Genomic DNA, 116,595 nt, shown 5'->3' with positions numbered 1-116,595 from the left:
CTTGGGGACATGGGTTAGTGGTGGGCTTGGCAATGCTGGGTTACTGGTTGAACTCAGTGATCTTAAAGGTCTTTTCCAACCTAACTCATTCCTTGATTCTATGACAGGGGCATCGCTGTTGCTCGTGATCTCTCATGACCTTGGAGCTGCAGGACAGGGCAAAGTGATTCCCTCCAAGGAACTCCCAGTGCAGGAGAGGCTCATGGGGTGATGGCACCAGTCAGAGCCACTGGGATGGTAGCATGCTGTTCCTCATGGGAGCCCCCGGGCCTGGCATGTGCAACCTCCACCCTCATGGACCCTGTGTATCTGCAAAGAGAATACGCAGAAGAAAGGGTTTCCTTTCTCTCCCTCTTAAAATCCCTTGTGCTGAGAACTTGGCACATAAAAAGGGTGAAGGAAGGTCTCCTATCCCACTCTGCAGCCCCAGCCTTGTGTGTGCTCAAAAGAGGCCTGGGCAGCGAGGGGCTGACCCTGCCAGTGCTCCCACAGCCACGCAAGGCTACATGTGCTGGTAAAAGCAGCTTGCAGGGACCTGTACCCAGAGGGAGGAACATCCCCAGCCCTGTGGGGGGAATGGGGGCTGACTGCTGCTCAATCTCAGCACCCAGCACAGTTGCAAGACACCACGGCTGGCTCTAACATGAGCTGGATTTGTCTCTGCTCACCCAGAGCCATTGCCAACATCCTGCATGTCCTTGAAAAGGAACCAGGGCTGTTCAGATAAACCTAGTGCAGCAAAGATGAGATATTCAGAGACAAGGAATTTAAGGGACTTGCACTTTACTCAGCAACTCAATGACACCCTCCTTGGTGAGGAACAAAACCTCGCCAGCATTCTGATTCCAAACCTCAAAGACTGGGGGGTCCTCGCAAGCCCTCTTCCCAGCTATGACCACGTAGGGATAGCCCAGCTTGTTGGCATCCTTCAGCCTTTTGCCAATGGTCAGCTGTGTCCTGTCATCCAGCACTGAGTCACCGGCGAGGTGGGGCAGCGCATTGGCCAGGTGGTCATACACCTGCTCCAGCCGCACCGCTCCCTCCTCCTCCTCCTTGCTGCCCCTCTTGGGGGGGATGAAGCAGAGCTGGTAGGGCGCGATGAGGCTTGGCCAGCGGATGCTGTCCTCTGTGGAGAGCACCTCGATGGAGGCCGCCAGGATACGTGTGACACCCAGGCCGTAGCACCCCATCTGTGCCAGCTGGGGTTTGTTCTCAGGGGAGGAGAAGACGGCGTTGGAGACCGAGGAGTACTTGGTGCCCAGAAAAAATGTGTGCCCCACTTCAATCCCTTTGGTCTCGGTGAGCCTCTCCCCGCACGTGGGGCAAGAGGTTTGCTCCCCGTTTAACGTCTCCACGTTGGCCGCAAAATGTCCCTCTGGGCACAGCACGAGCCTGTCCTCGCCAATGTCTGCCGGGAGCTGGAACTCGTGGGATGTGGTGCCGCCGATGCTGCCCGTGGCTGCCCGCACCTTGACAAAGGGCAGGCCCAGGCGGCTGAGGAGGCGGCAGTAGGCATCACACACCTGGTCGTAGGTGTGCCGAGCCGCGTCCTCGGAGGCATCAAAGGTGTACATGTCCTTCATGTAGAACTCCCGGCTGCGCAGCAACCCAAAGCGGGGCTTGGGCTCGTCCCGGAACTTCCTGGTGACCTGGTAGAGGCGCAGCGGGAGCTGCTTGTAGGACAGGTTGCTCTGAGAGGCCACCAACTCCGTCACCGCCTCCTCGTGCGTGGGGCCCAGGCAGTAGCTGTGGTTGTGCCGGTCCAAGAGCCGGAACAGCTCCGGCCCCATCTGGTCCCAGCGGCCGCTGGCGCGCCATGGCTCTGCCGAGCTCAGGCTGGGCAGGTTCAGCTTCTGCCCGCCCAGAGCCTGCATCTCCTCGTCCATCACCCTGACAAGCTTCTCCATGGCGCGCACGGTGGGCGGCAGGTAGCAGTAGCAGCCGGGGCTGGCGGGGTGGATGAGCCCCCCTTGCAGCATCAGGCGCTGGCTGCGGCAGGTGGGCTCCCCGGGCCGTCCCTCCCACCCCCCTCACTGCCCACCGGCAGTGACAGGGGGCTGCGAAGAGCTCGAGAGCAGCAGCCACCTGGGCCTGCCCAGGGCACTGCTGTGCCGGGGCCTGATGGGTTGGTGGGCGCCCAGCACCGGGAGACGGCATCTTCTGACCAAGGCCTCCATGGTGGTGCCGGAGGGGGCCTGGAGCCTGCAGATAGAGAGCAGGACAGAGCAGGGTCAGCACTGACCGTGCCCACCCACGGGCAGCACTGCTGGGACACTGCAGGATGTGCTGCTGTCTGCAGCCACCCTGAGCACAGAGGTAACCACGCACAGCTGCACACGCATCCAGGTGCACACACCCGCACACCTTCCGGGATATACAGGTACCCTTACACGGACACGTGAATGCATCATGGGCACACCTGCACACCTACATACACGTGCACATGCACCCAGGTGTACACACGTGCACGGCCTCCAGGCGTACAGGTACCCCCTCATGGATACGAGTGCTGCACAGGCACACCTACATGCATTCACACCACCCCCCCACGCACACCTTCTGGGAGATGCAGATACTCCTGCATGAATACGTAGGAACGCTGCAAGGGCACACCTGCACACATGTGCACATGCATGCACACACACAAAAGCATCCCCCCCGCATGCCTTCCGGGTGTACAGGTGCACCTACATGGACACATGGGAATGCCTCATGGGCACACCTACACACCTGTGCGTGCACACACCCACACCCACACCCCTGCACACACATCCGGGTGCACACTCTTGCACGCCTTCCGGGATGTGCAGGTACCCCTACACAGGCACACCGACCCGTGTTCTAACACACACCCGTGTTCTCACACCGACCCATGTTCTCTCACACACCCGTGTTCTCACACACCCCCGTGTTCTCTCACACCCCCGTGTTCTCACACACCCCCGTGTTCTCTCACACACCCGTGTTCTCTCACACCCCCGTGTTCTCTCACACCCCCGTGTTCTCACACACACCCGTGTTCTCACACACCCGTGTTCTCTCACACACCCGTGTTCTCACACCCACCCGTGTTCTCACACCCCCGTGTTCTCACACCCCCGTGTTCTCGCGCACACCCGTGTTCTCGCGCACACCCGTGTTCTCACACACACCCGTGTTCTCTCACACACCCGTGTTCTCACGCACCCCCGTGTTCTCACACACACACCCGTGTTCTCACACACTCGCACGTGCACGCGCGCGCACTTACACCCGCGGGCGCGCGCGCCCGGCCCCGCCGGCGCAGCCAATGGGAGCCCCTCCCTCTCACGTGGGGGATACTCACGCGCCCCCGGACGTGGGCGGGGCGCCCCGCACTCTATGGTTCCGTCGGCGGGGCGTGGGCGCCCCTGCCGGCCGGGAGGCGCGGCTGCAGCGGCGGGCGGTGGGGCGGGACGGGGACAGGGACTGGCACCGCCGGGATTCCTAATTAAACCCGTCTTAATTAACAAGAGCTTGGGAAACTGAGAAGATCCTGACGGCTCATGGGAGAGGCAGCCACTGCTGGCTGAGAGGGATAGGGGCCGCTCGTCCATCCTGCCCTCGGGAGAATCGACCTCCATCATCTCAAACAGCATCTTCACCAGCTCTGTCCTCTCCCGGAGGCGAAGGCTCTGGAGGGCTTGGTCACCTCCAGAGTATGGTTATGGAAGACCGACCTCAGCTCCAGCTGCAGGTGCCGGCTGGGAATGTCTCATCTTTCCTAACTCACGGAGCCACATTGCCCACTTGGATGGCCCACCTGCAGCACTCAGTGGCGAGTGTTTTCTGGGTTGTGAGCCCTTTGTCCCTGAAGAGCTGCAGTTCGGGAATGGCATCACCCACGTCAAACTCCATGGCTTGATCCAGGAGTTCCATCCACCGGGAAGAGTTGTTACACAGCAACCACTCTCATGTAATAGTGAAAAATAATAAATAGAGGCAGGGCAGGACAAAATGGATCCTTGAAAGCAACAAGCCCATCTGCTCCCCCTTCCAGGCTCAGTCTTCGGGGCAGCAAGTCCCAGTGTGTTTAGAGACAACCACTTGGAGTGTGCCCGAAGGAGGGCTGAGAATCAAAAGCCTTTTTCTTATCTCATTTCAGCTTTCTGCTGTCCAGTCTGGCAGACAGACATTGCCTAGCACCTGGTGACCTCCACACTGCACTTTTCAGCCTCCTGCCTCAGCTCAGGGGGAGTTAAACACCTCTGAGAGCAGCTGTAAGCACATAATAAAGTACTCCACTAGAGGAGGAGATTTCACAGGAGTTAAATTATCCTGTTTAAGTATAGAAGAGTAAGAATGAATCCTTATTTTATTTAAAGATGTGATTTGAAGAAATCTTCACGATTCTTCTATGATGGGAAATCCTCATGTGCACTCCTGTTTATAGAGGGCTGGAAGTAGGCACGTTTTTGATGCTCTTGCATGATTTAGGAGCATTAAAGTCATTAAAGAGTTGAGCCAGTTCTGTGAGGTGACTCAGCATCTTGTGTGCCTGGAGGGACCTGTGGAAGTCCCTCAGCAGCTCAGTGCCAGAGCTGGGATCTGGCCCAGGTTTCCTGGCTGCCAGGTAGCAACTTCCCTCCCAGAACAGCCTTCACTGGTTTTGTCAGGCAATTACTTCTTCCTACGTGTTTCCCACCACAATTAGACAGGCAATGCAAATGCTGTCTGGGAGAAGCGCTGTGGCTGCCTGGGAGGCTGGAGGAACAGGATGGATCCCTGCAGGATCTGCTCACACCTCTGGACACCCAGCACACTGTGCTGGCCTCAATCAGGACTTACCTGCACCTGCCAGCTGAGCTGTGTGTCCCACAGGACCTCCAGTGCTACATTGCATATCCCTTTGGCCACCTCCTCCTTGCCCAGGAATTGGAAGATTTTCACTAGGCAGTTCAGGATGGGAGGGTTGTCTCCATTTCTATTGCCTGTTGGAGCCAGAGAGGTGAAACACATTTTCATCAGTGACTTATTGCCTGCTGTGCTGATCAAAGGGACAAAACCATCTTGGATTGATTCGCTGGGGCAGCATTTTAACCAGGAGGGTTTAAGGCTATTCAGGAGATGTGGGGAAAGCTGATCTCTTATTAAATCAGCAGACAGGACTGAATGCAGGGCTCAGCTTGGGGGTTATGTGCCTGAAAGCCTCTCTGTGATCCTTATTTTTTCCAGCTGTGCTGGGGGAACCTAATAAACGTACTGCTGCCCCTGCAGCCTTTCACCAAACTGCTCACCCGCTGCTCTGCCAGGGCTGATTTATGCCATTGGGGCCAAACAACAGTGGCCTAAGGGGGGTGTGCCGTGCACATGTCTGTCTGGAGCCTCCCCTCTTTGCCCTGGGGGATTTCCGGGAGGAAAATTGCTGAGGATGGGGGGAAGATGAAGGAAAGACTGAGCAGGCAGTGGAAGCTGTCTGAGATCAGTCCCTGGCACAGTTCCTCGCCAAAGTGATCGGAGGGTCTGTGTGAGAGAAGCCACAGTCCTAGAACCCCACTGAGTGGTGGAAAAACCCCTTCCCTTTCCAGTAGCATCCCCAGGGAGCACCAGGCCAGGTCTAGGTAGGAGAAGTCAGGGAAGGCAAGAGGCCAAGTCATTCAGTGGCTGAACCTCTCTGCATCCTGCAGAGGATTTGCAGTCTGGGCTTTGGGTTGGCACAGAGAGATGGCACATCCCATCCAGCCCTGGATGTGCTCTTACACAACCTGTAGGGTCTGTGAGCCCTGTGCTGGCTCACACACCTGGCTCACTAATGTCACCCCCTCCAGTGGTGTTACTGTAATTGCACAACTGCAGGACAACATTTTTATGCCCACTGGAGTGGTGGTTACAGGTCCTGTCTTTTATTTGCCCCTGGTGAAGTTACTGGGGGATACAAAATTACTGCACAACCTCTGCATCCTGGCAGCTATCCAAGGTAACCTTTGGGTGCTTTCAGACAGCTCCCCCTGAGCAGACAACAGTTTCAATTACAACCAGGATCCCTGCTGTTTTCCAGCCCTGTCTCCACATAGGAAGGGACATTTCCTGGGGAACCACGGTGCTGGGTGCCACAGTGATGGCTGCCATGGCAAGGGCTGCCACCATTCCCGCAGTCCTTGGGGATTAGAGCTGCCAGGATGTGGCTGCAGGCAGTCCTGGGGACATGGGCAGTCAGGGACATGGGCTGCACGTGTGGGGAGAGCTGAACTTAGTGACATAGCTCCCCTCCTCTTCCAGACTGTCTGTGCCTGCTGGGAAGCAGCTTCTTGCACAGGAACCTTTTGCACATGATGGTCTGGGACACCCAGCTCAAGCTGGGAGCACCCTGGGGTGGAAGCCTGGGAGGTGGACTGCTCACACTGAGCACCCAGTGCTGAGCACCCATTGCAGAGCACAGGCTGCCCTTAGGCAGGGAAGCTTGGCAGGAGCTCAGCAATGACCACATTACCTCTGCCTGCATCCTCAGGCCTTTGCCCTTTTCAAGGGATGCTTGGACAGCCCTTCCCATTAGTTTTGTTCTGCTTCAGCTGCAAGCAAGCAGATGCACTTCATGGATGAGAGCAGCTGAGTTTGAGTCCTTTTAGGTGCCAGGAGCTCCTTGTATCCTCAAAAGTCACATTCTGCTGCTTGAAAGCCAGTTTTTCCTCTAGCAGCATCAGCAGCACATTGCAGAGCCTGTTCAGGTAGGAGCCTTTGCCTTAGTACCCATTCCTGGAGCTGTATTCATCTTGGCAGCTTCCCCATGGAGAACCAGAACAAAGCCTAAAGGGCTCAAAGCCGACAGGGAAAGCTTTAGTCTGAAATAGTCCACCTTGGCTAGGGAGGAGCAGCAGGAAGCCACGTGGATTTTCTCCTTTATCCAGAGGAGTGAGGAACAGGCAACTTGAAAGAGGTCAAGGATGAAAACACCTTCTTAATTGGTGGGGATCACATTTGAGTGGGGAGGTTGTGACATGGCCGCCCTTCACTGCAGCTGGTAGTAGGTGACTGGTGAATGTGCTCAAGCCCACAGAGATAATCGACTCTTTATGGCCCACTGTGGCCAGAACTGCTGGTGGAGGGGACTGGCTGGGCTATGACTGGTTACTGTGTCCTCTCCTCCCTCCCCAACAGTACAGGCTTGGTTTGGTCAAGATGTGGCACATGTTGTTGTATTAGTCGCCAAGGTGAGTGGCTCTGGTGCTGGCACAGTTGTCAGGAGAACACTTTGGGGTGGTGCATGGGGGATTTCCCAACCTGGGGGAATCTCAGTGGGAACTGAGAGCTGCCAGGAGCCCCCAGCTCGCGAGACAGTGGTTAGGAGGACCTGGGCAGGGCCAGGAGCAAGGGCAAGAGAAAGAGACTGCTGGAATTGCACCACACCTTCCCTGGGGTAGGGCTGACAGGCAGACAGGATGCATGACACAGAGAATTCCCTGTCCTCTGAACACAGTGACTTAAAGGACAGGGGGCAATGACATTGCAACTCATTGCCAGATGGGACAACTGTGTAATTGAAGCACTGGATTAGGACTGAGAAAGACTTGGCACCCCCACTCCCTCTGTGGACAGGGAGGTTGGCATTGCCACACCTCTCCCCTCCCAGGAAAGTGAGCAGACCTTGGTGCTTCCCCACCCCACAAGGGTAGTGGGACAGTTAAAGAACAACTGGCTCTCAAGGCACTTCACAGATGCTGAGGTGGTGGCTGTACTTGTGAAATGCAATTTTCCTGCAGTAGAGGTGTAGGCAGGTAGTTTCCACTGAGTTAGAGGAGGTACCTTGGGAAAGAACTGGAAGGTGGATGGATAATTAGGCTGTCTGGACTCATTCCCAGTGCCAGTACTGGACTGCTCAATGGCCCTGAACAAAAATCACCTTCTCAGGCTGTGTCTTGGTTTCCCTGTCTGAGGAAGGAAGGTAACAAGGCTCTCTGACTGCAGAGGGTTTGAAACCACCAGTGTGAAAATCCTGTGCAGCAGCTGGGAATTAGGCTAATGAGAGACCTCGGGACAGCCCTGCGCCCTCACCTTTGCTTGTGGGCAGGATTAGTGAACTGCTGTGGTGGCAGGATGGGTCGACAGCTCTGCAAGGGCTGTCTGCATCTCCAGCAGGTAGGCAGAAATCGGTCTTGGCAAAATATACCTTGGCAGCTTTGAGTGGGGCAGCCAGAAGTTACCTGTCCCATGATGGAAAGGGCATGATGAAATCAGCTTTCAGTACTGCCCAGCTTTGTTAATCTGCAAATTCCCATAGGAATAAAAGCCCAATCTGAACAGTAAGTGGCATCTGCAATTCAAACACATCTCCCTGATCAAATAGCACCAGCTCCCAAATCGCTTTTCACATTACAGCTGTGCTTTTTAAGGGAATACCCAGGCTTTTAAGAGCTCTGTTCACCTCCATGCTTTTTACAACTAATGAGATTAATCCAGCCAATAATTTCAGCCCACTGAATCACATCCTCTTTCCACAGTGAGTGGCTCAAGCCCGTTGCTAAGAACAGCTGGAGTGATTTGATTTCTGCTCCATGTTGTTCAGATACCTCTGAAGAAATCACTGTTTTCCAAACAGAAGATGGTGCTGGAAAAGCCCAATCAGTGAAAAAATGGCAGAGATGACAGCAGATGAGATGGGGTAGATGAAAATACTTACAGCATGCTGGCATGCAAGTTGAGAGATAGGAAACAACTCACGTCTTGTTCTGTGCTAATGAAATTTTTCTTTAGGCAATCAGCAGTCCAACTTTTATGTTCAAGTAGTTATTTACACCTTGGACTTTATAGCAGTGACATACTTGAGATGATGATGCCAGATGCTGCACATCCTCCCATGGAACGTCTGCTGCCACACAACAGTTCAATCAGGGTTAAACATGTCCTCTCAAACACTGCTATTACTTAAAGGAGTTGCACATACCTGTTGTGGGTGGTGTTACCACACCTGAGTAGCCCCAGGTCCACCAATGCAACTCCATGGAGAACTGGATCTGTAAAAGTGCAACTACAGCAAAGCAGAGCAGGGAATTAAAATCTGGAGGCAATGGAAAAAATGAGATGAGCAGAGCTGTCCGTAGTAACAAAGGCAGGCCATAAAAATGTACTAGGAGTATGCTGGTCCTCTCAGAGTTAAGCTTTATCAAGTCTTGTACAAGTGTTTAGACCAGACCGGAATAATTAAATTTAGGTGTAATTACGTGTTAGTTGTGGCTGATTAAGTATGCTAATTAATCTGCAATTATCATTTGGTGGGGGGAGATAATGGAACACAGGTAAAATTGCAGTGATTTAAGGAAATCCTGACTATTGTTCCAGAGGCAAGCAAAGGAGGAAGGAGGTCTGAAGGGAAATGCCTGAGCAGTGATGTGGGTGAGGGAGGGTACAGAAACACTGCTGGGGCAACAAAGGAATATTGTGAAATGCAGCTGTAAGCCAGGGACAACACAGAATGTGATTAAAGCAACGAAGGGCTTTGGCACCTGAACTGCGGTTTCAGCAGGGCTGAGCCACTTGGCAGCCTGGATTTCAGGAGACAGCCTGGAAGCTTCTCTCTAGGAAGAGAACACTGGGAGAAGGTGTACCAGCTATGACCAGGGGAGGGGCAGGAACACCTCCCACTGAGCCTACAGAGCTGCCACAAAGGCATTTATCAGGGAAACAGAAGAGGTGGGTGTGAAACTCAGGCTGAAGAGCACACTGAATCTTCATCCTCCCTTCAGTGGCTGCTCTTTCAAAACAGGGATTAGATTTGTTAGCGTGAAGTGAGATGAATGAAGTAACTATCCATGTCAATAGGTAGCACCTAAATGCAAAATGGGGGCCTGTCCTCCTTGGACAAAACATCGCAGGGACAGAATGAGGCGAGGGGGAGGGAAAAGTCAGGATAACTGGCATCATGAGGCTGTGGAGCTAGCTGGGCGTAACTGAAGCGTTAAGCCTCAGCTATGGGGTGTTTGTTTGGTGCAGGTGTGTCTTGGGGCAGAGATAAGTGAAGGCTCACAGACTTCAAAGACATTCCTTCAAAGCAGTTTGTAGCACCAGGGTCCTCATTTCCCACCCATCTCCCAAGTGCCTCGGGTCTCTCACCCAGAGAGCAGCTTTCCTCAGTAATTGCTGACCATGTGTAACGACACAATAAGCACGAGAGAAATGATAAACAGCTGTTGAAAAGCATGTAACACTCATTAAAAGACACCACTTTGAACAGTACGCTGGCCAGAGCTTTATTTCCAACAGCCAGTACAACCAAAAATCAAGAGCAACAGCAATTATGTGTGTGCACGTGTGTGACTGATACAGTTGCAGTACTCAATCACGGCATACAAAGTTTGCCAATAAATTAAGAAGTGAAAAAACAAACACAGTGCATACCTAAAGATCATCAGTACATAAGTGAAACACAGCCTAAGTAGAAGTATTTGCATATCCTCTAGCTGTTTTAACATTGCCCTTTCAAAGCTAACCAAACCACTCTTGCTCTGTGCAGACTATCATACAAGCACTGGGCTAAGTCGTAGCTTTGCCCCAGGGGCAGGAAGGCAGGTCACACCCTGAGAATCAACACTTGCCTTCCTGTGTACCCCTGGTGCAGCCTGGAATGGTGTGGCAGACACTCCTGGATCACTGACACAGCTCCATGGCTCGAGCAGCACTGCAGACGCTCTGCACTGGCTGTGTCTCCCCATGGAACGCTGTCCCTGCCACCATTCCACTGCACAGGATTTTGGGGGGTACTTTACTTGCACATGATATGCATCACTGAGTTACAGCCCAAACTTATTCCTGCTACTGCTTTATCATTGGTTTCATCTGGACCATAAACATCCATCTATCAATAAATAAAATCATTGGTTTAGCACGCATAATAAAATTACACCTCCCACTGGTAACTGTTCAGGAAGCTCTCCATGTTACCCCTACACAAGCCTCAAGAGAAGGACTTTCTTTTCCCTTGAGCTCAGTAAGGTTTCAAGTAACAATTTTCAGTACTGCTTGGACAAGACACAGGCTTGGTTTGGAACCCTGTTTCTAGCTACAGGGTCAAAACATTTCCACACTTCTACACTCAATTGTATCAAGTCCATGACTGTGCCATTTTCACCTGTGAGCAGCAGAAGAGGGAACTAACAGCACTTGCTGTTGATTTCCTCTCCAGGTGACTGAAACAGTCCTTTTACAAAGCCTATCAACCTAACCCAACTAAAATGAAAAGCAAAACTGTCACTCGAGTCAGAACCAAAGCCTGTGTGTATCAAGATTCACATCAAGAGTTCTTATCCACAGCCACTTGCTTTAATAAACCTCGTATAAACGCAGCCTTGACTTCCTTTTCCTATTGGGCCAGGACAGAACCGTCTGAAATAACCCACATCTTCCTCCAACTGAGTACTTTTAAGGCACTAAAATTAAGCCACAACCAAAAACCCCCCAAAAAACCAAACCAATCAAACAAAAAAATCCAAATAAACCAACCCACAAGGAAATTAAAATTTGGCTATATGAAATAGCAGCAATTCTTTTCAGTGATCTACAAAGCCAGAACATTGATACTTTGGGGCAAAAAAACCAATGCACTGTTGGCCAACTACGAAATACCTAAAACCTACACATCCATTCGCACTTCATAATCAAAATCAGTACAAATCTGATAGGCACAAGTAAAAAGCATCTTCTTCACACCTCAGTGCTCAGTTTTGAAACAGAAGCCACTGTCAGGGAGCTCAGCTGCCGTGCAGGACACCCCAGGTAGTGCAGCACCACCACCACCAGTGCTGGGCAGCCAGCTGGAGGATGATGGAACCACTGCGGAGCTGCTCTGCAGGATACTGACTGAAGGCAAATGTTTTTAACAACAGGATTAATTACACAATGCTTTGGCACCTATTTCTCAGCCCTCCCCTCCCATTTTCAAAAGTAATGTTAAATAGAGCTATGGTACACAGCTGGTGTAACTCCAGTATCTTCATCCATTCCCATTATTTTTCTTCTGCTTGGAAATAGGTGAATTCACCTATGTCACTACATTAGATACAAAGGCTAGCACTTCAGATTTCTTCAAAACAATCACTCTGAGTTTGGAAAACTGATTTTAAAACATACGAAGAAATACTAAACATAAATGTATAAAGCAGGAATTCATACCTTTAAACATTGACAAGAATGAGCTTATTTGGAGAGCAATAAAGCTTTTTTTTTAAAAGGATATACTGACTAGCTATAGGTAAATTCCTCTTTCCCTGATTGCTTGTTTAGCTAAGCCAGGCTCAGTGCCTTGCAGATTTGCAGATTTTGTCATACACTTCTGGAAAGGCATCCTTGCAATTCATCTGCTCCCTCAGCTTGTGGTACAACGAACCATCAAACATATCCCAGAACTCCTCACGGGTCATATAGCAATCTGCATACAGCATCTGGAAACTGGAGAGCAGGGGAAAAAAAGGGACAGTGATTCAACATTAATTGTGCCACAAGATTTGATATAGAATATTAAATAAAAAAATTCAGGGCAAGATACGAATAGCAAATATTCAACAACAAAACCCATCAAAAGTGCTTTTTAAAAACAAGCAAGTACAATTGCTCTCATGGATTACGTTGGGACACTCAGCCAACAATATTTTGTGGATTTAACATTACCATGATCTCTTTTCCAAGAGGAAATAATACATAAAGGTGAAAACAGCAGTATACTGCTACAGTCACTTTGGTGAAGGGCAAGATGGGAAAAGAAAGTAATTAATTATTGCTCTTAAAATATAGCTCTTTAGTCATCAATGTATTGATACTTTCATATGTTTTGCTACCACAAGGATTAAAAAAATGTGTATAAAAGGTGGGTCATGTTTAGCCATCCTAACCACGTGAAGCCAACTCCTCTGACAACTTGTATTCTATCAACTTGTATTCACAGAAACACAAGTCAGGAGAGAACTTCTAAAGTTCAGCCAAACCCAGAGTCTGGCTCCTTGCATCAAAAACCATACATAACCTACATTCTCCCTGACAAATACTTTTTAACTGCTCTTGAAAGACAGATTTTCTTCCATTCAAAAGATTTTAATTTCAGCTTAAAAAAAAACAAAGGTGTATTCTGCATGTTTTCTTATGATCCACGGAGATATAGTCATGGTGTGTGGTATCAGCTGTGTTATGAAATCCATTCAAGGCAGATATAGCAATACATCCTTTGACTTTTTAGTTTCTTAGGACTGGGTACTGAGAATAGAACTTGGAAGGGAAAACACCACCAAATCAGACCAGGCCGAGAAACTGAATTCATAGTGTAAATGAAGCACAGTGTAACAAAGGTCCATTTACAAATTAAATCCTTATTTAGTTGTGGACTCTTCCTCACTTTCATCCTGTGCTTTCTAAACTGCAGCTAGCATCAGAGTACAGCAGCAAAACACAAACTTACATAAAAGCTCTATCGTTGTGTGCAATTACACAACTATAAGACTAAGCATTTATCCATTGTTTATTTCCCAGTGGCAGGTAGAAAACAGACAAATTTTTTTAGTAAAGGTCTTTAAATTAAAAGCTCAATTTCAAGTTAATAAAAATAAAAAGCTTAAAATTAACTTTGGGTTTCTTTGTTCTCTGGCAGATCCCTTATTGCCGCTCAAAGTCATTTACAGTCCCCAAATCATCTTGAAGCAGCCTCACCATTGTTGCTCAGCCACATGGGACATGATCACTGTTAGACTGAGAAGTAGGTCAAAATAGAAATGTGGATAAATTATACTGATGGTGTAAAAATACCGTGTAGTTGCTTTTTGTTCCTGAGAAACCAGCCTGTGGCTGCTTCTCCACTGACACCACTACAGCAAATTAGGCTGGCATGAGTCCGTGACAGATGGTGGGCACATGCCTCACGCCTACTGTGGTCCTGTGTAATGAGAACTGAGGCAGGGAAAAGGAAGCTCTGGAGTACAAGTTTTGTGGGAGGAAAGGCTCCCACCACCACACAGGGACTGCAGGGAGAGCCAAGGCCGAGATCCCCGGGCAAGGACACCCTGGCACAAGGACAGGGCAAAGCCTCAGCAAGGACTGCAGGAAGAACAGTCCCAAGGGCAGGCAGGAAAGCTGTCCAGACTTTTAACAGCCTGCAGGATTCCTGAGGGATGTATTCCAAGGAGGTGTTTTGTTACAGCAGACTCCACCCCCAGAGCAGCCTGGAAGTGAAAGGTGACCCAAAGCCATCCACCTCACAAATACACTGCAAGAACTTCAGCCAGAGTGCCCATTTGGTTGGTTGGATTTGCAATCAAACTATAAAGTGAAACCGTATTCAAAAATCATACCATCAAAATTAGAAATTTAAATTAGTTTTCAATTATTGTAGTTGCTAAATTATTGCAATATTAAAGTTCTGTGGGATTAAATAACTGTGATTAAATGACATGGGAGTGAGTTATAGGCATTATTACTGCTCTGAGGAGTTGTATCCTTACCCATGCACACTTCTTACAAACTTTTCCATTTGCCTCATTGAAGCCCTGGCTTCAAATTGTTTCCTTTTGGGCTCTCCATAAGCTCCTATATCCACATAGAGTTCGGCTTCATCTCCTTTGGGGTGGACCATACCAGGATTGTTGGGCAATATGAAAGGACATAGCCAAAGAGGGTACACCTGCAGAGGTAGGAAAACACTGTATCACTTATTTTGTAACAAAACAATCCTTTAAGATTGTTAATAAATGTGACAAAATAAAGAGTTAAGAAGACTTCTTCCCAATCTGGGATTGAAACTCTTCCTTTCAGCTTTTCCTTTCCAGTTGTCCTGGTGTTGTTCTTAGCTGCACTTTCTAATGACTGTAACACAAACAGACTGAGTGTCCTAGAATTACATCTCCTCCCCCTTAAATATTTGAAATGAAAAGGAAACAAACCAAACAAATAAACCATCCCCGATCCCAAAGCAACAACTGAATAAACATTCTGAGTAAAAAAGAGAACGAAGAGTTTCTTTTCCAGGTTAGTCTAAAATTGAAATTGCCAAGTTTGTACTTCTACACTAACTGAAATAAATTCAGAAATAAAAGCAAGAAAGGGAAATGAATCTCCACAGTTGGTGCTTAGTGAGACCACCAATCATTTTAGATGAAAGAAAAATCATTTCAGCTTTTACTAAGTGATAAAATCTTTTAGAAGTGTTGGCTTCTACTGAAGTTTGAATCTTTTTTTTAATTATTTTTTTAAAAATTGTTTTGGAAAGCTGTGTGCATTTCTGCTGCAGCCTTGAATCATGGACTCACAAAGCACAGTACTCCCCAGGACACAATAATGACCTTTCACACAAACGGAATATCATGCCTTAAGATCAACAGTCACAGTTCTTATCACAAACATTCCAAGATTCACTGCATCCTAAAAACATGTGTTCTTACATTAAGGTCAATGTGGAAGGTCTGGATGGACTTTTCAAGGCTCTTCATTGGCACCAACATGTCCTGTACAACGTGGTGCTGCTCGTACAGCTTTCGAATGGTTTCTCCTTGGGTGAGTTTTAACAAGGAGATTTTTGGAGGAACCATCCAGCCAAACAGGTAACGGAAGATGGGGTTATTGCCAAATGGAATGATATCCTTTAAAGAGGAAAAAAAAAAAAAGAGTTTGACAGAAGAATGTGTAAGTGAACTAAAAGAACACTTCAGAATCCTCAGAACAATATTAAGCCAGATTTTCAATAAATTTAACTGCTGATACTTTTGCTAAGCTACTGCAATACAAATATGAGGAAATAAGAGATTGAACTTGGCTACAGAGCCCTGCCCTAAAGCCTCCTCTAGTTACCACTAATTTTCAGTGCTACAAATCACAAGACACCCAGCCTCAAACACTTTCAGAGAACGAAATTCAGAGAACAACAGGCTATTATCTTACAACTGCCAAGGGAGGAGTGCACAAGAAGCTAAACTTACAGAACTCTTGCAAGAATAAACACATACAAGATCAGTTCTTAAAAGCATTTTAAATCTGTAAAATTTGTATTACTTCCTGCACAGCCAACTCCTATCTAACTTCTCCAGGAGCTGAAAAGATCTGGGATCTCACTCCAGAGATTCAAAATGTAACAACAGGAATACTTAAGAATGTCAAATAAAGTTTTGCATAACTGCATATCGCAACAAACATATTTACGAAATTCAAAGTAATGACCTTACTGCATAATTACTGCTCTGAGCTTAGGCAGGGCAAATTTTCAGCCATAATTTTACATTAATGTTTTTTCCATCATCTGAATTTGAAAATCACTGAGCAGGTATAAAAGCTTCGTGCTGAAATATGTACTTAAGATGTAAATTCAGAAAAGCACTAAATCAGAAATCAGGAGTTTATGGTACAATGCCTTATGTAAAAGAAGTGCCCTTGGGTTTGTTTTACTCAAATGTGAACTTGTAAATTTGCCCTAAGTTTCACTGGGTTTTTCTGCCATGAAAGACAGAAGTTGTTGCCAAGGGGAAGAAGATACATTGTACCTACACTGGGAAAGAGCAGAGTACCCTCCTGCATATGTATCTTAATTTTGGAACTGGTCTTACTTGGAGCTCCCAGAAGATACTGCGTGTATGTCTGTGATAATAATGTCTGGAAGGAATGTATTCTATTCCAGTCCTGTCAGCTTTCAAATACTTCTCCACATGCTTAAAGAACCATGGCTTGTAGTAGTTGCCAATTCTGTTTATCTGCAAGAAAACATTCATTCATTAGATAAGTTACACCTTCCTAGCCAACATGGAGTATGTCCCCAAATTCCTTTACTGTGAGGAATCTATGTTATACTCTCTGTGACAGAACCTTCATTTCTCCACCTGCATGGCTCCTTCTTACCTTTCTTGCATTAACATTTAATTTAAGTGAGGCTTGCTAAGGCTTGCCACTTACAAGCTATTTAAGAGACCATGAATGTGACAGAACTGGATTCCTAAAATACCAGTCTCTAAATCCACCATCAACCCAAAGTCTCACATGGCAAAGGAGAAACATCCAGGTGGAGGGTTGTATGAACAGTTAGCATGTCCCTCCTGTACTTATCCCTGATGTGTTTTACCAACATTAACAGAATTCAAAGCTTGCTGGGAAGAGAGTTACTCTGAATAACTGCAGTTCAAAGCAGCATTGTTCAGTGTAGGAGAAAAGATCCTTCTCTTCCCCCTCAGGTACTGAAGAGTCTGTAGACTGAATTATTTGCTAGAATAATGAAATCAGTGGGTCATTTCTCATCAGTTGAAGAGATTTAGAGAACAGACTCTGTCACAGTAGCAAAGAACAGTAATTTAAAATATTCTGATGGACAGATCTAACTTTTAATCCCATGTTAAGAGATTGTTCCAATTTTATAATAGTTTTATACTGGCATCTAGTACAGTTTCATTAGACTTTGGGAGTATTTTTTTTCTTTGTGAATAACTTCCCTTTAGTTACCTTGCTTTGCTCAGCTTCATCAGTCAAGACTCCTGTCATGATAACCGCTTCATCCAAAGAATACAGAAGTCCTTCCACAAAACTATTCTCCTTTTTCTTAGACTCTTCAGTGAACTTCTCACAAATCTTCTGCAGTCCTCTCACGGGCTCATAATGTATTTTGACATATTTCTTGGCAGGAATCATTTTTATTTCTGCTGCAACCAGGAAACCCAAAGTACCACAAGACCAAGGCACTGCATAAAATAGGTCTGAGTTTTCAGTCTGCAAAAAGTATGTCATACCAAATCATATATCCACACTGATAACTGTCAACGACATTGTAAATGATAGCAAAGTAACATTTTGTCTTACTGGTGAACATCTCACAAGGCTTCCATCAGCAAGAACAAGTTCATAGGCCACACAGGTGTGTTGAAAAAGTCCATAGATATGGGATGATGACTCAATGCCAGTTCCCATGATCAGGCCACCTTATCAAGAGAGCACATAACAAACCAAATGAAACACACTCCAAAATGAAGGTGGTTTATGAGAGCAAAACCCGACTTCTAAGCTCTGGGCATGACTTTTAAGACTATTTGAAAAAAAAAAAAACCGCAGTGTTTATAGCATATATACCACAAGGAACATAAGGTTCAGCAGAGTATTTACAGAACCTTTAAAATAATGCAATGTTACTGCATAAAAAAACTAATGAAAGTGCAGCAAAATCAATGAGTCTCTTGTCATCACAACGACCCTTACCTACTGTGAGATCATCCAGCTCTGGTACCACAGGAATAGTCCAGCCCATGGGATTCAGGTGCGCAGTCAGCTGGCCCATGGACACCAAAGGTTCCACACGAACAATCTAAAAAGCAACAGAAAACCCCAGTTCCCCCAACAAACATAAATTAAGTGTTTAGCATTAATGGAGACAAAATATGGCTAACTGGATACACTTCCATCTGTTGTCAGAACTCAGAGACTCACTTTCCTGAGAGCGCTACTAAAAATAGTTGAAACTGTTTAGTGATTCCTCCTCTGCCTCAACATCTTGTTGCTCAGTGCCCAAACCCATAAATCAATCTGGTCTTTTAGACTTCAGCACATAAAAGCCAAGCAATTCCATATGCTGGGGGTTTTTTTGACAAAATGATCCAAGCACACATTGTAAAACCTAAAATTTGGTGGGTCTGCTGCTACAGAAATCCTTTCCTCTGTATGGAATCTAACCTTTTCAGCTACAGATATTGTAAAGAAAGCTGTAAACTTTACTATTATAAAAGTTTTGTGATGGAATTTGTTACCTGTCTTTCACTGTCCACTTCCAGGACATCCATTAAGTTGATCATGATGTTCTTATGGGTCTTCTTATACTTCCCAACACGAAGTGACACAGTCAGCCAGCCTGGCCGGCCTGTGCACATGTATCTCTTGCTGCCTTCGTTTTTCCATTCCCGAACCTGCAAGAAGTAACAACTGAAACATTCTTCTCTCACTGTGAAAAGATGTTCATAAATACTGTTACTCCTCTACATCAAGTAACATATCCTGGATATCTCCATGTTAGAGTAGGGATGCTTTGGAACTCAGACCTCCGAACTTCTAAATAAAGTACCACCAGAGTGGTCTAGCTATGTAGAGGAAGCCTTTCTAATATCCTGTACCTTTGGGGTTTTTTTGGGTAGGGATTCAGAAAACTAGCAAGAAACTAACACAGTTTAAAAAACCCACAGAAAAATCTATACTCTAAGGGAAGTATTATCACTGTCATAATCTTAGTTCTACTCCAAAACACACAAAAAGTAGTCTGAGCCTGCAACTAAATGGGCAAAGAGAGAAAACCTGGTCTGGAGGAAGCAACCTTGGGCAATCTGGTCTAGAGAAAGGTGTCCCTGCCCATGGCAGAGGGGTTGGAATGAGGTGGTTTTTAAGGTCCCTTCCAATTCAAAACCTTCTAGGACACTATGGAAAGTTCAGACGGAAAATGTGTAAGCCATACATATGATCCAGGAATTCTGCAAAGCCACAGTGGTTAACAGCTGGTGAACAAACATCAATTGTAGCATTTTCTTCAAAGCTCAACTGCTGCTACAGATGGTAAAAAAAAACAAACAACCCCAAACCCTCAGAGAATAACTCTGTGCACATTAATATCTGCGACGAACGTGAGAGGCAAGGACTAAAACAGAAGACGTGACAGAATTACCATAAATACCAGAGAGCACAGAAACATTACAGACATCTGCATTCCTGGATGGAGGAAAAGTTTAATTTCCCCCTCAACCATCTCCTGGAACTGGCAGCGCCGAGAAGCAGGATGTTAAGTGGTATTAAAACACAGTATTGAGCCTGCAATTCCCAGGCTGCTGTTCCCACGTTCCACACACGTGTGTCCCTGAGCCAGGTGAGCGTACAGCGCGGCTCACGGCACGTCCCCGAGGATGCCGCAGAGCCAGGAGCCGCAGGGGGGAAGTTCCAGAAGAGTTTCAGAGCGGGACAAAACACCCACAGGGGCTGAAACACCCGCTGGCGTTTATTCCTTTGTTTTTTCCCGCTCCGGCTGGACTTTGCCCCGGGTGCGGGATGGGGGGGAAGGAGCAGCAGGGTGGGCACGGGCTGGCAGGGAGTGGGACAGGGACAGGTTCTCCCCGCTCAGAGCCCTCCCTCAGCCCGGGAGGGGGTCCTGGGTCCGGGCGAGTCTCACCTGCGCCTGGATGTGCCGGACGCGCTGGTGCTGCCGCGGGCGCTGTGGAGGCGCCAGACGGCCCATGCGCGCAGCTGGTAGTAATATCGAAGAGGATGGATGAGCGGCAGAGGAAGAGGCAGAACGAAGAACCCAGCGGTTGCACCAGCACGGCCTATCAGTCCGCGGGGCGCACCCAAGAGCAGCAGCGCAGGAGGAACCCCGCGCCCACGACCACAGCGCCGACATGGCGCCCGCCGCCCGCCCGCGCTCCCTCACGGCCGCGGGGACCCCGCCATGCCGCGCCCGCCGCTCGCCGCGCTCGCCGCCCGCGCCCACGCCCCCCCCGCGCCATTGGCCCGGGAGTGAGGCGAGGGGAGGCAAGCGGCCAATCGAAGAGCTCCGCGGAGATCGGACCAGGCGCTTCGGGAGCGATTTCTCGCGCGCCGGCCCCGCGCTCCTCATCGCCCCGGCCGGCCGGGGCCCCCCGGGGCGGGGGAGTTACCGACAGGGACGGGGCGGGGAGCCGGTCGGACCCCGGGCAGGGCTGGGGAACGGGCCTGGGACACGGGGTGAGGGGGGACAGGGCAGGGGGGACCCCCCAGTCAGGGTTACGGAGTTAGGACCGGCCCTTGGCAGAGCAGTGGTGGAGGTGCTGTGGTGGCCAGTGCCCCTCAGGCACGGAGCTCGCCCTGATGTCTTTTGATTGAGGGTCTGGAGCAAAACACCTCCAACATCCTTCGCTTGTGTCATTCCTTCTGGCGTTGTACCAGAGAACCCGCAGTGCAGGCATCTCCCACAAAGTCGGAAGTGCCGTGGGGTACACTTTATAGAGGGAAGAAGGAGGTACCCACCTCCAAAACGCGGCTTTCTCTAAAACCCTAGCAGAAAATTCCTCTCCATGATGGAACTACGTGAGGGAAGATACATAAAGTCTATGAGATAAAGCTTTTGGTTTTAAGCTAAAATGCATTCTGTCCCTCAAGAGGTGTGCTATTTGAGAGTGGCAGAGGTCCACTGATCGCCCCAGGAGGTGCTGGCACAGCCAGTGCTGTCAGGAACTCTTGGAATATCAGAGACTTTGCCATAGCACCACTAGGTTCAGAGAGGAACACGGAATCAAAGTGTTCTGTAAGGACGCTGCCATGGTGGTGTAGGACATTAACGTGTCAGATGGTGCCTCTTCCTCTTTGTCAGCAGGACAAATGCTCACCCTGGCCTTTGGCTGCCACAGGAGATACCTGGGAACTCCAGGCTGGGAGGGATCAGTGCATCAAGGTTCAGAGCTCAGCTGTGGCTATGGCAGGCAGCCACGCTTTATAGCCTCCCCCAGACAGCTCAGAGGCTTTGTTTTGAACCCTGTTCATGTTTTCATAGAATCACATAATGGTTTGGGTTGGAAGGACCTTAAAGGTCATCTAGTTCCAACCCTCTGTTGTGGACAGGGACACCTTCCACTAGACCGTGTTGCTCAGGGCCCCATCCAGCCTGGCCTCCTTCCATCACTTCCAGGGATGGAAGTTTTGGCATACTGCTTTTATTGGTTTTCTCTCACTGCTTTTATTGAAAGACTGATCTGAAACTTCACAGCTCTCATATTTGGAAACAGTCTCCCAGTTTCCAGCTTGAATTTATTTACAGCCAAATTTATATTTGTTGCACTTGATCCTAGTCTGCCCACTAGCTTTTCTTACATCTGACATGATATCTTCTTTTATTTACCAATTCATCTGCTGACTGAAATTATTCAGGGAAAAGAAGGTTCCTATGCCCTAGGAGAGGTTATTTTAACCTCTCAGAACAAGCTAAATAATTATTCCTGATCTGAGTGTGATCAAGTGCTGGGCTTATTGAATAACAGCATCATTTATTCATAAGGGGATATTTATGCTTTCGGTGTAAATACTGTTTTGAAATTGTTTTTACGAAGAACCATTAGAAGTGTTTATAATGTTTGCCATGTTTTGCTCTTGTTTTTGTAAGGCCCTAGGCAGAAAGAAGGGAGTAGGATGTGATGTGAAACTGCTTCAAAGCAGAGGGGTGAAACACCATTCAGATTATGGTCAAATGGCTTGTGTACTTAGCAGTGTCAAGCACAGAAAGCACAGGAATGAGAAGGGGATGAGGGAAGGGGGGACAGATATTATAAATACTTCTGTTTGTCAATTTTAGTTATTTTAGGTGTGAATAACACGTCATCCAACAATCTATGTAGGCTTAGGAAAACAACATCTGCAAATCTGGTTTGCTAAGGTTCTCTTGGTATCTTGGTGAGACTAAAATCCCTGGTTTCTTCAATTAAATTATCATTTTAAGTGTGTTTAAGCTGTTAGTGCTTCTTAAAAAAGCAGTCCTTTTCCCTTCCTCTCCTCCCTCCCTCCCTCCCTCTGCTGCCATCCTATCCACCCACTCGTGCTGTTCTGGGCACACTGTGCAGTACAAGTGCTTCTGCTGTCACTCAGTAAAACAGGTTGGAGAACGGATATGACTACAGAATTAAACATCTTTTCTAAATCAGTTTTTTTTTCTGCCTGGACCAGCTCTCCGGTGGAGTTCACCCCACACAACCTTGTGCTGAGAGCAGAGCAGAGGCCTCTCACTGACTGTGCTGGAGCACCCCATCCATCTGGAGAGAGCTCCTCCCAGATAGCCCTGCCAGCCCTGCTCAGGGCTCTGTTCCTTACCCAGCAGGGCTTGGTGATAACCACACAAAAGCTTTTGGACAAAAGAGGCAGCTGTTTGTCTAAGGAGACAGACAAAAGGGACATAGAATCATGGAATTGTTTAGGTTGGAAAAGCCCTCTAAGATCATCAAGTCCAACTGTTCCCTCAGCACTGCCAAGGCCATCACTAAATCATGTCCCCAAGTGCCACACCTACACGGCTTTTAAATTCCACCAGGGATGGTGGTTCCACCACTGCCTTGAGCAACCTGTTCCAGTGTTTGATGACTATTTCCACGAATAAATTTTTCCTAATATCCAATTCAAACCTCCCCTGGCACAACTTGAGGCTGTTTCCTCTCCTTCTGTCACTATTTACCTGGGAAAAGAGACTGACCCCCACCTCGTTACAACCTCTTTTCAGGGAGTTGTAGAGAGTGATAAGGTTCCCCCTGGGCCTCCTTTTCTTCAGACTGAGCCCCCTCAGCTCTCTCAGCTCTTCCTCATCAGACTCCAGCCCCTTTCCCAGCTCTGTTGCCCTTCCCTGGACACTATCCAGACCCTCAATGTCTTTCTTGTTGTGAGGGGCCCAGAACTGAGCACAGGACTTGAGGTGCGGTTTCATCAGCACTGTGCATGGAGTTCTGATCCTGCCCTTATCCTGCTGGCCTCACTACATTATAATAACATAGAGAGCATTTGAGCTGCAGACAAAAGTGGGCTGAAGACTTCTGTCTCCATTAGAAAAATATCAAGAGGCATTTAGGGGTACCAAAGGAAGGCATTGAAAAGCACTGCCTTTTCAATGCCTTTTTCATGCAAGCTCTCATAGCCCTGGTACTGACTGCCACGGAGCTGCTCAGTGGTGTCAGGGCACCAAAAGAACGGGTGTTTAAGAGGAATAGTTATGAAACTAGTGAAGAATTTTGGGAAAGCTGCAAGCCTGCTTAATTCAATAAAGAAACTAGCCGATGGTTGGTAGGGGTGAGGAGTCACCTGCCTTCAGTTTTCCTGCACGTTGGTTTGGCGCAGAGACGGTGCTGTCACAAACGGGAGCGTTTCTGAGGGTTGGAGAGAGGTGGTGCTCAAACTGCTTGTGAGAAGCTCCCTCTACTGAGAAATCTTAAGTATTTTCGGTCGCCTTGAAAGAAAAGCCTGCCGGGGGATGTAGGCTGAAGCAGGGCTTTCTGTGTTTATCTGATATTGCTTAATTGCCCGGCTTACGGATGGTAGTTTTTGAAAGGTATTTATCAATAGGATATCCATTGTCCAGGACCTGCTTCTCACGTCCCACAAATGTTTCATGTGAGGGAGAAGGTATGTGTGGTGGCTTGAGGAGGAGGAGGGCAGAGGGTTTGGTGCAGTAGCTGTAGCTGGGGTGGTCCTTGGAAAATCGATCAAAGAGGGAAAATGGGATTTTAGTTACTTTAGAAACTTCCAGATGGCTCTCAGGGAAAGTCAAACACTACCTGAAGGCTTAGACAAGGATCTTTAGGCTGATTAGTCTGTTTTAGGTGTAGGTGGACCTACTGTGGGAGGACTTATTTAATATTTGTGATGGGGAAGGCTCTCCAGGTGCATTAGCCCACCCTGCTCAGCACACTGAGTCCTCAGGGTGACTTTGCTCTTTCTTCCTTGTCTTTGCCTTGTCCTCTTGTCAACCTGTTTGCACTGGGAATGGCTTCACCAAGAAAAGGAATAACTGGTGCTGCAGGAACCAAGGATGCCTGGGCTGTGCCCTATGTGCTCTCATACTGGCCGTGTTGCATGGCCCCACTCTGTCAGTGAGCTATTGTAGATGGCTGGTGGGACCCATCGTCATCTTGGGAGGAAGCAGATGTAGGGTGTGAACTGAAATCTGGAATATTAATGATGGCAGAGTGTGGCCCATCCTTTGGTGGCCATGCTCTGCATCAGGAGGCAAGGTCAGCTGCTGGTCAGCACGTTTGCAGAGCCACTGAAAAAAACAGTGCAGCAGAACATACGAGAGCTTTTGTGTATCCTCTGTGACATGTATTAAATCCAGCTTTACAACTGCCTGTGAAAAGACACCCTGTCTGGGATTTATAAAAAGAATCACTTGTCAAAACAGAGAGCCAGACTGGGAAAGGAATTCAGCCCTCCCTTCGTTGTCACCGGGGCCAGTGTCCTCTGCTGCAGAAATGAAATGGCTGTGGCATGGTAGCAGGCATGGAGAGCTGGTTCCTGAAGAATTTGGGGTTCCAGCACTCAAACTGCACGCTGGGGGAGGCCACACTCCTCTGGATGAGGACTGGGGGACAGTGAGCTCATGGGCAACCACCAATTGCCTTCATAGATAGCCCTTCTGGGCACGAGGCTGGCCGAGAGTGAGGAGGGGCAGTGGGTGGAGAAGCAGTGGTGCTCCCCATCTCCTTCCATTGGTGAGATCCCGGGGATGCTGGCTGTGCTGGGCATAGCAAAGTGGATACAGTCAGTGGAAGGCAATAAATAGATTATTTCATACTCATGATACAGTGGACAAATGTACCAGCGGCCTCCAAGATGCTCAGGGTGAAGCATCACTTTGTTGTGAAGGCAACTGTGAACCACAGCTGGTGGGGAGCAACTGCAGGGTACCCTCTCCCATCACTTGTCTCTGGCCTCCTCTTGCCTGAAGTGGCAAATGCTGTGGGAACATGAAGAAGCATTTGGGGCTAACATGATGAGGAAGGCTTGCCAATGTCACCGGAGGAAAACACTACAAGTTATTTTTCTGTACAGGCCAAATTTTTGTCCCATTTTCAGCTCCCAGCAAATCTGCCAGTGTGTTTAGCCTCCTGGTACCAGATGTACTTGTGGGACCTTTTTCCTCCAAATAAAGCTAAGACTTTTGCTGCCTTGGCTGTGGCCATTCTCTCTGTCTGGTGCTGTCACTCCATCACCTGTCTGCTTTCATTTATTTCAACATTTTAAAAATTTCATGGGCCCACTCCCAGATGGTGTAAACCGATAAAACTCCAGGCCATGCTCCAAAAACATCAGTGTAACTGTAGGATCTGGCTCTTTGGGTTTACTTACCTATGCCAAAGAAAAATAGGAAAGCTGTAAGCAAAGCAAAAAAAGGAAAAGAATGTCTGGAAAAAAAAAAGTTTAAGATGTTGATTATATAAGAATTGTATAGCTGTTAAAGTCACCTAGAATATCCTTTTAATAAGTGAAGAAATTGCAGCCAGATAAGTTAATAATTAAGGATGACAAAAATATACCATTGTTCCAATAATAAGGAACTGTATTGCTCTTATTGAAGATAAATGGAGGCGTATTTAACATGATTCAGTGCTATGCTGATAGACTACAAATGTCCTTTTTTCGCTAGAAAACTCAGTATAAAATCAGGTCAAAAGCTGATTGCCAGTACTTGTTCCCTCCAAGTTGCTCGGCTCCTTTTGACAGCAGATGTGCCTTGGAAGCAACTCCCACGTGTATGGAGCTGAGCAGAAGGGAGCTGGAAGCTTTGAGAAAAGGCTTCTGCCCCTTTCTGTGGAGAGCAACAAGATGTGCTCCTGTGTGTGGGTCATCCCATGCAGATACAGCACGATTTCAGACTGAGGACTGGATAAATCAACTGCTTCTCAGCTCTGCAAATCAATGACTGGCAAAGGTATCTGCAAGGAAGATGATGAAGGTGTGATTGCTCAGTTTCCTTCAATACAAGAGATTCCTGTAAAATCCAGTTGGACAGATTTGGTTATGGCCATACCTAGTAAAATAAGACAGCAATTTCACTACCTCCTGACACAATCAACACCCAAATTTCTTGTACCTCTAGCAAGCACCAAAATATGATGGCTGCAACCCCGTGCTGATGGGGAGCAGTGGGCTTTTGATACTCACACACAGAAACCCTGTGACTGAAATCCGAGAATGAGTAAATGCACAGATCCTGTCTCCAGCTCATGTTAAACTCTAGGTATGCTTCTCAAGCCTTGAATTTGAGCTGCAGACTCACGCAACTGCTTTCTGTCTCCTCCTGCCCTCTCCATCTTTGGCAAGGCACATTGTTTTACAGATTGCTTAAGGAAAGATTGAGATATCAGCCAGCAATAAACCATTGTCATCCCAGAGCTATTAATTACCATTATCTCTGATATCAGCCAAGAGCCTGTAATAAGCTCTGAACTTTTATTGCATTGAGGTGTCTGCTGACATCCAGACTAATGCAGATTATAGGGCTGGGATAAGCTCTCCCTCATACTGGAATTGGCACAGTGAATCATGGAGGAGGAGAGTTTTATCCCTCTGTGAGGCAAGGAGTTGCCTGCCAACAAGAGTTGACACTTCTCTGGCACAGGAGAAGTGTCAGGAAAGTGAAACTACACCTTTTCAAATAAGATGAGTAACCAAAGGAAAGGAGAGGATACATTTTGTGGAGAAAGATTAGCTCTCTGGATCCTGGGTGACTTCCCAGGGAGGTTGAGTAGGGAAGCCTGTGTTCTCCATGAGGGATGGCAGGTCTGTATCTCAGGGATGCTAATTATGGGTACATACTGTGAGGTCCTGTCTCAGTCTGAGGTACTGATGGTAAGGCATCTGCATATGGGAGATGGAGACCTTTCTTTTCAGTCAAAAGGTAATGTCTTCCAGCTGTTTCTCTGTTTCTTCACATACATCTTTGTATATGCCTGTTACTCACATTTACATCCTCTTCTTTCTCCTAAATCAGTATAGGGTTTGTTTTTCTCTGACAAATCAGGGGAAGAGATAGGAGGTCCTACATCTCCATAGGAGTAATCTTCTGCTACTGCTGTTTCTTTCAGGCATAAATCAGGAGAACATTAGGAGTGGGGTCTCCTCAAAGCCTCAGACTACAGAGCTAACCAGAGTGCAAGCCACTGAGGTTGCTGCAGCACTGGACATGAGTGATGATATTGTCCAACAGCTTGACTCTGACACTTTTAATGCCATTACAGAGAAGTTGCTGCCCATTATTTCCCAAAATCACCTCCTGTCATTTCTTGCAGAATTTCAAATTTCAGTTACCTAGAAACTCAGGGAAGAAGATGTAAATGCTCCAGGTTAAAGAAAGGCAAGGTATGCAGCCAGAAATAACAGCTCCTACTAGGTCAGCAGACGATGTTGCAGATGAGCTTTGAAGAAAGCAGACAAGCTTTTGGGCACAGTTGTGCAGCCAGAGTAACATCACTGCCGCCAGAAGGGAGAGAGTGATATTTGGTGTTTGAAACAGAGGCAAATAGCAAGAAGAAAAGAGAAGCAAGCTAAACATCACCTATGTCCCCAGCTGGGGTAAGCACACAGCACCTTTTCCATCACTTACAACCCTCAGACACCAGATCTTGTCCCAAATACTCTGACCTGCAGAAGGACTTTTGTGCCTGAAAGTGTGTTTGGGTTTTTTTTCCAACTATATATCTCTCAGACTAGTAAAAGGTTCTCTCCCTTGTGGCGGTGCATTTTCCCTGCCACCAAGGCTGCACTATGACCTGAGAAATGCTCAATAGACCTCGGCCTTGACAAACTGTAGCTGGGCCAAGCTCCTCTTGAGTGTCTCATAAACACTATCTGCTCCCTGGAACCAGTGTTGTCTAAGGAGCTCCTGTTTTTTTTTAATGAACAGCCTTGGAAACTTATTTTTCCTGCCTGAATAACAACCCAAGTGGAATCACATTTTTGTTATCAAACTTTCAAAGATATTTACCGACTGGAACTGTAGCCAGGATGGAAAATCCAACTGTCTTGTGACCCTATAAACAACAGTTCAAAGTGAGACCCTCTGAGCTCTCCTAGACTTCAGCAGCTGTGACCAGCATCTCCTTCTAAGTGGGGCCTCCCAGAGCCAGCAAATTCCCAACTTTGCTGTACACGGATCACCAAATGACAATGACAGAGCCTGAGCTGTTACCCTACACTTCTTGAGGCTCAACCCTTTGCCCACTGAGAAGATGGAACAGCATCCAAAGTGAATGGCATCCATTTCACTGAATTTGAGGGGAATTTTTTGCAGGTATCTTGTACAGACTCTTCATGTCTGTATGTGTGCAAATGTGCATATGCTGTTTCAAATGTACTAGGAATGCTGCTCTCCTAGATTCTTAAGTACTTTAGATTTGTAAGTAAGTTACTGTTGTGGTAGAGTAAATTCTATATGAATTCTTTGCTAAGTTGTTAAACTTTGATTATTGGTTAAGTTAAATGCTGTTAAATTTAAGTGCTGTTAAGTTTAAGTGCTGTTAAGTTAAATGCTATTAAGTGCTATTAACTTTAAGTTAAGTGCTGTTGGGCCTTTAGGCTGTATTCCTTTTTATCCTTACCTTTTCCAGCCTTTTGTCTCTCCCTCGCCCCCCCGTCCGGCTTCCACATAGATAATTTTGCGTTTATTTTGGTTTGAGTTGACTGACTCTGGATTATTTGTTTGCTTTTTCTAGGTGTGCTTTAACCATATAGTAAGTAGCAGAGTGTACCTTGCCAATGAACTTTGTTGTGCTTTCTTTTTTCATAATAAATCTGCTTTTGCTGATACCTTTGCAGTTGATTCTTTAAGCGACCTTAAAATGCTCATTCATGGCACTCCTTCCTCTCAGCCATATCTTGTATGTCTCCCCAGACTGTCATGCTTCCAGCAGAAGCTTTTCAAGGTTTGCAGGTCTTCCATAGGTCTCTCTGCTCAGGTGTGATAGATTCACTCACATCAAGCTTGACTGAGGAGCTTACAGGGCTGGAAATGGATGTTTCTTCACCACGAGCCAAATGGCAGCTCACTCTAGCAGAGCTGCAGCAGCTGCAGCATGTAAAACAGGCTGGGTGGTGGGTTATACAGATTAGCACAACTCCGGTGCCTCTTCTCTAAAAAAGAAGTTCATACATGGGGCTTCCCTTAGGCAAAAATCTCTATGAGTTCAGGAAAAATTTTGTCTGACTAAAGATTGAGCCAAGGCATCAGGATTTAACTCTTTCCTTCCCTAACCCCTTGTTAGGTGAATTTCAAATCCTTTGCAGGTTTTGTTGGAAAGCTCATAGGAAGCTCTTTCTGTCCCCATTTGCAACACAGAAATTCCCTTTACAGGAGACCCAAAGCTTTATCATACCCATTTATCTACATAACAACCCCAACAGGAGGTGGCGCCTTACCCTCGTGCTCCTGTACTAACACAAGTTCTGGATGAAGAACAGAAGGAATTTGAGGACATTGCTGGTCCATAAAGCCGTTGGTGGATGATGCTGCTGGTACTTTCCAAGTCCCTTTCCAAGACTTTCCACCACAGTTCTGTTCCTCATCACAGTGCAGATTTACAGACTGCTGGCTGGGATATTGTTACAGTCAGGTTAGCAAACATTTAAGCTTTAAAACACCCAGAGGTTTTGGGTCCAGGGATTTGCTAGATGATGGACATAGCTAGTGCAAAAAACACTTCAGAAACTGATATTAAGGCACTTTATACATCTGTTGTTCTTCTGTTATAATTCAAACCCAGTAAAAACCATTGGAACTAAATCATAAGATATATTATATACAAAAAGGGCTTCTGCAGTCGATAAAGTCTCAGGGCAAAAGCATAGCTGTGTAGAGAAGGAGTACTTCTAGGTGAATCAGCCAAAAAACCCCACACCACTTTGTGGTCAGAGGCATGATCCCCTTTCACATCCAAATTCTCAGCTTTTCCTGCTGGAGAGCACAAAGCGGTCTCAAACCCTCCTTCTGTCCATATAGCAGAACTACCAAAGAGACATCTATAGCCAGTTGCAGGTTCAACCCCAAACAAGCCGAAGGACATTACTGAACATTGCATCATGTGAAGATGCAGGACAAATATGTTCAAAGCCTAGATTTGCTGACTGGATTAGGTAGGAGTGCCTGAGCCAGTATATCAAATAGCACAACTAATTAGGCATTTTAAGAGGATGCAAATTAAGGCAAAGATAAACAGCAGGAGTTTTCTCCCTTGCTTTACGTGTGCTGGGTGCAGGAACTCCTTCCCATCTGCACATCCTCATGGCTGTATGTGCTGCAGCCCCTATTCAGTGTGACTGCTGCTCCCACCTCTGCTGTGCCCTATGGCCCGTGCTAAGGGAAATATGAGATATGCTAGCCCCTGGGAATGGCTTCTCTATGGATCTGGACAACATGGGCACCTTATGCCTGCAGAGGCATGTCCCATAAAGCCTCATCAGTGACTCTTTAATGACCCTGTCACAGGGGGCATGATGAGAGGTGCTTGCTGGAGGCAGCTGGGCACAAGGAGAGCAGCCTGTGCACCAGGTCGCTGATGGAGACCTTCAACCTGGCCCAAGTCCCAGGTAGAAGGGCTCTGACAGGGACTCTGAGCTCCTCTTGTTTGGACTTGTTGCATCCAAATTCACTCTTGACTCGGTGTTCTTGGTATCAACCACCTTGTAGTGACAGGTCAGACAGTGCATGCATGTGCACACACACACACACACATACACACACACACACACACACACACACAGAGGTATTGAAGAATCTGACTTATTTATCCTGATTATACATTGAAATACACTATTTTACATGCGATTTGCTGCAGCAGCAAAATTAGGTGAACAATGAATCAAAAAGCAGCACTTTGTGCCAGCAGCGTTGCTCAAGCTCAGCATCCTTACCTGGGGGAGGCAATTACTGGAACAATCTCTTTCCCTGTTCCTCCTTTGTTCCTGTTCTTGCAGAGGCTGTAACTGTCTTTTATATCTCCCTGTTTTCCCCACTGGTTTCACTGTGCATGGGATGTTTTACATATTTTGCACTTAGATATTCTGCCTTTATTCTGGAGAAGCCCTTTGACTGTGCCCTGTGATGTTTTGCAGCACCTTGTCCACCAGCAGGAAAGTTCTCGGAGAGGGAAAATGCAGTTTGGCCAAGGTGTTGCTAAGCAGACAGACATGCTGGCACCACTCAGCACTTCCAACCTCTACCTTGTGGTGAAATATTTGTCGTGGGTTTGTGGCTGCCTGTAAGCCAGATCTCTGGGGAAGGCAGAAGGTTGCAGATGGCTGTGGGGCTGTAGGACCAGTGTGTTTGCAGAGAGCCACCTTCTTCTCTGCAGCCCTGTGCTGGGAATAGAACAGTTGTGCACAAACACCACCTTGAAGTGCTTCAGAAGCTTTTTGACAATAAAATTTCAGTTAAATATAATATCTGAGCAGGTAATGAGCAGAAGAAGGTGCCTCATTGTCCTTCAGCAGGGGAACTGGTGATTCACAGTGCCCACGTCATTCGTGGATGGTGATGTGAGCTCTCAGCAATGACATGTCTGCAACAGAAAAGCCAGATATTGATTTTTGGGATCCTGAGGCCAAACTCCATCCTGTCAAGGAGCAAAAAACCATGGTATTTGGAGGACACCTAGGATTTATTGTCAGGGATTGCACCATGAGGCTTGAGAACCTTGCTGCATCCAGCCCGGGGGCTGAGGCCACACTGGGGTGCTGGCCTTGGGGATCCCTGCCCCATGTTCCTCTGTGATGGAGACTCAACCTGCTGCAGGGCCAGCCCTGTGTGAACCAGCCCTCCTCGTGCCTCAGTTTACCATTTGTATAACTCCACAGTGTCTTCAGGTAAATGGGGCTGTACAGCCACATTTTCTCAGCTGGGCTGAATGGCTTCTAAGCATGTATGAAGCTGATATGAATTCCACAACAGGGCTTTGTATCAGTCCCTGCAGCCTGTGTGGGTAAACCCTGAGCTGGTTTTGAGCCAGTGAGGTGAGGAGCTGCAAGCAGCCAAGGGTATCCATAGAAATGGCTTTGCCTGTCAGCAGTGCTCAGCTGCAGCCCAAGAGCAGCGTGATGGATCTGTGAGATGCACATTCATTGCACAGCATGGCGTGGCAGCTCTTGATCAAATCTCCCTCCAGCTCTGTGATGAGGAATTGTGTGTGAAACCAGATGCCATCATACCAACCATCCTGAAACTCAGATCAGAGCACCCTCAGCTTGTTTAATATCCAGGTGTTCTCATGAGTGCTGCAGGGTAATGGTTTTAAACGAAAGAGGGTTTATTCAGATTAGATATAAAGAAGAGATTTTTTTACAGTGAAGTTGGTGACACACTGGCACAGGTTGCCCAAAAAGGTGATGGATGCCCCATTCCTGAAAAATTCAAGGCCAGATGGAATAGGGCTCTGAGCAGCCTGACTTAGTTGAAAGAATCTCTGGTCATTGCAGGGACGTTGAACTAGATCGCCTTTAAAGGTCCCGCCCAACCCAAACCATTTCACGAACGGGGGAAAGGGACAATACTGGCATTTGACAGAGAGGTGAGGAGAACTAAAGCGGTCACAAAGCAAGCTTGGGGCAGAGATCCTCCTGTTCTGCAGCGTGGGTGTCCCACCCATAGGACAGTGATGTCCCACCCGTGGGGCAGTGTCTTCCACAGGGCAGGACCGTGTCCCAACCACAGGGGAAGCCCGGAGCTCTCGGGAGCCCCGCACACCGACGGGACGGGACGGGATAGGAAGGGATAGGACGGGACGGGAGCGGGACGGCGCTGAGGGGAGCCGGGACTGCCCGCCCCTCCGGGCCGTGCCGTGCCGGGAGGGAACGCCGGTCCTGCCCGCCCCGAGCCGCCACCCTGCCGCCCGCGCCCCCCGGCCCGCCCGCCCCGGGCCGCGCTCGGCGGAGCCGGCCGCTCGCCGGAGCGGGGGCTGGCGCGGCGGTGAGTACGGCACGGGGCGGGGGGCTCGGGGGGACGCGGCACCCCCGGCTGGGCGCTGTGCCGCAGGGGAGAGGAGGTGCGGGCACCGGCCGCGGCGGGAAGAGAGCCCTGGGGGTACCGCCGGGATCGGCCACCTTAGAGGGAACGATGCTCAGGCTTCGCCCCAAAGCCTGGCAGGGGACACAGGGCGGGGGGGAGGCATGTGCTTCCCTCTGTCAGAACCTGCTTCGGGAGGCTGAGTGCACCAGATGTCTCGGATGCTCTTCCAAAGCGTCACTGTTACTTTGCTTTGGATGGAGACCAAACCCTCACTAATAGCAATAACAAAAAAAAAAGCAAATTTGGATAGAGGCAGTAAGGGATCTCCCTAATGACATGCTCACTCTCTGGCGCATCTCTTGCCGGCGCTCCATCCGCGACTAAAGCTCTCCAGCCCCGCGTGGAAGGACAGTCTGTAAGTGCCATGGAGGGATGGGTCTGGAGGTGGATTTCTACTTGATAGCAGTGGGAGAGGTTCAAAACTCTTTTCTTTTCTTATGTTGCTAGAAAAGAGCGTTTTTCTGAGTAATGCTTAGTAGACCTCATGAATCACCATCTGCATAACTTTATATGGGGGCTGCTATTCTCAGCATCTCAGTGGAACTATGTAAACTATCAACATTCATATCTGTGTGTACATGCAACGTGCAAATCTATTCCCCGGAAAACTATTTCAGAGCAGGTCAAAGGAGGAGACAGCAGAACAAAATGTCAGGGTGGCTTGGCGGGTGGAGACCGGTGTTGGGGAGCCAACAGTTGCCTCCTTGGAGGGACAGCCCCTCTGTGAAAGTGTGCTGGGAATGCTCACCAGGAGAGGTGCTGTGCGGGATGCTGAGTGCTCCGGGAGTGGAGCCAGAAGAGGCTGGAGGATCAGGGACTCAGGTCCTGCCCTGGCCTTGCTCCTTCAGACTCTTCTTCCAGAGGCTGATGTGCTGAGAAAACATTGTGAGTCTTTTAGAGAGGTTCAGGTGAACTGTGGAAACACAAGAAGGGGTTTGGCAAGGGGATGGCACAGCTGCAATGTCACCCAGTGATGGCAGTGCCACCCAGCTCGGAGGAGCTGCCCCCGCACACGTGCTGCGGGAGCACATGTGGGTAGTTTGGAGGAGCTTTCAGCGCTGCTCCCCGAGCTGTGCTGGTTTTGTCAAGAGAGAAGAGTTTATTCTCTTGAGCTGTCAATCCATCACCTCCCAGAGGCTCTCCGCCTTCCCTCCGCCTCCCCCTTGCTGCCAGCGCTCCCAGATGTGCACAGTGCCGCAGGCTGCAAAATTCCCTGTACCCAGGCAGGGGAATCACAGCATATCCCAAACCTCACCAGGGAACTCAAAGCATCTCCCAAACCTCACCAGTCTGACCCCAAAATGAGAAGAGTTGCAGAAGTTGAACGTTTCAATTCTTGGTGCTGGTTCAATCCAGGCTTTCAGTTTGGAGTGACCTGACATTTCCAAGCAGTTGGATTGAAAGCTTTGCTGTAGGGTTTTTTGGGTCATGTTTTTTTTCCTTAAATAATATTAGCTGAAATTTTTCCATGAAAATGCATTGCTCTCCAAAGGAGCTGCATTCATGGGTCAGTAGTGTCCTTGCACTCCCCTGAGCATCTCCTGCTGCAAGGCAACATGAGTCTAGTTCTTCTGTTGTGTCCTGCTTGTGTTTAGTCATGGAGTGGAGATGCTGATCCCTAATAGCATCTAATACCATCTCCAACAGTTCCTGCTCTGTCTCAGCTCAGCCAATCCCCTGCCATTCAGGAGGGAGCATCCTAACATGTCCCCCTGTTATGGGTGGAAGCTCTGTCTTCTCCCACCCCAGGAACGTGACCTCGTTCCCAGTAGGTGACTGCAGCTGCCTGAGTGACAATTTGGGCTCATGACCCTGGGACAAGAGCTGGAGTGTACTGCTTTCCTGCAGGCTTCCCAAATCCCACTTCTCATCCAACTCCTTCATTAAACATAGATTAGATCAGATAGTGTTTCTTTCACTACAAAGTAATTTGACTTTCCATTTAGTGGGCCCATCTGATAAATAATGGCTTCAAATAATATGATTCCACCTGACCTTGATCACATCAAGTCCATGCTGGACTTTTGCTCCCTGCCTAGCTCTGGCTCAGCACTTCCAGACCTCAGAGTACAATTTAAGTCCCCACTCTTGGAGGTGAGCCCTGCCTGGAGGAATGGAGACCAAAGCCACCACATTATCTTCATGTTACTGACACACAGGCAAAGCGACGAGTGCAGAGGTGACAGCCGAGTGTAGATCATCCATCTGTCCATCCACCTCTGTGCTTGAGCCCCAATTCCATCCTGGCTGTGCAGGCTCTCCACTGGCACTGCCACCATGAGAAACCCTCAAAATAGAGTTACTCAAGACTGAATCTGCCTGGGGGGGTTGGGTGCTCAATTCCCACATGGTCCAAAGCTTTTTGTCCTTCAAGAAATAGGAGTTGAACCTGAATCTTCTTGCTGGGCAGGGCCAGGGGGGATTTGGTGGGACCTCTCTGCCTCTGCCTCAGTCGGTTGGCTGGGAGCTGGGGATGCACAAGCCCAGGGAGCAGATGCTCTCTGTTGCTGGAAAAAGCAATGAGGAGTGAGAGCCCCACAGAGATCAGAAACCAGGTCTCCCTCCCCAAATTTTCCAGCACCAGGGAAGCATGGTTGCTCTCTGCATGTGACGTTTAGCTGAGAAGGGCCACCCAGCAGGGAGAAACCACACTTGATAGGGAGGGTGAAGGTTGTGATAACACCTGTGGGATTGATCTTGACATGGACCTGAGAAGGTGTGCGCTGGAGCTGACCCTAACCTCTTCCATAAGCTGTGCTTTGATCAGAAACCCAGCTGGCATTCTGCCAAGCTTGGGAAGAAATCTGGAATAAAACCCAAAGACAAGAGCTATGAAAGCCTCCAGAGCTGCCCTGGTTGGAGTTCCCACCCAGCCTCTGTGGGACTGCTGTGTTGTTTCTTGAAATTGAGGATGTTTTTATGAGGCTGTTGGGAAGTTTATTTGTTCAAACCGCACTGGCTTTGCTCTGCCCAAGGGCTTCCCGTCTGAGGTGGTGGAAATGCCCTTTCTGATGGTCAGTAGTAAGTAGCTAAAGAGGCTGCACTCCCTGTAGAGGTCCTAGCTCAGTCATTTTCTCCTCTGACAGGTCTTCCACAACCTTGTCCTGCTCAAACTTTGCCCCCTTCTTGTCTTGCAGGACGTGGGCTCTCTCATGCCTTGTCTCGCTCTTCTTCCCTCCTAAAATCTCCTTCTGAAGGATGGCAGCTGCCTCTTTCCGCTATGGCCTGACCATCATCGGGGCCGTGCTGCTGGTGACAGGAACGCTGTGCTTTGCCTGGTGGAGTGACGGGGAGGTCGGCTCATCGGCTGGCAGCGGGACTCGCCTCCTGCCTCCCCGGGAAGCCGAGGCAGTTCCCAGCTCCTCCTCCTCCAGCGCCCTGCTCCGCTCTGTCAGCTTCTTCTGCTGCGGTATCGGTGGCATCCTCCTCCTCTTCGGCCTCCTCTGGTCCGTGAAAGCCAACACCAGGGTGGTCTCCCGCCGCTACCAGTACCATTTCCCCAGGGACCTGCAGTACTTCACCGCGGAGCCCCCGGAGAAGTGGAACTGCAGGTGGGTGCCACGTCCCTGTGCGGTGCTTGGGTGGGCAGAAGTGGAGGGTGGTCTTGGCTGTCCCGTGTGCCTGAGCCTGCTCCCAGACTGGCTTGCTGGTGAGCTTACAGGAGCAACAACACATCCGCACTGCCAGCCACTGCTCAGACCCCGGTCTGTGCTCTCCTCCTGCTCCTGAGCAGATGCTCTTGCTCATTAGTGTCAACCTGAGCATCCACTCTCCCTCCCTGCCAGCCCCCGTCTGCCTACACTGGCTGCACCTGTGGCCAGCTTGGCTGCATCCAGCTCTCCTTGCCCTGCAGGGCCATCACAGAGGGAGGCAACATCTCCTTAGCAGAGCCACCAAGGAGAAGACTACATTGGTTTTCTGGCAGAAGGTTTGAATTTGGGGGTGGGGAGGTCACCCAGACCTCCAGCTGTTGAATCCTGCCCTGGTCTCTCAGGTCTGCAATACTGTATAAAGATGAGGGTGTTTATGCCATCTTTAAGGGAAGCCAAATCTGTGTTAAAAGGGACTTAAAAGAAAAAAAATAAGGAAAATAATCCTTGGAATGGTGTCAAGAGTGTTGTTAGAGGGTCCTTCTACAAAGCCTATTTTGGGGTGTAGAAATGCTCCTCACCCTGAACACCACTGCTGCTTTTTGGGCCCCAGACTTCCAGTGTGAAGATCACTTCTTGATTTAAAAGTTTCTTGCTCAAAAGATTTTTTTTTTTCCCCAGAGGCTACAGTGGAAATGGAGCCAGCCAGCCCTTCCCAGTGCTGTTTTATGGGGTCACAGCAAAGATCTTGGCTCCAGCATAAATCAGTCTCCAGGGAAAAGCAGCACTAAAAGAAACTCTTAAGAACATTAAACCATAAAATTTCAGTTGGAGTGGGAGGCACGTTCCTGGTTCTCCCGGGGTTTCAGTGCCCATCTGAGTATCTGTGAGATTGTGATCCAGTCTGGGTACTCTGGGGAGAAGTTTCACCTCCTGTGGAGAGCTTTGCTGTGCCCCCATGGGGAATGTCCCTTTCCCTGAGCTTCCGACTTCCACGCTGGATGGGACACAGTGCCCTGGCACTGTTGGTGCTGTGACAGCTCCTCCAGCCCCAGCAAAGCATGCTGTGCTGGGATAAATCCTTCTCTCTGCATTTCCAAGACAACATCCCCATGCAAACTGAGGCTGGCAAAATTGTGAGCACAGAAGCCCAAGGTGGTCTGTCTGGGACAGGGAGCTGCCAAGAGTTCAGGATGGAGGCACCCCTGTAGAACATTGCAGCTTTTCCTTTGGACCAGCTGTGCTCTGCGATGCCCACCACCTCCCCAATGCACTGTGCTGGATTTCATCTGCAACGATGAGTTGCTTTCACAGCCTCCCCGGCTCTGGGCTGTACAGTTCCATAGGGTGCCAAGCAGGACCCTGCACAGGGCAAAGGTTGTCCAAAGGTTTTCCCTGTACACAAGCTGTGTTTGCTCAGCAAAGCACTGCTGGAAGTGACACCAGGCTTGGCTGGTGCATGGAGGGCTCCGGCAGGCACAAGAGTTTAGTGTGACCGCATTGAACCGGGATTGCTGCCCCTTGCCCAGACGTTTGTGGCAAACTGCTCCCTTGGCTACTGGCAGCCTCTGTGACTAAGGAGTGAATTTGGGATTAGGCAGGTGATGGAGGTGCTCTTCTGCCTATGGGACCTTGTCGCAAGGTCTGATGGATAATGCCCTTCCTCCTGCATGGCTCCCCACCTTGGTCATCCCTTGATCCTGGGCATGCAAAACCTGCTGATGTGCTGTCTCCAGTATATGTGTCCATCATGCTTAGATGGGGTTGAAGGTGTATTTGGATGCTGCAATTGATGGGCACTGGGATGCTCTGGTTGATGGGACACTGGGATGGTTCTGGTTGACAGGGCACAGGGATACTCCAGTTGGCAAGTACTGGGGTGGTCCAGTTATTGGGTGCTGGGATGCTCTGGATGATGGTGTGTGCTGCTGGGTTTCTTCTTTCCTCGCAGCAACTGGGATGCCAGTGCCATCCCCACCTACGAAGAAGCCCTGACCTGCAGACCTGCCCATGGTGCCCTGGCCTATGTCCAGCCCCCGAGGAGGAAGGAGGATCTCACGCCACCCCTGTACCACTACCTGGAGGAGGATGAGAGCTGGCAGGGTGGCCGCCGGCGCAGCTCCTCCGACAGCGCCTTGTTCCGCCCCAGCCCGTCCTGGCTGGAGACCCTGCACCCCGAGGAGCCGCAGGCAACGCCTCCCCCCAGCTATGAAAACATCAATGTCCGAGGGGTCTGAGCTGGGGGCAGCAAGGGCCATGACTCTGTGGGTGGCTGCCCTGTCCCTCAGCTTTAAACTGAGCCCCTTCCTTTGTGGGGAGGAGAGGAGGGTGGGGGAGGAGGGGAAAGGATCAAATGGGCTTTCTGAGCTATCAGTCCAGGGCTGTTGGGATTGTGGGTCCTGTGGGTGATGCATTTAAAGTGTTGAGGGTAACTGGCATGTTTGAAAGCCTTCATATTTTTAATAAAACCACTGTTGGTTGCAGATGCTTTGTGTTCCCTGCTCTGCCCCACCCTTGGGAGTTCCTTTCAGGCTGCCCACTCAATAATAAAAACTGCAGCAGAGAACGAGGAATCTGGCCAGAGAAAAACCAGCTCTGTGCCGCCCCATTTGCTCCTCTGCCTTTGCAGTGCCCCTTCTGGCCCTACCTCCATCCCTTCCACCTTGCTTCCCGATGTACTGACTTCCCACGCCTGACTTCATGTAGTGTAGAGATGCTCAGTGGCTCATGTGTGTGGTCAGGGCATCCAAGTGCACTTGGCATTTCAGACAGCATCCTATAAAGAGCCATCCTGAGCACACAGCCCCCTCCCTGCACACCATGGGTGGGTTTGCAGCCTTGCCCAGAGGAAAGGCCAGCGGCTGTGGGGGCCACTGCCGGTTCCTCCATCCCACCAAAACAATGGGCTGCCCTGGGTTTGGAGCCATAGCCACGTACAACATATTGCTTATAATATAATTATTTGTATGTGCTCCCACATGTGCTGGAAAGTAAGGGAATAAAACGAAGGCTAATTAAAGCCACCAACACTGTCTAGCTGTTGGATATGTTTTGGGAAGGGGACACCTTCTAACACTCCAGCTCCAACTTAAGCGAACACAGGGCACAGGGATATTCTGTCCTCACTGCCCCTGGGAGGATCAACCCCACTCCATCCTTCCCTGGCTTTAGTCCCCCCTTTGTAGCCCACCTGCTGCCCAATGAAGCAGCCTTAGCACTTAGCCGGAGAAAGACAAGGGATGTTACAAACCCATGGGACTCCAGAAAGACCGTGGAGCACTCCCTCCTTCCCTATTGCAGCTCTGCAGTCTTTGAGAACGTGCTGCACCCTGATATACCCCTTATTTGGGCCTCTGCCAGCTCCAGTTTATGGCCAAGTCCAGCTTCAGTGCCCAGGGCTGGGAAAATCCCAACAGGATCAGCCACTCTCCAGGTTCCTGTCTCCACTGCCATGGCCCCCTCTCCCTCCCTGTCCCTTCCCCAGGCATGGGGTGCCCGCAGGGAAGGTTACGTGGACACGTGCCGGGCGGCTTCACTGGAGTGTGAATGGCAGGTCAGTGTTTGCATTCATTACAAACCCACTAAAAACTGGCTGGCTCAGCCCTGGGCAGGACCAGGTTAGCGTGCAGCTGATCCTCAGCTCCTGGCAGCCTCCGGAAAGAGAAACCACTCCTTGCCTTACCCTGCAGGTGTGCTCAGCGGGCAGCAGTGGCAGGTAAACGGGCTCCCTGGCATCTCTCCTTCCTGTCTCTCCCACCCAGAGCCCATGGCGGAGGAGAAGACCTTCCGTTACGGGTTCATCATCTTGGGTTTCTTCCTGGTGATGACGGGAATTTTCATCATGAGTGTGGAAAAGCCCCACATCTACATCACCTTCTGCGTCCTGGGTGTGATGCTCGTAGCCGTGGGCATCACCTGGAGCATGTGCCAGTGCTACCCAAAGGTAGGATCCATCCTGCTGCTGAGTGCTTTGGGGGGCTTGGGGGCTTAGCTGGGTTTGGGGGGCTTCGGCTGCTGTGGATGTGCAGCCTTGGGCTGTGTCTCAACTTCCCCATCCATGGGGTGAGATAGCAGCAGATACCAGCTGGAGTGATCTGGAGGAGGGATTATTGGTGTGGGATGCTCATGGCCTGCTGATGCCTGCAGGATGTAGCCCCTTGTCCCTGTACTCCTGCACCCTTCAAACCCCAGAGCCTGGTACTTTGCTTCCAAACAGGCAGCAGGGAATAATCCCAAGGAAATAAACTTGTGTTTATCTCTCCCATGCAAACCCTTCCCAAACTAGCCCCTTCATTGGGCCTGAGGCTTGGCAGGCTCCCAGAACTTCCAAGAAAAGACTGTCAAGGCCAAGGATGTTGGAGGGTCCTGGCCCCCCACAGCCCAGCCCTCACCTGCCAGTCTCCTTGGCAAAGGGCACTGCCAGCACGGAGAGCAGCCACGTGTCCCTGCCCTGGGAAACGGGTCTAGCAGAAAAGGGTTTTTTCAAAGGAGAGGGTGGCTGTGGCACTGCTCTGGGCACTGCCTGTCAACAACTTGGCTACCCTCCAAAATGTGGCACGGTGACCTCAGGACCTGGGACCAGCTGGGACCTCTGAAACTGGCTGTGTTTCCTGGGATTGGGGTGAAGCTGATCCCAGTTACCCCCCAAAGCCGAGCTCAACCCCAGCGAGGAGGGAGATGTGGCTTTGTTGCTGTGCTTGGGACTCAAGGATAGGGCACCCTCAGTGTTGTCCCTGACCACTGACCTCCCCTGTGGGCCCTGGGACCTCCTCTGGGCTTGGAGACATGCGTGACTCCACTGGGGAAAAGAGCTGTGCTGGATTCATTCATTCCTTACTGATTTTGCCCAAAAAAGCCCACTTCCAATCAAGACATCAAAATGTGGTGGGAAAACACCCTAAACCCAGTCGAAAGGGCACTCCGGCCCTTTTACCACTAAGGAGGGTCGAGTGTGCCCAGCACAGCCCCTGGGCTCTTCCTTCCTTTTTCCCCCAGATAACATTCATTCCTGTGGACCCTGAGGCTGAGCGGTTCCTGGACCACAAACCCACGGTGCTGCCACAGAAGGACATCGGGTGGGTCCCAAAATCTGCACACAGAGCTATGGGTGTGCCCTGGGGATGAAGGCAGTGTTTGAGACTGCACTGATTGCAGCACAAAATGCCAAGCAGGAGCCAGGGTGGGGCAGGCAAGGGATGTCTGAGCCATCCCAAGGCTGGAGCCTGAGTGATGCTGGGGGATGCCAAGCATCTGGCTGTGCAGCTGTGGGTATCCCCTTCAAGGACCCATTGGCTCTGCTGCTGGTGTGGGGAGTGATGTGGCCTTGGTAGCCTCTAAAGCCACTCCCTCAACTGATGGAGCCCTCTGTGCAAGTGCCTGAGGATCTTCCAGCTCCATGGGGTCCAGGTCCTGCTCAGCACCCTGTTATTCCTTTGCCCACAGCTTGGTTGCTCCCTGCCCTGACCAAGAGGCCACCAGCACCTATGAGAAGAGCCTGCCATCCTATGAGCAGATCCAGAAGCAGGCAGTGGGCTCAACTCCACTCCCACCCACGGCACAGCCCAGATCCCACAGCTGGTCCCAGTCAGCAGTGCAGGCCAAAGCAGAGGTCCACCGGGAGCTGGGGGGTGCTGGACACCCCCCACAAGACCTGACACCTCATCTGGAAACAGTGGCAGGCAGCTGGTATGTGATGCTTTTGGGGTCAGGGTCGCAGTGGTGGGATGCAGGGTGAAAATGGGAGGGATCAGACCAGGTCCTCCCAGGGGAGGGAAAGGAGGCAGAGGGATCTTTGCTGCTCACACAGCACTGAGTACCCAGACTCCCCAGCCTCTGTGGAGCCTGGATGGTGTCTCAACCCACAGGGAGTCTCTGTACCAAATTATTTCCCAGGAAGAAATCAGGATGGGCTTTGGTTGTAATTTGCATTTTCTTTTAATTTTATCAATACAAATAACATTCCTCACCAGAATAAACCCCAAGTTTCTGGTCAGACTTTGGTAGCAATGAGATGCCCAGTACTTGACCAGCAAACCAGATGCCATGTATCTGGTTTGTATGCCATGTATCCAAGAACTGGTTTGGGAGGTCCCAAAGGGATTTGCAAGTGATGGAGTGAACCATGCAGGCTCAGGGCGTAGGACTTGGATGCATCTGCAGCTGGATTGGGTGCACTGCTTTCCACTTGGGATGCAGTAAAGGCAAGGGCAGCCACCACTTTGTCCCGTGGGTAGAAGGAATCTGGCAGGCAGATGTCCTTATAAAGGCATGCATGAGGTGGCTGGGATAGTGTGCTCCCAGGGTGCTCCAGCCACCCAGCAAGGGGACTGGTGATGCTGGGATGCTGGCTGAGCAATGCTCCAGCAGCCACCAGCTCCAAAGGAAACCCCAGCTGTGTTTGGTGTAACTCCCACACCACCCATCAGCCCTCCTTGTCCCCACAGCCCCCCTTGTCCAGCGCCGGGGGATGCACCGCTGGCATCCCTCCTGGAGGAGATGGACACACCATCACTGGAGGGCTCCATGCCCGGCACCCCCACGCCACAGAGCCGGACTCTGCCATCCACTGCTCGCTCTGGCTGCACCCTGACCAGCTCCCCAGTGCGGGGACAGCACTCCGGATCCCCCCACAAAGGCACTGGGGAGGAGGATGACCTTTATTATGGGCTCCAAGAGGAGCCAGATGCTCTGCTCAAGGACAGTGACTGCGTTTTTGAGCCTGAAAACTGATTTCCCAGATAAAATGACCACTTGGCATGGACTTATCTCACGGAGGGGATGCAAACATCACGGCCTGGAGGAAAGGCGATGCCCCCAAAAGTGCAGCGCCGGCAGCACAGAAGGTCCCCCAGGCTTCTGCACCCCTTGGACACACCCAGCCTTTCTGGAGGCTTTCATTCCCCCAAAACTCAAATGGGGGACTGCCGCCTCCTGAATTCCAGGGCATATAGGACAAGGCCTCCCTCGCTGGAGCCCTTTGGATGGGCACAGAGAAGCTGGGCTGGGCAGGATCTGGGAGAAATACTGTGCTTGGGAAGGAAAAGCATTAGTTTTGCTGCTTGGAACAGGATCAAGTTTAGGTGGGTAAAGATGTGCTCACACCAGGTGGGCTTGATGAGGCAGAGATGTCCTCAAAGTCATTCTCCCACTTATCCAAGCTCCCCTGAAATTAAAATCAGATCCTGAGACTCCTGCAGCAGGCAGCCTTCATGTCTCTCGGTTGGGAGAGGGGTGATGGAGGTGACAGACTGTGCTGTCCTTCATTTTCTGCACGAGGACAAGCTTCCAGTGCCATTGGGAGCAGAAAGAGGAGGATTCAGCTCAGCCAAAACCCTGGTGATGGCACCTGAGGTGGTGACTTTGGGCACCTGCACTGGGTCAGTGTCAACAACCACAGGGCTGTGGGTGGGCTCGGACACTGGCACCCACCATCCCCGAACTCTCTCTGAATAATAAGTATTTGTTTCAAACCATGTTGATGGATCTAAGCCTGGTTTGTCACCACGACAGAGATAACACAGCAACTCCCCCAGACTGCTTGTACCATGAAGAGATGGCAGCACTGGTGGGAGTCGTGACCTCTGCGTGCCCTTTATTTGCTTGAGACCATGGGGATCTGTGTCGCTGAGCCTCCCCAGGGAGGTGGGTTTGGATCTAACCACCAGCAGATCTAACAGTGTGGGGATTCTGAGAGTCCCTCACCCTGTTTTGGGAAAACTGGGCTGGATGCTGCCTGTGCATGGCATGGCCCCAGGAGGCGTGGGAGCACATGTGTGCTGACACAGCAGCTCTTCTGCAAATTTTGTAGAATTACAGAATGGTTTGGGCTGGAAGAGAGCTCAAAAATCATCTAGTTCCAATCACCCAAACCCAAAAATACAGGGAAAGCTGTCCTCCATCGTGTAAGGAGGATGAAGCATGAGAGCCCTGGAAGGATGCTCCCTGTGCTCCCCTGCTGATCAGGGAGTTCTGTGCTGGTACAGTCCAGGGTGTGCAAGAAGCGCCTCTACCTGGGGCTTCAGGCCCCTGTGACACCCCTCCTGGTGTTACTGCACCCCTCACTCACCTTGGCATCACCAAAGCAGCAAGGGAGAAGGGCACGGAGCACCTACGCACTCGAGGTATTTACAGGCAACAGGAGGGTGGGGAATGGAGGCTCCAGTGTTGGCCAAACATTGCCACAGGAGTGAGAGCAGCTGTCTGGGAGGAAGCAATAACAAATCGGTTACACGTACTCCTGCCTGTCCTTCCTGGTGGGGGGTGTGTGTGGTAGCTGCAGGGACACTGTTTGAACGAGGCCGTGTCTCACTGAGTTTCAGAGGGTTCCTGGGGCAGGATGTCACTCTGTGTCACTAGCTCCTAAGGAGTGTGGGAATCTGGTAGAGACCTGAAAGCTTTTGCCTCTAAAAGCATAGAACAGTTTGGATTGGGAGAGACCTTTAAAGACCATCTAGTCCAACCTCCCTGCCATGGGCAGGGACACCTTCCACTGTCCCAGGTTGCTCCAAGCCCCATCCAACCTGGCCTTGAATGTTTCCAGGGATGGGGCAGCCACAGTTTCTCTGGGAAACCTGTGTCAGTGCCTCACCACCTTTACAGTAAAGAATTTCTCCCTAATATCTAATCTAAACCTGCCCTCTTTCAGTTTGAAGCCATTCCCATTTGTCCTATCACTACATGCCCTTAGTCAGAAGTGTCTGTCCAGCTCTCCTGCACCCCCTCTACTGAAAAGGGCTCCAAGGTGTTCCCGGAGCCTTCTCCAGGCTGAACATTCCCAGCCCTTTCAGCCTTTCCTCAGAGGAGAGGTGTCCTATCTCATGCCCTGGCACTCACTGCTGCTTTTGGCAAAAGAAATTTACTTTCCAAAAGCATTTCTTCAGATGGGGCAGGGGAGGGGGCTGACACGGGGTCTGGACCCTCCCTCCCAGGGGACCCTTTGCGCAGCTGGAAGAGTCCCCCCATCCCTGGCGCAGCATCCTTGAGCCGAAGGACTCGGCTCCTGCGCCGGCCGAGGTTAAACATTGTGGGAATCGGGACATTCCTGCATGGCATTAAGCGAGCGGCCCGGCTTTTGGGGGTGGGGGGAGGAATTACCACCCGCTCGCCGCCCACGAGTGTCACCCACCCGCAGGGACTCCGCGGCAGGGAGCCGATGGAGGAGAGGAAGGAGCAGCCACGTGGGGTGGGTGGTGCCCGTGCACTTGTGGGCCCGCGGGAAACAGTGACATCAGCGCACCAGTGGTGTAGTGGTATCATGCAAGATTCCCATTCTTGCGACCCGGGTTCGATTCCCGGCTGGTGCAATAACCAAAGTGGGCCTTCTTCGATTTGTGGCACCATATCAGTGAACCACCAAACTCCTGTAAATTGCGTAGAAGCATCCCGGAGAGTGCCGTGGTTTTTTTTATGCTACGGGATGGGAAAGAGTCCGGCCCAGCATCGCCCAGCCCCCTGCCAGCACCGCTCTGAGCCCTGCGGCTCCCCGGGAATAGAGTGCAACAAGGATTTACAGGTCCTTCCCCCTTGCTGGAGTCCTCTCTGATGCCTCCTCTGCTCTCTCCTTCCTCCCCCCTCAACAGGAGCCCCCCTCTGTACACGGACACAGCCGGTGATCCCGCTGCTCTCAGCAGCAGGAGGAAGCGCCCCAGGGTGCCAGGACTGAATCAGATCTCTTCTCTACAAGGTGCAAGTTTTGGGCTATTTCTGAATACTTTTTTCAATTAAATAAATTATCTTTCTGTAGATATCTACTCCTGGAGAGAGCTCCAGAGCTGGGCGTCTCTCACACTCTCAGCCCAGTTCTGGTGCTGGATGTTCATGCTGAGCTCTCTCTGGGTTCCTCAGCATGTCCAGGTGTGTGTGTGTGGGGCTGGAGGGCCTTTGCCACCTCCTACTATTTGGGGTCCTTCCATCCTTCCCTGGGACACAGCTTGTCCCCTGGCAAAACGGAAGGGAGCAACTGCAGGGAAAGGGAGACTGTCTCCCTCGAGATGGGGTGCCCCAGTTCTCAGTTGCCCTGAAAGTGTCCTAAGGCACCAGTGGTGTATTGTGGGACTTAGTGGCACTGATGAAGCTGAGCCAAAAATCAGGAGTGAGACTTATCCCCACGACCAGTGTCCTGGATACTGAATCTTCCAGTGTCAGCTTGCTGTGGAGGAAAGTGGGTGACAAGTGGGGTCTGGTCTCCCCCAGTTACCCAAGCCAGGGTGAAGGCACCCACTTGAGGTCTCATTAAGAAATCATAAACTGTACACATCCATAGAAAACATACTCATCCATATAAACTATATACATCCATATAAAACATACATGTCCATACAAACCATACACATCCATATGAAACATACACATCCATATAAAACGTGTACATTCATATAAACATATAAGCTCCGAGAAGCTTAAAAATAACCAATAAAAAAGAAATATATCCCTATTTTCCTGAAAAGCTGAGAGCAGGGACAGGGCTTGCCGAAGGTCATCGGGGATATGGGGCAGTGTGGGAACCTGGCGCTGCAGGAGGGCAGAGGTGGGAAGCAGCCGGGAGAGCCACGGGAAAGCACGGAACCGCATCCCGCAAAAAGGATATTTAAGATGTGTGACGACTCTGTAAAAAAATGCCCAAACAGGATTAGAGGCTTTCATGGGAATTTATCCCTGGAGTGAAGCAGTAGGAGGCACATTAAAGCGTTCAGCCCTTTCTGAAATCAGTCCTTGAGCGGCTGCGCTTTGCTCGCCAGAGCCCCCAGCGATGCGCCGGGACTCGGGGTGAGCAGCGTCCCCCCCACCTCTCTCCCCGCGCCCCCGCGCCGTGACCCAGAGTCCCGCGCCCCCTCCCGCGGCCCCGTTAGTGGTTTAACGGCGCCCGGATGGGCCGCTGGGGCGCCGGCCGTGGCGTGAATCGCCGCCCCGCCGAGCTGAGCCCTCTCCGCGGACGGGCAAGCTGCGGCCGCCGTGCGCTCCAGGACGCTGCGGTGCGCTCCGGCACTCGGCTCCGCCGGTGCGCCCCGGCGTCTCGACTCCCGCGGTGCGCTCCGCGACCTCTCGGCCCGCGTTTCAGCCCCTCAGCCCCGCTCCGGCCCCTTGGCCCCGCGGGTGCGTTCCGGCCCATCGGCCGGTCGCGCAGCATCTCCCGCCGGCCCGCCGTCCCGGCGGCTCTGAGGGTCGCGGCGCCGCCCGGTCTGCCCAGCGGGGCGCGTGCGGTTATGCTCCCCACGGGGACTGGGTGCTGGCCCTGGTTGCTGGCGCTGGCGGAGGGAGCTGGGGTGACGCTGGGGGCGGCAGAGGGGGAATAAGCCAGCTCGGGGCCGCCCACCGGGACCCGCAGCTTTCCATCGCGCCGCAAGGTGAGGAGATGGGATGGGGGGGCAGCGCACGCGTCTGGTGTGTGGTGTGTGTGTGTGTGTGTGTGTGTGTGTGTGTGTGTGTGTGTGTCCCAAGCCCCAGCCCGGTGCTTGTGCTCCCACAGGCGTCGTGGAGGCTGCCCGGGCGCTACGTGGTGGTGTTGCAGGATGGCAGCAGTGGGGCCGAGGTGCGGGGCACAGCGCGACGTCTGCGAGCCCGGGCGGCTCGGCGGGGACACCTGACCGAGCTGCTGCACGTCTTCCACCTGCTGCCTGCCTTCCTGGTGAGGATGAGCAGCGACGTCCTGGACATGGTATGTGGGATGGAGGTCGTGGCGCAGGGCAGCAGCAGGGGTAGGCACTGGTGAGGGGAAGCAGTTCCCACCTCAGGGTGAACAGGAGCTTTACCACCACGCTGGGCACTGTATCTCCTCCCCGCAGGTGTTGAAGCTGCCACATGTGAAGTACATTGAGGAGGATGCCTATGTCTTTGCCCAGAGCATTCCCTGGAACCTGGGCAGGATCGTACCACTACAGCCCAACTCAAGCACCTACAGCCCTCCCAGTAAGCACTGTGGTGTGAGGGGGTTACCATAGGGGTTTGGGGAAAGGTCACTGACCCCATCCCCTCTCCTGATCTTGAGGGATGGGGATAGCCCCCTGCCCCATGGTGCTGTGGGCCTGGAGTTGCATTTTGAGAGCAGGCCAGATGGCCTGGGCTGACTGCAGTGCTGGTTGCCTTTCCTCCTGGCTGCATCCCTGACAGATAAAGGTGAGCTTGTGGAGATTTATCTGCTGGACACCAGTGTGCAGAGCACCCACCGGGAGATCGAGGGCAGGGTGTTTGTGACTGGCTTCGAGAGTGTCCCTGAGGAGGACAGCACCCACTTCCACAGGCAGGTAAGCCCTGAGACACCACATGCTGCGTTCTGGCAAGAGCATCCCCCTGCATCCACCAAACCCTGGCCAGGCTTGTGGGACTTCCCAGGACAAGGGGGAGACTTGGCTTGGGGCAAAATGCTGGGCAAGACATGCAACAGCAGGAGCTGTGGTCCTGGAAATATTGGGGCCCTCCATGTGGTCTATTTGGAGCTATGGCTGAGCAGGGCAGGTCTCCTTCCTGGGGAAAGCAGTCTGGAGGGGCACAGGTGCACATCAGGTATTGTTGCAAGAGGTAATCCAGGCAGGATGGAGCGGGGAGGATGCTCTTGGGTTGCAAACCTGCTTAGACACAATGGGCTGGGGCATGAAACTGGGATGCCTGCTCCAGGACAGCAAGTGCAACAGCCATGGGACCCACGTAGCCGGGGTGCTGAACGGGCGTGACGCCGGCGTGGCCACAGGCGCCAACGTTCACAGCTTCCGAGTGCTGAACTGCCAGGGGAAGGGCACTGTCAGCAGGACCCTCATGGGTGAGTGACCCCACGCTTTGAGAGGAGCACGTTCCCTTCTGGAGGCCCCTGCCTCGTCCCCCTCCTGCGATAGTGTCTTGTCCCTCTCAGCCCTGGAGTTCATCAAGATGAGGCTGGAGGCTCAGCCCTACATGCCCCTGGTGGTGGTGCTGCCCTTGGCCGGTGCCCACAGCCGTGTGGCTGAATTGCTGGCTGTCGGCGCGTGGTCAGGGACGGAGGTGGTGATTGTCGCGGCTGCTCAACTAAACGGACGGATTGCCTGTTCTACTCACCTGCGTCTGAGCCAGAGATGGGCTTGTCGGGTCCCTTGGCTTGGGACACCCTACAGGGACATGGTGCCACTTTTCCTCCTGGTGCCAATCACCTGAGTGGGCTGGCTGTGGCTCCTTGTCCTGCAACGTGTTGTCCCTCTGCTCCTGTCCCTGGCGAGGTTCATCACCGTCTGGTGCCACAACAGTGAGGACCAACCCAGCCTCCATCGGCATCCTGGGCACCAACTTTGGCCGCTGTGTGGACCTGTTTGCCCCAGGGGATGACATTATCGGTGCTTCCAGTGACTGCAGCACGTGCTTCACAGCACGGAGTGGGACCTCGCAGGCAGCTGCGCACGTGGCAGGTGAGCTGGGCTCTGGCAGGGGCAGGAAGGGCTGGCCTTCCACTTGCTGGTGCTGAGCACATGTCCCTGTAGGCACAGGGTATCAGGGATGCCTCAGCTGGGGACATTCTTGTGTGCCATGATGCCATGGTTTTGGCATGTTTGTCTCATTTGGGTGCTGCTGCCTGCACAGAACTCCCACATCCTGTGTGTGTGGGCAGTGGGCTGCAGGGATGCCTCCTCCTGTCTCTCTGGAGTTATGTTGCTCAAGAGAATGTTGTGTAGATATCTGCATGTCCCCTGGTTCTCACTGCAGCCCCCTGGGCTCTTGCAGGCCTTGCTGCCATGCTGCTTAGTGCTGAACCCCAGCTGAGCCTCGCCGAGCTCCGGCAGCGCCTCTTACACTTCTCCACCAAGAATGTCATGGACATGACGTGGTTCCCAGAGGACCAGAGGCTCCAGACACCGAACAGTGTGGCTGGGCTGCCCACACAGCTGGGTGCAGGTAAAGACCTTGCTGCCTTCTGGGTGCCTGGCAGAGCTCTGTCCTCATCCAGAAAAAAATGCTGGGATGAAAGCAATAGCGTGTCGGCAGGGCATGTCCCTCTCTGAGCTGTGCTGGGGATGGCTGAGCCTGGATTTGCATGCAGAGGGTGGGGAAGATGGAGCCTGGTCTGTGCTATGGGCACTGGGTGACACTGTGGATGTCACTGTGGGTCCACCCCACCGCTGACACCATGGGCCCCGTTGCAGAGGAGCAGCAGCTGTACTGTCGCTCGGTGTGGTCAGGGCTCACCTGGCACACCCCGGCTGTGGCTCGCTGTGCCAGCACCGAGGAGATTCTCAGCTGCTCCAGCTTCTCCCACAGCAGCAGGCAGCTGGGGCAGCACATGGAGGTGAGCAGTGTGTGTGGAGGCAGAATTACTGCCCCTAGGGTGCCCCCCAGCCCCAAGCACCCCAGTGACAACCTGTGCTGCCCTGGCTGCAGGACAAGGATGGGCAGAAGCACTGCGTGGCTCACAACGCTTTCCAGGGACAGGGAGTCTACGCCATCGCCAGGTGCTGCACATGGCCCAGGGCCAAGTGCTGGATCAACACCAGCTCCTCAGCAGCTGAGGGGGCCAACTGCTCCCCACAGGACCACGTGCTGACTGGTAATGCCTGACATGGCAGGTTACAGACCCTTGAGCCTGATGGCCAAGGGTGTTTCTTCCAGAAAAACTCTGGGAGCTGCGGTTAAAGAGTGGGGGTTAAAAGTGGGTATGGGTGCTGGGGTGGAGGGAAGGAGTACATATGCTGTGTGCATGGAGGCAAGGAGGCTCAGGTCTCATTCAGGACATTCCTTGGCACCTGCGTGTGCCTGGGATGCTGCCATGGCTGCCCCATGCTGACAGCTCCTCTCCCCCTGGCAGGGTGCAGTTTCCACTCCCCCTCCATGGCACTGGGTGATGGTGGCAGACCTGTCACGGGGCTGGGGAGCAGGGGCAGCCGCTGTGCAGGCAGGAGAAAGGTAGTGGCACATGCCTTGTGCTGCCCTGCTGCCAGTCTCGAGTGCCAAGTGAAGGAACACACGTCCCTGGGCTCTGAGGAGAAGGTAGGGATGGGAACACCCCTCCACTGGGGTGTTATCCTTTTCTCTGCTTATCCCTCTGCTACCCTCATGGCTGTCCCATCCCCAGCCTTCACTAATGTCCCCAGTTGCTCACCTGTAATGGGACAGCCCACCCAGCTGGGTGACACCAGTCACATCACCCTGAGTCCTGGGGACCACCAGGAACGGGCAGGCCCTTGCCCCTTTGGTGGCCTGTGGAGGATGACCTTTTCTCCCCCTTAGGTGACGGTGTCCTGTGACGGTGGCTGGACACTGACGGGCTGCAACGCCCATTCCCAGAGCCCCGGCATCATGGGAGCCTATGCCATGGACAACACCTGTGTGGCAGCTGGTGTTCCTGGCACCAGCACGGCTGTGGCCATTGCCACTTGCTGCCGGAGCCGGCAGTAGGGACGGGCTGGTGGCTCTCCTGGCCTGGTGATTCCAGTACACCTCGGATGGGTGCTGTGCTGGACCACCCTATCCCCTGCTCAGGACCTTCCCATGGCTGAGCTGCTGTTCCCAGCATGGTCCAGGCTCCAACATGTGGCTGCTGACAACCTCTGTGTTTGGGATGCTGTGATGGTGGGGTAGAAGCTCGTCACCCTCTCACACACAGCAGGGTCGGGATCCAGGGCGGGAGCTCTCCAAGCAGGCCCTGTGCATCTGGAGCCCTGTCCCATCACTGGAGTCAACACAGAATCCTTTCCCTGCCACATGCCAGGTCCTTCTGTAAACACCCTGACTGTACAAGCCATGTGTTGTCAGCCAACATGACAAAACTAGTACCTTTTTAAAGAAAAAAATATTGTGGCGAGGATTTCTCCTTTCTTTCCTGCTTAGTTGCTCATTAGTTGTCAGCTAACGCTGCTTAGCACCTGGAAAATCCTAGTTTAGCCATTTTGGGGCAGTTTTATAATTGCCTACTCGTGTTCCTAGGAGAATTCTTTACTTTTGAGTCAAGTGTAAGGGCTGTAGTTTAAACAGTCTGCTTGTTTAATTAGATTTTAATCTGCATTGCTACAGTCAGCTACTGCTTTGTTAGTGCTTTTTTTTGTTGTTAAGTCAAAGTTAATGATCTGCTGGTGTTATGTGTTAACAGTTTCCCTTTCAGGTCCCCAAGAGACATAGAACTGGCTGTAATTCCTTTGAAAAAAAAAAAGAAGAAAAAGCTTTCATAGCACCTTGGTTTTTACATTTGTACCTTAAATATTTATTTGGAATTTTATAAATAAACATTTTATAAATGTCTTTTTAAAATAAAACTCATAGATCAGTGCTCATATGATCCATTGTTTGACTTCATGTACATCCCCATGGGGAACCGGTCTGGAAGGGGGAGCTGGCACCCATCCAGCAGGGATGCTGCTCCCCCAAAAGAGCTCTGCTTTGTTAGTGAACCAGCCACAGGCTCCACCTCAGATCTGATCCCTGCCTGGTGTCCAAGGTGTCCCTGGATAAGCGCTGGCACGCTCAGAGGTCAGTGCAGACAGCACAGGTTCCCTCTATTGCCACAGCTGGGCGGAGCTCTGGGCAGGGACTGAGTCGTGTTGTCCCACACACGCACATACGCAAGAACAGAAGTTTGTTTTAACAACAGAGAGTAGGGCAAGAGCTTCCAGTTATGGAAACAAACATCACCCAGCTTTGAGGAAAGTGCCCTTGTGCTTGTATTGCTGTTGTTACTAACACTGGGCTTCACTTGGGAAGTGGTGGAGCCCCACAACAGAGACAAAGCTTGGCTTGGATTGATGCACACAGCAGGGAAAGGTTGAGAAGCACCAGAAGCCACCAGAGCTGGGTCTCACTTTTCTTTCAGTGTTTAACAGTCTCTCGGTACTACAATGTATAATTTGTGTGGTGTTACCTGAGGACAGATGAAAAAAATAAAGCTTGATACCACAAGCACCAGGTTAACCTGTCAAACTTCAGGTGGTTTGGGTGTTTTCCCCATCCAAAAGCACCTTGCAGTTCTGTTGCTCCAGCTTTAATTGGTAAGAGAAGACAGACCCAGCACAAAGCACCACTTTGAAAGGCTGAAACTAATTCTAAGTTGTTAACTAAAGCTGGCAAAAGCCCAACCCTAATCTAAACATATAATTACATGTCACGAACATAATTACAACCCATAACTTCATCAGCTAAAACCTGAGTTTTGCACAAAGAGGCAGAAAACAAAAAGGGATGTCAGCCTGAGAGCTCCTGGACAGTTTTGAGACAGCAGGTGATTTTTCAGCAGACTCCTTAGGCTGTAACCTCTCAAAACATGCACCAGATATTTCAGCTCTGACTTCCCTGCAAGAGGGGAGGATCCGGCAGAAGGTGTGAGCTTGTTCCGTGCATGATAAGCCAGATAGAGTTTTCCCAGCTTAGTTTAAGCATACATAAGCCTAGTGGAAGCAAACAATATTAAAAGATTAGCTCTTGCTTAGCATCTTGTACTTGGGTAGGCAGAAAAGCCTCTCACATTCAGGAGAGCAGTGCTGATCCCAGGGATGCCGTGGGCAGTCCTGGCAGCAGTTTGCAATGCCCATCCCATACTTCCAGGACTGCCAATGGAAAGCACTGGCTGGGTCATGCTGGAAAGGTAGAAGTCCTTGTCCTTAGAGCAGAGGACAAAGGCAGCTGTCAGAAGGCAGAGTGGGGATGGCAGCCCAGGCTGTAGCTCCTGATTTCCCAGACAGGGGAGCAGGGGAATACCGGCTCCATGGCACTGCTGCATGTCCAGCTCTGCCCCTCGCCCCCACAGAAGATGCAGGATGAGTGCACATCCAGATCAACCACAAATCCGGGATCCGACACACTAAAGCCGCTCTAATCTGCGACTGTGAGCAGGGCCAGGGTAAATCATTCTGCTAAGAAGGTCAGGAGGAGCTGCTCAGAGATACAAATCTGACAGTACACCAGCACAAGGATACACAGTGGTGCAGCTCTGGCGGCCGCTCTGCTGCTTCCATTTACTCTGGACAGGAGCCAAAATGGCAACCAGGGCACCCCCTCAGGGCTTATCATCTGCAGGGCTGACCTAAGGAGTTTCAAGGTAAGAGGATCAACAAGACAGGAGCGCAGCAGTGTGTGCACGGTCTAAAGATTACACTAGTTTTCTGTGAAAGGAATAACTTTATTCCATTGACCAGGAATCCCAAGACTGTTCATCAAGACTGCCTATTTTTCCAGTGCCAAATGTCTACGCGTTAATCGGACAATATCTCCCCCAGTGCTCACAGCCAGGATGTGGCTGCTCCTCACTGAACATTTTGTAAACTGTATAAAAACATTTTCATCCAAAAAGATTGGCAGTAAAAATTACAACATAGAAATGCATCACAATTTACACAAAAACTAGTTTTTGTTGAACTCTATTTTCCAAAAAATAATCTTCAGCAGGTTCAAATGACAGCAGATGGAAACAAAAATAATTGACCAAGTATCATCTTATTGCAAATGATAACCATTGACTTTGTACAAGCGTGAGCAGAACCGTGAAAAAGTTTGTATTGGTTTCAAGTATACAGTGGTGATGAGCCATCCTGATGCAATTCCCATCAATGCTTCCCTGGGCCTGCGGGTATCGAGGATGTTGTTTCCATAGGAAATAACAGGAACCTGAAGTGACAAGTGATGCCAACCCATAGGAACATTATCAGCTTCTTCCATCACCATCACCGCTGTGTACTGACTTCTTGGGGAGATTTATGAGCCATTAACAATGTATTAGGGATGGGGGGAAGGAAGAAGGGGTGTCCGTAAGAAATGATTTATTCAAAATTAATTTAAAACATCACATTTAAAATGTCCCAGCACATTATCAGAAACATTTATAAAATGCTAACTCTGCCATGTGTCTATGAAGACATTGTTTGGAAAAGAAAGTGAGAGATCCACTACAATGCCACCCTTACTTTGCACGTGCAATTCGTGACGACGGCTCTCTTACCCCACAATAAGTTAGAAAGCTGTACAGCTGACATCAGATCTGATGGTTACTTCCAACAGTGAAATGACTGGTTACTTTCAATATTAGTGCATAACAGTGAAAAGCTGTCTGCTGCTTTGTGTTTCGGCAACAGCACGTGAAAAAGAAACAAAAAAGGCACTTTTTGGCTGGTTGTGCCTTTAACTTGGCAAATTTATCTATTCTGGAGGTACCCAGGCACTCCTTAAGATGTCCCCCATTTCTGTGCATGTTTGTTTATATAATTTCTTTAAAGTAAGGCAGAATCCATAAATAAAGGCAAAAAGCAGTGCAGAAAATGTGACAAACGCAAAATGTACAAAAGATGAAGTTAGTTGGCACAAAAGAAGCTTGTTTCCAGAGCCAGAAATCACTGAACTGCACTTAACATGGAAAACAAAACTGTGCTCAAATCATCCCAACTGGTTTCCAGTTGTTTGTGAGCAAATTAAAAGAGCTGTGATATTTTAAACGTTGCCTGGTCAAGTGAAAATATAAAGCCAATTCATTCTTTCCCCATGTTAAAATTGCTATAAAATCTGCACAACAGTGTTCCCAGCTCACTCAAGGAATTATTCATCATATACAACCAATACCAACTTTCTCAGTAATTTCAAAGCATAAGCAAGTGATTGCAGATCCATGACTGAGACTACATTTTATTCAATATGTCTCCAAAGGTTAAAAAAATTTAATGAGTAAAACTGCAACAGAATTCCTTCTTAAAGTGCTTTTTTGTTTTAAACTACTCATTAACTTCTTTTTGTTTTTAATTCACCAACATCCTTGAATAATAAATGCTTGCATACCTAGAGAACAAAGCTTTTTTTTTTACTGCCCTTCCCAGTTGTCTGAAGGATTTTCAGAAGGGTACCAGCAAAGATGACTCATTCTAGAGCTCCTCAACCAAACCATTCCATAAGGAATCATTATCCTTATAGAGCAATCTTGCTGATCTTTCTCATCAAGAGCTTTACAAATTAGCAGGGAGACATATTAAATACAGAAGTCCTTATGTAAACCCATTCTTTAACTAATATTTTACAATGAAATGTAAGTCATCACACATCTTTACAGAAATTTGAATATTCCTATTCAATATTATCAGAAAGATTAAAAATTTGCCCTCCATACATAAGGACAGTCTGTTTGTTTTTTTTTTCCTGTATAAAAACCAAAAGAATTTTTTTTGCAGCATCACAGAAAAGCAACAGTTTTACATTCACTCATTTAATGTTCACATAAAAATTCAACCACTAGCGTTTGTGTATTTGATAAAATCTTCTTGACACACTGTTTTCGGTGTTTGGACTGTCACAAGCTACTGCAGGTGAAGATGCAGTTTTCTAGAGCATTTATTGATCTGAAGCCTTCATGGCTAAAAAATGCTTTTAGCTTTCAGGGAAACAACCTCCTCCAGCATTGCCTCTGGTCCTGTAAAGCCACTGCTCTCCCAGGCATAAGCAACACGACTCCAGTTCCAGTAGGTACCAGGCATTAAATGTTTGAGTTGATCTGTTCTTGTGTCCATAGGCATCTCCTCTACGGGTCAACATCATCAAGGTCACTTTTGGGCTCACCAATCATCATAGGAGACTCTGAGCCCTTTTGACACACACAAAAGATGGGGAGAGAAAGATACAGCACGTTACTTTTGTTGTGTGTACGGTCAGCGATGGTTCTGAGCTGAGCCCCAGGAACCAGCTGCCACAGAGCAACACAACAGAAAGTAAACTTGCCCTTATTTTACCTGCTGCAGGTGCCTCTCCCCGTTCTCGTTGGCTGGACTGCTTTCTGACCCGTTACTGCTTCCAGACTGATCCTTCTCGTTGAGCAAGGCTGTGGCATAGGCCAGCGTGTCCTGAGTAGAAAACAGCCCAAGAGTGTCAGGGGCCATGATGATCCCTTCATTTCATAATCATATTTTTTTAAAATTAGTTCTAAAACAACACAGTTACTGTAGTGTGACAGCCAAGTCACCACAGGTAATTGTGAGTATTGACTAATATCATTCAAGGGTTATTTTTTTCAGTAACAAGCACAGGGTCTGAGCTTCTAAAGGAAGAACAGTCTTAAGTGCACTGGAATATCATAGAATCACAGAATTGTTAAGGTTGGAAAAGACCTTTAAGATCATCAAGTCCAACCCAGCACCACCACCATGTTCACCACTGAACCATGTCCTCAAGTGCCTTATCCACATGTTTTTTGAACACTTCCAGCGATGGTGACTAAAGCTGCCAAACCCAAAGATGCTAACTGGAAAGCAAGAAAGGAAATCAGCAGGTTTAACATGATCTCCTAGGACTGACACATACCTGTGCTGAAATAGTGCGCTGGAAGGTTTTGGCAGTGGAAGTTTCATTGGACACGTTACTCTGTGGAGCCCAGTAATGTTCAGACATCTGCATAAAAAGCCAAGAGAGCCATAAAATTGCCATATGAGTTTTACATGTGTAAAGCCTCAGCCACTTGTGATGGTAGGTGAACTAACAAGTCTGGAACAAACTTCCTGAATCCTCCGGCAAGTTTCCAAAGTGTCCATGGATATTTACTAACGCTGGCCAACCAGCGTTAAGTTTAGAGAGAAAAAGGAAAACCACATCTGTGGGAAGAAGAGTTGTACCTGTCGACAGCTGTGCTTTCTGCAAAGCTGTGATGATTCTGTAAGGAATTCACTCATTTACACATTCTCTTGCATCAACACACAGGCAAAGGAAAACTGATTTTTTAAAAACAGTGAAGCCTTGTAACACAAACACAGTGGCACCAAAGCTTCCCACATGGCAAGGAATAATCATTATGACCATTTCACATTTGGTTTCATACACTGTAAATGTATCTATGCCTGAAACACAAAGGGCTACTGAACTCTCTGCATTGCATCAGATCTAGCTGCATTCAAATTGTTCTTGTAAAAAAATGAAGTAGCTTGTATTTTGTCTTTAGTCATCTCAGAAAGTCATCTAGAGGATGGTGATTTCATAATTCTCGCTGTAAACAATTGACAGTTTCTCTGTTACAGCCAAATTACCTTTTTCTGTAGCCACTGCACAGCCCAACTCCAATGGTGGGAATTCTCCTTGAAATAATCTTTTGCAGTAGGGCACCTTGGGAATTGAAATTATATTCATTAGTCAGGAACAAGGCATTCTGGCTAACATAAAAAAATACAAAGACCTCTCTGTCTTTGTGCTTCTGCCCTCTGTGTGCATTGTTATCATTGCAAACTCGGACTTAAACTGTACAGACCTGTTATTAACTGAATTAGCAAGAGCAATAATACCTAGCAAAAATTACACAAAGCAGTTTACTACACAGCTTCACATATTTCAGAACTATGCTTAATTGGGACACATGCCAAGATCTAAACAATGAGAATTTAGGAATCATAATATTTCAAAAATCTATGACAGTTTCCCTGTGTTTATCTGGTGTTAATGCCAGGCTCCTGCTTTACAGAATGACCTTTGCATTTACAAACAGGAATTAGTGTTTGTTATCTAAGAAATCCATTCAGGTACTAACCAGTGAAGATTTCACTTCATGTTGACACATGTACTATCAAGACCTTTGAGGACAAGTAACAAAGGATAAAGCTGACCAAAAATAGAGTAGTAGGCTAATTAGTCACAGGGGGGCCTAAGGCAGGGAGGAGGTTAAGCTCTCAAACCTGAATTACTCACTTCTGAGCCAAAGTAACAAGGAACTTGACACACTGGTAGCAACGACTGCTGTCCACATGGTTGCTGTGGTGCATCAAGGCTGGGGGGAAGAAACACATGGATTAAAAACCACAATTCAGCTTTCTGTGTACCAGCCAGTCTGAAAACATAACAAAGATGAAGTTTAAATTTTAAGTTGGGTGGTAGAAGTTGTTTCCACAAATGTTAGCATGAGTATTTGTATTAAACACACTGCTGTACTGCTGGCAGTTTTCAGTACTTCCACAACTCTATTGGATTAAAAATAGAATTACTGCATTTTCACTTTGATCTTTCAAATGCGGTACCTGAATTTTAAACAGTCCTAATGTAGTTATTCTTCCCTATAATCCATTTTATGTTAGATAATCACTATGGTTACATTTGTCTGAAGGAAAAAAATTGTTTAAAACCCCTATAAATGAACCACATCACGAGCTTCCACCTGGATCAAAATCTGCAAAGCTAGAGGAATGTTTAAAGCTTCTTCCCACAAACAAGCATAGCAGAACTCAACAGCCATGAAACTGTTCCATGGGAGACTCGGGCAAAACCTGAGGCCATTCCTACCAGGAAGTTTTCTATACTGTGAATTCCCACATCTTCTAACAAAATTCTTTGACTGAGAAGCACAAAGATTTCCATAGAGCTGCCACAATCAGATTTGCTACTCAAAAGTTGCTCTGTCCATAGCAGTCAGCAAAGAACACAGTAGTGAAACCTCCAAAGCTGGCAAAAATTGCTAAGGAACTGCAAATTGCCAGTTTTAATACTGTTGAAGCAGAGCAGATGATTAAAATTACAGAACTGCTGTACTGCAAATTATGCACAAACATCCTATTAAGGACCACTAAAAACTTTTATTTGCTGATTTCCTCTCCTGGACTAAAAGTAGTCAATGTGAGGGTTGGTATTCACTGTTGTGAGGAAATTTTGAGGTAAAACTACAACTTTCACTCCCAAAACTCAGAGAAGTTCCTGAAACATAAAAATCCAATGGAATATTTACACCTCACCTCTGTAGAGGAAAAAAGGTCATGTATTGCCCAAGTTACAGGATAGCATTGGTCCAATTGGGACCAATTTATGCAGAAATCAAAACAAACACTTAGCTATTCTCTTACACTGCTGCATATTTTCTTCTATCAGTCATACATGGAAACTACTAAACAGAAGAGCACTGAAGAGAGAAATAAAGAACAAAGCTAAATATTCCTTCTCACTGAAACTGAATCCAAAATAACTGAAGGTGAAAGCCACAATCTGAAGCTGCTCCTCATCCAAACAGCTATGAAAGAGCTGCTCAAGCCGCACTAACCCATCAGAGGTGCTCTCTGAGCACTGTGTGGTTATTCTGCATTTCACTTTGTATGAGCAGCAACAAATGTGAGCCACCTGTCACACCATGAGGCTATGCTGCAGTTATTAGTACAAGCATCATTCTGTGCTGAACCAGTTTCTTTTTATGGTAATTAGGATGCTGACAAAACAAAAAGATTGGCAATTTCTTGAGATATGTAGGAAATAAAAACTAATTTTTAAGGTTACAGGATTCATACAGCTCCTCTGTTATGGTAATCAAAGGTACTTCCCCCCCTCCATTATGTATACACCCTGATCTGCTTCTTATTTAAATAAGTTAGCTCTCTTTCCCAGTTCAATTCCTTTCCAGTTTGCTGTCACTATAATATTCTATTGCTTATTTTAGGTTTTCTTAGGGCATTTTTTGTGGTGGTGGCTAAATCAAATGTGCCGAATTGCTTTCCCTAAGAAGTAAAAGTTTTGGAGGATTAGAAACCAGGAGATGATACGAGCCATCACCAGCATCAGGGTCAGTAGGAAACAGGAGTGTTCACCCACTGGCTTACTTGCCTATTAATCCATTTTCAGTTTCAAAGGCAAATTTGATGCGCTCTACTTGTAATGGGTCTTCAATAACCTGTTAGGAAAGGAAAATATCAATTTAATAAGGTGCATTTGGTACCTGTATCTATTCTATGGAATGGTTTTAACCACCTCAACATGAAAACCAAGTAAGACTTATTTCATGTATCACTGGATTATCAAAACAGCAATTTAAAAAATAATAAAAACACTAAACTGAAGGATTAAAAGACATGTGGATGTGGAAATTCCCAATGCAGTTCTGAAGTTTTTCATTACGCATCAACACAGAATCTACCTTGTACAAGTCTTTACCCTTCACCTACCAGTATCTCATGGAGTAACTGGAATATGTTTTTCAGTTCATGAGGTGGAGCAGTTTCCAGTTGAGTCTGCACGTAAGAAACAAAGTTACTTAGATAGTAAAATATGTTGATGACCCAAAGAATTACAAGACACCTCTACAGATTTTTGACACTTTGTTGATTTAAACAGTAAAAGCCTACAAATAACCCCAAAGCCATCAACACCCCTCAAAACCCAACAAACTGCACTTATTGCTCTGCAGAGCCCACTGCCCTTATAACCCACAAGACACAGGATGACTAAAGCCTAGAAACAACACTAATGCAGAAGGTTTATCCTGGTTATCTCCCTACCTTGATGAAGTGTAGCACAGTAAAGGAAAAGTGCTCATTGCAAAAGCAGCAGTACACCACCATCTCGATGAGAACGGACAGTGATCCCGTCAGCTCTCGCAGTGCGTACATCACCTAAGGGAAATGAAAACCATTTCAGACACAGACATACAATTGTTTTTAAGAAAATCAGTTTGTAAGAGAATGTTAGTCTTTTCCAGGAAGGATGCAGCTTTTTCTCCCAGCACCTGCATGGCCCAGGAGGCTGAACCCCTGCCCTCATAGCACTCCTTCAGTTCCTGCTGCCCACCTTCAAGGGGCTGGTCAAGCATGATCCATTCAGTCAGAGCAACTCAACTCATCACCTCCATTTGACATGATAATGGGCTGCACAGGTACTTGCAAACAGTGCATAAACTCTCAATACAGACCCCTAAGTTTAGGGATATGTTAGAATACAAAGAGGTCAAGAAACCAAAGGTGCTTTTTCTTTTAGATTCAAAATAATAACCACATACACCCCAGCTGGCTATTTTTTAATATTCAGTGTTTTCCATGCACAGATGCATCAAAGAAATCACATCAGACCAGCTACTAGATTCAAGCAGGGCAGAATTTAGAACAGATACCTCCATTAAGTAGGGTTTTCCCTCAGACAGGAATAACAAGGCTTCTACTTCTTCATGGAGCGGCAAAAGCGGCCCTGAAGCGGTGATGCTTAGAGGCAGACGCTGCTTAAAGAGACCAGGAGCTATAATAGCAAATACAAAAACAATCCACTAATAGATTAGTTTGTTCTAACACATCTTGAAGACACTGCTGCTCATCTGGCACCATGTAATCCCTAATCTCAACACTCATCTCAGCTAGTTTAGAGCTTGTACGTTACCACTCCAAGTAACAATCTCTTGCATGCTGAAGTGTCATTTGCTTTAGTGACAACAGGCAAAAGAACTGCAGGAAGGTCAAAGCAAAACGTTCATAGAGAACTATCAGTACTTTGAGCTTTACTTTTAATCACTGTTGCACATTCAATATTTTCAGAATGTTTATAATTCTCCTGTTACTTTCTGATTTTTGACTGCTTTCAACCCTAGACAGAAATTAAGTTATTCTTTTAAAAAGATAACTTCCAATTCCTCCTTCAGGAAACTGAAGATTTTCACTTACTCCTTTATTATCTTTGTTTGGATATTTCTGCCTCTTGTAAGAAATAACTAGGAAAGGTTTAATTGTGTGTTATTCAGTAGCTCAGTCTAAATACTCCCCTTCAGATTAGCAAAAGGCATCACAAATCTAAGCAAAATACAGCCTGTTAGGCTGTGAGTCTGTTCAGCCAGCAACACAGCTTGATTCGCTCACATGAGGAAAGACTTTTTAGGTATACAGGGGAGGGAAGAAGGTACAATAAATATCAAGATTTCTGCACCCCACATACCCTCTGAGTGCCTGTAATACTCTCAATACATTTACAGCAAAATAAAAAGTATGCTAACCACTACTGCCTAAAATTCAAAGGTTTTGTATTTTTCTCACTGATATTAAGTTACTCCCAGTCAAAGTAACTGAAATGCAAAGTCACAAAGACAAAAACATAATTCTTACCAACATTTCTTTGTGAGGAGACGTCAGAGTGCAAAACAAGTAGTGCTACAGTGTTGTGAAGATATCCAAACTCACGTGCCTGTGCTGAACTCCACCTGCGATTCTGCTTGAGTCAAAGAGAGATTAAATTAACTTCGGTTGATTTAATCAACTTTGTTAAACCAAAACAATGGCCTTATAGTGCCCCACCATGGTCTAATACTCTGGAGTGGGTAAAAACTTTTATATTATCAAAAACATGAGGCTCATTTCTTCCAGAACAGCTATTTCCATGCTAACCACACATAGGCAGACTAAGACTTGCATGACGTTTATAGAATAATCCAAGGATTAGTCTATCTGACCACATGAAAAGTATTTATTAATAATTTGAGCATCATAAACATGGGGATGGACAAAGTACAGCACAAGACAACTTTACCTGATTACTCTGCCGGTTGGGGCCAAGAAGGAAGTTGATCATGTGCCTCAGAGCAGAGTGCCTGAGAAGAAGACTGCTAGCCCTTATTCCCTGCTGTTTAAACAACAAAAACAAGTTACCTTCCTCTGCAGGTAAAGGATTACTGCTCAGAGGAACAAAAGTAAAATGCACTAGGCTAAAACCTGCATTTTCCACTCTAAAAACCCCATAATATCTCAATAAGGTAAACCACTAAAGAGCTGTCTCATTATACAGAGAACATATATATACCAGACCAGAATCAGTAAGTGCAAAATACATGTCCTATCAGCAAAAAAAAAAAAAAAAAAAAAAAGAGGGAACAGAGAGAAACCATATTGTGGTGAGCAGTACATTCTAGAAATCCTGGATGCTAGATTTTTTTTTAGTATATATATATATATTTAAGAACAGCCCCAAACAATCCTTCAAAACAGAATCCCAAATTTCAGACTCTGAAAATTACATTTTCCATTGGTATACTTTGCTGGTATATTTTTGTGTGATTTTATCCTAATCCACTATTCAAAGCCATTTACTTAGAAAGAATACCACAATAAAAGTTCTGAGAGAGTTTCATTGTGTTGCTAAACCTTCTATGAATAAGGATCACTAGCTGTTTTACTATTGTCCTTTAAAATTCAAATAAGCATAAAAAACCCCAATAGTTTCTTACCTTCTGTACGAAGTTATTGAATAGCAAAAAGTACTGAGCACAGTTTTTACAGTTTTCAGGTACATCTTTATCCAGTAGAGCGAGTAGCACCTCCAATAATTGATGTAGAGTTTTTAACTGTGAAGAAAAAAACTATTAATTTGAATGTAAAGAGCTGTCTACTGCTTAAAAATAAAGTGTTTTACATATCAGACTTTTTAATAGAAAATTAAACCTTTAACAATAACCATACTCGTATCTCTGGAACAAGATAATACAGTTACTACTGCTATAGCTTCTGACTGAGTGAGGAAGGAGAATCAGTTAAAAATTAAGCTGAGATCAGAATCAGAGAAAGAAAATAGATGTTAAGAAAAGACTAACTCCAAACTATTAAAAGAATATGTGACAGCAGTTCAAAAGACAAACTGAAATCAGAGACAATTGTTTATAAGTAATACTTCGAACTTAAAATTTTGAAAGTTACAGCACTATGTCACCTCCTTGGGTAGGAACAGATGAGCATTAACTTACTCCAGAAAATGAAGAGCAACAAGCACAACCAAGACAAAAGGCTTTCACCTTGTCACTCACAACTCAAACAGCTCTGTCTGCAAACACAGCAAGAGCCAGCAGGCAGAGACAACCAAGCGGACTGTTGGGGATGAGGTGACACTCACTAACCTTCTCCTGATAAAGCAAGGCACTGTCAAGAGTTTTTTCAAGGATAGTGGCTACAGCAACTCGCACCTCTCTGACGCTGCATTCCAGGAGGAAAGTCCTGGAAGATAAAAGGTGAAGCTGCAAAGAGAACTGGAATCAACGTGTACACATGGTTGCTATGCTTAAGTGTGATATTTATTATTTATCATTTTAACAGTCCAGATACTCCTGTGGATAATCTTTAACTTATTTTTCTGCATGTCACTAGTAAGGCCTATAATATCACTTGATATTTATTCATTCAAGTAACAAAAAAATCTCTAAAAGCTCTCACGGGATCCTGTTTTTCAATGCAACTTCAAAGATAATATTTTCTTTACACTGACTCATCTCTCTAAGTGTGTCAGATCTCCAAAAATTTGTCTTAGGTATTTTCAAAACACCTATTAGCTCATTGTTAGCTTGGCAAGAAAAATTCTTTTCAATTCATCTGTGATCTTAGGTATTTAACTTACCTTACCCCAAACACTTTCACCATGTTCTCCTTTCCCACTACTTGCAGGACTGACTAGGCAAACAAACACATTCCAAGGCGTTCCTTGAAGAATTTAACACCTGCATCCTCCACCACATACATCGCGTCACTTTATTAGATTTTCAGAATTACTCAGAAAGCCTCACAATCAGAGAAAATACTAGAAATAACCCCCTAGAGTGTCTGTTTAAAGAATGTGCATAGTCGACTCTTTGGGAATACATCAGAATAGGCCAGATCACATTATTAGGAAGCTTTTTCCATACATGAGACACAAAACATCCAAGACAGAAGTACCAGTACTTACTTTACAAGCTCCCGGCCCTCTGGCCCGACGAAATATTCAACTAACCACTGACAAGCATCAATGCTTTTGGAGAGCAGTGCATCTATGGTGGCAATCCATTCTTCTGTATCAGCCCTTTAACAAAACAGGGACAACTGTCAGTAACCAAAGAGAAAAAAAAGACCTCAAAAGCCAAAAACACCTCCAAAACCTAAACCACGTTTCTTGTTTGCCAAATAGAAAGAATTTTTACTTGAACATACATTAGATGGCTTAAGACAAAACCACTTGGAGAAGTATTTTAGAACAAACTTACTGGTTTTTAAACCCATTAAAGCCTTTCTATGACCAATACACTACCACTGAAATAATGGGCAGCAAACTGTCAAAAACATGACCTTCTCCTAGATTTCTTTGTGATGGAATTCCAGTGCTAAGGAGGAATGTACTGCTGCTCCCATGAACCTGCAGCATGTCAAGGTGCTGTAGGTATGACAGGCATAAAAGCCTCAGACTGTGTTGTTACAGGACCCAGAACAAGGCCTTACCTGAGTTTCTTCTTTGTTCGGAGATATGTTTGGAAGAGGAATTGGACTGCCAGCTGTAAGCTCACCTTTGCCATGCATGGATAATAAGGGTGCTTTACCTTAGTCTGAAAGAAACATCAGATTTACTCCAGAGCAGAAACATGCCTGCAGTACATATGCTGTCTCTAAACACATCAAGATGTTCTATTCAAGTTATTTACTTCATTTGGAAAAAATAAACCAAAGCATTTTTCTGTGCTAAATCAGTTTGCAGTGCTGACTATTTTAGCTAACAAATATGCTAAAATAGGAACAAGCTTGCTGTAAGGTCCAATAGATCTGTGGATTTTATACATTTAATAAATGCTGTTTGCTTACTACTCCATTTAGAATAACTCAATTAAGAAATTGTATTTTTAATTAAAGTCTATCAACTATGAGTTGATTAACACCAACTTTTGGATCTTTCATATGGAGAGAAATTTTTGTCCTTCTAGAGCTCAGTTTGCATCATTATAAAAGGTATATATATATATATATATATAAAAATCAATTTTACTATGGCAAAATGATGTTTCTCTGACTACTAGAACAGGAGGGTGGAGTTGCTTTGAGATAGATGTTATCATCAGTGTGAAAACTTACTGGAAACAAAGAATTGCTCCAATGGAAAAGCCAAATCATGTCAACCCTTCTCTTCCAGTTTTCCTGGTAGTGACCCAAATATCTTCAGTGGCCCTTTTGACCATCATACTCCAAATACTCTAAGATTAAAATGTAGGTACTTACAGCATTCAGGGAAGCCAATGACAGAACAAAACTGAAGTAGTCACTACTGTATACATCTCTGTTCTTCATAAATTTCAAGTTTTCATCTCTCACCATCTATATAAGTAAAAGAAGGCAAAAAGAATTTAAAATGCTGTTAAAATACACTTCTCTAACTACAATTGTATCTTTTGTGTAAATGTGTGGTGTTTAGAAACCAGTGTCAAACTAGATTCTGTTTCCTTCTGAATTACTACTTCAGCAGAGGGAAAAATACATACAGGAGACTTTGAAGATTTGTATAAAACCAGTGATTGTCTTTCAAGGATATTACAAAACAACATATGAGGGACTTAATTATTTGGCCATTAAGGGAAGAGAAAAAAGGAACAAGTTGCAGATAAGTTCTTATTTTCTGCTTTGTTTTAATAAAAAAGCCAAGAGAACACTCCCTCAAACCTGAAAGGCTTGCTAAGCAAATTGAGATGCACAGAACAAGAAGCCCTGGTGTAATTACAAGCTGCAGCCACGATGGGGTATTTAAATGCCAAGACCTTTTTTCAAATGAGATTTTGCTGAAAGACTCTCCATACATTTGAGCCAAATTCTGTTCATTGTAATAGTACAGCCCTGGATACAAGAATGTCAAAAGTGACTATTAATACCCTGACACAGCCCATGTGGAGGCCAGATAGAGCCTGCAGTTATTCTCCCTGTGTGTGTGATGTAGGCTCTCTTGTACATGGGCAGATCATCAAGATGGTGTGTTTAGAGGCTGGGCCAGAGCTGCAGGTTTGCAGACTAAGACCATCCCCAGATTCTACCACCCTCTCACTGCTCTACCAATGCCATTGCACCTCTGTTTTCAGTCCTGACTTGCAAGGTTGCCTTCAACATCTGTGTTTTCCCTTTTGAGAACATATTCAGTATTACATAAGCCAACAGACAAGAACAGAATTGAAGCTGGTTTTGGTTTCTTTCATTTCTACATTCTTGTGAACTCAAGAACTTTAGGATGACTGTAATTTGCCATCATCTCCATTACTCCTCAAGTGTACTTCAAATGAAGCATCTTCTCTGTTCTTGTCTTTCCCCGCTTGCATCCTGACTGCTGCCATATCTCATGTTTGATTAAATTTGCCTGCAGCTTTTTCAAAGCAATGAATGATGGGTCAATTTCGCGAGAAGGGATAGCAAAACTTACAATAATAGCTTGTTAGTAACTTTATTTCAGAATTCAGAATTCTCTTCTATCTTTCAAGAATTATTTTCTTTTTTTTTCAAGAAGGAAATTCAAGGTGACCTTCAAAGTTACTGTGTTCCTCTCACTATGTGCTAAAAATTTCACACGAGTCGGATTTTGTTGCCACTTTCAGGGTGCTCTACCTGATATATCCGCACAGGCATTTTCTCTACAAAAAGTCCCTTTTTTTCTCCTTTTCGAACCAGCTTAGTCAAGATGGAGAGACGGTCACTGTTGGGCCTGTGGGGTCGAGGTGATGACTGGGGTGAAATTTCTGGCGACGACGGAGCAGATCTGAAATACATACAAGCTCAAGGTGAATAATGAAATCCTACGACAAATCTACAGCTTAGGTTTAAAATACCAGTGCAGCCAGAATGATCTTAAAGCAAATCTGATGACAGTCTAAATATTTCTCGAGGCTGTCAGTTGGCTTGAACTTCTTACTGCAATAGTGACAGCAGTATGGAAATCATAAATGTAATAAACGACTGTTCATTAAGCAGCTTGAAAACCAATCTCAAACAACAGAGGGGTCAGTATGTTCCTTTCTCGAACAGGAACTATTGATTTCTTAGTTATGGAGAAAGATCTAGGTATCAACGTAAGAGAAACCTTTACGGATACAAGAGGAACTTACAAGGAGAGGTCCTCGGCTTCCTGACGCACGACACTCACTCGACTTTTCTTTGGTAGGACAGGAGAGTTCTGATCAGACACTCTCTGGTAAAACAGCATGTAGGCATTCCAGTAGCGCCTACGCACATCGGGGTAGGGGTTGGCTGGGGGGAGAAAGGGCATTTGATGAAGGTCCTTGAAGGCTTAGTACCTTTTCCATTCCTACATGGAAGTGAAACTGGGTGTGCAAGTAATATACACTGTGGTATTATGAAGTCATTTGTCAGATCCAAACATCAGTCTGTTAGTGAATCACAAGAACCTGATTTCTAAAATATTTCTGCATAAAGCATATATATTTTAAAGGTATAACTATCTGAATTAAGAAACAAGTGGATATTGGAAAGGTATTTGGAATAAATTCCTTTAAGACATTGAACAGTTTAACAATATGATGCTATACCAATTCTATGCATTTTCACTAGCCTTAAATAAGGGCTGTTTAGTACTTGGAGTTTTTTTAAGAACTATTTTAACAAGATGCCATTTTGCTTTTGAATATCCATTATTAAGTCTACAAAGTGCTGAACAACAGTGAATATGATTCAATTCATATTAGGCCATATACAAACTTATGTCTTTCAGTAAAGGGAAGACTTTAAGGAAAAACTGTTTCAGAAGGATTATTAGACCAAGTAACTCAAAGTAAATATAATGGACTGAGCTTTACTGCTACTGAGAATCAGTATGAAGTATGAAGCTACTGTAAATCAACCTGTACTTCTGCTTACATTGATCATAGACTTTAGGTCTATACTCTCCACCAAAACATTCATATTCCAAGGTTTCATCAGTCAAATCAAATTCTTCGACAACAGTGTCATTAAATTTGTACCACTTTCCTTTTCCACATCCTCTGTGATCAAAACAGAACAGAAACACAACAGAAACAAAGTTACTTCTTAGTAAAAAAAAAAAAAGAACCACCGTGAATACCCTAGAAATGCCAAGGCTGACCTCACATCTGTTTTGACAAGAAGTAGAAAGCTTAGTGCAATCTCAGTCAAAGTTACATTTAAAAAAAAATTAAGCTCGATTAAAACTATGAGAAGCACATCACCTGCAACTGTGTGTCAAAGGAAGCCCTCAAACTGCAAACAAGGTACCTAAGAATTGCTGAGAATTTTGTATTATTATGTCCCATTTTGCTGTGTTATTGTCACAACACTCACAATGTTGAGTGTTAAGAAAGAGAAAAGGGCTTCCAATGCAGATCCAAATGGCTTCCTACACCCCCCCAAAAGAAGCAGTCTTCAAACAGCTCTCAAACCTCCCACATAAATCTCCTGCCCATTACCTCCTGTCCTTTATGAAGGAGTAGTAGTGCCCTGCGTGTGCCTGGCCACTGTGAACAATCACACCAACGAGCTCATAGTTTTCTGTTGGGGCAACTTTCTTCCTTGGGGAGCCTCCACCTCCTTGGTCTGTGTTTCTGCCATTGTCCCCCACTTCCGAGGACGAGTCCTGGCGAGCCATCCCTGACACAGTGTAAGGTTCCATGTTCAGCATCCAGGGAAACTGTTTGAAGAGATTTTTCAGATTAACCGAGATGTTATATTGCATACACGTGTAATTTTATGAGAACTCTATTAATACTTTCCACATTGGGAACACCAAAGGAAAACATGGAACTTCAACTTCTTATGCTTATTACACAGAAGTTAAATAATAAAAAGACTTTAAAGAGGTTTTTTGGTCTTGCTTTCTGAAAGGAATTTTCCTGAGAATGTGGCAGACAAGAAAAGCTCTAAGGAAAAGTACTTGTTTTCTGTAGCATGATCATATTGTAAGTGTACCACATACTCAAAATCCCAGTATCGAAATATGGGGAAAAGAAGGAAAATGAATGGGAAGAGTGAGAGTCCACTACACAAAGCAGCTGGGGAGGTCACCATACAGAAAAGTTTTCTTACCCTGATTTGTTCGTCATATTTAATAGAACGACCACTCTCCCAGTCAAAGCCAAATCTCATCAGGTGAATCACCAACAGGCTTGGTAAGACCTTAATGCAGGTGCGCTTCACTGTAGTTCTCTTAAAAAGAAACAAGAATATCACCTCTATCTATACATCTCAGGCATTCTGCAGCATCCTTCTATAGATGCACAATGTACAATACAGCCACGGGAGGCAGAGTGTCGATACAATGACTATAATGCATCTACATATGTTAATTTATACAATATTTATATAGAATTTATAGAATATTTAATATTTCCAGAATATTTATATTTATAGAATATTTTACTATTTTGCCATCCCTCTAATGTTCAGTCTACAACACCAGTTACCACATAAATTCATAGACTGAACCTTTTGATTATGTCTTCAATGAAGCAAGAGTAAGCAGTATCTAAGCGTGGCTTGCATGACCATGTAATGCTTAAGAAAATACCAAACTACAGCTGAATCTTCTTTCACATATATTAAGAATCAATACCTTTTCTTTGCACTTTTCACAGTAGTAAGCATTGCTTCCTTCCAAAACTTCTCCTCTAACAAACTGATCCAGTGATATTTCCAGGCTTTGACATGAAGTCACACCAAGGTTGAGAGCCATGAAGGCTTCCTCGCGCTCATACCTAAATTCAAGAAGAAAAACAGTCAAGGCATTGACAGAGTAGAACCTACCCAACCTGCAGTAACAAGACATATGCTTAGGAAAGAATATTGCATTTGCTCCACAGCTATCAGAGCTGTGATGCTCACAAGGGCATATGTCCACCTTTTCTAGTGCTATTTTGACCTACATATTTTAGTAGCTATGGGAGCACATAACTTGGTAACTAATGCACCAAATTTAACATTACCTGTGAGGACAGTCCTTGCAGATCTTCTGATCAGAGAAGATTCCTTGAAAAGTATTCTTAAATATTTGGTCTCTTCCTATTTTCTGTTGGAGATGTAAAGTTAGACATCAGTTGGATATACTGCAGGGTGGAAGACCAAGAAATCAACAGGAATTTTAAACTTCTGAATACTATGCAGATTATAAAATAAGCCAAATGGCTCTCTGCCTTCTTCTCTAAAGAACAAAGAAGAAAGAGAAAAAAAGGTACCAAGGAGATGCATATAAACCAGGTAAGAAAGTGCTAAGGTTTTTACCTTGAGGTACTCATCCATTTGATCTATAAGACTGGTGAAGAACTCATAAGCATCCTGCTGCTCTCTAACATAAAGTTCCTTATTCCACATCTTGAAAATCTACCATGAAATATAAACACATAAAAAAAGGTGGTTGTTCCCTACATTTAAAAAGTGATTTTTTAAAAGAAATCTGTTATTTTTACATGTTTTGACTTTTTGAAGTAGGACTTACTTTATCTCTAGAAAGTCTGCAATGAGAAAAGCCTGAATAAATGATTACTTTTTTAAGATGAAAAGCTATTTATTCTGAAAAAAAAGATGTAATACCTTCCAAAAGTTCTCAGGTACATAATACTGTAGCTTGCTTTCCATCAAATGACCAAAAAGAGATTGAACTTGATAAAACACATTGTCATCGGGATTGTCTGTATCATCATCAATGGAAAGCAAGGCCTGGAAGAAAACAAATAGCCTTATTAAATTATTTCTTGGTAAAATTATTACTGCAAGTTGACATGACACACAACACTACAACTTATAATTTATTGTGTATATATATTTATATGTACACAGTTGATTTTTATTTTAACAATTAATATACAAATGGTGCTAAGATGAACTTGAAGTTCTAATGAGAGTAATTCTAAAAAGAGGACTTTACTGGATGTTGGACCAATTACCTCTGGGAGACCAGGCTGCATATACAGCTGCTGGAAGACAGCATTCATGTAACAAGTAGCACCACCATTCTTCAGTCCCACAAATCCTGAAATGGAGCGACTATCCACTGGTGGAAGATACTAGAATGATAAATGTATTTTTTTGTCCCAGTAAGTTATAAAAATCATGAAACTCCAACAACATACAATAGCTTTTATAATCACTTTTATATCATAGAATCACAGAACAGCTTGAGTCGGAAGGGACCTTAAAGACCATCTGGTTCTAACCCCCTGCCACGGGCAGAGACGCCTTCCACTAGACCCGGTTGTTCCAAGCCCCATGCAACCTGGCCTTGGACACTTCCAGGGATGCAGCATCCACAACTTCTCTGGACAAGTTGTGCCAGTGCCTCACCACCCTCCCAGGAAAGAATTTCTTTCTAATATCTAACCTAAGCCCACTCTCCTTCAGTTTAAAACCCCTCCCTCTTGTATATGAGCTGTTAAGAACAATCGAATGGAAAACCTGGAATATAAATTCTGAAACATTGCAAGAGTGCTATATTTGGTCATTTAAATATTTAACACATTGCACAAAACTGTGGAAAATGGTCTAAAATGTAATAATCAATAAATGTTGTGATATTTAGGAAATACTTCTTTCTTATTCAGATAATAACAGACAAAGACACACTGGTGTATTTGTTTCTGAGGAAGATAAAATGGTCTGCATTTACTCTTATCTGCTTACTGTCATTTAAAATTGAAGACCATGGAAATTTTATGAATGGAGCAGTAAAGTAAATCATGCACAGTACTCCAAACCATGCTAATACAAATAAAAAAAGGTTTCTTGCTTACATCAAACTCCTTGGTAAGTGCAGGATCACACTGGTGGTGCATAGAAAGCAGCTCTTTTGTAATAAGCTGGAGGTTGGAGGGTGAGCTATCAGCCAGCATTACCAGCACCTCATAAGCAGCCAATCTGCTGTCTGCTGTACTGCACCTGGAAAGAAAACCACCTCTGAGATCTATTTGGTAGATGACTCAATTATTTCTAATTCCAGAAAGCCATATTACTCAGAACAAGCGACAATTAATGTTCAAAAGGAACACTTTAAATAATAAAACACTCCTGAGGGACCACAGAGTGCTATTTTTTTCTTTCTTGGGGAAGGCAAATGGGGAAGAATCGAATCAGAAGAGTGGCTATAGGAACACTCCTTTAAACAAGCATCCTTTACTGACATGGATACACTTGTTAACATTCAGTAACAAAGCAAAAAAAGGTGCCCTAAGAGAAAGACACAGAATTGGTGGCATGTCTGATGACAAACAGACAGATACTCTCTATCATGTAACACTGATGGAGACATAATGACTTATTTGCAGGGAAAGAAGTTTTGAAAGAGCTAAACCAGATAACTTCCTTGCTACAAGAGATGACCTTAAGACCCAAGCTGAGCTAGACCAGTACAAAACACTTCCATCGAGCTCTTTTCAGTGGATCACTGAACACAGTAGCCTTTTCTTCGAAAGGCCAGAGAAAAGGCTTTATTTAGTTAAAGCAAACAAAAGAGCATGCTTGAGATGAACTGCAATGGAGCAAAGCTGGAGCAAAACACTAAGCTATATCAACTTCCATTCAGTTCAGGGGTTGCTAAATGCTCCACTGGAACCTTCTTTTGGGTGAGGCAGTGAGGATATGCCTGATCCAACTCTAACACCAACTACTCAGTGTGAAGTAAGCAAACCATCTGCAGCAGCTCAAAACTCCACAGGAGCTAAGTTACCCACCCCTTCAGATACTGCATGGCCACAACAGAAGGAGCTGTGTTAGGAAGGAGAAATCCCACTCTTTTTTCCAGTTGATATATTCTGTTATCAGCTATCTCAGGTGAAAGGAGTCTTGCTTGGTGTTAGTTTTTTTACAAATTAGTAGAGAGAAGGGAAAAAGAAAATAGTGGAACTTCTGAGATCTAGGACAAAACCCAATATAAAAAAAAAATAAATTTTTACTTTGGATGGAAGTCTTGCTGACTGATTGCAGCGCTGCCTGCTGGGGAATGGCTATTCAGAATAATTCTGGATGCTCGGAAGAGAAAATCATCCAACAATGGCTTAATCAAAGATGAACCTGTAACATAGCAATCCACATCTACTGTTAAAACACTTACCAACAAAAACATTTTATCAAATGTCAAAAGTACTACCAAAATTACTCCTTATAGCTCTGTATCACTTGTGGTGATGTATTATAATGTCTTCACATGTACTGTCTACTGATCATCTATCAGTGCTATGCAGAATTCACATCAGTCTAGTAAATTTAGAGTAAATAGGAATACTTACCAACCATTTCCTTCTCTGCCCCACAAAGTGAAAGGAGAGTCTTGATGAGCCTCAGGTGTCCTGCTAAGAGGATGTTATCAGCTTCACTGGTCTCACACTCGGCTGTGCGGTTGGGTTCAAAATTGTCTAGCCAGGTGATCTCATCTTCTAACATGGCAGCTGGGCTTATCTTTAGCTGTTCCATTTCTGATGCTGCAAGAGAAGAAGAAAACCCAAAAACATTAGCAGCTCTGGAAATGCAGAATATAAATACAAAGAATTTCAAACAGTCTGGTACTGGTCTGGTTTTGCCCCCAGTGTGTACAAAGTAAACCTTCTACCAAGGAACTTGGTTCACTTTCCAAAAGGAGTGAGCTACTGCTGAAATCCAATGTCAAGAACAGACCCCACCAGGCATTAACACGGGACCACTGGCAGGTTGCACCAAGTCCATGGAGTAGTAACCCCTCTGTGAAGGCAATTCTACATCCTGCCTACAGAAGGAAGGCAGGTTTGGAAGCCACAATCAGAATGACAGATGTCTGTACATACGTACATGTCAGGTCATCCAGTAACTGACACCTCAGGTCAAAATATTCTGTACACTGGGACAAAAGTCTGAAAAAGGTACAAATAGAAAGAAGGATTAATTTGAAATCATAAACTTTTCTCTAAGCAGTGGTCTTTAAGGCTTGTGTGCTCTGTCCATCTAACCTAAAATAGATACTTCTGAATGTTATGAATAACATTTAATCCCAATTTCTTCCCTCAACTCATAACAATTTTAGTTAGTTATCAGACAACAATAAAACACCAACATGTTTTAACTTCTCAGTTACTCCTCTAGAAATTGCAGGGATGTCTACTTTCAACACTTGCAAAGTCCTAATCCCTTGTGCCTCAGAGCTTCCACAGAGCTACTTGTGATAGTTTTGCTTCCTCAAAAAACACACATCTGACTTACCTCTGGTTGATTCCTCTCATGATGCTGGTTGGTGACCAAAGAGGCAGCTGGGCTCCAAGAACAACATTTAGGAGAAACTGGTTTGGCTTTTGCACATCTGGGTGAGCTGATGTGTCTGTCTGACTAAGGGTGTACAACTGGTCACAGGCAACACGACGAATCTGAAACAGTGTCATTGTCAAACAAAAAATTACACTTCTGTTTTGTTAGAAATCAAACAGGAAAAAAATAGACATTGAAAACGTTGTGTAAACCACACTATCAGTTCTGCACCCACTAGCTAGGGTTTCTCCATTTACAGGGATTTGGCAATCCATGTTCGTCTCTGAGTAAAAAGCTCTCATGCTTTATTAAACACAAATTATAAATTCAGATAAGGAGGAAAGATGCAATGACTTTCACGTGAAATAGATGACATATAATGAAATGAAGTAAGCATGCAAATCTCTAGATTTTAAAATAACCAGAATAATCTTAAATCAGAAAGAATGAATTTTAGGAGGGCTCTAACACTTGGAATAATTTTTCAAAAGCTCAGAAGAGTTCATTAAATCATACCCAAATCTTTTGAGATTAAAGTTACTTGAAACTTTCCCTAAGGTACTAGTTCTACAGAACTTGTCTCACCAAAAGGAGAATATTTTCTTTAGACTATCCACACCATAGCTCTGTGCACCTCATGAATGCAACAAGCTTTAAGAATGTAATACCTTGCATTTTCTATCATATCAACATTGTAATACAATGCATTTTTTATCAACACAGCACTAGATACTGCAATTAATAACAATTATACAAAGGTGATTCATTCAAACACATAACTGTGGGAATGTTTGTAATGAACATTTTTATGTTCAGACCATATGAAATTATGAGAGCACACACATTTCAGAAGTAACATGTAAAAAGTTTTCAGAGAAAGACTCTCACCTCAGCACTTGGTGATCCAAGAAGTATATCAATGATGAAATCAGCAACACAAGGCAAGTTGTAAAAAGATCCTAGAAGAGAAGAGTACCAGGTTGTCTTATTAAAAGTAATATTTTAAAATAATCAGCTACAATCTTGCATTAAAATACCATAGGACCCAGACACTGAAAAGCGGTAATGGCTATTTGCATATTTCCCCATCTCCTTCCCTCACCACTGACTGCCACAACTATACAACAGCGTTTTCCTCCACCACCAGTGTTTACACTTCCTGTACACAAAGACTCAAGCACTAGACACTATCTATGCAAACAGCAGCACTTATAGAATTATATACTTCAAAGCCAGTGCAAATGTTTATATACTGGCAGGCAGTCAGCTTTCCCAAAACATTTCACCAAGGCACAGAACAACATGCCCAGTTTCAAAAAATCCCTGTACTTTTTAATGAAATGTTGCATTTTTAACTTGAGCTGTCTCAGCTAACGAAGTTACAGATTTCTAATAATTTTTTTTACTTGACTTCTACTTGCCCAAAAGCCTTCCCCCACCTGACCTACATTCCAAACAGCAAATAATCCAATTCTATTTCATACCTAGCTGCTGACTGCGTAGCTGAAGGCAGGTTACCAAGAGAGACAAGGCCTCTCCAGCAATCAGAGCATCTTTGGTGGACACAGACTGCTGCCTCACACAGATCCCAGCGTGCAGTGCAGTTGGCTCCCCTTCGCTTCCGGAACTGCAGTTACTTCCTGCATTAAGAAATGAACAAGTGCATTTTTTCAGGTGTTTTCAGCTTTTGGTCAGTTCTCTGCAATCTAAAAACCTTCTCCAAATGCAACATGAATGTACAACATTTTGATCAGACTTGTATAATTCAGTGATACAATATCTTGAGTTGGAAGGGACCCAAGAGAATCATCAAATGACCATCCAATGAATTCGGTTTCAAGCTTCCAGTGTGTTCAATTAAGATTAAACCAAATGCTTCCTTTAGATTGCTTTAGAGACACAGTTAACCTACCTGAGCTGCTAAGTCTGTTTCGAATCCCAGCAGGAAACAGGGTGTTGCTCTCTTTTATTGGCTGACTGCTTCCCACGAGGTCGAGGCGTCCTGCAGCAGCAGCCCAAGAGAGGCGCATGAAGCAAGCCACTGTGGAAGTGAAATCATTCACCTCCATAGTCTGAAACAAAGAGAAACAGCAGTTACTTCTGTGATATTCAACAGCCTTTGTTAACCACAGGGATAAGAGGAATGTATCTTCTGGATTATGTCAAGTTGACATTTGAATTTGTTTTCCTCTGTCTTCTCCACGCAGGCTCAAGGATACTTTTTATTCCCAAAGAGTGATTAGTATTGCTCCTTCCCATTTGGGAAGCACTGCCCAAGAACCTAACACACCACACTCATGTTAACTGTGAAGTTTCTTTCAACTGGACTCAACTTTTCACTGGGTTTTCAAATAACATTTTCTTAAGGTATTGAACATAAAAATTTCCTTTTTACCTAGGGTACCATCAAGCCATTTTAATTTTTAGTGAGCTATTTAAAACAAAAAACTTATCCAAATCTTTTTAATTCAAAGCATCATGGACTAGGAACCACAAGTTCAAGCAGGAACTTTGTCCTTTTTATTCATGGAAAATTACCAGGGATAAGATCTTGGACTTAAGCGTTACTGAAAATAAACAACAAGTAAGATTTCTGTGTAGAACTATTTCTGGTAAGCACTTTTCAGATACTGCTTCCCTTTTACTGCCAAAATAATTTATGAGAATATGTTAAAATTCAGATCAAGACCAGAAGAGAGACTGATGGTCAAGATTTTCAGAGATTTTTAAATGGAGCCTGGGCAAGAACCTGTAGAAAAGGCAGAAGTTACACAGCTGTCACTGGAGACGACACTGCTACATCACCACCAACATCAAACACTTCCTTACTTGTATGGCAACTCTTGCTGCTGGTATGATTTCTTCTACCCTAATGGAGGATCTATCAGACACGGAGAGCTGTCGGTAGGATGACTTCTCAGGTGTTCCACAGATGGACATCTGCCTACTTGCTTGTCGGCTGACATTACGGAAGGGGCGTGAGGACAATGCTTCTACCCCATCCTTAATGAAATCCTCATCCAGTAAGGTAGGCATTGTCTGACCAACCAGCAAGAACCTACATTCAAAGAGCAAAAACCTTGGGCTTATTTTTGAATGCTCACAGCAAGTGAATGAAACAGAACTCAAAGTACCAATTAATCTTAAATATTACATGCTGCATGCTAAAAGCCAAGAAAGCAGCACTTTCTCTAATGAAAGGCAATTACATACCTTGCAAGTTGCAGGCAGATGGAATAGACTCCTTGTCTTGTTTCATAGTCTACCTCTGATGGGATGGAATCTCTCTGCATCACATTCACCACCAAACTTAAAAACAAATCAATAAGACAGACTCCATTTGCAAATGTTTTACATTAGGAGAGAGCTGCAATTAATTTATCTCTGTCCTTCCCTCCACCCATTCAGTCAGCTGAGTAGCAGTTCAAACTGACAAACTGGCATCTTTGGATGACCAACATCTTAATTTTCCCCTCCTGTATCTAGAGATGAAAGCTTTCTGCTCCTGCTGGAAAATGCTTCAGGATCTATGGGTCAGAGGAGAGTGGTGGGTAGAATTACTAAGATCAACGTACACTTGACAACTCACACACAATAAGTAGTGTCAGGTCTTCCAAACACTCACACTGTGCCTCATCTCTTATCTGAAGGGTATGAATTTTGGAGACTGTAATTCCAAATTTCATTTGGTTCCCACTGCATGTTCTCTGCTTTGACTGCTTAAAATGTCCACTGGTATCTACACAGGACAGTGTAATGGACATGCCTGCAAATTTGAACTGAAACACTTAAATGTCACTAAACTATCCAAATATCAACAACTATTGGTGAAGCTGCACTTCACAAGCTTATTTGTGCCTATCTTGATTTTGAGGTTTAACATGTATTCTGTGACATTACTATAATAGCTACAGCAGCTTTTCAGACACTGGATAATGAAAAAGAAACAGCCTTGGGTGGATTTTTTTCTCTGAAAAAGAAGCTGATAGGTGTATTAGTGTGCTAGTGTGGAAGTCAGAAACCACACAGAATTGCTAACTAAGTGAAGCATTATAAATTGAGTGAAGGTTTTGAAATCTAACCTCAAACCTCCTGCTCTGAGGAAGTTTTCACAGAAAGACTTGGCGCAGTTTCTTGCCATTTCATCATCTGCAGTTGGCATCAGCTTGGAGCTCAGAACCTACAATAAATGAATAAATAAGCACATGTACACCACCACCACTCCTAGTGTTCTCATGTGCTGAAGGTTAAAAGTATTACAGAAAAAAATCCAGCACAAATGAAGCAATTAACAATACACTTACGTGAAGCTGCAGTCAGTAAAGAGAAATCATTAAAATATTCAGGATAACTATGGCCATTATAGATATTTATTCTATATCAAAGAGCATTTTGTTCTCATTACAGTTTATTGTTAGGGGAAAGGACAAAGTATGTACTCTAGCACATGGAATATTCTTTTCTGGTTCACTTGGTGCTCCTTAAAAGCCTAAATTCTTCCTGTTTCTAGGTTTTCAATTGACAGTATCCCATAAACACCCTACAGATGGCTTACTTATTGATTCATGCCTTTTAAAACATAATTGTATTGCTATTATTCAGGTGGCTCTTTTATAAAAGATGGCTCAGGTAATTCAAGAGGCCTTATGAACAAAACCTCCTGTTTTAAATCAGTACTAAACTTCATAGAGTGCAATGATGCTCAGAAGCGTAGCCATAAAGGAAGTTTGTGGTCTCAGGAGGTTTGTGGGTCAGATCTCATGTGCATTTATAATCAATTTCACTTCATTTTACATAAAGAAAAAACCAAAAAAAACTCAAAACTCCCCAAACCCTCTAGCTCCTCCCAAAAATCCCAGACACTCCCCAGAAGTTATTTACTTTCTTTAAAAGACTCTTTGACATGTACAGTCAACAGTGCTGCACGTGGGCAAACAAAACACATCTTTTCCAGGTTCACAGGTCAGAAGCACAGTTTAAGAGTTCCAGCCATGAAATCTTATCACAACATTACATGATATAACCCTGAACATCTGCAATATTCAATTTTCATCTCTTTCATATGTTCTGCAAATTTCCTGTGCACATTTTTTCAGAAAGTAGTTCAGACTGGCTACCATATTTTCAACAGATCACCGGCTGAGAGGGTAAAAAAGCTCATTATCCTTCTCTTGACAGAAAGCCATCTTCCAATTGGCTTGACTGGACTTGAGGAACAAGCCGACTCATATAATCTACACATCTAATCCAATTTACTGCTTCTCATCCCTTGCCAGAAAAGCAAGTAATTTATTACTTGCTTTTATTATTTTCTCTGGCTCAGAAGCAGCAGATAACTGTGTCTTCATACTGCAATATAATCTGCCAGTTCAACCAGACACCCTTGATGTGATATGTTAAACCATTTGCTTTGAGTTGTAGAACTTGTCAACATATTTCAAAGACATAATCAAATATCTTTCATTCCAGTTGTACAGAAAAGGGGGAATTCTAACACAGGGGTGTGATGACAGTGTAGGAAGATGAAGAGCTAATATTAGACTGTGGAAACCTAAAGGAAAGCAACTACAAGGAAATTCCTACAGTAATCTTGGCACACCCTGGGAAGGCAAGAGAATAATTTTGTCTACTGTTTTGGAAGCAGCTGGCAATTGATCCTCCAACCTCAAGTTGCTCAAACCAGATTTGTAATGGGCCCTCATAAACAGTGGGACCTGTGAGTAGAACTAGAGACTGTCCAGCTCTTAGCATGCAGAGTATGGTGTCTTAACAATGACAACAGCTAAACTCCTACCCCCTTTAAAATCCACGATCTAAACATTTGGAGAGAGGTTTTTACTGGGTCCAATCCAGGTTTTTGGTTAAAGAATTTAGGAAAATGCTTAGGGGTAATAAAGTTGTATGTATTCCACTCACTCTACATACACAGCTAAAACAGGCCAGAGGCTTCTCAGTAAAAGCCCTGAGCATTTGGATAGTGATATTTCTTCCCAGTAAAAATACTCCTCCTTAGCTTCTCCTTAGAATATGGCAGACTTATCCAGCACTGAAATTAGCATCATTTTTCTTACAAATTGAATCAAGCAAAACCAGTAAAACCAATCAAACTTAAAAATTAACAGGAGTTGTTGTTTCAGGGACAAGTTATATATATACATACACATATATACACACACACTAAAAATCAGATATTCAGAGTTCTGGAAATTCAAGCAGGAATTTTACAAAAACAGTAATGATTTTGTTATTTCTTTGTTCCTTTCCACTTCAGAATGCTCCTTCCACCTTGCAAATCACAGAAAGAGGGGCCTGGTTTCTTAGCAAAGTCTCTAAAGGGGAACTTTTTAGCCCTTTCATTCTGTGTAGAATTTATCACATACATAAAAGCAGACTATGGCATTTTGCATTTTGTATAATGACCCCATCACAGTGGACTCCTGCCCAAGAAACTTAGAAATACTTAAATTTCAGTGCTCAGAATCACAAGTAGAAAGAAACAAATTTGTTTTCTTACCTCCAAATTGTAGAGCACTCTGAAGGTGGACATGCCTGGAGCAAAAGATCTGAAAAGACTTTCTAGTATTGAACTAGCACTGGGCTGATGTTGGTGTTTTGAAGACAAGGATGGTGATTTTGAGGACTGAGAACTGGATTCTGACAGCAGTGTTTTCTAGGGGGAAAAAGCCACAGAAGAAATATTTTGAGACTCCTGTGTTTTGCTGTAATTGGCAATACATTTCCTATAATCCCTATAATAACCCTCTCACCTCTGTCTGCTTGGAAATAAGTCAATAATCCTTAACATGAGCATTATTTTGCAGTAGAGTTTCAAACCCTTTGTGTATTATAATCTGACAGGGAATTTAAGATACCTGGCAGTAAAACCCATTTTGTGAAGCTCACCAAGATTAGTTATTGTTTAATCCATACCTTCCTTCCCAGGGAATCAAGCTGATCAAGAGCCTCCTGAATAGCTGGGTCAGTGGGAATCAAGAGCAGAAGTTTCCTCACTCGCAGTGTTATCCTGAAAAGTTATCAGAAGTTACTTGCACAAAACAGGAGCTCAGCCACGCTGTGGCCTGGTGGATGCCTGCACACTGCAAAGTAAGCTCTTCAAACTGTGCAGTGTGAGCAATTTTTCAATATTTAGTAACCATTTAATTTGCTTACCTTGGCTCCTCTAGATTGGCAAGCTGGTAAAGCATATCGAACACATTACACACGAGAGCCATGACTACTCCAGGTAGGGATTTCTCCTGAGAATTAAGCAGAAATAAAAAGGTCTTTTTCTCCCCTTTCTCTTGCAAGTAAATTTAAGAGAGTTCTTCACTGAAGCAAATGATCCATATGCCAATCTGCCCCACAGAAATCCCAGCTACTGTCTAGGCTGAGAAAACATTTGAATTTTTATATTACCTCATTTTTCTTTTAACAATCAAGTTTTGAAATCAACTGTTAGTTAGGGTTGACAAACAAAATAAAAGCAGACCAGGAGTGGTCTCAACATGCTGGTTGATGCTTCTTAGTTTATTTTCATACTGTGGCTTTATGAATACTGAAAATCTGTGTATTTGTCAAGGGTAGAGATACCCAATCTCAAAATTAAATTGGATGGGTTTTGTTTATTTAAAAGACCCTGCAGAGATGAATAAACACCAAACAAGCTACAATAGGTGACAGATTATAAAGTTTGCATGCATAAGGGCAATTGTGTATTTAGATGATTTGTTTCAATTGCAGTTTGAAAGCAAAACCAGATTACTAAAGACTGGATACTCAGCTGATGTGAACGGTTTCTGTCTCATCTTACTGGAACTCCTACAGTCTCCCCAATTATTTCCCCCTTCAGGCACAATCTGAGGGAAGGCTTCAGGCTGTACCTGTTCCATTGCATATGATGAACTAAACACACTACTGCTGTTGCTGGAACTGGTTGAGGAATCTGCAGAGCTCCCTGATGGAGTCCCACTTCCTGATGTTTTTACTGTAAGGATTTGTTCATCAGAGAAGCCCAGCTGGTGGAGTAGTTTCTGATCTTTGTTTACTGTTAACTGCAAGAAAATATTTACCATTTAGTTCTGGAAAAGACTCAATTTCATAAAGAATGGGAATTCTTTATAGTTAACATACCAGGCTGTCATTGGCAAATATCTGTATATTATCCACAGGTGAATTCAGCATCTTTGCTATCTTCCACCTGACGCTCCCTACAGTTTCATTGCTATGAGCCTGTAAAATTAAACAACACTGGATCAGTAAGTCTGTTCAAGCAGTAAATGCCAAGAGAATAAAACACAAATCTTCCATTTAAGTCTTCCTGGTCCTCTGCATAGGGTGGTAAAGGTATTGTCTATAAGAGAACGACAGGGTAGGACAGCAGAGAAATGCTCCAACACCCACACTAAGCCAACAACTTATTTTTCCCATTCCAGAATGATGATCAAAATACATTTAGTCTACAGACACTTCCATATACAGACTTTTAACATTTTCAAGTAGAGTTTTCAAGTCTGGAGTCCTTGTAACCATCCTTCTCTGTTCAGTTCAGGCATAAAAACCCCCATGAGTAGCTACATGATCAACAGCCTACAAGAGTAGCTACATGATCAACACACATACCCTGTGCACACCCACCTCTATGGTAAAGGTATCTTTGGTAGACTCGTATGTAACATTAAGTGTTAAAAGATGTCCATGGAAAGAGGCACCATGAGGTAGAATAGTTCGGGGAACTGAGTAAAGGTCCTACAGGAAGAGAAGGATCACAGTAAATGCCACCCTTGAAAACAAAGATATTTCTGTGATAGTAGGTATCTAGGGTTGAACATGTTTAAATAACTTTTATTGTTTTTAATAATACTGAAAGTTGTGTTCTTAGCCCTGCCTAGTAAGAAATTACACATCTTACCTCTATTGTTATCACGTAACGCTCTGCCAACAGCAGCAGTCTTTCAATTATTACAAGTTTAGTTGACCTAAAGAGAAACAGTGAAAACAAGAGTAACTTGTTTCAGAAATTAATTTTCAATGCCCACGGGTAACTACCATGAATTGGCTGTTTTAAAACATAACTCCTTAAACATGGAGTTAATTCAGTAGAAATTACCTAGGAAAACAGGCCAAGAAACTTATATTATACTGCTTGAGATGTTTCCAGCTTCATGTTTCTAAAGGACCCACCCTGTGCTCATATATTTAAAATACACACATATCTAGGTATGCCTAAAGTTTAACTAGAGGTTGAAAAACCATCCTTTTTCTCTTCTCATTTAAAAAGAACCCAAACCAAACCAACTGCCCCAGAAATATTATGTGACTAATAGGCTGGTAACAGCCTGTGGGTTTTTTTTTGGTTGGTTGGTTTTGGGGGACTGGAGGCAGGGTGCTGGTTGTTTTTTTTTTTTTTTTTTTTTTTCTGACTGGTTTTGGTTTAATTTGTTTCTTGGCCTTTTTAAACACAGGTTTTTCAACCTGAAACTCAAATTGCATTGTAATTGGAATATTCAACTGAAAAACCACCAGAATATACAACTACCAACTATTAAGAACTTTATTAGCACTCAAAAATTATGTGGGTAGCAGATGGGAGCAAATGTCTCCTGTCATATTTATTCCTGGAGAGATAGGCCTACCTGTAAGGAGACTGAACTGAGGTTGCCACCGTAGGCATAGCAGTTGCTGTAAGCATTTTTGTAGCTCTTGTCACAGCATGTGTTAATGTTGGACCACCAAGTGCAGAGCTGGCTGCCTACAACACAAAGTACAAGTGCTGCTTTACATGGACAATCAGTATGTCCTGGAAAACTAAGAGGACAAAAAAATATTTGTGGAAAGAAATTTTTTCTTTAAATGGAATTATCATGGACAACTATTCTTATTCCAAGATACAAAACCAAAAAGATATAGGTACAAGAACAATTAAAATTTGTCCTTTACCTCTAATCGTGTGTAGCAATCAGCAATGAATTTCTTGTGCAGTGATACTGAATCCTAAAGATAAAATGTACAAATTAGTTAGATCTTAAAGCAGAATCATAAACTGACAGAACCCTAAAAATTACACATTTGAAAATGCAGAATATCAAGGCTCTATGAATGTCAAAGCACTTTCATGTACACATATATGCCTACCTTTTTCAGTCTAGGAGTTAGATTAATATAGCTGTAATTTATTATCAATTGAATAGCTTCATTGGCAATTTCTTCATCAGGTGACTCCATTGCAATCTTCCAAATGAAATCCATTCCTATTAATTCCAGTTTTTCTACACTCTACACAAAAAAGAACAACAGTAAAGCATGACTGGATTTCTTACACAATAGTGAGTTGCATCACAGGGACAAAACAGTCTTCTATCTGCTGGAAAAGCATCTTTTGACTGAAACAATTTTCTTTTCCAACATGCTGCCAAACTTTGGCACAGTGCAAAGTGAAATCAACAGCTGCACATTTGTATACTTATACAATCTCAGTCAAACAATTGAAAAATTAAAAAGTTTAAAGGCATGGAGAAATTCAATCTAGAATGGAATTTGTTTCAAAAAAGTCAACACAGTAACTAACCACACAATAAACCATCACAAAATCTGCTATGATACTTGGTAAAAAATTCTGCACTTGAAGTAAGTTCTCTGTGATAAAGATCTAAAATGCCTACGGAAAACTACTTAACATATAACCATTAATTTAACAAAGACATTGAAGGATCAGAGTTAAAAATTATAGTAGCTTAGAATTTGAATATGGTAAGCCTAACTCTTATGCAAAGAAGAAAAATAAAAAATAATTTCAAAAAAGAGTATTTCCATCCTAGGGAGAAGCAAAAAACACACACACTAGGATTGAGGATTATTATAAAAAAGTAGTTAACTCATTCCTCCTGCAAAGTTTTAAAAGCTACAAACCAGCTTCCAGCTACCAATTGCTGAATTTTAACTCTTGAAATTAACTGTCAAGTTTCAGTTTCAGAATTTAACAATGTTAATGCCAGGACAATCTACATATTAATACAAACATGACCATGTCAAACAGCTGCTCAACAATCCTTGTCTCACCATCTCCCATCCACAAGAGGCCACAGGTTGTACACAAGAACAAACTCGCCAGAACACTCACCAGCTGAGTTCCTTGCCTCTTCAGTCGATGGTCACAAAGGTTCACATTTTCAAAGAAAGTCTTAAATAAACTAAAACCTGAAAGTGAAAAAGAGGTGCATATTTTTATTCAGGTCAGGCTTAGCTTCTATACTTTTTTAAAAAAATTAAAATAAATACCAGAGATGAACTTTTCCCTCTACAAGTGCTAAACCTGAAAATTACAGAAAAAGACCCCTCTATTATATTGATTTATAGAACTAGTTAGGTGTTTAAATTGAAGGCTCAGGAAGCAAATTTCTGGTATATATCTCAAAACTAATCTGTAGGTCCCTATCAACTCAGAATATTTTGTGATTCTGTTGACGAAAGCCATTTTCTTACCATTCATAGTAATTTCGTATGATTCCAGTTTAAGAATCTTCTCTTTGAAGAGCTGTTGCTGTACATCACTCTCCAGATCATGCTGTCCTTTCGTAAACCACTCAAAGCACATCTGTGAATGAAAGGCAGACGTATTTTTACCCTACTGTCATGTCAAATATTTTAGTTTTATATAGCAAACGATGTCAGATATCACAGTAACTCATCATCCTACAGAAGTTTTATCTACAATAAGATGTTCAAAATCTCATCTCCTGGTACCTCACACATTACAGAGGCTGTCTTGCAGCATTAGGGTACTTCACAGTCATCTTTCACCCAAAAAATGCTGAATGTCTCTTACGACTGCACAAACCTGCACATAAGCCTTTTCAAACCAACATCTGTACACCTGCAACTAGTATTCTGGCCAACGTCCCTCCTCCAGTCAAATTTCATGATAAAAGAGCATCCTAGTTGTAAGTGAACACCTAACAGTGGCTGCACTTGCCCACACAAAGCATAAAATGCACTGCTAGTTTGTGTTTGCCACTCATGTTTCACATGTCTCGACAAACACATTTGCTATTTATGATTCATTCAGATTCCTTCTGCAACCACAGAAACAAACTTTTCAAGTTTTTCTTACCTCTCGATCCAACTCACAAACATCCTGGCCAGTTACAAGGCATTCCCAGATCTCCCTGGCACGATTCCAGCCCAAATAAAGGGTGGCTTCTTGCAGAAAAAATGCCAAAAATTTTAGATGTGCCTCCAAATACTGAGAAAGAGGAAACAAAAACTCAAGCTGAAGACTTTTCTTTCTGAAACAAGAACTTAGAGCATTCATTTTTTTCTTTTTTTTTTTTTTTTCAAATATAGTTGTCAAACAACAGTTCGCTTTGCAAGGCTGGAAAATAGAAATTGTTTCTGTGTGGTATTCTATTCCATATTATACAATCTTCTATTTTATACTATTTTTAACATTACTACTTCTGATTACCTTCCTATAAAAGCAACATTGAAGTCTCATTGGATTTGCTATTACTTTCCTGATACTGATATTATTTAACACTCATTAAATGTATGTATGGCTTCCATGTCCTAACTACCAAATCTGTTTCAGGTAGCAAGAACTTCACACCAAATTCAAAGATATTGCCTCTACTGGAGTGGTTGAAGTGATGCTGATGGAGAAGCTGAAGCTGCATAAGCTTGGAGACAGGACATCCTGGGCAAGGGGAGATCCAGGTCTCAACCACTTAAAAGACTTTGCTAAGGAACTTTTAGACTGTGATGTTTGGACACCCTTACTCCATAATATAATAACAAGCCTTAACAGAAGAGTATCAGAACTATAAATAAAAACGAGTGTAGTTATTCATCAGCAAACTCCAAAAATGAAACGACCCCAATCTTATGCTACTTGGTCAGTGATACACCACATCATGGTGCCAAAAACCTAAGACAATAAGAAATGCAGGGTTCAGTACCTCCCGGTAGGTGTATCGGCCATCCACCAGTGTTGCTCCAACAAGCCCTCCTGGACCTGCCACAGATGCAGCCAAACGGTGACATGATATTAAGCTTCCTGTCACCAACTTCACAATTTCAAAGTTTTTCTTTAAATCTTGAATAATGCTCTTGGCAATAAAAAATTAAAAAAAAAAAGAGGTTTTTAAAAAAATACATAAACAGTACATGCACACAGCAATTTGCTCTTAAACAGACACACACCTCTAATCAAAAGGAGGAATGTTGCCCCATCAGAGTCAGCTGTACCCCTTCCAAGCACTTACACCCCCTGATGTTGGTGTTTTCAGCATGTGCAGAAATCCACATGCTGCAGATTGCAGACGAAGTCCAACACCTCCACTCAGTCACTCTACAACCCATGTGACTCATTGGTACTTTAGTCTGTTTTCCAAGAGTCAATGTCAATTCAATTACAAAGCAGCTGGTCTAAACATTAGCCATTGTTCATTTCTTAACAGAAACATGCCTATTAATTATTCTACAAAAAGCTGAGAATGAAATAAATTAGTCCTGCCACAGCAAACAGATTTATATACACATATCCACACACAAATGGACAGCACACAACACAGCACCTCTAACTGAACAGTTTGTTTATGCTACCTCATTAAACTACTTGTCAAAGTATTTATTAGCTAATTTTTTATTCTAAATTCGAACTTCTATGTTTTACAGAAACAGAGCCAAACAGACATACACAGGGCTTTAAAAATCATCTCAGTATATATCCTTACCTTGTCTTGTTTTTGGTACGTTTGCTTAATAAATGAACGCGTGATTTCATGGAGCTGACGTAATGCTGGCACCACCCACACAAACTGAGGATTATTGTGCTGGGATGACTAGTAGTAGGAAAGGTAAAAACAGTTACACATGTGGTACATGCCCAACAACAGATCGACTTTCCCCTCAGACTCCTGGAAGACTAATGATGTCTATTAATGCTGTTGTTTCAAAACAACAGCTACGAGCTCTGCAGGCTCCAGTTACTTGTTCCTGGTCCCTTTCCAAACACACTCATGGTGCTCTTCTTCACTTTCTACAAGAAGTCCTTTGACACACATAAGCCATTTGGTTATCCCTGTTATTCAGCCAAAGTACCAGCTCCTTGCTAGAGAACATGCAAATTAAGTAGCGAAAAAGAACTCAGTTGCACCAGGGAGAGATGATAAACCACCACCTTCCTCAATTACAGGGGATGAAGCAGGCCTAAAACAGCATAAAAGGGCAAATCCAGTCAAATAATGTTGCTTACTGCTAAAGCAAGAATAATTAAAAAAAGAATCTCAAATACTACTAGGGGTTAAAAGAAGAAATTTCTGATTGGTGCTGCAAGGAGCCCTCTGATAGGAAGCAAAGGGTACTTAAGCTGCATTTTGAAAGAGATCCTACAAAGAATAACCCTCCTACCTCATTGTTAGACCTGCTCATCACTTTTCTGGAAGGCTTCATTTTCTGTAAAGTTTGACCACACAAACCAGTACTGAGGTTGCTTGTTCAGAGCAGTGATGTCTGGTTTAAATACTGACAACAACCAATACCACCTACACACTCAGAGAGGTTAGAGGAACCTGCCCATAACAGGTAGCTCTCCACTGAAGAATCCCTCATGTATTTGAGAATGCTGCCTCAATATTACATTCCCTCCCAGTTTATTTCTTTATGATCCCTAATGAAGGGAAATAAGAACACAATGTATTTTAGAAGTCTGCTGTATGGTTACTCCAATCCCTTCTAGTTTACAATTACAGCTTTTGTTAGTGCTTCCCACTGCAGCATCTCTGTAAAAGCCTTGCCAGAATATAATTAAAAGGAATGAGATTAGGAAAGCATAAGAGAAGATCCAAAAGAAAAAAACTACAACTTTCAGACATTGAGAATTCAAGATTTGAAATCCATATTCATGAGCACACAGAAGTGTGATCAATATCGAGAAGCAACATTACATGCCTTCTGAGCAACTTACATCCTCTACAGATGCTGCAACACAGACAAAACCTAATTTATCATGAAAGAAATGAATAAAAAAAGTACAAGCCTTTTTCTTTATTTAGACCATACTTCAGACTGAAAAAAAAGGAGACAGGAGCATTCCTGCAGGCCTCAAGAAAAACTGCCTGCTATGTGAACAGTGCAGATAGAATATATGCAGTCTCTTAAGCTGTGCACATCTCTGCTGCTGCCAGGAAACAGCACAAGCAGCTGTGGGAATGGCTTCTTTATGTTATATGAAGAGAGTTCAAGTATTTTATTAAAATACAAAACTACTACAATTTAAATATTGATTTGCATTTTGAGACTTAATGGTCATGCCAGAACACATGCTTAACTCAGAGAAAACTAATCTAGGCTTTCACATGAAAGGGACAGTTAAAATACTGACATACCTTTATAGTGGTTCCATTTGCAAATTCTAACCTTGGGCCCATCCTGGTAGTTTCCCATAAACTGATCACTCCTTGTGCTGAAAATTTGCTTAAAACAAAGGCAAGAGACTTACTATGAGTCTCATGGTCAACAAAGTGGCTCACACAAAGCCTACCCCTCTCGTGGACTCCCCAAGGTAAGAACTTACAGATGGGACACACAATTTGTGCATCTTGAAAGAAAGGGCAACATCAAGGCTAGGTAAGATCTCATTTTGGAAAAGATAAAATAATAAACCAACCCTCTTTATATCTTCTATGCATTTGATGATATAGCTTCTTTTGATTGCCTCTTTCACTGCATAAGCATCACTGAGGATTGTCAGATGTTCCTCCAAGGCCTGCTGAATAAGACTACATGGTAATGTTGGAAGGTGAGCCAGCTCCCAAAGTACCTCCAGAACCTAGAGGAAGAAGTGGAAGAATAGTCAGGACCTAGGAAGTACAGAGACTAGCAACTATACGTTGAATAAACGAGAAATTCAAACTAAAACCATTCACGTGCCTTTCCAGTGGTTGTTTCCACACGTGCTTCTCGACCAATGCGCCCGATCAGGCTCAGCAGCTTCTGTCTCACCCTGTCACTCTCTGTCTCCCAGCTCTGGATAGCAAAGAAATCACCAAGCACTGTTAAGTCTGTTAAGTCTCAAATGTACACAAAAATGTAATTCACAACTGTTTTACTGCAGGAAAATCAAATATAAACAAATATGTTTCCACCATATGTATTTCCTTATTTCTGTTACCGAGAGTTACAGGACTAATTTCCCCAACTCTTTTTTCAAATATAAACTATTAGAGAATAAATATAAAATATTTTAGGTACCTTAGGACTGGCTATATAATGTACTTAAAAGCTAAGTCAATTAGCAATACAGTAACAGATTAGGTTTCTGGGATAACATAAAAATTAGTAGGAAAAGTGTTATTTTTTTATAGCAAATTTTACATTTATATAAAAAATACAAATGCATTCAAGGCATTTGCCTTTCAATACACTGTGTGCATAAGTACATCTCATCAATTCTCTTCCTAAGGAATGTAAATTCATATGAAAACTTACCTTTTGTATTAAAACAAATAAATGGTTGAGCTGATCAGAACTAAACTTCACAGCAGCTGCAGCAATAATGGTATGTATGTTTTCAATCACAGTAGAGGATTGTCCTGACTGAAAAGAAGAAGGAAAACACAAGATGGTAGGTCTTTAACCCAAATGAGATAGAGAAAAACTTTCATGTAAGCATTATCTTACTGTTCATGCTAATGAGAAAGAATAGCAGATTTTGACATTTTAGAAAAACAAGGTCAAAATAACTGTCTGTGCTCCTCATTTGCCTGGCAGAGAGGTCTGGTCAGAGAGAAGTAATTCTAAAGCAGGAAAGAAAAAGTCTGCCATTATTACAGCAGCTTCTACCTGCTGCAGTGGGAGTAATACAAACATCATCATTTTTATTGCTTGGTGAAGTTCATGTGTGGGGTGTTGCATCTCTGACACCCTATAAGGCTTTACTCAAAAGTGAGCAATACAAAAATCTCCTCCCACACGGATGGAGGCACCATGGTAACAACAGCCAGAGAGGGGGAGGAAGTTTTGTGTTTTATTAAAGAATAAAAGCGAGCGAACTAGAATCATATTTCAGCTCTACTAAGCATTAAAGACTTGCTGCTATGCCCGCACATACGGCAGGGCTGACAATATTCAATGAGTTTAGTCTGAAACATCAACATTTGGACAGAGAAGAAAAGCATTTCCTGCAGGGGAAGATTAGTTTTTGGTCAAAGTTTCCACGTGTCATTTGCATTAAACACTCAAACCACCTTTCCCACACAGTGGTAAGTTGCATATACATAAAGTGAAAGCCAAAAGACGACTTGTCATTATATGGTCAATTATATGTAGGTACTGCAAGGTAAATGGGAATTCATACAGGTTGAGCCCACTCTCTTTGAAGTCACACTGTAAACCACATTCAAATTCATACCTCCAGTTACAAAAATTAAAATACTTAGGCATGGTCTTTGGGCTGGACAAACACTTTGTCACCTTTTTCAGGCTGCCAACCTCTTATTCCAATGAAATATTTTTGCAGCCCCTTAGCACACAGTGCTACAGAACTGAACTTCATCATAGGATTTAACAACTGTGTTACGAGAAATTGCCAGAACAGTTGATTTTAAATGGTAAAGGAAAAAGTAAAAGAAAGCCTCTGCATTAATTATACTGTTAAAATCCCAATATCTCCACCTTGCAATAGAGATGCATAGATTATAAGCAAAATAAATACCATCATTACAATGTGTGCTTCTGAAAGACAGTCTAAAAGCACCTGCCTAGCCTTGGTTGCTTACCTGAATTCTCCAAATTTTAGTGAGCTCATCTAAAGATAATTTACTGCCCAGTAGTTCAATAATTCCCTTTATACGATCACAGTATTGCGCTTGGTCTATATTACCTGTCAAACAAAGAAAGGCAACTAAATTAATACATTTAAAACAGTATTTGATACACTAAATGAATGAGAATAAACAAGTTCTTTTAAAAGGAAGAAGAACAAAGCAATCTTAATTTGAAAATTCTTTCTGTACTGTTACAGATAAGTCTATCAGTACAAAGAAAAAGAACAAGGCTCTTTCCACTTTTATTTTTTTTACTTCATAAAAGTGATAGCAGTCCACCCCTGTAAAACATTACCAGTTGGGAAAGAAAATCCTCTTTTCTCTCTTTTCTAGAGGCTAACAATATATAAACTGACATTAAAAACCCAGGGTACAGCAGAAGACATCTGCACAGATGTCAAACAGAGGACTAGACTATAGTAGCAGAATTTGCAGAATTTTACTTTATTTTGAAGACGACAAAGCCTTGAACTCTCCTGCTAATACTGTTAAATTAAAATGTATTGAAAGGGACAGATGAAATTTTAAAATTTAAATCCTTCAAAGCACGTGCCAAAAGTCTTCGTGGGAGTTCTTACCTTCTAGAGCAATCGACAGAACCGAATTCTCTACGAGCCAATTTAGCAGGCGGTCTGTATCTATCGCATTCTTCACCGACTTGGAGACAGTGCTGTCTTCTATTAATTTTGTTACCTAGAAGTTGCAAACTGTGAGATTCTAACAGTGATTGCCACATGCATTATACAGGCACACAATGAAATCTATTCAAAAAGGCTTATTATGAAGCTTAAGCAGGAATCCCAAAATATTTTGAGTACAGGAAGTGTTTGGGATTTTTTTTGTTTGGTTGTTTTTGGTGGCTTGTTGGATTTTTTGTTCATTTATTTGTTTGGTTTTGTTTTTTAATAAGCTGTTTAAAAGCAAATTCCTAACCAGAAACACCTTCTCATCAGTCTCTGATGCAGCAGAATCTTATTCTCATTATGACACAGAAAAGCTGGCCTGTGCTGCCAGGTATCTCTCTACAGATACACCAGAAGTAGGTTATCTCAGCCTTCTGCTTGTTACGCTCAAATCAGTGTCCTATTTTTTATCCAATACTGAACTGATACAGGCTCCTCACTCTAGGGAGAAAGAGCACATTTCTGCTACAGCCTTCAAAAGCTGCACTCTTATAACTTCACACAGATACACAGCATTTATGATTAAGGACCAAACAGCAATGAGGTCTAACATCTCAATTTTCCAATAAATAAAGAAGGAAAAAGCACAAAAGAGGGACTCAAACACTACACTCTCTGCACACAACCATAATAAAAAAATGCAATTACATAGTGCAATGACCTGATACGAGTGGACTGAGATATAAGTGGAGGTTTAAGTCCTATTTGGTCTTTTTCTGTTTTCTACCATTAAAAGGAAAAAAAAGGGATATGCCACAGGATACTCAGGATTATCTCAAAATGAATATTGAACGAATAACATGGACCATTGCCTATAAATCAATCTCAAACCACACTTCTTAGGAAAGGTTCAAGTTATGTCTAGTTCTTTCTAGTTTGGAGGCCACAACCCTTGCAGTGGCTAACAAATATTAAAACAACTCCTGAATAAATACCACAAACAACTCCTGTCATATTAACTTGTTTTGGTATTTATCGTGAACTGAGCTTTTGCTAAGGCAACATAATTTGTAAAGAAATATTGTGCCACCTCTTTTTTTAAGGTTGTGGTTTTGGTGGCTTATTAACAACCTATCCCACTTACACACATGCTCAATGAGCACACACACACATACAAAGCAAACCTACTTCTTTGAGGGAATTCATCTTTGCACTGAAGTGAGGAGATTTCAACATGCGCAGCAGGATGTCCAGCCGTAAGTCATCGACTGCAGTGACCAGATCAGGTTGGAAGCGCATACACAGCAGTTTGATACCAGACAAGAGCTCAGGGATACTGACTAGTCTCTGTTTAAAACAAAACAAAAAAGGACAAATAGAGACATTGCTATTTTTGCTATTCTGTTTCAAAGGTCTGTGATCCACAAAGAGTAGGTTTAGTGACCCAGCACAGACTCTTTAATCTATGAAATATAGTACCATGTACATCTTAAAGTATTACTTGTACTCCAGAAATTTTAAGATAACAAAACTATCGGTTAAAGCCACAGATTTGGTACACTAAATTGCTCCCCTGTAGCTCCACAACCTATGAATACTTTCCAGTTAACAATTAACAATTTAAGTCTTATCTAAAAAGTCAACACTCAAAAATTTAATAGAACTGAATGCCAAATTCAGGGTAATGCAGGAAGTAGCCACAAGTTATTTAAATGGACACTTTACCAACAACTACCAAATTCTCAGAAGCAAACAGCTAATGCAACAGTCATATGCACACAAATTATATGAATTTCACTGACTGCATGATAGGAACCATCTTCAAGTCAGTTAGAGAAGCAAGCATTCAACATACTGCACAAGGGGACCAATAAAACCAAAAATTCAACAGCAAAAGTGGCAAAAAATTTTAAAAAGGGTCATAATGTTAGATATCTACTGAAAAAGGTATTGAATGGAATTGGGTAAATGCATTTTGATCTATGTCATTCAGTCACAGATCGACGACAGAATTCAGAACAGGCTGTATTTTTGCCAGGGAAAATAAAGCTATTGTTTTAGTCTACATTGCCAGCATTTCCAAAACACACAGGAAGTTATTCCTAAATATTTAATATGTAAAACATTACCTTGTCTTTCAAGTCCTTCTCTTCTACATTCTGTACATATTTAATCATTTTATGAATGACTGGATCCAGCATGGGCTAAAGAATGTGAGAAAAGGTATGACAATCATTTTAATGTTTCCTGAAATCAATTACACTACTCGAAAGATGTGGCTGCAGCAAAATGAAATACTTAGCTGAAAGCTCACCATTAGCTTAGACGTAAAGCAACACCTATAACATACATAAAACTATCCTGAGAGCTATGTCCAGAAAAAGAAGCAATTAGAGTAAGAACCCATTTCACATCACTGTAATGCAGCTTTACAAAAACTGACAGACTGATGGACCTCTCAAAATGCATCAGTTATTAGGTGCATGTGCCTCTCTGACTCTCATGGGCTTCTAAACTATATCCTCTTCAAATAAATATTTTTAGTCACGTACTAACTCAATATTTTTTGTTGGTGAGTGCAGATGTGAAGCCTGGAGTGCATTTGCACATACGAATATATCATAGTGAAATTTTTTTTGCAGTACCACAATTTTTGCAGTGTAAACTCTCATATTAATGTGTTTGATCTCAGGCAGCAAGTTAAACTAAATGCAAAACCCATCCATCAGGCTGGATTCATTTCCCACATGGTTTACACAGATGAAGCTTACTAATGGCCATGGTAAAGCTTCTCGCTGTTGCAGATGCAGATACGTGACTACAGATCACTGCTTAGAAAAAGAATCTAAACATTGTCTGAGCCCTTTATTCATCACCTTCAGGGTGCTCAAAATGGTTCCTTTACTTTCTGCAATGTTAGGTTTGAAGGATTTTCAAATTAGTCACCAGTTTCACACCAACACAGTTGGAAGCAAATTTTCAGTCCTCTGACAACTCATAACAAAGACATTTTACCTGTACTACAGAAGAGTTAAGATATTCTGCACAAACTCCAAATGGCTGAACTAATGCAGAGATTGCCTGAAAGACAGACAGCAAGTATTTAGGGGCACATGTAAGAGATCTTTGCATAGTTAGCAATCTATATCTTAAAAAGCAAACGAAGATGAACAAGTATTATTTATCTCATACAGTAATTTCCAGTCACTTGCAACGATTGTTGTAAAGGACTTGTACACCAAAAACAACACATAGTTCAGGAAAGATTTACTCTATGGCACACACTAGAGTATGTGCTACATATTAGATATGTTATACATGGCATACAGTATGTGTTATATACTTTTGCCTGGAATAAAAAGTGCCTTCCCCGTTTTCACTAGTCTTGGTCCTCTCATCATCCTGTTCAGTCTTCTCTGACTGATCCTGTTTCAGTCAGAGAAATAAACAGACGGAAAGGAACACATCACATTTTGCTTGCTCTCTACAGCAATGAGAAGTGTGAATGCAAAATTTAAGGTTAAAGCCATATGGCAAATTTCTTTCCCCAAGCATTACGTGGGAGAAAGCTCTTGTAAATGTGTCATATACATGTCAAGATCCCTTCAACGCATGATTTTAAAGTGGTATCTATTATCAAAGAAATTAAATGTATAAAGGCATTATCAAAATTGGTTTCTTCTCACATTGGATCAAGAAATGTAAAACTGAGTGTGCACCAGTGCAATCAAAGGCCTAAATTAAGTGACACTGACCCAGATTTCCTTCCTAAGCAAGCAGTTATTAATCATTAAACAAAGTCAAGTCAAAGTTTCCACTGAAGGACTGGGATGTAAATGGTGTTTCCTTACTCTTCTGTCATGCTCACATATCTCTGTATAAAGCAACAAATATCAATATCCCAAGAAAATAAGTTGAATTCTCTCTAATGGCATTTCACTGAAAGCAGACTGATTTTGTACTGGGGGATAAGGGTTCCAAATGACATTGTTTGCTTTTACCCTCCTCATTCTTCAAACCGTGAAAGATTCATAAGTCTCCTGAATATAGGTTAGGAAGCTAAAACTAGCCAAGTTAGGCTTTGACACCAAAAACAGTTTAGCACTGTTGAACCATTCAGTTTTTAGACACAGTTTTTGAAAAGTTGTTTAGGATTAGACACTGTCTTTCTAAGGATTTTTTTCCTTAAACTATGATTTTTATAATAAATGACAGAAGTCAATTCACTTGCAGCTAAATTCAGCTATGGATAAAGTAAACAGAAAACCAGGGACATACTGGTGAACATACAGTGAAACTACTTTGATTGACATTTAACCAGAAGGCTGAATGTCAGCAAAAAGGTACACTAATTTTCCCTCTTTTCTGTGACGTCTCCAAAGCTCTTCAGTCAGAACTCTTCTGTACAACCTCATTTGACCTTCAGTCTGACAGCACTTCTCCAGGGCTCTGTGGGAATGTTGCTCTGATACCAAAGCAAAGGTAAGAGCATTGCCAAAAGGGACACTGCTTGTTCTACGTGAAGGGTGTAAAGGAAAGGGAGAAGTCTCATGACAGAAGATGAACTCACCCCAAGTTCAATATCTTCTGAATTGAGTTTGGACTGAATTGCTGAAAATCCACCCAACTCTGCAAACTGAAAGAAAATAATCAGTATTATGTAGTTAACTACAGTATTAAATAAGAGATCATAGAAAATACTTCACTAACAGTTACCAAGATGCCTACAAGTACCCTCTGACATGGAATATTCCACTCAAAATAAGCTTTATGTTTTCATGAGAATTCAGGGGCACACTGGAGAATTCAATGCAATTATACCTGGTTCCAGAGTTTAAACATCAAGCTACAAACTCTGTCGTCAGTAAAAAAGGACATAGGGAAGAAAGTGAGACCACATACAGCAACAGCTGACTAGCCCGACACTTTTGACTGGAAGACTTTTGCTTGCAGCCTAAGCTGAGCTCTTGACTTCCTCTAGCCATAGCTACCATGCTAGGGTAAGGGTGCTCAAGGGAGAAGGTAGCAATTCAACAAGATGTAGTTTGCAAGGCCCTTCCCTACATACAGGCAGGATTAAGATCTCAAACTGTATTTTTGTGGTTGTCAGAAAAGTGAAAAAATGAGTCGGAGTGGGGTGAGAGGGAACAAAAATTATCTCTGAAGACAAATAATTTAAGTGACAAACAACAATTCTGCTTGGTTTACATTTACATACCCTGTTTACCAGATCCACCAGCCACCCGTGAGGTTCCTTGAACAATAAGAACATCAACAAGTTAGTAGCTGCAACATCAACGCTAAACATTTGTCTTCTAAAACAGGAATTTGGACAGACACATTCAGCCCATTAACCCACACCTCAAATGTTATGTTAACACACTGTTATTTCAAAGGAAACAGCAGGTGTTTGTAACAGCTCCTTTACTAAGCACATAGCTGGAGTTCTGGTTGGTTCTCATGAGCATCATCCTTTTTTGGACTCTGCTTGACATCACTGCCCGTGTGCTGTGGCAACAGTACACACTGTGGCTGCTGACTCACAAGCAACTGTATTTATAGAACATTAGCAGCGTGGAACAGTGCTAAAGAACCTTTCCCAAAGCAGCAGATGTAGAATTTTCTTTCTGTGGCCACAAACTTGTTTCCTGAAGGAGAGATCAACTCCACTGATTCTGTTTTAGACCCACCCATCTGGAACAACAGCGACAAGACAGTGCAAACCTCAAAAACTGCCTCCTTGGTCTGACATGAGGATATCATACCCCTTGCTGTCAGAAAAGCATGAATTCTCTGCTAGAACTGAACACTTGGAGTTATCCTGGTCATTTCACACTCAACAATCAAACAGATGTCAGTCCTTAGATACACAGATCTACCCGTTATGTACTTCATGTCTAAAGCAGCACACAGACTGTTGTGTTACTTTAGACATGAAAGTACAGAAGTTTCTAAATCTAGCCTCTAACAGAGAACTGGGACAATTTGAGAGGACAAATTCATTTCTACAGACCAACATATACTGCAGATGTATTTGCTATAATTCTTGGTGACACATTTAAGCTTTCTTGTGCTATAAATACCTACTAATCAAACAATCTTTTCTGAAACAAAAACATCTACACTAAAAGTAGTTTTTAGGGCATGGTCATGCTTACCTTTTGAAATGTGGATATGGGTGAGACAGCATGCATGTTCCCCTCCCCAAAGACTTCTGCCCAGTTTCTCTGGCACACCTTCATTCGATTCTTGAAATGATATTCATTGTCGGGATTAAATGCCTTGAAAGAACAATGAACACCATGGATTATGCCAGTCTCGAAACCTATCTTGATAATATCTGACTTCTTCAATCGAGCATTTTCTGGGTTGGCAGTTAAAGATCTAGCAAAAAATAACGTTGAACAGAAGTCCCCTGCTCCAGCCTCTCAGTTCTCATTGTATAAAGCATTCTGAAGCTTCCATTCTGTACAGACAATACCCAATAACCATGTGAGCCAGAGAGCTGTAAAAAGGGGAGCTCAACTCAAAGTACCAGTTTTAAAAAATAAACAGTGAAGTGACAGCAAATATGACTTTTTTTTTTTTTGAGACTGCTAGTTTTCAGAAGTTTTGAACAGTACTCACCCCTTTGAATTGTATGCTGGATGTAAAATATCTGCAAGCAGTGGCTGCAGATTTTAAAACAAAAAACTACAACTCACAGTTGGAAAAAGCATCAAGACCATAAATACAAAATGCCAAATACCCAGATATCAGAGATTGCATCAGAGAGTCAAATACCATTGTAAGTACACCGAGCAGGCCCACGGGAATAGGATCTTGTTTTACTCTCTCTGCAACCAGGTCCACTAGCAGCATAAGCATGTTGTATATTCCTTCATGGATTTCAGTTCCCCATTTGTGAACGGCACTAGATGTTAACAGCTTAAAAAGAAAAAAAAGTGATTTTTTTTTTAAAGTTTGAGCACAATCACAAAACAGGAGAAAGACTGTTTCCAGAGCAAATGCTTCCTTGGAGTGCACTAATCACTATCTGGTGTGTTTTTCAGACGTTCTTCCTGCACTAATGCCTTAAGAGTTAATTCAATTTGTAATTTAGCTGAAGAACACCTTAAATCACACTTCATGACAGAAAATAAAATGTATCAAACTGTTTTCCATTTCCACGCACTGGTAAAGACTGTAACCTTTGCAAAGAACAACTAATATGAAACTAATTTGCTTGCAGATTGAACTCACAAGTATTAAATCTTCAAGTAGGCAGTCACAAAGCTGAACTGATTGAGCTGTAATAACCATTTACTAATTCACACTTTTTGAGCAGCCTCTATTGGAAAACAAAGGCCATGTACCATGAAGAGAGAGGTATTTAATCTGCTTCCCACCTACTGAAACACGTTCTTTGAATCTGGTCTCATGTTCTTTATAAAGGACACTAGGCTGCCATCTGCAAACTTCATTTAATGTCTGCTAGCTGGGTCTGAACAGAAGCAGTTAAAAAACTTAATAGTTTAAATACAATTATTTTTTGTACCATTAATAGCGTTTCTTGCAAATATTTCAGCAAATTGTAATTCAGCACATTCTAAACTTAGATTTCTACAGATTATTCTTCTGCAGGAACTATCTACACCATTTATTTTATATGCAAAAAACATCAAGTGATATAAAACTATAGTATGTAAGATTATTACTTTGATAGCCAAATGGAAAAAGAATTTTTCCCTTAAATTTCTATCTTCCCTAAATATAATTATATTCTCATTAATTTAAGACTAGGACTGAGTAACTTTTAAAAAGGTGTATATGTGTTTTTATGCATATGGTTGAAAAACTGGGCAAGAAATTTAGACAGTATCCAAAATGGATGGAATGGTGGGAAGTGAATTGGTTTGGGAAGCTCTTTAGAGAAAAGTCACAGAGACCCAGAGAAACACAAGGCATTAAACACTGAGGGGAAAGACAAATTCTAAATGGATTGTGAAAAGAAATTAGCAATCCTCTGAAGAAGGAGCAGAAAGAATAGCTAAGGGAAATCAGACTGTGAACTTGCCACTAATGACCTTATCCAAGGGTCTTTAAACCTGTCTTTAGGCTCTGCTAATTATTACAGAGCTCTTCATTTAAGGGAAAAAAGTAAAGAAAAAAAGCTTTGTATGATTTTAATCTAAGTTTCTGTATGTTTTAGTCTAGGAAAATAATTTGAGTGTGACTGTAATCTAAGAACACACTCAGCAGTTGCCATAGTTTCTCAAGTCTGGATTACAAAACACTACTTCTGCCATGAACAATGCAAAGAAACATTGAATTAGTCTGCTGTACCTACTTACCTTTTTAAATGCTTCAGGCATGCATCTGTCCATAAATCTCTTGCAATTCTCATCGGAATCAGAAAGACCTTTACAGAAATGAGAGTGCATTTAAAAAGTATTTTTAAAATATACTTTTTAAGATTACTTCAGGGATCTCATCACAAGCTTTTGGGAACACCAACCCAAACCAGCAGTAAAAAAATGCTACTGTTCATTCATAAGTAGCATGCTTTTTCAGCAACAAGTCAAGAGAACTGCCTTTCAGAACTAAGGAGTTTCACAATGTCCACCTTTAACAACCTCTTTAAGCATTCTCACCATAAGTAACTTGTAAGCTTCAAAGTTTACAATTTGTACATCATTACTGATGCTTTACAGCCTCCATCCAAGCCCAAATCTAAGCACAGCCTTCTAACACAGATTAGAAGCAAAGAAGCAAATCAGAATCACTTAACAACTTGTATTCTTCCAAGAGATTACAACATCCCTTTAGTCTGCCATCAGGCATGACAGAAAAAACATCTTGTACTCTCATTATATACCAGTTGTTGGGCGTGGTGCCTCCTTAACACTCTTAACCCCAGCCAAACTACTGAATACAGAAAAGTCAAATTCGGGTCTAACACAATACAAGCATTTCACTAGGGAAAAACAACGAGTTATACAAGCGTGCCACAGCATGGATTTAGATGACAGCTTGTTTTTACGAATGGAAAAATAACCAGCACAATGACAGAAACGAGTCAGTAATTCAGCTCTGAAAAACTGTAATTTCTACAATCATTAGAACATAAAGAAACATGTGCTCCCGTTTTTAAAAAAGCTTAAGTGAACAAATTATTTCAGAGAAAAAGAAAAGAGATCAACATTCTTTTTACAGCATTGGGTGGAACAGTTCACTGTTAACCACTTTCCCAGAGATGTGATCAGGGTGCCAAGTAAACAACTGCTAGATTAAAGTGAAACACACAACTGCCCAGCATACTGTCTGTGACATCCTTTGAACATATAACCCGTATATTTGTGGAAAGAGAACTTACCCAGTCTTGCTAGGTAGGTGGATGCAATTAGGCACTTGCCTAGAGACTCCTCCCGCTTGTAGGGTATGGACCAGTGATCTGTTAAAACTCTGCTCTCCAGTTCATACAAGTTAGTTGTTGGAAACTCAATCCCTTCACCGGAGCAATTCCCATTTTCATCATTTTTCTGGAGGGGGAGGGAAAAAAAGACGTTCAGGTAAAGCAATTTCTCAGACAAATTAAAGGGTTTTGTAGCTTCAGAAAAGGTAGCTGTGCTTGTAACAAGCATGTCAAACTCTCAACCCTGAGGCTGCTTGTGTTTTTCAAAGTAGAATTTAACATTTCAATTTGAAGGGATTACATACCTGTATGTATTTCATGCTACTATGTTTACATAACTAATTGTTAACTAATTGCCTATTTAAGAGGCAAATCTTGTTCCTTAGCATATCAGATCTTAGAGCCAAGTGATAAGTACTTCCAGTCCCTGTGAGACTGTAGAGTACAAATCTTGATCTCCATAGATCTGCATATTAATCCTCTGTTCAACAACTGCTCTAGAATATGGGAACAGTTTATTCTAAGAGAGGTGCACTTCATCCCATCACATCAAGAAATACTGGACACTGTTCCAGTACAGTGGGATTTTTTTATTAGCTAATGAAGAAAAATGTGCATCTCAAATATAATTGTCCAACAAGGAAACTGCAATTGTCCTTCTCCTGAAGTCAAAACGAGTTACTGGCAAATATAACAGAAGGGAACAGGGAAAAGACAAGCAGAGGACTCCAGCTAAGCTTTACAGGTTTCCTTGCTAGTGCCACTAAACAGCAGCTCTTTCTGTGTACAGGACACAGAATTACCCCCTGGTCTTCACTGAGTACCATGTTAGGTAACCGTCTCAGCAGCGCCAAATGAAGAGCAGACAAGTTATTCATTTATTTTCTTTTGTTTGTTTTTTAACTTTGCATCCAGCTACCCAATGTGTCAAAGAGTTCACATGGACTACCTTTCCCTGCCTCCACAACAGCAGGCAAGGCAAGCAGGAGAAAGGACAGAATGTCTGGATCAGGCCTGGCAGCAAATGGAGTGACTGCCAGAGACAGTGGAAAACACAACCACAGTGATGGTAACAAGATCCCACTGAGAGAGAAGCCAGAGACAGAGGGAGGAAGGACAAGCAGGAAATAGAGTAAAAAACAGACAGTGTCAGGAAAGTGAACAGAATAGAAATAAACCAAAAGAAAGAACCGAACTCTGGAGGACGCGGTATACAAAGAATTAAGTCAATGTATGTGCACAAGTGTGCTTCCAGCCCTCTGACTGCATTTGCTATTCGTAGGATTAGACTTGTTTTTAAAAAAGTAAATGTGTCATTCACATAATGGTTCAAAAATACTGAGCCAAGAGAACAGCATAAAGCTTATATTTAAAGTTCACTGATTGCACACAGGGGTTGGACTTACAGTTTCTGGAGAGCAGCAGTAAAATTTACAGGAATGATACAGAGTGCTCAGAATAACCACACATGTCAATGTTTGGGAAGGAAGGTGCCACCTTTCTCCAACCCCTTACTAAGCATTTAGTCCCCAGTTTGCCACTATAGGAAGCTGTACTTCAATAGGCCTGAATATCAGCTTCTGAAACTGGTCACCTGATCCAGCACTGTGCATGGAAGCCTAATGTAATTCCCATCTAGTAAATCATGCCCTGTTTAAATACTTCAGGTTTTGAAGAAGAAATGTTTGAAGGTCTAAACGAAAGGTCACTGAAATTATTTACAAGCTTTTTTTTTTTAGGAATTATCCTGATGTATTGACCAAACAGTTTTCAGCTTTTGTAAAGAACAGCCCACGCAGAGCACAAATCCATTTCCTACAGAAAACAAGGGTGAGGTTATAAAGAAAGCCCTCACAGTAACAGGATGGGATACAGCTTTTAGTATAATAAAGGCAGACTAAGGATAACAAACACACAATTGCTGAGCACTAAACGACTGCAGTTCAGCCCAGACTTGCAGCCAAGGAAAGCAACGTTTCAGCAAATGATTACAGAAACTGAGCTACGGTTGCTCCATTCTCTGGAGGAAAGTGTCCACGTTAAATAAAGCCAGCGTTAGCAATAGACAGTTTAAGAGCTGCAGAGTAGCAGTGCAGACCTTCAGCTATTGCTGAAAAACTCTGCCTTTTGTGTTCTCCCATCTGCATCCGAGCAATGCTGCTCTTTCTTTATCTGTTTCCACACAAGTGATTGCCAGTGTCCATAATACGGAAATTCACACGGAATGAGTGAAATAACACATTCTTCACTGTACATTCAGTTCCCATATTATCATAAATTGTGCTTAGGACATGTCTGGATTGAGTTTACCAACAATGTAGTGAAAAGAGTTTTTTTACACAAAAAAATGAGCGTGGTACTGGGAATATTGTCCTAGTAACAATGGTAACTCTTTGCATTGAAGGAGCATGCTTTTGGCACATTCCACTAATTAGGAAACAATGAGTCTTCTTGCTGATCAGCCTTCTGCTACCAAAACCCTGCCCAGAAAGTATCAAGTTTAATTATTTATTAATTTTAGAACACATCACACACACATGGCTTCACAGGTACTGTGAAACCTGCAGGTCTCAAATAAATGCCCCGGTAGTTTAAAACTCAAATTCTCCTTCAAACCATTAATATATTTAATACTCTGCATTTCTGGGAGATTACAGCTATGTTCACTTTATATTAGCACAGACTGAGTCCTGTTTTTTACAATGTATCTACTACAAGTAACAGTCTCTTTAAAGACTTCTTGCTGCTCTTTCCTAATTAGTTCCAAACTGTTCACCATCCAACTTTCAAATCGATTTGCACTGCTCTTTAAAGCGAGGGATTTATTACCAGCAGCCAGCAGCTGCTGCAGCACGAGGGGAAACGTCAGCTCAGCTAGGCTCAGCTCTTGTGTAATCTTGTGCTGGCTGGAGATCTTGCACACAGATCTCATACTCCAACACAGGCTGGAGATCTCACTTGCTCTATTAACACTCACAAATGCAAAACAGCTCTGAAGAGGCCCTCACAATCAATGCCTTGTAACTCGGCAGCTCAGAACTGTCATTACAGACTCTACTGACCACAGGTCCACGGAGGAAATACAAGCTTTTGAAGAATGATTATGGTACATGTGAAAATAAATGGTATGAAAGGCCATGTCAGCCTCCTGAAAAGTGGTTTTCTGGATCTCTTTTTTGGAGAACTACATGGGTTTTGTTTGCTTGTTTATTTTTTAATATATATATGTATAAAACTACCTCCTTCCCCTCAAATAGGTGACTTAAGTATGGTGTTTGCCAGGTGATGATGACCTGTAACAGGACTTCGCAATTCTGGCTGAACAGACTTAACACTGAACTGGCACCTGACATGTTAAGGATTTGTAGGGATATTCTCCAACAGAACAGTAAAAAGCAAAAAAAAAAAACCAACAAACAAAAAACAAACCCCTATTCCTGGTAACCAATATAATCATCCAAAGACGAACTGTCTAAAAGTCTGTGAGGATCATTGTTTTCCACAATAGGAAATCATGGTGCACATCACACAACTGTGACTATTCTTCCTCCTTCAGCTGAAGTCTTGAGACCAAAGAACTTTTGCTGGCAATCCTTTAATATCCTTTTCCATGACTTCTGATATATCTGTCATTATATAAGAGCCCTGAAGATCCTCTCACTCTAACAGTCTTGACTCTTCTGGCTTATTTTCAAGGTGTGAAAATACAGTAATGGCTAAACACACATACAAGCTCCCAGGAGAAATACTCTCACAGGAACAGGCTTAAGCAGTGATTCAAGATTCTCACTCTGGGGACCTGGTACCTCCCACAGTTGCTTGCAAGGCTGAATAAACAAAAATTGTTAAATATATGATCAATAAAGCATTGCTTAAATCTCTAGTAAAAAACCTTCCATGGAAGAGTAACACAAAACAAAAATCAGCCCTCACACAAAAATGAAATATAACTTAATTGCCAAAAGGTCACAGTTCAAAGCTTCAAAATGTATTCCTGTAGTACTCAGCTAATTAACTAATCAAACACTCTTTAACTAAAGCCACTGACAGTTCCCATACCAGCTGCTTTACATAAAATAACAAGGAGTTTAAGAATAGTTTTGATGCTAATTGACAGCCTTAGTAACGAAATTACAGTCAAACTGTAATTTAAATTTGTTAATTTGATTTTGATAGAAGACTACCAACAGAATTTATTATTACCAGAGCTAAGTCACATCATGTGCTCTTGAATCTAATATAATTTAGGAAAAAAACCCCAAAGTCACATTTCTTTCAACAAGCAACAGGATCAGACTTTCTAAGACACCAGCAGACCAAGCAGTTCCCTTCACTCTTATGCCTCTCTAATAACTGATTTTCACAAAATAACCATCATTTTGTAGCCAAGAAAATAGATTTTTGGCATTCCACTGCATTGCTAAAAAAACCCCAAACCAACACCCTGTTTTGTTATTATGTGCCTACATAATACAGGACAAAATTTAATTGCTCTGAAAAGCAGTAATGGAAAAAAATGCATAAAGCCAGAATTAGCAAAAAAAAAAAAAAAATCCTAGGCCCACCTTTCAGTTTTTATCACAGTCAGCATAAAGAAATCAATTTTTCAAAGCTTCAGCTTCCCCAGCTGTAAAGTGTCAGCAGTGATGCTCCCCTGTGCCACAGCACACTGATGCACCACTCACTAGTGTTTGCAGAGTACTGCAATGCTCAGGTGGAGGCAAGGTGAGAGAAATACATCAAATACCCATAAAAATAGAGCATTTCTCTGCTCTCTGATCTACTATGCCCATCACTTTGTGGGAGAGCTATGAATCCTGAAGTCATGACCTGACAGTCCTTCCATCTGCCAGACTATTGATTAAAGCAGCTTTTATTTTCACGTCTGGCTGTCAATTCTTTTTTCTGTTAATTAACTCTTTAAAGGAGGATATTCTGTTACCTAGAACTGAAACACAGGGGTAAGTATTCAAAGGATTTCAAATAAATCAAAGCTACCATCTTGTACTTACACATGAACATGCTAAGCATGAGGTATTGAATTTCTTAAAAAAAATTTACATTTTTAAACCTGTAACCTACTTGCTTTTTATAAACTGGTACTCCAGAAGCTTAAAGAACTTCTTTAAACTTGTGTTAAGTGGCAGATGTGGGAGCAAAATTGGAGAGTATTTCCTAGTGGCCTGTTCGTGCCATCATATAAAACCCAGTTGATCCATATTGCTAAGAGCAAGCTCGGTATCTTGTTGTGAGTATGTCAGTGTTATTAAGACTCAGAAGATGGTGTCATGTATGGAATTTCCAGATTATGTTTCTCATTTGGCAATAAGAAAACCTACTGTGACTTCTTGAACATTTTACTGACAAACAGACATTTACTTGGAAAGTATAGCAACAGTTTTTAACTGGTTTAAGTCCTAAACAGATGCAGCATCTTACCCTTGCATTGTTATCCAGAGAAAGATATCTCTATGGAAAATTTCTGAGCACAGCGATAGATAGGAATGTCTTTTGTTATTCATGTTAAGAGAACATAAGCTTGTTGGGGGTATACATGGATGTTTTGCTTTATTCCTTTTGCACAGAAATGAAATTCTTCGGATTTTTACCATGGACTACTTTACACAAGCAAATGTAGTCTTGTCATAAGAAAAAAATATATTAGTATTTCATCGTGCTAATATAAAAGAATTATACAAGTCTATTACTAAAGAAAAATAAATCCTCCATTACAGACTTGCCTTAACTGAAGCCGATTTGGACTCTCATCTTCTCATAAACATGCCCTAAGGAAACTCCAGTTTATTTAGTGAACTTTCTCACAGAAAGTTTTGGACACTAACCTTAACTGAGAGTTGCACAAGTGCACTATCAAGAATGCATGGTTAGACTAAACCCTAGGTGCAAAGGATTATAGCAAATTATAACCACAAAAATCCCATGGCTCCACCTTCCCTCTGCCCTCCATCTCTCACAACAAGAACCATGTGAGACTAGGAATAAGAACACAATGTGAATTTGAAAAAAAATAAATTCAGCAAAGCTAGAAATTAACTTGGATTTTCTAAAAGCATTGCTTGTACTGCTCTCCCAGATTTCCAGGGTGACAGTGTGACGTTACCAGGCAATATTCGCCAATGTACTTGCCTAGTTGTTCAGAGATAAACATAGTCCTGAGCAGCACAGCAAAACAAAACAACTGAGGCTCTGTAAATATATCACTTGGATTAAAACATCCATTTACCTTCAACAATAAAAGGAGTCTCTTTGCCTTTTTATGCTACTATTACCACAGTACTGAGTGAAATCTGAGCCAGAGATTCACTACAACCAGTTTTGGCAACATATTTTGAAGTTTGATAACAAGTTGTAGGTGAGGGAGAGGTCATGGAAAGCACTGTTAGGAATGCCATTCATAAGGAACCAAGGAAAACACTTATCTTGCATGTGTTTTCAGTATTCTTTATGGATATATTTAAAAACTTACTCCATTATCATAACTACAAACAGCCAGACTCACAGCTGATACCATTATTCCTCCCAACCCTTGAGTTTTCTTAAGCACAACCCCCCCATGCTTGTTCTCAAATAACTCAAAACAACTTTGTGTGATATCAGATAAACATTGTGCTTTAAAACAATAAAACAATGAATCACAAATGCTTAGCATTTCAGTACTTAAAATTGAATCAATACTTGCATCTCTGTTTGCCAAAACACCAGGCATTAATAGAGAAGTGCTGCAGAACCACTAGATATTTATTGTAACTCTTTAGCAACCAAAGGTCGGGGTCTGAAAGGGAAAATTAATTCAATAATGCTGCTGAACACTCATCCGTCCTTCTGTTCTACAGACGTAAACTGATGTATAGTGAGATAGAAACCAGAACCGACAAAGCAGCTGATTTTGACAGTGTGTAATTACAAAAATGTGACTAATTAATATGAAAAAATCTTTAAATGCCTCTCAAGACTGCTCTGCTGGGCATCAGAAAAGCCAGAATTGCTGTAAAGTAGTAAGCAGGAAGATCAAGTGGCAAGAAACTGTAAGCATACTGGTTTTTTAAATTAATTTTAATTTGGCCTGTGAAACATATATACCAAAGGCTACTCCTACAGCAGTACAAATACGTGGTTTTTTCAAAATAAAAGCTTAAAAAAAACCCAGGCACTTCCTTTCCATCTTTGCCCTTCTCATACAAAGACCTACTGTTCTTTAATCCAAAAGCAATCCAAATGATTTGCTGGAATTAACTTCTAACACTGGCTAATTTGTTTTTATTCTCATTCTTCCTCAGTATTTCACTTCCTTATTAAACAGCTGCCACAGAATAGCACTGTAAACTGGGAAGATGACCAGAAAATGCTTCCAGGGGACATTATAGCAGAGACACTTCCTGCCCAGCTGAGAAGTTGGCTATAGATCTGCCTCCTACCTCCGCTGACCCCCCAAGGCATCACCTTCACACCAGTAATTATAAAGTGCTCCTCTCAATCCACAATTATTCTAACGATCACATTACATGATAATGACTTTGTAAGTCAAAACAAAGCTTACATTTAAAATTAACCAACGAATTTCTCACTATTATCCCTATTTTCCCTGATTTCATGCAGCATCTCTATTAGTCTGTGTTATGTCAAGAATGAAATGCAGGGTATTTTCTTTCAAATGCTTTCAAGGAAGTGTTAATGGAATCAGAACGTAAGAAGAGGTTCCACACCAGGGCCACTCATTTTTGAAAACAGTGATGCTGAAAATTGGGAGTGCTAAAATACTAATTCCACTTGACATTCTGATGGCATCCAGCCAGGGACTCAATGCCAAAATCCACCACAGAGCTTTATTTGATTGCTTAATTGTTTTACAAGGCCAATTCGCAGACAAGCCGCACTGTAAAACTTCCATATGAGAATGCAAGAAATAGTCACTTTTGCAAAGCTCAAGATTACTTGCAAGACAGGAGATTGACTTTAAATGTACAGAATTGCAGCGTGAAATCCACCTCATTTGTTCGAAGGCTAAATACCTTCTTTGTCTTTAAATAAATACAGCTCCTTCCACTCAAGGATCAAAGTACTCCACAAGCCTAATGTCCATGGTTCTCCTAATAAAGCACACATCATTATCCTCATTTTACACATTAAAAACTAAACCAGAGGTTAAGTTACACAGCCACCATGACACAGCGCATCTGTGACAGAACTGCTTTCAGTCCTGAGCTCTAATAATGAGCAGAGGTAGGGTTTGAACACAACAGTTCTGCAGCATGACTAGTGAGAATGTTCCTGGCACTGGCACTCACTACGGTTGCCGGCCTGTTTCTTTTACAAAATCCCCTTCTCTTGAAATCAAACAGCACCTCAAAAGCAATCCTGGACAAGTTTTATTATAAACCTTACTTAGGAAAATCTGGTGTGTGTGAGCTTTTGATCCAGTTCAACTAAAACAACATAAATCAAAAGAGCACATGCTGAAGGGGACAGGAATAGCTAGAAGGTAACATAATCCGTTCATCACAATTTACCCAAAAGGTCATAGTAATGACTCTCAGAAGCTGTTTTAAAAACAAATTAGGATTATTTTAGTGAAGGTTATGCAAACTGCTGTTACATGTTCAGTAGTTTTACCGACCCCTTACCACAATTTCAGGTTCTCCGGTCATATTTTCCACATTTGTTTAGCCTGCTCTTCTCCCTCTCATTCCTCTCAAATTCATTAAAGCCAGCAATTGTGGCACTTGTGGCAATTCATGGACGCACTGACAGACGTTGTCATCACATTCATTTATAGTCTTGTCTTAAATTATAAGGATTCATATAGCAGTTCATCAGTCATATAGCAGCTTATCTGTCAGTCATATGAAGAGATGAGCATAGCATCCTTCACCCACCTCCCTCAGCAAAGAATCACACTGTGACAATCTGGATGTTGCCTAAGGAATAAACATAGAAATTCCAGATTCTTGCCAAACTGCACTCATCAGATTTACTGTCAACAGACATAAACATAGAAGTTATGTCAAACAAGCAAAGTTACCTCTTCTAAAAGCAGGTGATTTCAGTTTATCAATGTGGTTTAGTGCTACACAGGGCAAAGCTACAAAACAGCTGTAAACCTTAAGTTGAACTTCCCGCTATTTCAGGAAGACTGCACAAACGAACTGAAGCCCCCTTTGCATTTCCAAGTTTCTCTGGCCTTTTTCTTTTGATGAGTTAAGCGTGGTCATGTTAGCCCATCAATGCCAGAGGCACACCACAGCTATTAGCTTAAAACTGAATCAATTGCATGCTCTTTGGAAGATGCTGGTCTGCTGAAAATGAAGTTTTAGCTCTCGTGAAAATGAATTTGTGCATATCTTCATCTCGAGCCTCACACAGAAGGCAAACATAGAGTGTGTGTTGGGCCAGCTCACAGCAGCTCTCTTGCTTCTGGGCCAGTTATTCCAAATTTAGGCTTCTCTAACACTTTCAGACAGTCCTGAAGACCAGCAGTCTGGATCACTGAAAGACAATTCACACTGATTTTTACAATCTTATCTAAAGAAAACATGTTTTTACTAGTATGATATGTATCTGGTTGCTGTGCTGTTCTCAAAAGAAAACCAGGAGACAAGCCTTTCTTTGATCAACATGAATACTAAACAGATTCTAACATTATGTAATAGAGACCAAATAAGCATATGCAAACATAATGGATTCATTACTGATTAGAGAAAATGTAAAGTGTTTAATCATTCATAGATCTAGTCTTAAATGCATGCTAAAGTGTACTCAGCCAAAAAAGGAACGTAAATTCAAAGTACAGACCTGTTACATGCATGTAATGAAGAATGACTAAAGCTTTCCTGTTATTTTTAAATTTAAAACATCTAATCCTAACTTTTGTTCATGAAGTACTAGACTGGAAATTTTTATTTAGGAGCAAATTTCTAAGAACTGTGCTCCTTTGATGTATATGTTCATGTACGTTGCTGATATATAAAATCCAAAAATCTAACACACCACAACCTCCCCACTGAATAAAAGTTTAAACCGGTATTATGCTAGAAAGAGAGATGATATTGAGAGCAAGAAAACCAGAAATAACATCAGAATTACCACAAGACAGTATGGGGTACAATATGTTTCACCATAATGTGTATGACTACAATGAATAATATAGCTGCCTGTGCAATAGCTTTCTGTATAGCTTCATCTGCCATAAGCTTCTGCTGAATGGAAAACTACCGATTAAGCTGATTAATTACTGATTAACCACTTAAAGAATAGCTGTAGTTTATTAAATGTAATGCTAGATTACTTTTGAAGCATAAAACCCCCTAAGAACTGATCATATATAATTTTCCCAGTTTTACAAAGAATATGTCAAAAGCTGTTAGGTTGTACTGCAATACTGGACAAATAAGCACAGGCAACAATTACAATCTTAAGACTTTTACAAGTATAACTCTTCCATTACAGAAACACTGTTTTGCATACACATGCAGGAGCTGACAGATGCTCATATGCAAAAGAATCCAATTACCAAATTGAGGCCTGAATTTATACAGTTTCATGTAGCAAGACACCTCAGCTGTTCTGAAATGCCTGCTCTGTGCAGTGATTTGCCTCTATTGAAATGTTTTGGCTTCCCTCCTGTGGGTTAACCAGAACACCAGTCAAAGCAAATGAGAACGTGAGTGGCAAAGGAAACTATTACAAAGCATAAGTAAGTTTGATCAGACATACAAGTTGAAATAATAGGAGGAAAATCCTCTTAAGAGCTGTCAAAGTGTCATTTGCAATAGGAACAAGTGCAGGGGAAAAAAGTACTTCTCTGAAGTTTACACTGACAGCTTCTCCTGAAACGTCACACTGACAAGCCAGACTGTCCCAACCACGACTACATTCGATATGAAAATCCACCCTCCGGGTGGCTACAGAGATCTAAATGCCAACAAGGAGAACTCTCATTCACTCTCAACCCTTCACAGCAAAGACTGAAAACCAGTTCCCCGACGCTTCAATCAGGGAAGTTAAACGGCGACTCCTGCGCAGCACACGTGCCATCCCACGGATCACCTTACTCCACAAGCACACATCAGCAGCTTACGGGAGCTCAGGATCTAACCCAGTTAACTCAGTGAACAGGATCACCTATCTTTATTCCACGAGATTGGACGTCAACATGCTGAAGCTATGGATACGGATGATCCGTGCAAGTGTAGTTACGTACCAGATACGTGCACGTGTTCTTCATAAATGTATTTATAGATACATACACACACATACCCAGAAAGGGAGCACTTGCTGGCACAGCAACCCTCAGGATACTGCTCACCAGAGCCTAGGAGGGTACGTGAGTTTCCCTGGTTTTATTCACGTGCTTAAGCACCTCCTACTGACCAATTCTTGAGACAGAGGCTACGCAAGGCCGCCCTTGGGTACCACACAGCAAGGCCTTCTGCTGTTCTCATCCCCACGAGTTCCACAGTTTGGACACTACTAATTAGCTCTTTTCATATGAGAACTCTGGGAAGTTTCGAAAAAAAGACCTGGAGGAGGAGGAGAAGGCTTTACAGGAAAGCATTACACTGGCTGTTCCAGGCAGCAAGGAAAGCATCATGAGCGTATTTGCTGGCTGAGCGATTCAGAGTTCTGGAAGAGGATGGAGGAGCGAAAAATGCAAACAAGGAGGAAGAAGAGAATCTGGCAAAGGTTGGTGTCCTCCAGCACATCTACTTCAGTTTCGTTTTGGATCAAAGCTATAAGTTACAAGTTAAAGCCTTGTTTTGAAAATATCTGACTTTACTGCGTCCCTATTTCAGAATTCACGCTCAGCCTATCTAAATAAAACCATACCTAAAGTCATACCCACACTGCACTTTCCTTCACATTGTGCAAACAGTTAACAAAAAAAAAGTAAAATAAACAGTCATTAGTCACTAGGATTATGCAAGAAGGCAAAAGAGGGGGGAGCGAAAACCAGAGCCCTACGGTAGCCACACATTCTTGGAATGCCAAGGAAAGCCTTGGGCGCGCTTCACCTTGCAGCGATCGCAGGGAGCGGGCACGGGAGCACGGCGGGGAGCCCGGAGGGA

At 44.1% G+C, this 116,595-nt stretch overlaps 6 protein-coding genes and 1 non-coding gene across 8 annotated transcripts; 4 read left to right on the top strand and 3 right to left on the bottom strand.

Moving 5' to 3' along the window:
- Nucleotides 1–766: 766 nt before the first annotated feature.
- On the bottom strand, nucleotides 767–2,192 carry PARS2 (prolyl-tRNA synthetase 2, mitochondrial). The gene is given in 1 exon segment (XM_008925225.3): nucleotides 767–2,192. A coding segment is annotated over 1 exon segment (1,410 nt). The 5' UTR covers nucleotides 2,178–2,192; the 3' UTR covers nucleotide 767.
- A 7,982-nt stretch (nucleotides 2,193–10,174) lies between these two features.
- On the bottom strand, nucleotides 10,175–20,354 carry DHCR24 (24-dehydrocholesterol reductase). Its single transcript, XM_018072303.2, has 9 exons — nucleotides 20,096–20,354; nucleotides 18,696–18,851; nucleotides 18,151–18,256; nucleotides 17,758–17,876; nucleotides 17,404–17,667; nucleotides 16,521–16,664; nucleotides 15,366–15,563; nucleotides 14,430–14,608; nucleotides 10,175–12,393 (listed from the first exon to the last, which is right to left on the bottom strand). The coding sequence occupies exons 1-9, from the start codon at nucleotides 20,321–20,323 to the stop codon at nucleotides 12,240–12,242; spliced, it is 1,548 nt and encodes a 515-aa protein (XP_017927792.2). The 5' UTR covers nucleotides 20,324–20,354; the 3' UTR covers nucleotides 10,175–12,239.
- Nucleotides 20,355–33,339: 12,985 nt separating this feature from the next.
- Nucleotides 33,340–39,559, top strand: TMEM61 (transmembrane protein 61). 2 transcript variants are annotated; one of them, XM_018072056.2, is made up of 3 exons: nucleotides 33,340–33,385; nucleotides 36,622–37,035; nucleotides 39,026–39,559. In XM_018072056.2, the coding sequence occupies exons 2-3, from the start codon at nucleotides 36,683–36,685 to the stop codon at nucleotides 39,309–39,311; spliced, it is 639 nt and encodes a 212-aa protein (XP_017927545.1). In that variant the 5' UTR covers nucleotides 33,340–33,385; nucleotides 36,622–36,682; the 3' UTR covers nucleotides 39,312–39,559. The 2 variants fall into 2 exon arrangements, with proteins under 2 accessions (XP_017927545.1, XP_017927547.1); XM_018072058.1 differs by lacking the exon at nucleotides 33,340–33,385 and adding an exon at nucleotides 33,499–33,839.
- A 1,281-nt stretch (nucleotides 39,560–40,840) lies between these two features.
- On the top strand, nucleotides 40,841–44,274 carry BSND (barttin CLCNK type accessory beta subunit). Its single transcript, XM_008925179.3, has 4 exons — nucleotides 40,841–41,017; nucleotides 42,070–42,149; nucleotides 42,517–42,759; nucleotides 43,518–44,274. The coding sequence occupies exons 1-4, from the start codon at nucleotides 40,841–40,843 to the stop codon at nucleotides 43,801–43,803; spliced, it is 786 nt and encodes a 261-aa protein (XP_008923427.3). The 3' UTR covers nucleotides 43,804–44,274.
- Nucleotides 44,275–46,305: 2,031 nt separating this feature from the next.
- TRNAG-CCC lies at nucleotides 46,306–46,376 on the top strand. Its single transcript has one exon. It is a non-coding gene; the product is annotated as a tRNA-Gly (tRNA).
- Nucleotides 46,377–47,559: 1,183 nt separating this feature from the next.
- On the top strand, nucleotides 47,560–53,292 carry PCSK9 (proprotein convertase subtilisin/kexin type 9). The gene is given in 13 exon segments (XM_029959747.1): nucleotides 47,560–47,679; nucleotides 48,539–48,727; nucleotides 48,855–48,978; nucleotides 49,180–49,313; nucleotides 49,684–49,825; nucleotides 49,916–50,062; nucleotides 50,065–50,127; nucleotides 50,256–50,441; nucleotides 50,755–50,925; nucleotides 51,174–51,316; nucleotides 51,409–51,574; nucleotides 51,833–52,014; nucleotides 52,255–53,292. Coding segments are annotated over 13 exon segments (1,935 nt in total). The 3' UTR covers nucleotides 52,423–53,292.
- Nucleotides 53,293–55,111: 1,819 nt separating this feature from the next.
- USP24 (ubiquitin specific peptidase 24) lies at nucleotides 55,112–104,832 on the bottom strand. The gene is made up of 67 exons (XM_029959746.1): nucleotides 104,818–104,832; nucleotides 104,474–104,639; nucleotides 103,452–103,519; nucleotides 101,902–102,045; nucleotides 101,277–101,399; nucleotides 100,337–100,372; nucleotides 99,689–99,754; nucleotides 98,134–98,199; nucleotides 97,248–97,322; nucleotides 96,307–96,465; nucleotides 95,074–95,188; nucleotides 94,448–94,551; nucleotides 93,159–93,266; nucleotides 92,601–92,696; nucleotides 92,338–92,499; nucleotides 90,404–90,511; nucleotides 89,627–89,776; nucleotides 88,783–88,914; nucleotides 88,155–88,266; nucleotides 87,793–87,869; nucleotides 86,808–86,948; nucleotides 86,613–86,666; nucleotides 86,309–86,424; nucleotides 85,585–85,651; nucleotides 85,311–85,421; nucleotides 84,807–84,905; nucleotides 84,557–84,727; nucleotides 83,847–83,932; nucleotides 83,607–83,700; nucleotides 83,191–83,346; nucleotides 80,759–80,856; nucleotides 79,890–79,985; nucleotides 79,506–79,734; nucleotides 78,589–78,748; nucleotides 78,161–78,316; nucleotides 77,565–77,635; nucleotides 76,635–76,795; nucleotides 76,227–76,288; nucleotides 75,692–75,883; nucleotides 75,359–75,476; nucleotides 74,201–74,345; nucleotides 73,358–73,477; nucleotides 73,005–73,130; nucleotides 72,696–72,794; nucleotides 72,401–72,483; nucleotides 72,031–72,172; nucleotides 71,505–71,624; nucleotides 70,889–71,109; nucleotides 70,323–70,447; nucleotides 69,554–69,695; nucleotides 69,057–69,207; nucleotides 67,692–67,787; nucleotides 66,924–67,027; nucleotides 66,397–66,510; nucleotides 65,576–65,672; nucleotides 64,913–65,029; nucleotides 64,219–64,311; nucleotides 63,798–63,900; nucleotides 62,822–62,943; nucleotides 62,214–62,327; nucleotides 61,881–61,946; nucleotides 61,543–61,609; nucleotides 59,653–59,731; nucleotides 59,001–59,076; nucleotides 58,285–58,371; nucleotides 57,717–57,827; nucleotides 55,112–57,571 (listed from the first exon to the last, which is right to left on the bottom strand). Exons 1-67 carry the CDS (start codon nucleotides 104,830–104,832, stop codon nucleotides 57,509–57,511), a joined length of 7,503 nt encoding a protein of 2,500 aa, XP_029815606.1. The 3' UTR covers nucleotides 55,112–57,508.
- Nucleotides 104,833–116,595: the final 11,763 nt, after the last annotated feature.

This window comes from Manacus vitellinus, unplaced genomic scaffold, assembly GCF_001715985.3.
Source record: "Manacus vitellinus isolate BGI_N305 unplaced genomic scaffold, ASM171598v3 scaffold_21_pilon, whole genome shotgun sequence".
In the NCBI taxonomy this organism is placed as follows: Eukaryota; Metazoa; Chordata; class Aves; order Passeriformes; family Pipridae; genus Manacus; species Manacus vitellinus.
This window is presented reverse-complemented; position numbering and strand designations above follow the sequence as displayed.

Coding starts and splice junctions, on each gene's coding strand:
- DHCR24 (XM_018072303.2), bottom strand. CDS start 20,323: ATGTCGGCGCTGTGGTCGTGGGCGCGGGGTTCCTCCTGCGCTGCTGCT. Junction 17,877..18,150: donor GCTGGATGATCTCACAGTAG/GTAAGGGTCGTT, acceptor TCTCTTGATAAG/GTGGCCTGATCATGGGAACT. Junction 12,394..14,429: donor TTTGTAAGAAGTGTGCATGG/GTAAGGATACAA, acceptor CCTGCTCTCCAG/TTTCCAGATGCTGTATGCAG.
- TMEM61 (XM_018072056.2), top strand. CDS start 36,683: ATGGCAGCTGCCTCTTTCCGCTATGGCCTGACCATCATCGGGGCCGTG. Junction 37,036..39,025: donor CCGGAGAAGTGGAACTGCAG/GTGGGTGCCACG, acceptor CTTTCCTCGCAG/CAACTGGGATGCCAGTGCCA.
- USP24 (XM_029959746.1), bottom strand. Junction 75,884..76,226: donor GTTACTGGATGACCTGACAT/GTACGTATGTAC, acceptor CTTCTCTTGCAG/CATCAGAAATGGAACAGCTA. Junction 67,028..67,691: donor CATTGGCTTCCCTGAATGCT/GTAAGTACCTAC, acceptor TGTTTCTTTCAG/ACTAAGGTAAAGCACCCTTA.
- BSND (XM_008925179.3), top strand. CDS start 40,841: ATGGCGGAGGAGAAGACCTTCCGTTACGGGTTCATCATCTTGGGTTTC. Junction 42,150..42,516: donor CTGCCACAGAAGGACATCGG/GTGGGTCCCAAA, acceptor CTTTGCCCACAG/CTTGGTTGCTCCCTGCCCTG. Junction 42,760..43,517: donor GAAACAGTGGCAGGCAGCTG/GTATGTGATGCT, acceptor TTGTCCCCACAG/CCCCCCTTGTCCAGCGCCGG.